Source organism: Carcharhinus amblyrhynchos, chromosome 6, assembly GCF_965287045.1.
Source record: "Carcharhinus amblyrhynchos chromosome 6, sCarAmb.v2.hapA, whole genome shotgun sequence".
NCBI classification, from domain to species: Eukaryota; Metazoa; Chordata; class Chondrichthyes; order Carcharhiniformes; family Carcharhinidae; genus Carcharhinus; species Carcharhinus amblyrhynchos.
This window is the reverse complement of record NC_137329.1, coordinates 118,603,246-118,747,424: the sequence shown is the minus strand read 5'-3', so window position 1 is coordinate 118,747,424 and position 144,179 is coordinate 118,603,246. Positions and strand designations below refer to the sequence as shown.

General features: G+C 44.7%; 4 protein-coding genes and 1 non-coding gene across 6 annotated transcripts in view; 2 read left to right on the top strand and 3 right to left on the bottom strand.

The window, feature by feature from the left end:
- Positions 1–7,483, bottom strand: part of rassf3 (Ras association domain family member 3) — a 169,747-nt gene extending 162,264 nt beyond the window's left edge. Inside the window, exon 1 of the mRNA XM_080191300.1 lies at positions 7,171–7,483. Within this exon, the coding sequence (XP_080047426.1) occupies positions 7,171–7,483 (313 nt within the window). The remainder of the gene's footprint in view (positions 1–7,170) is intronic.
- Positions 7,484–18,117: 10,634 nt separating this feature from the next.
- tbk1 (TANK-binding kinase 1) lies at positions 18,118–62,589 on the bottom strand. The gene is made up of 21 exons (XM_080191299.1): positions 62,521–62,589; positions 57,493–57,619; positions 54,359–54,499; positions 49,331–49,460; positions 48,520–48,701; positions 46,438–46,598; positions 44,787–44,897; positions 41,698–41,877; positions 40,191–40,387; positions 38,072–38,130; positions 37,862–37,953; positions 36,316–36,417; positions 33,437–33,515; positions 32,581–32,702; positions 32,403–32,479; positions 31,467–31,506; positions 25,551–25,652; positions 24,435–24,531; positions 23,125–23,234; positions 21,784–21,855; positions 18,118–20,208 (listed from the first exon to the last, which is right to left on the bottom strand). Exons 2-21 carry the CDS (start codon positions 57,577–57,579, stop codon positions 20,157–20,159), a joined length of 2,193 nt encoding a protein of 730 aa, XP_080047425.1. The 5' UTR covers positions 57,580–57,619; positions 62,521–62,589; the 3' UTR covers positions 18,118–20,156.
- A 10,748-nt stretch (positions 62,590–73,337) lies between these two features.
- Positions 73,338–131,385, bottom strand: xpot (exportin, tRNA (nuclear export receptor for tRNAs)). Of its 2 annotated transcripts, none has more exons than XM_080191297.1 (25): positions 131,281–131,385; positions 129,829–129,951; positions 126,501–126,583; positions 126,242–126,298; positions 121,247–121,316; positions 120,130–120,357; positions 117,722–117,906; positions 111,026–111,194; positions 108,489–108,725; positions 106,809–106,847; positions 106,653–106,715; positions 104,022–104,146; positions 96,893–97,037; positions 95,291–95,410; positions 92,571–92,665; positions 91,776–91,845; positions 90,429–90,667; positions 88,012–88,297; positions 85,581–85,770; positions 84,079–84,195; positions 83,873–83,988; positions 81,585–81,632; positions 81,394–81,465; positions 75,043–75,096; positions 73,338–73,882 (listed from the first exon to the last, which is right to left on the bottom strand). In XM_080191297.1, exons 2-25 carry the CDS (start codon positions 129,889–129,891, stop codon positions 73,856–73,858), a joined length of 2,898 nt encoding a protein of 965 aa, XP_080047423.1. In that variant the 5' UTR covers positions 129,892–129,951; positions 131,281–131,385; the 3' UTR covers positions 73,338–73,855. The 2 variants fall into 2 exon arrangements, with proteins under 2 accessions (XP_080047423.1, XP_080047424.1); XM_080191298.1 differs by having other exon boundaries at positions 120,139–120,357.
- Positions 131,386–131,900: 515 nt separating this feature from the next.
- Positions 131,901–139,947, top strand: rpl18a (ribosomal protein L18a). The gene is made up of 5 exons (XM_080191296.1): positions 131,901–131,987; positions 133,473–133,652; positions 136,225–136,354; positions 139,585–139,694; positions 139,805–139,947. Exons 1-5 carry the CDS (start codon positions 131,970–131,972, stop codon positions 139,895–139,897), a joined length of 531 nt encoding a protein of 176 aa, XP_080047422.1. The 5' UTR covers positions 131,901–131,969; the 3' UTR covers positions 139,898–139,947.
- LOC145344631 (small nucleolar RNA SNORA68) lies at positions 133,273–133,403 on the top strand. Its single transcript, XR_013886927.1, has one exon. It is a non-coding gene; the product is annotated as a small nucleolar RNA SNORA68 (small nucleolar RNA).
- Positions 139,948–144,179: the final 4,232 nt, after the last annotated feature.

Below are 144,179 nucleotides of genomic sequence, written 5' to 3'. Positions count from 1 at the left end.
AGCACATGGAAGTTTCCCAAATCACTCACCGTCCTGACTTGGAAATATATCAGCCATTCCTTCACTGTCGCCGGGTCAAAATCCTGGGGAACTCGCTCCCTAACAGCACTGTGGGTGTACCTACACCACAGGGACTGCAGCAGTTCAAGAAGGTGTCTCAACACCGCCTTCCCAAGGGCAATTAGGGATGGGCAATAAATGCTGGCCTAGCCAGTGATGCTCTGTGAAAGGTTAAAGAAAAATGGCCAGAAGAGAGAAGCTTCTTATTGACTACCCGAGCGATAATCTCTTGCTGTTTAGCAACGGCATGCTTATCAATGGAGGAGGGATGTGTCAGCACCACGTAGACATTCTGGAAATTTCAGGCGCGTCTTATGGTGCACATTCAGACCACAGGCAGTTATGATAAACTTGCAGTAAGAATGCAAAGTTTCAGTGCTTGCTAAGACCATTATGCAGCAGCAGAACAGTGAACGGTGCGGGCAAAATGCCAAGTGAATTCACAAGGGAGAACCCATTAATCATTCCTCCAGAAGATAGCACCAATGGTTCAATTAGCAAGTACTCCCTGTGACATGCAGAAAATTCTCTGCCCAATGGTGAAGACACAAGAAAGTAACTAGACCTCTGAGTTCTGCCTACCCATTATTTTCAGTTCTGCACTGCGCACTTACATGTTACAACAATCAACGTAGCACTTTAATTGGATTCAGGTATGAAGTATTGCTCAAATTTCTTAGGGAATTGTTTTTGCGACATCTCCTCGTTATCCAGAAAGTTAGTATGAGCTACTGGTTTGCTGTGTCTGAGAATCATACGCCTGAGAGATCACAGAGACTTTAATAATATCAATACTGGCTAAAAAGAAACACAGGAGGTAAGAGATAGGGAGGATTTCTTTCAAAACTTCCGTCATCAATAAACGGATGGGAAATCCCACTGGATGGAACCACAAAGATACAAATACAAATAATTGCAACCCAAGGCTTTGAAGTGTCACCTTGGTAGGTTACAACATGGGATTTAATAAGTCTAAGTTTATCGATTAGTGTCACAAGTAGGCTTACATTAACACTACAATGAAGTTACTGTGAAAATCCCCTAGTCGCCACACTCTGGCGCCTGTTTGGGTACACTGAGGGAGAATTTAGCACAGCCCAATTCAAGAACAGCTTCTTCCCTGCTGCCATTCGACTTTTGAATGGACTTCCCTCAGATTAAGATGATCTTTCTCTCCATCCTAGCTGTGACTGTAACACTACCTTCTACACCCTCTCCTTCTCGATGAGTGGACACTCTCCCTTCCACCTTCTTCTGTCGGGGAAAAGATACAAAAGTCTGAGGTCACGTACCGACCGACTCAAGAACAGCTTCTTCCCTGCTGCCATCAGACTTTTCAATGGACCTCCCTCATATAAAGATGATCTTTCTCTACACCCTAGCTGTGACTGTAACACTACATTCTTCACTTTCTCCTTCTCTATGAATGGTACGCTTTGTCTGCATAGCACGCAAGAAACAAACTTTTCACTGTGTACAATAACAAATCAAATCAAAACCTAACCAGCATGACTTTCGGAGGAAATCATGGCACTCGGAAGAAACCCACCCAGACCAGGGGAGAACATGTAGACTCTGCACAGACAGTAACCCAAGCTGGGAATTGAACCTGGGTCCCTGGCACTGTGAGGCAGCAGTGCTAACCACTGTGCCACCCTTATGCATTGCAGCTGGTAATAATCACAAAAGCTACTGACTCATTATAAAACCAAACTGACTCACTAACTTCCTTCAGTTAAGGAAGCCTATCACCCCTAGATGTTTTGCCCTACACACGGGTTCCTGAGAGGATGCAGAGCCAATCGCATAGGCAAGTTGTCTCAATCACCCTAAAGAATTAGGCAGCATTGTCTTGTCAATGTTGCTGATTTTCCAAGTACAGATATTTTATAAAGGTGGATACGATCACAGGGAGGTGGACTGAAAGTCATTGGGAGCGATGAGGAGAATTTTCTACCACTCAGATAGTGAGAGAATCTGGAATGTTCTATCTGAAGAGCTGGTGGGAGCTGATTCCGTGAAATAACTTTAAGAAGGGAGTTGGACAGATGCCTGAGGGCGGGGAGCTCACTGAGTTACAGACAGGAATCAGGCAATAAGCATGGCTGCTCTTCCAGAGGGCTGACACAGGATCAAAGGGCTGAAGGGCCTCCTCCTGTGTTGCAATTTTTAAAAACATGCAATGCCACACGCGCCCTCGCGATTACACTCCCACAAATAGGCAATGGTGAGTTTGGAGCAGAAGATACAAATAGGTCAAAGGTGAACAGACTGAAGGAAAAAATGTCAATGCCAAGAACCCCAAACTGTAATGGAACTCCAAAATTCTAATACTACCCTCAATTCAACTGGAGGGCTGTGGGGTGGGGGAACATTTTTGACCCGCAGATCAAAAATGAATTTATTTCAACACATATTTCAGTTCAGCACACAATAGAGAATTGGTTTGCGCTGAATGAAAATATTGGGAGAGTGTCCAACTATTCCAACAATCAATGACCACCAGCCAACCTCCATTCCCAGAAAATGTCCCAATTTATTTGGCAGGTTGACAACATAAGAACATAAGAAATAGGAGCAGGAGTAGGCCATCTATCCCTTCGAGCCTGCCCCGCTGTTCAATAAGATCAAGGCTGATCTGAAGTGGATCAGTTCCACTTTCCCGCCCTCTCCCCATAACCCTTAATCCCCTTGCCTACCAAAAACCTATCTACCCGCGTCTTAAATATATTTAGCGAGGCAGCCTCCACCACTTCAACAGGCAGAGAATTCCAGAGATTCACCACCCTTTGAGTGAAGAAGTTCCTCCTCAACTCCATTCTAAACTGCACCCCCCCCCTCTTATCTTGAGGCTGTGCCCCCTAGTCCTGCTGTCCTTTCTGAGCGGGAAGAATCTCTCCACCTCTACCCTATCCATCCCCTTCATCATCTTATACGTCTCAATAAGATCCCCCCTCATCCTTCTAAACTCCAACGAGTACAAGCCCAGTCTATTTAGTCTCTCTTCAAAGTTCAACCCCCTCAACTCCGGTATCAGCCTAGTGAACCTCCTCTGCACTCCCTCCAAGGCCAAAATATCCTTGCGCAAGTGCGGCGACCAAAACTACACACAGTACTCCAGCTGCGGCCTCACCAGTGCCCTGTACAATTGCAGCAAGACCTCCCTACTTTTATATTCAATCCCCCTCGCTATGAAGGCCAGCATCCCATTTGCCTTCCTGATCACCTGCTGCACCTGCAGGCTGGGTTTTTGCAACTCATGCACAATGACCCCCAGGTCCCTCTGCACCGTATTATGCTGCAGCTTTTCGCCCTTTAAGTAGTAGTCCCTCCTACTATTATTCCTGCCAAAGTGGATAACCTCACACTTGCTAACATTGTACTCCATCTGCCAGGTCCTGGCCCATTCACTCAGTCTATCCCAATCCCTCTGCAGACTTTCCACACCCTCCTCACAATTTGCTTTTCCACTTATCTTTGTGTCATCAGCAAATTTCGACACCCTACACTCAGCTCCCTCCTCCAGATCATCTATATAAATGGTAAATAGCTGAGGCCCCAGCACCGATCCCTGCGGCACTCCACTAGTCACCAACCGCCAATCAGAATAGCACCCATTGATACCAACTCTCTGTTTCCTATTTGACAGCCAATCCTCTATCCACACTAACACCTTACCCCCAACTCCATGCCCCCTAACCTTCTGTAACAACCTTTTGTGCGGCACCTTATTAAACGTCTTCTGAAAATCAAGAAACACCACATTCACCAGCTCTCCTCTATCCACCGCACTAGACGCATCCTCGTAGAATTCCAATAAATTCGTCAGACACAACTTCCCCTTAACGAATCAGTGCTGTGTCTGCTCTATCAAACAATTCTTCTCAAGATGCCTCGCTATTTCTTCTTTGATGACGGATTCAAGCATTTTTCCTACAACAGACGTTAAACTAACCGGCCTATAATTCCCTTCCTTTTGCCTGCTACCCTTTTTAAACAGCGGCATAACATTAGCCGTTTTCCAATCTTCTGGCACTTCCCCGGAATCCAGCAAGGTTTGGAAAATAATCACTAAGGCATCCACTATCACCTCTGCCATTTCCTTCAGAACCCTGGGATGCATTCCATCCGGTCCTGGGGACTTGTCCACCATCAGTCCCGCTAGTCTGTCGAGCACCACCTCTCTAGTGACAATGATCTCATTCAGGCCCTCAACTCCTACCATCCTTCTATCGTTAACACCCGGCAAACTATTCGCGTCCTCCTCCGTGAAGACCGAAGCAAAAAACTTATTCAAGACCTCAGCCATTTCTCCATCCCCCACCACTAAATCCCCCCTCTCATCCTCTAAGGGTCCAACATTCACCCTAGCCAGCCTCCTCCTCTTTACATATTTATAAAAACTCTAACTATCCTTTTTTATATTTAGTGCTAGTTTAGCTTCACAGTCTATCCTTCCTTTCTTTATCAACTTCTTCGTCATTCTTCGTTGATTTTTAAACCTCTCCCAATCCTCTACTCGCCCACTACTTTTAGCCACTCTAAACGCATCAGCTTTTAATTTAATACTCTTTTAATTTAACAGCTTTTAATTTAATACAATGGTGCAAAGAAGGAAGCGTTCCTGACAAGCCTTCTTGCACAATGCTTCCCGTATCTGGGAACTTATCCATCTTGAAGGACAAGGACAGCAGCTACCTGGGAACACCTTCATTGCCATGTTCCTCTCCAAGCCATTTGCCATCCTGAGTTGGAAATTCCCCACAGAGCCAGGGACCCGGGTTCGATTCCGGCCTTGGGTCACTGTCTATGTGGAATGTGCATGTTCTCCCCATGTCTGTGTGGGTTTCCTCCGGGTGCTCCAGTTTCCTCCCACAGTCTGAAAGACATGTTGGTTAGGGTGCATTGGCCATGCTAAACTCTCCCTCAGTGTACCCGAACAAGCGCCAGAGTGTGGCAACTAGGGTATGTGCAGAGGGACGTCAGGGTCCTTGTGCATGAGTCGCAAAAACCCAGCCTGCAGATGCAGCAGGTGGTCAGGAAGGCTAATGGGATGCTGGCCTTCATAGCGAGGGGGATTGAATATAAAAGTAGGGAGGTCTTGCTGCAGCTGTATAGGGCATTGGTGAGGCCGCAGCTGGAGTACTGTGTGCAGTTTTGGTCGCCGCACTTACGCAAGGATATCTTGGCCTTGGAGGGAGTGCAGAGGAGGTTTACTAGGCTGATACCGGAGTTGAGGGGCTTGAGCTATGAGGAGAGGCTGAATAAATTAGGCTTGTACTCGTTAGAGTTTAGAAGAATGAGGGGAGATCTCATTGAGACGTATAAGATGATGAATGGGATGGATAGGATAGAGGTGGAGAGACTCTTCCCGCTCAGAAAGGACAGTAGGACTAGAGGGCACAGCCTCAAGATAAAGGGAGGGCGGTTTAGAACGGAGTTGAGGAGGAACTTCTTCACTCAAAGGGTGGTGAATCTCTGGAATTCTCTGCCCATTGAGGTGGTGGAGGCTGCCTCGCTAAATATTTTTAAGACGCGGGTTGATGAGTTTTTGATAAGCGAGGGGATTAAGGGTTATGGGGAGAGGGCGGGAATGTGGAACTGAGCCACAACAGATCAGCCATGATCTTATTGAATGGCGGGACAGGCTCAAAGGGTTAGATGGCCTACTCCTGCTTCTATTTCCCATGTTCTTATGTTCTTATGTATTTCATAGTAACTTCATTGCGGTGTTAATATAAGCCTACTTGTGACACCTGGGCGCCACAGTGGTCAGCACTGCTGCCTCACAGCACCAGCGGCCTGGGTTCGATTCCCAGCTTGGGTCACTGTCTATCTGGAGTTTGCGCATTCTCCCCATGTCTGTGTGGGTTTCCTCCTAATGTTCTGGTTTCCTCCCACAGTCCAAAAGACATACTGGTTAGGGTGCATTGACCTGAACAGGCCCACAGATCAGGGGCTAGGGGAATTTCACAGTGGCTTCATTGCAGTGTTAATGGAAACCTTACTCGTGATTAACAAACAAACTTTATTTTAATAAATAAACTTCAAATATATCACTGTTCCTTCAGTGTGGCTGGGTCAAAATCCTGGATATACCTGCACCACACAAACTGCAGCAGTTTAAGAAGGGGGCAAACCAGCATCTTCTCAAGGACAATTCCACCCAGAACCCAGGTTCAATTCCCAGCGCGGGTCACTGTCTGTGCAGAGTCTGCACATTCTCCCTGTGTCTGCGTGGGTTTCCCCCGGGTGCTCTGGTTTCCTCCCACAGTCTGAAAGACGTGCTGGTTAGGGTGCATCGGCCATGCTAAATTCTCCCTCAGTGTTACCCGAACAGGCGCCGCAGTGTGGCGACTAGAGGGATTTTCACAATAACTTCATTGCAGTGTCAATGTAAGCCTACTTGTGACACTAACAAATTTAAACTTAAAATATATCACTGTTCCTTGACTGTGGCTGGGTCAAAATTATGGAACTCCCTCTCTAACCGCACTGTGGATGTATCTACACCTCAGGAAGTTAACGTTTATTTATTAGTCACGAGGCTCTCGTTAACACTGCAATGAAGTTACTGTAAAATTGCCCTAGTTGCCACACTCCGGCGCCTGTTCGGGTCAATGCACCTAACCAGTACATCTTTCGGACTGTGGGAGGAAACCGGAGCACCCGGAGGAGACCCACACAGACACGGGGAGAACGTGCAGACTCCACACACACACACACACACACACACACACACAGCGACCCAAGCCAGGAATCGAACCCCAGACCCCCCGGGCACTGTGAGGCAGCAGTGCTAACCGCTGTGCCAAGGCTCAAGAAGGCAGCTCACCACCACTTTTTCCAGGGTCGGGCAATAAATGCCAGCTGTGCCAGTGGCACCCACATCCTTCTTAAAGCCTCCAAATTTTAGCTAAGGAGAGAACTCTTTTAACACGAGAGTAAATCAGCTGGTTACTCACTGCCACGTGAAGGACACAACCCTCTGCACACTTAGCCAGACAACCCCACAGTCTTCTGGCGATATTTCGCCCGTCCGCTGCCACCGGCAGGCTTTTTAGACCGAGGAGGAAAAGCTATGCAGGGGAAGCTGCTTCCAGCACTCACCTGTACACCTGAGCAAGTGGCCGCACACAAACTGGCAGCAGCGGTCACACCAGGAACTGTCAGACACCAGGCGGATAAAGTGATGCCCTTCTCCCTTCTCCTCCTTCACCCGGGGGTCCCTGGCCTCGGAGAAGATGGTCCTCACGTCCGGGGGTCGGTACCTCTTCCGTCCCTTGGCCAGGGGGCTGTGTTCCTTGCTCGCCTCCCAGACAGAAGCCCTGAGCCTCGGCTCTCCCTCGCTGTCCTTGCCGCTGGGGCGTGGATGGTGCGCTGGGACAGGCAGTGCGCTCCTGGGCACTTTTAAACCTTTCATATCTCTCTCTCTCTCCCCCCTTTTGCTGCTTTCTCCTCTGGGGGGAGTTTATTTTTTTTTCCTTTCTGTTCCGGATCCCAGATGAAACAAAAATTATACGCAGAGATATACACACACCACAAACTATTTCAATAACATCGGATCAGGTTTCAGTGCCCCAGCCCTGCGGGACTGCATCGACTCTCTCGAGTTATAAGGAAGTCACAGTGCACCAGCATCTTACTTCTGCGGCAAGAGGTGCGTTGCATTACTTCTCACGCTGACTCTATAGCTAAGAAAACCCACCAACGCCTCTACTTTCTCAGGAGACTAAGGAAATTTGGCCAGGACTCTCACCAACTTTTACAGATGCACCAAAGAAAGCATTCTTTCTGGTTATATCACAGCTTGGTATGGGCTCCTTGCTCTGCCCAAGACCGCAACACAAGAACACAAGAAATAGGAGCAGGAGTAGGCCATCTAGCCCTTCGAGCCTGCCCCGCCATTCAATAAGATCATGGCTGATCTCAAGTGGATCAGTTCCACTTTCCCGCCCTCTCCCCATAACCCTTAATTCCCTTGTAGTTCCACAAGGAACGTAGCCCAATCCATCACGCAAACCAGCCTCCCATCCGTGGACTGTGTCCACACTTCCCACTGCCTCGGCAGCATAATTAAGGACCCCACGCACCCCAGACATTCTCTCTTCCACTGGGAAAAAGACGCAAAAGTCTGAGGTCACGGACCAACCCGCTCAAGAACAGCTTCTTCCCTGCTGCCGTCAGACCTTTGAAATGGACCTACCTCGCACTAAGTTGATCTTTCTCTGCACCCTAGCTATGACTGTAACACCACATCCTGCTATCTCTCCTTTCCTTCTCTATGAATGGTATGCTTTGTCTGTGTAGCGCGCGGGAAACAATACTTTTCACTGTCTGCTAAAACATGTGACAATAATAAACCAAATCAAAAAAGATTTGTTTTAAAATCAAGAGCTCATTATGTTCTCCGGTCACCAGAATCTCGAATGAGAGGTCGTTCCTGACAAAGGAATGTTTGGGGGGGGGGTTTGGGGTGCTCTTCAGCAGATTTCGACATTAATTAGCCCAGTGACAGGACAACCAGGGAAACTCTTGATCAATCTTTGCCACTTACCCCTGTGGATAAATACTGCAAATGCTGGAAATCTGAAATAAAAACAGAACGTGTTGGAAATACTCAGCAGGTCAGGCAGCATCTGTGGGGAGGGAGAAACACAGTTAACATTTTGGTTCTGAGACGTTTCATTACAATCAGAATAGAATCTCTGCAGTGCAACAGGAGGCCATTCAGCCCATCAAACCCACCCCTACTCTCGACCAACACCTAGGCCCTATCACCGTAATATCACGCATTTACCTCGCTAATCCACCCCTCCCAATCTACACATCTTGGGACCCTATCCCCTTAACCCCACATATTTACCCTAGCTAATCTCCCTAACACGAAGGCTCAATTTAGAATGGTCAATCAACCTAACCCACACAGCTCTGGACTGTGGGAGTAAACCCACACAGGGAGAATGCGCAAACTCTGAACAGACAGTGACCCAAGACCGGAATCGAACACAGTTCCCTGGCGCTGTGTGGCAGCAGTGCTAACCACTGTGCCACCATGCCATATTCATGAACGAGAAGGCTTCAGCTGTGATGTGGCTATTATGCACTCAAAATTGTGTTGGTTAGGTCATGGGGTAGGTTTAGGGTAAAATTCATTTGGATAATGATGAAAACAAAATCTTCCACAAACCAGCACAACAGGGCCAGGTTAAGAACATAATGAACTCAGAAAATAGGAGCTGGAGTAGGCCACTCAGCCCGTCGAGCTTGTTCCACAGTTCAATATGTCATGGCTAATCTGATAGCAACCTGATTTGATTTGGTTTCTGATTGTAAACCTCCATTCCTGATTTCCACTTACCCCCAATAACCTTTCACCCCCTTGCTTATCGAGAATTCACCTAACTCTGCCTTAAGAATATTCAAAGTCTCTACATTTATCTTGCTAATCCCCCACCGTCCCCCCAGCCTACACATCTTGGGGCAATTTAGCATGGCCAATCAACCTAATCTGAACATCTCTGGACTGTGGGAGGAAACTGGAGCACCCGGAGGAATCCCACGGAGATAGGGCCTGGGTGGGATTGTTGGTAGAGAGTCGGTGTGGGCTCGATGGGCCGAATGGCTTTCTTCTGCACTGCAGAAATTCTACCCTATGATTCTGATGACAGATCCTCAGACCAAAACATTAACTCTGTTTCTCCCTCCACAGATACTGCCTGACCTGCTATTTTCAACATGTTCTGTTTTTATTTCAGATTTCCAGCATCTGCTCCCAAAACCTTTTGAGGAAGAAAGTTCCTGAGACTCACCACTCTCTGAAAGAATAAAAACTCCCCTCATCTCTGTCTTAAATGAGCGACTCCTTATTTTTAAACAGTGACCCCAAGTTCCAGAATCTCCCCCAAGAGGAAACAGCCTCTCCATATCCAGCCTGTCAATATCCCCTCAGCATCTTGGGTGTTTCAGTCGGGTCACCTCTTACTCTTCTACACAGCAGTGGATACAAGCCCAGCCTGTCCAAGCTGTCCTCATAAGGAAACCCACCTTGATGTATTCAAAAGAGGTAACTCTCTATAGTTTTATTAAGTAAGAAGTCTCACAACACCAGGTTAAAGTCCAACAGGTTCATTTGGCATCACGAGCTTTCGGAGCACTGCTCCTTCATCAGGTGAGTGGACTACTCTGAAAGGTCGTGCTTTAACCTGGCGTTGTGAGACCGCTTCCTGTGCCCACCCCGGTCCAACGCCAGCGCCTCCACATCACAGTTTTATCAATACAGCTGAAAGTATATTCATCTACAACAAAAACATATTAAAAATTAATTCCCTTGCGCAAGTCACGAGACTGTTGCTTTATCCGGAGGCCTAACCGCTTCTTTATTCTAATGGAACATGCTGAATTGCGTCAACGTGATAGTTATTGTCCACTCAGCAACAGAAGTCTTCTTGTGAATGCAAACATCGACCTGTTTTACACTAAATGAAAAGCTTATTGGTTGCACCCATCAGGACAAATGCAAGAACACCAAATTTCAAATGATCACAAAAGTACGGGGCAGGGTTCTTACTGATTGGTTGGCAAGTTGACTTTGAGCAATTGCCATAGGGAAAGCAATGGGGGAACTATCGACTCTGTGATGATAGTAGTTGCTATAGAAACTGTGTTTAAGGGAAAATGTTTAAAATTCAGTTTTATGCTACAGGATGGGGGTGATTCTCCCATCCCACTGCGCTGGTTTTGTAGCGCAGTGGACTGGGAGATTTAAGCGGAGCTGGATTAGCATGATCTGCACTGGACGTCCAACCTCAAGCACATCTCCTAGCATCAGATTTTTGGAGCTGTCGTTACATATGCAGGGATTGAAGTGTCCGGTCGCTAGCCTTCCCCCCACCACCACCAGGAGTACTTCACTCCAGCAGGGTTTACAATAGCTCCTCACTTTCGGGCTCTGGAGGGGGTGGTGGTGGGCAGCCTGACCCTGCTGGAGTGAAGGGGGGACAATCAGGTTCTCTCTGAGGGTCAGACACCAAGGTGGGGGTGCCCCCTGGGCATTGTTGCGGGGGGGGGGGGGGGGGCGGGGTGTGGTCAACCTGCTGGGGAGCAGGGTTGGGGCTGCCATGGGGGGGGGGGGGGGGAATGTGTCAACTGCTAGTTGGGTTGGGGGGAATGGGGGAGGGGGGGGGTTGGTGGGAGATCAGGTCTCCTGTGTGGGGAAGTCCAGGCTGGGCCGTAGCATGCTTTGGGGACCAGTGATCGGGTCATGGGTAGGGTGGGGGGGGTGCGGAGAGAGGGCTGGCGATGTAAGGGTCGGTGTGTTGGCCAGTGATTGAGCTGGCCAACAGACAGGGGCCACTGCCGTGCGCCGATCTCAGCACTGAGAACTGGCAGATTGGCGCATGCGCAGAGACCCACGCAGTGCAATGCTGCCCCTCCCTCCCTCCCTCCCCCAACCCCACGGTTTTATATATGACTTATGCTGGTGCACCCAGCCACGCGCAAGATGTGGGAGATTCTTCACTGACTCCCACTGAAGAAACCAGCGTGAATTACTCCAGTTTTCACCGGAATCTGAAGATTTCCTTCCCGAAAGTGAACCAGATTGAATAAGGAGAGATGAGAGATTGAATAAAGAGAGATGAGAGATTGAATAAACTGCGGTTGTTCTCCCTGGAAAGACAGAGGCTGAGAGGTGACCTGATAGAAGTTTATGAGGAGTATAGATAGGGTGAACAGTTGGAAGCTTTTTCCCAGGTCAGAAATGACAATCACAAGGGATCACAAGTTCAAGATAAGGAGGGAAATGTTCAGTGGAGATGTGCAGGGGAAGTTTTTTACAAAGAGTGGTTGGGGCCTGCTAAGAGAGATGGTTGGAGCAGACAGATTAGCAACTTTGAAGACTTATCTGGATAGACATATGAACAGACGGGGAATAGAGGGATAGAAGTGGTTGGTTTAGTTAGGATAACATGATCAGTGCAGGCTTGGAGGGCCGAAGGGCCTGTTCCTGTGCTGTACTGTTTTTTGTTCTTTGCTCAGATGGCTTTTTATGACGATTGACAATGGTTTCAGGGTCATCATTAGACATCTAATTTTCTTTATTGAATTCAAATTCCACCGTCTGCCCTGGTGGGATTTGATCCCTGGTCCACCCCGGGGTCTCTGGATTACTAATCCCCCCGGCCACAGGTTATGGTCCTGCTCACTTTCACCGTGAGGCACCTTGAGATGTTTTGCGATGTTAAGAGGCGCTATTTAAATGTAAATTGTTGTCTTTGGGTGAATGTGATTTTGAATCAGGTCAGGGGTCAGTCTGATGTTGTGACTCACATTCTCCTCACCAGAACCACTCCCGCCTCATATACCACAGAATGTTTGCATATGGTTTTGGAAATGCGGGGTGGGGGGGGGGTTGGGAATGAGGTGCGGCGTGTGAGCCGCCCAGATAAACTAGTTTCCCTTTTAGATAAATCAAAGAGGCTTTGACCTCATAATTTCAGGCTAAAAACTTTTTTTAAATACAAAGTGACTCATCAGAGTGTGTAAAAGAGAAATGGTGACAGATTGATTAAGCATCAATCTCACTGTTTATACAGACTGAATAGTTGCTTTAAGGATGTGCGTAAGTATGGCGATTTCCAATGCCGGGCCATGCACCATTCCTCCAACCCGTCAAGGGAGTGGTATTATCATTGGACTAGTTATCCAGTGACCCAGGGTCATGCTCTGGGGACCCGGGTTCAAAATCCCACCATGGCAGATGGTGAAATTTAAATTCAACAGAAAAATCTGGAGTTAAATTATATAACGACGGCCCTTGTCATAAAAACCCACCTGGTTCATTTTCGGGAAGGAAATCTGCTGCTCTCACCTGGTCTGGCCGACATGTGACCTCCACACCCACAGCAATGTGGTTGAGTCTCAAATGCCTTCAGGGGTAGGCAATAAATGCTGGCGCAGACAGTGACACCCACATCCCAGCTACATAAAAAAGTGCGATTTTACATTCTGAGCAGTTTTGTGCATAGATTGGGATTGAACTAAAATGCCACGCGATGGGCCATTCGGGCTCACTTTGCCTGGGTAAGTATCAGAGTTAAGAGTAACGTTATCCAACCTGCTCCTCTCTCCCTTTATCCGTAAAGTCTCAGTTGAGGCAGTCACTGCAGAGCTGTTATTTTACCTGAAAATGATCAACACACAAGCAGGATGAGGAGACAGTTGCTTACCGTTTTTGTTTGTTTGACACCTTTTCAGTTTAACACTAATGCAGTTTAAACTGTGTCTAAAGTGAGAGGCTTACTCACAATGAGCACATCTTGACAAAGCTCCCACTTTGCAGCGAACCAGAACAGTAAGGTAATTATGCGATTGTGGGCAGCACGGTGGCAAGTGTTGCTGCTTCACAACGCTAGGGACCTGGGTTCGATTCCCAGCTTGGGTCACTCACTGTGTGGAGTTTGCACATTCTCCCCATGCCTGCGTGGGTTTCCTCCAGGTGCTCTGGTTTCCTCCCACAGTCACAAAGATGTAGGGGTCAGATTAATTGACTATGCTAAATTGGCCATGAGTGTTAGGGGGAACTAGTAGGGTAAATATGTGTAGTTACGGGGATGGGAATAGGATCTGCGCAGGATCGATGGGCTGAACGGCTTTTGTTACATTCGTATACCAATAGAATTTTTTAAAATCATGTTCCCTGCAGTAGTAAGCAGATCTTTTCAGGTTCTTTTTGTTCATTGTTGCTGGGCCATTTGCTAGAAATTTTTATATTGTTGCTTCAAGGTCTTAAATGGTGTTTTATTTATTTTTACTCTGGGATCTTTTATAACCTTGCATTGAGAGAGAGAAGATTGATTGACAAATCAAAATCAGGTGGTTCCTCCCCAGGGAAAAAAAAATCTAAGGATTCGTTTTCAGTTTTAGTTTTAGAAGGGATATCAGGCTGAAAAGAAGTGTTTTCTCTCTCTCTCTCTCTCTCTGGTTTTGGAAATGCTGCTGTTGGCTGGAAGGTTCCTGATGTTCCCAGGGTAGCAAATCTGCTGTTGGTGGGTGGCTTGACGAGAGTCTTTCTCCCTGGTGTTTTGGTAAGCTGTTCTGATTCCAAGCTTGTCTGTGTGGGCCTCAAGAGAACTACAGCACTCAACCAAAGCACTGAATTCCAGTGTCACGTGAGCAGTAGTCTTTGCTCTGTTAAACCTGTGGAGAGGGACTTATTTATGGGATTGGTTTGATTGGGGCAATTCCTCTATTCATTAAGGGTTATACAATAGCATTTTTTTTTCTTGTTTGTAATTAGTAAAAGTTATTGCTAATTTTCTTTCTATACATGTTAACTGTACATTTAAATAAACTTTGTTTGACAAAAACTCCTTAGTGGGTCAGCTGAATCATACCTGAAGTAAAATACCTTTATGCTCACCCTAGCCAAATTCAAATTGCAGAACTTATGGCCCAGGTGGACTTCATAAAACACTTTGGAGTTCCTGACTTGAATTATAGCACCTGTTCCTGCACTGTCAGGGCTGTATGATATACAATTATGTAGCACCACCTTCTCAAGGGCAATAAATGCCAGCCTCACCAGCAATGCTCACACCCATATAACAGGAGTAAGTGGGTCTCCTGTGGTAGCACCTGGGCCAGAAGGTCAAGACGCAACTCAGGATCTGATAGCCGTGGAAGCTGCATTCAAAACAGGCTGATGGTCATGCGAACAAGCCAATCACTCAACAATTGCAGTCAGATTATCTGGTCATTATCCGATTGCCGTACTAATTAGCTGTCACGACACCCCCACAAGGACAGCATTTCAAAGACACATCATTGGCTGTAAAGAGCTGGGGGATATCCTGAGGTCAGCAAAGAAAACTATAAATAATGTTAGGTTTTTTTTGTTACATAAGAACATAAGAAATAGGAGCAGGAGGAGGCCATCTAGCCCTTCGAGCCTGCCCCGCCATTCAATAAGATCATGGCTGATCTGTCGTGGCTCAGTTCCACATTCCCGCCCTCTCCCCATAACCCTTAATCCCCTCTCTTATCAAGTGTCACAAGTAGGCTCACATTAACACTGCTATGTAGCTACTGTGAAAATCCCCCTAGTCGCCACGCTCCGGCGCCTGTTTGGGTCAATGCACCTAACCAGCTTGTCTTTCAGAACGCGGGAGGAAGCCGGAGCAGGGAGAACGTGCAAACCCCACACAGTGACCCAAGCCAGGAATCGAATCCGGGTCCCTGGTGCTACGAGGCAGCAGTGCTAACCATTGTGCCGCCCTGCACAGCCATGTAAGAGTCAGCCTATCACGTGGTAAGTAGATCATTGGGTTGCTGCTCTGGTCCCAGAACCTGGTGTCAGAAGAGCCCACAGATAAGTCTGAGAAAACATGTTGAAAACTCATTGAATATATGATAAATAATTAAATGCATCACAAATATATGGCAGCAGCCCCAATAGCAACCTGTAGACAATTTGGACATCCTGAGACCATGTGTAATGACCATTTTGAAATGGATAGAATGTTTATTTGACTGTATTTATTGAAGCATCTCAGAATGCAACTTGATGAATGCAGAGAACCTGAAATTTTACTCTATTGTGTGTTATTTTTGACACGTGATCTTTTGGCAGTATATTTTTGCTAAAACAAAGCTGGGTTTTCTGTCTGTCGACATCTCTGACCATTTTCTGCAGAACTCCAAGGGGATCCTCAGCTAAAACTGTGTGGCGTGTAGCACTGGGATTCCTCAAAACACTAACCAATGTTACTGTAGAGATTAACTGCTTATCACATTGCGGTCTGAGGGAACTTGCTGAATGCAAACTAGTTGCTACACTTCCTACATTGCCAGTGACTACACCTCATAAAAATTCTTAATTTTGAAAAATTCATTTAACAGGATGTGGGCATCGCCGGTTGAGCCAGCATTTATTGCCCATCTCTAATGCCATTTCAGAGGGCATTTGAGAGTCAACCACACTGATGTGGATTTGGAGTCACATGTGGGCCAGACTGGGTAAGGACGGTAGATTTCATTCCCGACAGGAACCAGATGGTTCACAATTGGCTGTAAAGCACTTGGGATGCCCTGAGGTTGCGAAAGGTGCTACACAAATGCAGGTGGTCACTTGTCCCCAGTTATGAGGGAAAACCATCTCCTGTTACCTTCAGGCAGCCAGCACCCTTTTCTGTACAGTTGGGAGATTCAAAAATCTTCCGTTCCCAGTGGTTGAACACTTATAGAGACATGGAATCCTGAATAAACGTGAAAGATTTGGGGCTGGGAGGAGGAGAAATGCTTTGTGACAAGAATTCCGAAGTTATGGAACACACACCTGCAGAAGGTCACTGAAACAGTTCATATCAGCGTTTAAGAGTAGGTCTGAGAGGTGGTGGATAGACAGATAGAATTGACATTCCAACATCTGGAGGCATGTAGAATTAGGGTCACTGCTGATGTGCAGGATAAACAGCAAGAGGTCAGAGGCCAGGCTAAAGGGCATAGTGTTCTAATACATAAAATTCACCGATTAATGGGGGCTGCTCCAGTTTAAATGCAGAGGTGGTTAAAATTACAGAATCATAGACTTGTACAGGACAGGAGGTCACTCACCATCGAGCTTGTGCTAAATTTCTCAAAGGGCAATCCAGTTAGTCCCATCCCCAGCTCTTTCTCCAAAGATCCTTACACAGCACCTTCCAAACCCATGACCACTTCCATCTAGAAAGACAAGGGCAGCAGATACACGGGAACACCACCCATGTTCCCCTCCAAGCTACTCACCATCCTGACTTGGAAATATATTGCTGTTCCTTCGCAGTTGCTGGGTCAAAATCTTGGCATTCCGTCCCTAACAGCACTGTGGGCCAACCCATTGCACATGGACTTCAGAGATTCAAGAAGGCAGCTCAAGGGCAACTAGGGATGGACAATAAATGCTGGCCCAGCCAGCGATACCCATGTCCCACGAATGAAAAAACAGCCAGAGGCAGAGCTAAAGGGCCCAGTGTTCTAATACATAAAATTCACAAATTAATGTGGACCGCTCCAGTTTAGATGCAGATAGAGGTGGTTAAAATCACAGAATCATAGAATTGTACAGGACAGGACACTATTAGCCATCGAGCCTGTGCTAGGTTTTTCAAAGAGCAATCCAATTAGTTCCACTCCCCGGCCTTCTCCACATACCTGCAATCTCCTCTCCTTCATGCAAATTCCAATACTACCACCCTATCAAAAATTATATTCCCAATACTAACCTCACACTTTTCCTCATGTCACCTTTTGTTCACCTCTGTGCCTTCTATTTTTGACCCTTCAGACAATGGAAGCAGTTTCCCATTATTTACTCTTTATAAACCGTTCACGATTTTAAATACCTCTTTCAGATCTCCTCTTGGCCCTCTCTACTCCAAGGAGAACAATCCCAGCTTCCAATTCAAGGACATCTACTACCTAGAAGGACAAGATGTAGAGATGCTGGAGTTGGACTGGGATGGGCACAGTAAAAAGTCTCACAACAACAGGTTAAAGTCCAAAAGGTTTATTTGGTATCATTTGGTTTACTCACCTGATGAAGGGGCAGCGCTCCAAAACCTGTTGGACTTTAACCTGGTGTTGTGAGGCTTCTTACTAGAATGACAAGGGCAGCAGGCATATAAAAATATCACCATCTACTAGTTCCCCTCTAAGTCACTGATCGTCCCGATGGGGAAATATGTCGCTGTTGCTTCAGTCGTGGGTCAAAATCCTGCAACTTCCTTCCTAACTGTGCTACAGATGTACCTACACCAGATGGATTACAAACAAGAAGGCAGCTCACCACCACCTTCTTAATGGCAATTAGGGATGGACAACAAAAGCTGGCCTTGCCAGTGACATTCACATCCCGTGAACAAACGTAAACTCTATGTCTCTGTAATTCCTTGCTCCTGGAAATATTTCAGCAAATCTCTTCTGAAACCACCCCGCCACCCTTCCACAGCCATCTTAAAGTACGGTGTCTACACGATTCCATCTGGAGCAAACTAGCAAAAAAAAACCACGACACAGAGGTGCGACAACAGGAAGATTTAGTAGACAGATGGTAGACACAGATATAAGATTTTCACTCTATTAGAGATGGCTTCCAAACATACGGCATACAATTAGACATAACAGATTGTTAAACCAAGGGGTTTCAGTACTTTATTGAAAGTAAAACCCTGATTCATTCTGCAGTTCTTAACTGTATCACAAGAGATGTGTGTGTTTCCAGGTCAAAAATATTTCATATTTGCGATAGCATTTAGTCCAGTCAGCATTAGAATACCTTTGGTCAACTTATCCAGGCAGCATTTTACCTCACAAACAAAATTATCAAATGTATTCTTGATTATAACAGTTTGAAAATATAATTCTTTTTGGTAATTTACAGATAATATAGGAAACACTTCAATTTCACTGTCCTAGTCCATTAGGAGTGCAACTTGATTATAAGGATGTGACTAGGCAGTGTGTCAAGAATGTGAGAATTAATAATATAGTTATAAGCACATGGCATCACGAAGATCACCCCATGAGAAGAAACTTACAAGAGCAGGGCAAAGGCTGGGAATTCTGCAGCACCTAGCTCACCTCCTGACTCCCCAGAGCCTGATCACCATCTGCCACGGCACAAGTCAGGAGTGTGATGGAATACTCCCCACTTGCATGGATGGGTGCAGCTCCAACAACACTCAACAAGCTCGACACCACCCAGAATAAAGCAGCTCCTCTTGACTGGCACCTCATCTGCCACTTTAAACATACACCCCTCCCCTTGGTCAGCGGCAACCGGGTGCACCAAGTCGGAGTAGTCTTGGAGCAACTTGCCAAGGATCTTTTGATGGTACCTTTCAGACCCATCATCTCTACCACCTGGGAGAACAGGGGCAACAAGTGCATGGGAACGCCGCTACCCACAAGCTCCCCATCAAGAGACAAACCCGAATTTGGGAACTTTTGCCATTTCTTCACTTGGTGTTGGTTCAAAATTCCAGAATCCCTCCCTCAGGGCACTGCAGGAGTGACATTTGGATTTCAGAAAGGCAGCTCACTACCACCTTCTCAAGGGCAACAGGGGATGGCCAATCAAGGCCAGTCTTAGCAGTGACACTCACATTCCATTAACTAATTTAAAAAAAAGCCGAACTGCTTCCCATAAAATAAAATTTCCTCATCTTCCATCTGCACTGGCCGTTCTATTCAATAGAAGATGTAAAAGTTAAGTTATGCATACAATATACAATATATACAAATAAGAGGGGGCTGTATTCACATTCTTTACAAAGGCACAATCAGCCTTTAGCTTCCACTGATCTCGTCCAATTATTTGGGTTTTAATGTGTAGATAGCAATAGGGGGTAACAACTGCTTCAATGTGGGTTCACAGCTGAAGTTAAAAACTGGGGAAACACATGGCAAAGGCCAAGGCAACACCCACATTAAACTGTTTGGCGAATCAAAGGCCAACTTTGTGACAAGTGATACCCAGCTAAGGATGGAAGGTGAACGTGAGCAGCTGGTGAGTCACCCTCACCATGCCCACTTGCTGTTGCTACACCCCATCCTTCTGAGGGTTAAAACCTTCCTGAAATATACCCTCACGCTTCTGATCAGTATTCTCAACTCTCCCTCCCGACTCCCATTGGCTCTGACTTCCAGATTGACACACATTGGGCCACTTAGCTGCATCAGGCGCTAAATAAATGTAAGCAGCTGTCATGAATTGGAGTAAAGGACACGTTACCATAAACAGATTTGTTTTGACATTGTTAACGTGTAGAGCACACCCTGCAGAATAAATACATGTGGGAATGAGAGTGTGTTACAGGACTTTGCCATTGTTCAACTGACATGGCTGGCGAGGTTTGGGGAGGGGAATTACACCAGGAAAGTAGAGAGAAAGGAGGAAAAGAAACTACCCTGAGATTTCCAGTTTTCCTTTCATATACATTTCAGTCTTAACTTTCACAGTTTTACAAAAGAAAAAGATTTAGAGCAGGGTTTGCTCGGATTAATAACTGGGAGGAACGGTGGCGTTTGCTGAACAGTATGGGACTGCCCGCTCCTGCTCAGAGGTGATCGGCATTCTGAATTCCTCCATCCACTGTCAAAGCTCCAAACCTGTTGGAAACAAGTTAGGATTATTTATTAGTCACAAGTAGGCTTCATTAACACAGCAATGAAGTTACTGTGAAACTCATCCCAGAGAATCTCTTTGAGGTGGGGAGATGGGAGTCTCTTCTCATGAAGCATAAATTGTTGTTCCCTTTACATTTGGTATTCTTGCGAATTGTTCTGATGAGTGCAAGAGGAAAAACTTCAACAACATGTCATTTTTCAGCAATACTCAGTGCTATCAAATGACTACTTGCAAGTTTGACAGTATATAAAAAAAACATTCTCCTAATTGGATAGAAACCCTACAGTACAGAAGAAAGCCATTCGGCCCATCGAGTCTGCACTGACAATAATCCCACCCAGGCCATATCTCAGATACCCCACTAATCCCTTTAACCTACGCATCCCAGGGGCAATTTAGCATGGCCAACCAACCTAACCCGCACATCTTTGGACTGTGGGAGGAAACCTGAGCACCTGGAGGAAACCCACACAGATACAGGGAGAATGTGCAGATCTGTACCGACAGTGACCTAAGCCAGGAATCAAACCCGGGTCCCTGGAGCTGTGAAGCAGCTAACCACTTTGCTGCCCCAATTGAGAAACTTATTTTGGAGCAATTAAATGTGTAACTCCTGGAGGGTTACTAAAAAGTTTTTCTTAATTAAATTTACAAAGGATTAATTTTTGGGCAACTACTGAAGGGGCAAATGTTGAAAATTACCCAAAGGGTTATTTTGCTGTTTTGTTATAGGGCTAATTCATTTTCATAATTGACGTATTCATGCGTCAATAAAACTTTTATTTTTAACACAACTGCTGCCAAAGAAAGATAATAGATTCGCTGCTAAACTTCGGATTCTGCAGTTATCAAACCCATAGAATCCTACAGTGCAGCAGAGCGAGGCCAATCGGTCTATCGAGTCTGCACCAATCACAATCCCAACCAGGCCCTTTCTCCACAACCCAATGCAGTTACCCTAGCTGGTCCCCCTGACCTAAGGGCAATCTCGCCTCACCAATCCACCTAACCTGCACATCTTTGGACTGTGGGAGGAAACCGGATCACCCGGAGGAAACACACGCAGACACGGGGAGAATGTGTAGATTCCGCACGGATAGTGACCCAGGAATCGAACCCGGGTCCCTGGCGCTGTGGGACAGCAGTGCTAACCACTGTGCCGTCCACAGGTGGGATTTCTTTTTTTTCAAATCTAGACACACATTCCTTCCATGCATCCACATTCCAAATGGATTAGCAATGAAAGAATTAGTTCTGATGATTTCAAAGGTTTGGAGCATGGGTTTGGAGTGCCTTGGGGTGCTGTGGTGCACTAATTTTTAATAACTGGTGCATTTGAACTGTCTGCTGTTTGTGGGAGCTTGCTGTGCACAAAATGGCTGCTGACTTTCCAACATTCTAACAGCGGCTACACTTGGGAAGAGTGACCAGCTGTGTAGCGCTTTGGTGTGTCCTGAAGCTGGGCTTTCCACTTGTGGTTATTTCTCCCACTGCACTGTAACTTCATGTGGCGGGGGTGGGGATTTACAGGGTTACCAAATGAAGGCTCCATTTACCTCTCCAGGATGTGATTATTCTCGGCAAGCTCCTTCACGACTCCCTCCATTTCTTCCTTCAGTTTCTTCATTCTGCAGAAAGATTTAAATCGTGCATTTTGAAGAGGAAGAACATCTTATCCTTTTCCAGTCCACTTACAATCCCAAACTCCATTTCAAATCACAACACGGAAACTCAAAGCAATGTTTGTCACTTTGCAAAGTAAAGGAAACGTGGCGTAACTTTCAGAGAATCACAGAATCCCTACAGCGAGGGAGGCCATTCAGCCTATTGAGCCTGCACCAACAACAATCCCATTGGGCCCTATCCCCATAAACCCACGTATTTACCCTAGCTAGTCCCCCCGGTTACAACTTAGCACAGCCAATTCACCTAACCTGCACATCTTTGGAGTATTGGAGGAAACCGAAGCACCCAGAGGAAACCCACACAGACGCGGAGAGAACATGCAGACGCCACACAGACAGACACCCAAGGCTGAGTTCCTGGTGATGTGAGGCTGCACTGCTAACCATGGTGCCACATTCAGCATCCAAAAAACTCCAGAATCGTCTTATTTTATAAAGGGATATTCATCTCTGAGACTACAACGTGGCTCATTATCTAAATTAAGCTGCCTTCCGCACACCATTAGACGGTGCAGAGCTCCAGGATAGGAAATTCGAAGGGTTTTTTTCAGAGATTTATGCTCTATATTAGCTTCCTTCCCCAGAGTACATACAATGTTATGTAATTTCTGTTATTTATGACCAGGTTGGTTAAATATTTAAAGCAAAGGCAGAAGGAAGATTTCACTCTTGGGCCACTTATACCCAGTCCCTTAACGAATGTAATTTCTCGTGTTGGTCACGTTTGCCCAGCGTGTGCTGATCACCTGCCGAATTGTTTTTATTCCACTACACACGCGCTGCTCAAGCAGGACACTTTTCTCCCACCTTGTTTCTCTCATTAAGCCACGTTCCAAATCATATTCAGGAGATGAATCAAACAGCTAAGAACTAAGAAAATTTCAGCACAGGAACAGGCCCTTCGGCCCTCCAAGCCTGCACCGACTGAACCCTACTCTTCCAGGAACCATACCCCTCTATTCCCATCCTATTCACGTATTTGTCCAGACCCCCCCTTAAAAGTCACTACCGTATCCACTTCCACTACCTCGCCCAGAAGTGAGTTCCAGGCACTCACCACCCTCTGTTTAAAAACTTGCCTTGTACATCTCCTTTAAAGTTTATTTATTAGTCACCAGTAAAACTTACTCCAACACGGCAATGAAGTTACTGCGACATTCCCCTAGTCGCCACACTCCGGAGTGTGACTGATATCATTGCAAAAATATTTACCCAATGGTCATTTCCATCAAAGTATTCTGACTCGGGTAAGCCAGCGACTCCGCAGGTTTCCAATCACTAGACGTTGCCATTAATGCTTTCTGAGGCAGCAGCTCCTGTAGCTATGAGGACAAAATGGGAGGGCGAGAGAGGGAGGGCGAGAGAGGGAGGGCGAGAGAGGGAGGGCGAGAGAGGGAGGGCGAGAGAGGGAGGGCGAGAGAGGGAGGGCGAGAGAGGGAGGGCGAGAGAGGGAGGGCGAGAGAGGGAGGGAGGGTGAGAAAGGGGTGGGGGGGGGAAGAGGAAGAGAGAAATGTTAATTGTAATTAATCACAAATGTTTTTGTATGACTCAACCCCACCACAAACAAATAGGGAGAAATTAAATTGGGGTAAGGTACTATGGTCAAGAAGCTCGAGGGTATAAGCATGCAGTTCGGACATGATAAGGAATAGGGTTATTTGCTGAAAGAACACCCAGCCTCCAGCCTAGTCTGATACTGAGTGGCCAAAGGCTGCTGGATGTATTCTTGAAATGGTCTTTAATTTCCCATTGGTGACCCAATATGATTATCCTTTCAGCTCCCTGCCTTCCCGCACCAACTGAAAAGGAAACACAGTCTTCATCAGCAAAGCTGACGGCCAGTCAAACATCTTCATTCTCCTTCAATAAATTGAAATGCTCCAGGAAACAAGCGAGGAAGCTACAATCTTTTGTGATGTCCCTCGTGATTTTTCTTCCAGATTTGTTTGCCGGAATTTAGTTTCCGATTCCCGCGGGACAATCCTGGAGGACTGGTAACATTGACTCCAGGGTGCACTCTGGGTCTCCTGGGAAGTGGCCCAGCAAGCCACAAAAACCAAGCAAGTCAGTCAAGCACAAGCCAAGAAGAAACATCACCATTCTCCGAGAGCAACAAACTCATCAGAATCACCCATGTCATAGAATCCCTACTGTGCAGGAGGCGGCCACTGGGCCCATCGAGTCTGCACCGACCATAATCCCACCCAAGTCTCATTCCCATAATCCTACATGCTTACTCTGTTGATCCCCCTGACACTAAGGGGCAATTTAGCACGGCCAATCAACCTAACCTGCGCATCTTTCAGAGTGTGGGAGGAAGCAAGAGCACTTCGAAGAAACCCACGCAGACACGGGGAGAACGTGCAAACTCCACACAGACAGTGACCCGAGACTGGAATCGAACCCGGGTCCCTGGCACTGTGAGGTAGCGGTGCTAATCACTGGGCCACCCTGTCATCTATTGACTGGAAATTGATTAAAAGAAACTGTTGCTTATTTTCGCAGGATCCAAACAGCTATACCTTTTTGATATGTTCCTGGTACGTGAATACTTCCTGTTCAATGTTTACAAACTGATTGGCAACACTCTGCACTTGCTTTCTCAGAAAATGCATTGTCCTGTGGAAGAAGCAGACCTCATTTCAGCCAGTTCATTACACTGTCACACAACTACAGCAAACATTACCATTAGATTATTATAAGGCTCTTGCAATTACATAGAGTAAGCAACAATGCTCAGGATACACAACCATAGCAGCAACGTGCATTTAGATAGCATTTTCAACATAATAATACACTGCGAGGCATTACTGCAGTATCACAAGCAGCATGCAGATGATCAAATGCCTATTTATTTATTACTAACAAGTAAGGCTTACATTAACACTGCAATGAATACTGTGAAAATCCCCTAGTCGCCACAGTCCAGTGCCTGTTCGGGTACATTGAGGGAAAATTTAGCATGGCCAATTTTCCTAACCAGCACATCTTCAGACTGTGGGAGGAAGTCAGAGAACCCAGAGGAAACCCATGCAGACATGGGGAGAACACACAAACTCCACACAGACAGTGACCCAAGCCAGGAATCGAACCCAGGTCCCTGACATTGTGAGGCAGCAGTGCTAACTGTAGGTCAAAGGGGTAGGTTTTAAGGAACAATTTTAAAATCAGGGAGGAGAATCCCTCCTTGAAGGAGCAGAGGAGGCAATTTGGCCTGTGCTGACAACAACCCCACCCAGGTCCTATCCCCATAACCTCACGTATTTATCCTGCTAACAAACCCCCCTTGACACTAAGGGGCAATTTAGCATGGTCAATCCACCTAACCAGCTCACCTTTGGACTGTGGGAGGAAACCCACACAGACCTGGGGAGAATGTGCAGCCTCTGCACAGACAGTTACCCAAGGCCAGAATTGAACCCGGATCCCTGGCACTGTGAGGCAGCAGTGCTGACCACCGTGCCAGCAGCTGGCCTTTTCATATTTGTCATGCTCCATTGCTATGCTGACTTGTGGACGGTGAGTGTCAATTGTTGATGTACTTTAGTCACAGTCATAGCAATAGGCTCAAGTTGTCAAATGATAATTTCAAAATGTACTAAAATTCTCAATCAAGTTTTTAAAAAATCAGAACTCACTTCATCCAGTCGCCTGCCACTTCAAGAAACGATTGATATTTTGCCACACATTCGTCTTTGAACAAGGATATTGCTTTGGATGCATGGAGCCACATCTTCTGCCTAAAATTATAAAATACCATTCTGAGATGTTAACATGTTCAAGGGCGACAAGTATCGTTGGAAATAATATTTTTAGGGCACTTTAAAGCTTAACTGTGGTATTGTGCAGTTCAGGGACAATGAATATTGACTGCAACGATCCTTGCAATATCAGTAGGTTGGACTGCATTCAGTAAATGTGCCATTACACAAAGAGCCAGATTAAGGCTTTCCTTTATACCATCGTACTCTGCTGTAATGGGCATTTAGCGCTTGTGAAACAAAGCAAGGGACATTCAACAGCAATTACTCACACAATATCACATTACTAAGCTCTAATAATGGCATCATTGCTATAACAGCACGCCTATTTATGCTGATTTTTCAGCTCCCTCATGCTGGTATATAGGCAGTTGTAGCACCTGCTACAAGATCACCAGCTCTCATTAATGGAAAATAAATATTAAAATAAGGGGAAGAAATAACCAACAGTTTAGAGTACTTGGGTGCATTACACTACCTGGTTCTATAATCATACAATCTCTAAAGTGCAGAATAAGGCCATTTGGCTTATCGAGTTTGTACCAACCACAATCCTACCCAGGCCCTATTCCCGTAACCCCACGTATCTACTCTCCAGTCCCCCTGACACTAGGATCAATTTAGCATGGCACATCTTTGGCGTGTGGGAGGAAACCGGAGCACCCAGAGGAAACCCACGCAGACACAGGGAGAATGTGCAAACTCCATGCGGACAGTCGCCTGAGGCTGGAATTGAATCTGAGACTCTGGCGCGGTGAGGCAGCAGTGCTAACCATTTGCCCAAAAATCAAAGTCGAGAATGTGGGCATCGATCACATTCGTGGGTTTCCTCTGAGTGGTCCAGTTTCGTCCCACTGTCCAAAGATGTGCAGGTTAGATTGATTGGCCACAGTAAATTGTCCCTTAGTGCCATAGAGATTAGCAGGGTAAATATATGGGGTTATGGGAATTAGGGCCTGGGTGGGACTGTTGTCAGCATGGGCATGATGGGCTGAATGGCCTCCTTCTGCACAGTAAGATATCTGACAACACCAAGTTTAAGTCCAACCGATTTATTTGATAGTAAACTCACAAGCTTTTGGGATTTGCCCCTTCGTCATGTGAATGGAGAGTTCTGGCCTCAGCCAGAGCATATAACAGCATAGTTTACAGATTACTGGTTCTAATCAGTTTGGAACAAGGGACGGATGGCCAATGTGATGGTGACCTTGCCAGTGACGTGCAAACCCCATGAATGAATAATATAAAGCTGGCTGCAGTGTCAGGGGCAATCAGGCCAGAGGTGTTGCTGGCCCACAAGAGAGTAAGTCAATTGTCCATCCAATCATTTCAGCATTTGGAAAATCGGGATGGCTTCCTTGACCGCACTGGCGATACAATAGGTCTGGGAACAGAAACTCGGATCCACAGCAGGATCTGAACAAACACTGTGACCGATACAAAGTCATTGCTAATTATCCTACTGCAATACTTTTCTTTATAAAGTCACTCTCTTGTAAGCTCATTAAGAAGTCTCACAACATCAGGTTAAAGTCCAACAGGTTTATTTGGAATCACAAGCTTTTGGAATGCTGCTCCTTCATCACGTGAGTGGCTCACCTGAGGAAGGAGCAGCGCTGCAAAAACTCGTGATTCCAAATCTACCTGCTGGACTTTAACCTGAGATTTCTTACTGTGCCCATCCCAGCCCAATGCCGGCATCTCCACATCATGGCTCTTGTAAGCTGGCAGCAATGATCATGTTTCCTGTGCAGAGACTGTCCTGCATTCTAACTGTAAGAAGTCTCACAACACCAGGTTAAAGTCCAACAAGTTTATTTAGTAGAAAACGCCACAAGCTTTCGGGCCTTCGTCAGGTGAGTGGAGAGTTCTGATCACATAAAGGCACACACAGTTTACAGAATACTGATTAAAATGCGAGTCTTTACAGCTAGTCAGCTAATCAAATCTTAAAGATGCAGACAATGTGAGTGGAGATAGCATTCAGCATAGGTTAAAGAGATGTGTACTGTCTCCAGACAAGACAGTAAGTCCTGTTCACATCATGACTGCAATCTAACCACCAGCATAGATAATGTGGTTTCTGAATTGAGTCTTGTGCACGCTCTGATGGAAACACTGCCTTGTGCTCATTAACCCAACATCACTCTGAAGGAAAACAGAAAATGCTGGGTAACCTCAGCAGCTCTGACAGCATCAATGGGGGAGTCAAGCCAATGTTTCAAGTCTAGATGGCTCTTTGATGTACTGAAGGGCCTGATGGTCATGGGCAGGCTTATACAAGCATCAAGTAGACACCTTCGTACATTCAGGGGAAGGAGGGATGAATTAAACATTTGTCTTGTGTACCTGGCGGTGGGACATTTTGTTGGCAGAGAAGGTTGAGGGGGAGACCTGCCTGAGGTGTACAAAACTAAGAGGCACTGAGAGTAGATAGGAAGAAAAAAAGCAGATGCTGGAATCTGAAACAAAGAACAGAAAATCCTGGAAAAATCTCAGCAGGTCTGACAGCATCAGTGGAGAGAATAAAGCCAACGTTTCAAGAATGGAAGATCTCTGATGAAGGGTCATCCAGGTTCGAAACACTGGCTCCATTCACTCTCCACAGTTGCTGTCAGACCTGCCGAGATTTTGCAGCATTTTCTGTAGATAGGAAAAAACATTTCTCCCAAATAGAGAGGTCAATAATCAGGGGAAATATAGATTTAAGGCACTGGAGATTTAGTGGGGATTTGAGGAAAGGTTTTGTCGCCCAGAGTGCGGTGGGAGTTTGGAAGTCTCTGCCCTCATAACATTTAAGAAGCATTTAGATGAGCACTTGAAAGACCGTAGAATATAAGGCCACGGACCAAGTGCTGGAAAACGGGATTAGGATATTTAGATTCTTGATGGCCGGCAAGATGGGCTGAATGGCCTCTCTTCGTGCTGTAAAACTCTATCAGCCTTATTTCACGGCCTCATTTGGGTGAGACCGGAAATTCCTGCCTGAGGTTAAAGGAAAATTCCATTGTTGGGGCCTCACCCACTCCAATTCTGGGCGGGTGAGGTGGTAGAGGTCCGGTTTATGACTCTACAATAAGGAAGAAGCAAGTCGGACTCTTGGAAAACGAGGATGTTCATTGCTCCTGGATATTCACTTTAGGGGCGGCACGATGGCACAGTGGTTAGCACTGCTGCCTCACAATGCCACGGACACGGGTTTGATTCCGGCCTCGGGTGATTTGCGCAGAGTCTGCACGTTCTCCCCGCGTCTGCGTGGGTTTCCTCTGCGTGCTCCGGTTTCCTCCCTCAGTCCAAAGATGTGCAGATTAGGTTGATTGACCATGATAAATTAACCCTAGTGTCAGGGGGATTGGCAGGGGTAAATACGAGAAGTTCACATGAATAGAGCCTGGGTGGGATGGTGGTTGGGCCAGGCTTGACGCGCCGAATGGCCTCCCTTCTCCACTGTAGGGAGTCTATGACTCCTGAAACTAAAGAAGTGCAGGGAAAAAGAGAAATCAGACTTGCAGATGGACAGAGGAGTTATACAGGCTGGTCTGTGTGGTTCCAGACCGATTGGGCAGGGGACAGTTAGGTGAGGCAGTAGCTAATGGCTGTTGGGAATCTTCATGTTTTAACTGTCAGGTTGCAATATTGCTTTGGATCAACCCTGACCAATCCGGAACAGAAACCGAAAGCAAACTATTGCAGGTGCTGGAAGTCTGAAGAAAGAATAGGAAATGCTGGCAAACGCTCAGCAAGTTAACAGCCCTGAGCCTTTTCTGTTTTGGTTTAAGGAACACTGATAAGGCTGCTTACACTCCGTACATGTTTACCATTTGCTTCAATCAGAGGAAGTCTCCCCTTTCCTTTCAGCAGTCTCAGGCGGTTTGACCTTTAAAAACATTACAATCACATTTCTAATCTCACGAGCTTTAGCCAGGGCCTCACTGCCAAAAGATAAGATGCAGCCTGAGCATTCTGAAGCAAAGGTGGGGCTTCAGTTGAGGGGTCAGCGCTGCTACCTCACAGCGCCAGGATCCAGGTTCAATGCCAGCCTCACTGTGTGGAGGCTGCACATTCTCCCCCAGTCCAGGGTGGGTGGATAAATATGGGGGCGGTTATGGGAATAGGGCCCTGGGTGGGATTCTGGCTCAGTGCAGACTCAATGGGCCGATTCTGCATTGTAGGGATTCTATGATTCTGTGATAAAGAAATATAACATTTTACACTCCAGCTTCAGGACTCTAACTTAGCAAAGCTCGCTCAATCTGTGATTGCACTGCGTCAATCAGTCAGGCACTTTCGCCATTTCTAGATGGCTCTACAGTGGGGAGGGCAATGGCCTAGTGGTATTATCAGACGATTAATCCAGAAACTCAGCTAATGTTCTGGGGACTCGGGTTCGAATCCCATCACGACAGATGGTGAAATTTGAATTCAATAGAAAAAATAAATCTAAGAATCTACTGATGACCATTCTCGATTATTGGAAAAACCCATCTGGGTTCCTTCAGGGAAGGAAATCTGCCGTTCTTACCTAGTCTGGCCTACATGTGACTCCAAAGGCACAGCAATGTGGTTGACTCTCAACTACTCTCTGACCAAGGGCAACTAGGGATGGGCAATAAATGCTGGCCAGCCAGTGACCATGTCCCACAAATGAATAAAGAAAGTGATGACTAGCAGTACTGTCCCTTGAACAGAAAAAGCACTCCTAATTGCTCGCAAATAAGACAAGGCCATAAGATATGGAGCCGAATTAGGCCATTCAGCCCATCAAGTCTCCTCTGCCATTCAATCATGGCTGATACGATTCTCATCACCATTCTCTTGCCTTCTCCCCATAACCCTTGATCCCTTTATTGATCAAGAATCTATCCACCTGGAGTCAGGGGGGAGCGGCGCTCCAAAAGCTCGTGATTCCAGGTGGATCTGTTGGACTTTGGCCTGGTGTTGTGAGACTTATAACCGTGCCCACCCCAATCCAACGTCGGCATCTCCACATCATGGAACTCATTGCCGTAGAGGGCTGTGGAGGGCCAGGTCATTGAGTGTCCTTAAGATGAGACGGATAGATTCTTGATCAGAATCTACTGAGCTCTGGATAGCGCTCTGAAAGCTCGTGACCCCAAACAAAAGGCACAAGGCGATTTGGTAGATCTCTAAATTGTGTCAGTGTGATCATTTGTCAAGTCAAATGAGATGCTGCTCCACTACCCCTCCCCTCAAAACAAAAGGGCAGAGCAAACTGATTCACAGGAGATAGTATCTTTATATGGATGACCAGGTTTCTGAGCAGACTGCTCCTCGGTCTTCCGCGTTGCTCCACTAATTCAGTTGTTGCACGCACAGCACCGATCGAGAATCCAATCGACGAGTGCACGTCCAGAAGCAAGATGGAAATTCAGAGACATGCTGCCCACAATTTTCTAACCGTCAAAGGGTGAGAAAAATTTTGTATTCTTGACCCCCTTCCCAGATTCCCAACAACCACAGGTGGCTCCTCCTGGCAATTCGGATTTGGAAAATCAACCCCCTTGTGTGCACGTGTGTCACCTGAAGAAGGAGCAGGGCCCTGAAAGCTCGTAATCCCAAATAAACCTGTTGGACTTTAACCTGGTGTTGTGAGACTTCTTACTGTGCCCAGCCCAGTCCAACACCGGCATCTCCACGTCATGTGTCACACACGGCAGTAATTTTTTTGAAGATACTATTAACAAGTGTTTGTAACAAAACAATAGCAAATAGAAAACACAGCTCTTGGGACAAAAGCAATAAGAATCAATCCACCACATACTGAATACTTACTTATCAAATTTGTGAATCTGCTCCTCGTTGTACGGCAGCTCTGAAAGAGAAAGAGCATTTGACCATAAGACACAGGAGCAGAATTAGGCCGCTCAACCTATTGAGTCTGCTCCGCCATTCAATCATGATTGATATTTTTCTCATCCCCATTCTCCTGACCCCCTTTGGGATAATCTCATTCAAAATTTCCAAACTTGCTCACATATGGTGATACAGTGGTTAGCACTGCTGCTCACAGCACCAGGGACTGGAGTTTGATTCCCGGCTTGGGTCACTGTCTGCGCGGAGTATGCACATTCTCCCCATTTCTGTGTGGATTTCTTTTGGATGTTCCAGCTTCTTCCCACATTCCAAAGATGTGCAGGTTAGGTTGATCAGCCCTGATAAATTGACCCTTAGCGTCAGGGGGATTAGCAGAGTAAATATGTGGTGTTACGGTAACAGGGCCTAGGTGGGGTTGTGGTGGGGGCAGATTCAATGGGCTGAAGGGCCTCCTTCTGCATTGTAGGGATTCTAGATAATAAAGTCATCGTGCCCAGTGTTTCACTTGTGCAGCAGGATAACTGCAAAAACTCACTCCACAGCGTTATAAACTGAAAAAAGTCTTAAACTAGCATTGGGAGGTACAAGATTCTCATTCAGGCAACATCTGGGGAAGAGCTCGATTGAGAAAGTACTCACTTCTTGCTCTTCCCACATAAAGGAAGAATCCAGTTAACTCAACATCAAAATTTTTACCACCCAACCCCGCTGACTCCTAGATCTGGCCGCCATTAAACCCCTTATCTCAGAAAAGTAAAGGTATTGTACCCTTCCTCTTAAAGGCAAGATTTCGTAAAGGGCCGAACTCTTTAACTTGGAGATCAGGGGTCCGCCTTTGACTGTGGCTGAGCCCTCAGCCTTCAATGACTTGGTTTACAAAGTGTGTCTCCTTACTGTGCAATGCTTTATCCTGTTTGAATTGATGGTAGATCTCAGTTATCAAGTCCAGAAGTACCTGAAGCTTCTCAATACTGAAACAGGAAGAGATAATTTTATTTGAAGAGGATTGACGGCTCCTGCCAAAGTCAACAACAAAAAGAAGCAAGAAATGAGTCTGGAAATTTAAGCTCACTTCCTGTCTTCTGGATGTGTCCCTTTTTCATATGCCCATTGATCCGACAACTGGCTCCCAGGCAAAAAAGTACCTTCAATGTCCTTTAAGTCACGGTTTATGGATTCCAAAGAATCTGTTAACTACAAAGATAAAATTCTTTGAAACTGTAATGATTAGGGAGGGTCAATAAAACCTTTTATAATCCATTTCTGAAGGGAAGAAGTGGGAGCATTGCTGCTTCGGGTAAAACTTTGCACCCAGAGCAGACAAAAATCTACTCTGACCAATAGGGATGGCCTCTTGTATTATTGGCATCTTGTCTATTACTCCAGAAACTCAGCTAATGTTCTAGGAATCCGGGTTTGAATCCAATCATAGCACACGGTGGAATTTGAATTCACTAAAAAACGTCTGGGATTAAGCATCTACTGATGACCATGAAACCATTGTCGGAAAAACCCATCTGGTTCACTAATGTCCTTTAGGGAAGTAAATCTGCCATCCTTACCTGGTATGGGCCTACTTGTGATTCCAGAGCCACAGCAATGTGGCTGACTCTCAACTGTTCTCTGACCAAGGGCAACTAGGGATAGGCAATAAATGCTGATCATCCAACAATGTCCATATCCCACGAATGAATGAAAGAAAAGATATGCGAGCCTTAAAGTTCCAAATGCACTTATAAATTGAGTGGGCTAATGGGCAAGGGGCAACAACATAAAGGGAGCTACATAGAGAAAGCTCTCGGGAAACATTTATAAAAACAAACGAACTCAAGACTATTAAATTCAACTTAGTCTGGTCACATCTTAACTGACAAGCATTAAGAGTGAAAATGGCCGGTTATTGGATTTTCAGAAAACAATCTACTCACACGCAGGAGCTTGTTGTGAATTTCTGGAATTTCGTTCAGTTCTGACGATAGTGTGTTTGTCTGCAGCAAGCTGTTGTATCTGTCAAGATGTAAAAATCAAAAAGAAATGTTAGCACAGGAGATTTGATAGAGATGTTCAAAATCATGGGGGTGTCAGGACAGGGTAGATTGGGAGAAATCGTTCCCACTCGTAAAAGGATCAAGAACAAGTGGATGCGGATTTAAAGTGGTTTGCAAAAGAAGCAAACATGACGTGAGAAAGAAACCTTTATGCACGGCAAGTGGTCCGGGCCTGGAATGCACTGTCTGGAAGTGCAGTGGAGACAGGTTCAATTGAGGCATTAGATGATACACGGAATCCCTACAGTGCAGAAGGAGGCCACTTGGCTCATCAGGTCTGCACCGACCACAATACCACCCAAACCCTATTCCCGTAATCCCACATATTTACCCTGTTAATCCCCTGACATTCAGGGGCAATTTAGCATGGTCAATCAACCTAACCCGCATGAGTGTGGGAGGATACCGGAGCATCCGAAGGAAACCCACGCTGACACTGGGAGAACGTGCAGACTCCGTACAGGTAGTGACCCGAGGCCGGAATTGAACCCGGGTCTCCAGCGCTGTGAGCTAACTATCGTGCAGCCCCAATAGAAACAATGTGCAGGGATACGGGTAAATGGCAATAAGTCACCTAAGAACATAAGAAATAGGAGCAGGAGTAGGCCATCTAGCCCTTTGAGCCTGCCCCGCCGTTCAATAAGATCATGGCTGATCTGAAGTGGATCAGTTCCACTTTCCCGCTTTCTCCCCATAACCCTTAATTCCCTTGTCTATCAGAAACCTATCTACTAGTGACTTAAATATATTCAGCGAGGTAGCCTCCACCACTTCAACGGGCACAGAATTCCAGAGATTCACCACCCTAAGAGTGAAGAAGTTCCTCCTCAACTCCTGCTCCCCCCCGACCTCTAGAGGGCTGTGCCCTCTAGTCCTGCTATCCTTTCTAAGCGGGAAGAATCTCTCTCCCTCTACCCTATCTATCCTCTTCATTATCTTATACTTCTCTGTAAGATCCCCCCTCAGCCTTCTAAACTCCAATGAGTACAGATCCAGTCTATTCAGTCTCTCTTCATAGGCTAGCCCCCTCATCTCCAGTATCAGCCTAGTGAACCTTCTCTGCACTCCCTCCAAGGCCAATATATCCTTCCGCAAGTGCGGCGACCGAAACCGCACACAGTACTCCAGCTGCAGCCTCACCGGTACCCTGTACAGTTGCAGCAAGACCTCTCTGCTTTTATATTCTATCCCCCTCGCTATAAAGGCCAATATTCCATTCGCCACCTTGATCACCTGCTGCACCTGCAGACTGAGTTTTTGCAATTTGTGCACAAGGACTCCCAGGTCCCTCTGCACTGTAGCATGCTGTAGCTTTTCGCCTTTTAAATAATAATCCCTCCTACTATTATTTCTACCAAAGTCATGAAGCTCATTTGGAGAGCCGGTGCATACATGATGGGTCAAAGGCCCCCTGCTACATCATAACTATTCTGTGGTTCTGCAAGCACCTGTCTCAATCAAAGGTATTAAAACTGTGTTCGAGGAAGAGAGAATCCTGATAAGTATTCCGTCAGTAGCTTGAGCAGGTTTGAACTTAAAGCCAGAATTTCAAACTTTGATCCATTCATTTAACAACAGCTAATTTAGAAAACGTTAAGTTTCAGTTTCCTACTTTTTGAAAAAAAATACAAACGACAATCTTCCCTACAAGATGGTATAAATTTCACAATGTTTTAGAAACAGTTTTACTTCTCACCAAAGGGGATATTAGAAAAATAATTCACATATCTGGGTTGCATTCATATTGAAGTCAGAAGACACTGCAGTCAAAATCTCACAAATTCGAGATGTCTGGCTGGAAATAGTGTCTCAATTGTGTAGCGCCTCAACATAGATTCATGATAAAAAATAACATCCAACAGTCAATAGTCTAGTTAAAGCTTACCGGAAATGATGCAGACAGTGTATTTTTTTTAAATGTCAAACATACTTGGCCCAATTTTACAACTTAAGTGGGCAATTTTTCTTAATTGAAAAAAAAAACCTTTACATTTACATCTACTGGGAAACTGGGTGAAACAACAGGCTAGAATCAGCCTTTTACCTGATATTAGTATGATGCCACAGTGGTTAGCACTGCTGCCTCACAGCGTCAGGGACCTGGGTTCAATTCCAGCCTCAGGTGACAGCCGGTGTGGAGTTTTTGCATGTTCTCCCCATGTCTGCCTGGGTTTCCTCCCACAGTCCTTTTCCCCTTACCCCTGCATATTGTTTCTATTGGGGTAGCATGGTGGCACAGTGGTTAGCACTGCTGCCTCACAGCGCCAGGGACCTGGGCTCAATTCTGGCTTCAGGAGACTGTCGGTGTGGAGTTTTTGCACATTCTTCCCGTGTCTGCCTGGGTTTCCTCCTACAATCCTTTCTCCTATACCCTTGCACATTGTTTCTATTGGGGCAGCATGGTGGCACAGTGGTTAGTACTGCTGCCTCACATCACCAGGGACCTGGGTTCAATTCCAGTCTCGGGTCACTGCACATTCTTCCCATGTCTGTGCAGGTTAGGTGGATTGGACATGCTAAATTGCACCTTAGTCAGGAGGATTAACAGGGTGAATACAGAGGGCTATGGGGATGGGGCCCGGGTGGGACTGTCGTTGGTGCAGGCTTGATGGGCTGAATGGCCTCCTTCTGCCCTGTAGGGACTCTATGACTGGTTTCGAAGACTTCTCTGCTGATTTGAAGGGTCCGAAATGGAATGGGATCATGTGACACCAAATAAAGAGAATGTGGGTGATTACGAAGATGATGCTGATACTCACAGATTCCTGGCTCTCTCGACTGTAGCCATGCAGAAATTTAGCTTCAGGATCACTTCTGTCTTCTTGTGCAAAATTTCACGAAAACTCTCCTGGATGATGTGACTAGCAAAATGAATGCACAGGTTAGAATTCAACTGAGGCAGATTAGAGAGACACACACAACACAGAGTCATGAAACACACAAAACACACACATGCACAAGGTTATGGTTTGAGGATGAAGGGTAAACCTGCATAACTTGATTTCTGTATTCCAAGGGAATGACAGAGCAAAGTGCTGAAAACTATTGTTATAGTCAAATAAGTGCAGTTATCTAATGCACTATTCAATGGATTTAAATGCATTAGCAATCCGAGAGTCCATTGTTTACCACAGATCAGGGAGTGAGGTCAAAGCCATGATTTTCTTGCTCAGTTAATGCCTGGGATGAGTCTGTAATTCTGGCTTCTCACTGTTCAATTTACAACATTATTTTGTTCTAGGTGTTTCACTTTCTGCTCACATGCAGTGGCCACTGAACCCACAGCAGCTTGTATCTCCAAAGTGCTTCTCGTGTGAAAGGCACCTCTCAAAGGCCTCCCCGCAGTGATGATACAGAGTAAGAGGCACCAGAGGGGTTTGAGAAGAATGAAAGTAGGATCAAAGGTGAGGGTTGTAAGAAGACTTTGGACGTGGGGATAGGAGGGAGGAGGCGGAGAGGGCAGGAGATGGCGGAGCAGGCAGGAGACAGCGGAGGGGGCAGGAGGAGGCGGTACACAAAGCAGGAGGCCGAGGCAGAGCTGAAATGAAGGACGATTGTTGGGGAGAGGGGGTGGTGAGAAGAAAGAAGTGGGAATACTTTTAAGTTCAATTGAGGCATTCAATTGGTTAGCACTGCTGCCTCACAGCATCAGAGACCCAGGTTCAATTCCAGCCTCGGGCCACGGTCTGTGTGGAGTTTGCACATTCTCCCTGTTTACTCCGGGTGCTCCAGTTTCTTCCCAAACTCCAAAGATGTGCAAATTAGGTTGACTGGCCATGATAAATTGCCCCTCTGCATCAGGGAGATTAGCAGGGTAAATACATGGGGTTACGGGATAGGTTGGGTGGGATTGTTGTTGGTGCAGGCCTGATGGGCCAAATGGCCTCCGTCAGCACTGTAGGAATTCTATGATTGAAGAGAGAATTAGGTTATTCTCTGAAAAGGAAGAATGTGCAGGGGTATGTGGAGAAAGCAAGGGAGTGGCATGAGATTAAACGCACCTTCGGGGAAGCAGAACAGACATGACTGACTGATTGACCTCCTTCTGTGCTGTAACAAATCTGTGGAGTGCTGAACAGCCCACGTGTGTGGTAACTTGACCATAAAAAGGTAGTCAAACATGTTGTGATATTCAATCTTCTTGTAAGAGTATCGAATTGCAGTACAGCAAGGACTCAGGACTGCAGGCAGCTAGCTACACAGGTCCCTCATGGTGAAGACTATACATGCAAAAGCCTGTGCTACTGATGATGTGAAAAGGCAAATTTCTGTACATTTTTGTAAGAAGGAAAATAATTTACTTACATTAGCCACCGAACACCCTTCCGCACTAACTCCTGATAATGCAAGAGCGTGGAGGCTATTTTCTGTGCTTGACAGACAACTCCTGTAATAGTCTAGGACAGAATGCACAATATCCAGTTTGATATTTCCCCCAAATTTCTTGCAGAGTTTTAAAATGTTTGCAGGTTTCCTATTACAGTAGGAAAAAAAAAGAATCAAAATGGTCCTAACCTTTGTGCAGGACACATCAAGGTCCAAGTCGTAACGAGAATGCAACTTTGGAAGTGATGCTGCAATGTAAAACATAAATTTGTTTCAGTGCAATAGATGTCCACAGAGGAATACAGTTTATTATGTTTTATTAGTGTCCCAAGTAGGGTTACATTAACACTGCAATGCAGTTACTGTGAAAATTCCCTAGTCGCCACACTACGGCGCCTGTTCGGAAGAATTTAGCATAGCCAATGCACCTAACCAGGACATCTTTTGGATTGTGGGAGGAAACCGGAGCACCCGGTGGAAACCCACGCAGAGATGGGGAGAACGTGCAGACTCTGCACAGGCACAGTGACCCAAGGCCAGGAATCGAAACCAAGCTCCATGGGTCTGGTGCCAATTTATTTTCGTACGACAGGGACACACGGTTGCACTTACAGAAAACCACACTTCCCTTGGTCCAGCAGAGAGGTGCAGAGTGAACCAAACGCTGCACTGAAAGGAATGGACAGATCACGAAGGCTGACCCAAAGTTTGGTCAAAGGGATGGATTTAAGAGAGGGTGTTGAATGAAGTGGAGGAAGGTGGAAAGTGAGAAGAGAATTCCAGAGTGCAGGATCTATGTGGCTGAAAGCACAGTTGCTGATAGTGAGGCAAAGGAGATGAAAAAAGTGAAGTCAGAGGAACTAAGTTATTGCTCAAAATATAATTAAAAGCAATATAATCATTATAGAATAGAACTGAATCGCTACAGGCCATCAGGTCTGTACCGACAACAATCCCACCCAGGCCCTACCCCTCAAATTTACCCCACTAATCCCCGACACCAAAGGGCAATTTTAGCATGGCCAATCAACCTAACCCACACACCTTTGGGCTGTGGGAGGAAACCAGAGCATCCGGAGGAAACTCACGCAGACACAGGGAGAATGTGCAAACTCCACACAGTGAGCCTGAGGCTGGAATTGAACCTGGGTTCCTGGCACTGTGAGGCAGCTGTGCAAACCCCTGTGCCAACCCCTGTGCCAACCATGTAAAATGTCCATTTTGTCTCAGTGCTTGACGCATTATCCATTCTTAATTTTTCCTCCTCCTTTCAAATGGCCATTACATCACCACATTATGCTGTGCAAATATGGGGTGTATCGATAATATTCTGGATATATGATAACAGCAAGGGTTGCCCCATATGAATCAAACTACATTTCAGTACAATAGTTGGCAAATCATGTTGCAGTTATATAAAAAATTGGTTAGGCCGCATTTGGAGTACTTCATGGAGTTTTGTCACCACACCACCAGAAGGACGCGGAAGCTTTGAAGAGAGTACAAGGAAGGTTCAGCAGGATGTTGTCTGGTCTCGAGGCTGTTAACTATGAGGACAGGTGGAATAAACTCGGATTGTTGTCACTGGAAAGACAGAGGCTGAGGGGAGACCTGATAGAGGTCTACAAAATTATGAGAGGCACAGACAGGGTGGATAGTCAGAGGCTTCTTCCAAGCATAGAAGTGTCAATGACGTGGAAGGGACACAGGTTCAAGATGAGAGGGAGAAAGTTTGAGAGAGATGTGGAGGGGAAACTTTTCACACAGAGTAATGGGTGTCTGGAACGCACTGCCAGAGGTGGTGGTGGAAGCAGGCACATTAGCAACATTTAAGAGACATCCAGATGGGTACATGAATAGGAAGGGAATAGAGGGATACAGATCAAGTAAGGACAGAGGTTTTTTCAGTTTAGTTAGGGCATCATGATTGGTATGGGCTTGGACAGCTGAAGAGGCTGTTCCTGTGCCGTACTTTTCCTTTGTTCTATAACATATGTTGCATTAATATTTGGATGTAAATCTATTGTTTTTACAGACATGGCTTCTAACTGTGATAAACAAATTCATTCACTCTGCAGTTACAAGTTAGTATATTACAAATCTAGATCTTAGCAAATGAAATTTGGATTTAGTTCCCGGTTAACAATGGTTATGCATAAAAAGACAATCTAACACATTTCTGTATTTCATCCAAGCTGTTTTCAACCCAAAGCAGTTATGCCACATTTGTTCTTCTGGAACCCCTGAATTACAGAAGTTCTCATGAAAAGAAAACTGAGTGACATTCAAAACACTTCAATAAACGTACGTTCTTGGAAGATCAGTCCCACTTTATCCACAATCTCTCTGCTCACGAGTATCAGAGGGTTCTCTTCGGAGGTTCTGGGGAAATTGTGAGCGTGTACCTGTGGTTCAAACTCAATCCGTCTGCCTTCAAAGATGAATTCTTGCAGATGGGGCCTAACTGTCGTCTGTTTATAGACCAAGTCATAAAATACTGGCACTCTGAAAGGAAAGACAAAAGCAGAAATATAAACGCAGCTCAGCTCCGTGGAAGAAAAATTAAAACGAAACAATTACTTCATCAATTCTCCAGTCAGCTGGAGACAAATATATAAAATTGTCAAAGGATACTTTACAAATTCACACAATATGTGTGTGTATATGATGTGTACCGTAGATAGCAGCTCCACTAAATACCTGCCTATGCACATTTTATGGCTACAAGATTTCAGTTTCTCATGCAAATTCCATTATAAATGCAGACATTGCAATTTATCTGTACAGTTTAAATTTGTCCTTCTCTAATTAGACCTGCCCGACTGCTGTAGCATTGTGTTGAGTTGGTACAGCAGAGAAACCCGAACAAACTCTGTTACTTACACTGCTGCTAGCACAACTATTCACTATCCCCGTAACCCTTTACGTCGTTACTCAGAAATCTATCAATCTTTGCATTAAACATAACAGGAACATATAGCAACCAAAACTGCACAATCCCTCAGCTATGGCCTAATGAGCTCTTCACACAGTTCCATCATAACCATCCTGCTCTTATATTCTATGACTTGGCTAATAAAGGCGAGTATCCCATATGCCTTCTTAGCCACCTTATCAATCTACCTGTCCTGCGGTCTTCGGGATCTTTGGACATGCACCCCAAGGTCCTTCCGGTCATCTGTTCTGCCTAGTATCCTACCGTTCATTGCGTATGCCCTCAGTCCTCCCAAAATGCATCACCTCACACTTTTCCGGGTTGAAATATTGTTACTGCCACTTTAAAAAGCTCTTAAAAGGTGGTCATGTTTCTCAAACATATCAATTTAAACAGTGTAACATTATCCTAAGATGTTTTTGCTGGGGCGGTACGGCGGCACAGTGGTTAGTACTGCTGTCTCATAGCGCCAGGGACCCAGGTTCAAATCCCAGCTTGGGTCACTGTCTGTGTAGGTTTCCTTCGGATGCTCCCATTTCCTCTCGCAGTCCGAAAGACGTGCTGGTTAGGGTGCATTGGCCATGCTAAATTCTCCCTCAGGTACCTGAGCAGGCACCAGAGTGTGGCGACTAGGGAACTTTCACAGTAACTTCATTTCAGTGTGAATGTAAGCCTACTTGTGACGCTAATAAATAAACTTTAACTGGTGCTAATTCACAGCATGAATCCTCTCCAGCTTCGCAGGTACGGAATGAGGGAAAACTCTGATGACAGACTACACCGTGGCAACTTTCTCAGTCACCACTGGCAGACAGAGTTCCACAATTCAAAACGTGCTGAGTGTTATTGCAGAATGCTCACACTCTGACAGTATACATACGTGTTGTAGCTCTGAATGTAAATCTTGTGCAATGTGACTTGCTGCAGGGAGAAGACGTGAATCACCATCCTGTCCAAAACGTCATTGGTTTCTGCAAAAAACTGATCGAAGCTCCAGCACTTCTCCTGGTCAGTTTCAAGTATGTTTGCCAGGATGGGTGTTAACAGGGATTGCAGGCCTCTGTGGAGAGAAAGAGCAGGAAAATTACTTGCTTCTTCCAAACCAATTCCTTTCAAATAACAAAAAAAAAATGCTGGTATTTTCTATTCAGTTGCCAATGGGAATCAGACATTGAATGACATTGCAAGGCTGAGAAGTGGAGGGGGGAGAAAAAGCCCTCAATCATCTATTGAGAGAAGTGAGTTGCTGATAACAAAAGCTAACCCTTGCCCAGGTGTCTTAAAGAACAAAGGACAAAGAAAATTACAAAACAGGAATAGGCCCTTCAACCCTCCAAGTCTGCACCAGCCATGCTGCCCAACCGAACTAAAACCCCCTACCCTTCCAGGGATCATATCCCTCTATTCCCATCATATTCATGTATTTTTCAAGAGGCCCCTTAAAAGTCATTATCATATCTGCTTCCACTCCCTCCCCCCAGCAGCGAGTTCCAGGTACAACGACCCTCTGTGTAAAAAAACTTGCATCGTCTATCTCCTTTAAACCTTGCCCCCACCACCCCGCACCCTCCCCTACACCTTAAACCTATGCCCCCTAGTAACTGACTCTTCCACTCTGGGAAAAAGCTTCTGGCTATTTACTCTGACCATGTCCATTTCCTCTGAACACTTCCTCTGTTGCACGAACATATAATTTTGTTTCTTTTAGTGGTTTGTTCCTGGCAAGCCTGGTCTCTCATAGGGAAGCTATGTCAACATTCAGCTTATCAAGTTCCAAGGCAATCGTGGCTTTTTTGCATATCTGATTGACTGATTGCAAGTCATTTGTCAATCTCATGCACATGGTTCTGACATTCTAGCTTGCCAATTGAAAAGGGGCAACTTGTTTCTTTTGTTTGTCTGGTGTGCTGAATTCCGTCCTCTTGTTCAGCAGAAACACTCAAGCTCCAAGCACCCACTGAAGCACATGGCTCAGCACCTTATTAGTCAGTGGCTGTCCGACTCGAGGTGGGCAGTTACTGATCAGTGGGACACAATGGACCTGCCCACCATTGGAGACAGCCAGTAGCACCCGTTCTCTAGGCTAATCGCGCTATCACTCAAAACTGCTGTTCCCCGTGTTATGTTCACACTCTGAAGCAAGGTGGCACGGTGGCACAGTGGTTAGCGCGGCTGCCTCACCTCGCCAAGGACCCGGGTTCAATCCCGACCTCGGGTCACTGTCTGTGTGGAGTTTGCACATTCTCCCGGTCTCTGTGTGGGTTTCCTCCGGGTGCTCTGGTTTCCTCCCCCACTCCAAAGATGTGCAGATTAGGTGCACCAGCCATGCTAAATTGACCCTAGTGTCAGGGGCATTAGCAGAGCAAATACATGGGGTTACGGGAATAAGGCCCGGGTGGGATTGTGGTCAGTGCAGACTCGATGGGCTGAATGGCCTTCTGTACCGTACGGAATCTATGATTCAAAACTGGAGCGTCTTCTTCAGGACACAAACCTAGGCGCACTCTATTGAGGCCACGTGCTGCCCACATGCCAGGATCCCGCTGTCCAGTTAAGTCCAAAGGAATGCAGAACACTCCATTTGGCACCAGCTTGGTTGTTGGAATTACTAGTGAGGTGACAATATTATTACGTCAGCCCACCTTTGGATTCCACTTCAGAATTTTTACTCAAAATTTACTGCCTTAGCCTTCAAGTCTCCCGGGGTCTCTAGAAGGCACTAGTGCTATTTGTCCGAAGCTGGCAGTTTCGTTCACGAATGCTAACGGGTGTCCGAATGGGCAGTGGGTCTATATATCTCCTCTGAGTTAGGAATTTTTAGCCTGAGACTATAAGGGATCCAATTTCCACGTTTCACCACAAGGAGGCACAGCTGAGGTGGACTGTGCACAAACAGGAAAAGACCGGCACAGTTGGCTATCTTTCCCACACTGCTGCCAACCAAAGGCAGGGGCTGAAAATGAGAGGCAAACTAGCACACAAAAGCAGAAAGTATTAAAACTCTCTTCTACCACTGATGCAGTAGATGCAGCACTGATGGATCAACCTGACGGATACATGTACTGTGAAATCAGCAATGTGAAGGAGGCTGCCCTGAAAAGGTGTGGGATTCTCAAGGGGTAAAGGCTCACCAATAATGCAGCGCTACGGAAACCTAGCAGGATGACATTGCTGAACCCTCCCAATTTTTCACCAGGGCCCTTTTGTGTTAATCCTCTCCGATAGCATCGGATTAACACAAAAACGGACCTAGTCAATGCTAACTCCTACTGGGAGGGGAATCAGGGCATCACGTAGAGCGTCAGATATTCACAGAGGCAGACACTCAACTCCACTGTAACTTTCGGGCACAAGGACACCACAAGAGGGAAAAGGAGAAATATTTTAAGAAAATAACCTTTTCATATCAGGTATGCATTTCTCAGGAGTCAGGGCTTAGATTTTATTTTATTCATTCATGGGACATGGGCATCGCTGGCTGGGCCAGCATTTATTGCCCACCCCTAGTTGCCCGAGGGCAGTTGAGAGTCAACCACATTGCTGTGGCTCTGGAGTCACACGTAGGCCAGACCAAGTAAGGATGGCAGATTTCCTTCCCTAAAGGACATCAGTGAACCAGATAGGTTTTTCTGACAATCAATAATGGTTTCATAGTCATCAGTGGATTCTTAATTCCAGATATCCTATTGAATTCAAATTCCACCATCTGCTGTGGTGGGATTCAAGCCCGGGTCCCCAGATCATTTGCTGAGTTTCTGGATTAATAGTCTAGTGATAATACCACTAGGCCATCGCCATCCCTTAAATGGAACTGATCTACTTTTCATCACTATCTAAACACGATCTCTGCTACATCTAAAGCAACCAAAGTTCCAGTGATCATACAAACATACTAATTTTAGGTAAGGTCACTGATCATATTCAACACATTATCAACATATATGCAAATACTTCTAAGAGTGAGCTTACTTGGAAAGGTTGCAGGACAGCGGTAACTCATGATGCCAAACTAATGGCCCATTTTCTGATTTCTGAACCCCCGATATTGATCCTGGCGGTTTCAGGGTGATTATTTTGAACCTAAAATTCAACACATGGCAAAACTGATTCAACTAACTAACTCAAGAATCTTTCACAAAAACAAAGCCACACTGCGCACAAAGCAAAATATTTATACAGCACTTTTGACATTTATATAGCACTGTAGCAGCACAGCGATACAATGGTTAGCACTGCTGCCTCACAGCACCAGGGGCCTGGGTTCAATTCCAGGGACTCGGTGACTGTCTGTGTGGAGTTTGCACATTCTCCCCAATGTCTGCATGGGTTTCCTCTGGGTGCTCCAATTTCCTCCCACACTCCAAAGATGTGCAGGTTAGGTTGATTGGCCGTGCTCAATTGTCCCCTAGTGTCAGGGGCATTGGCAGGGTAAATTTGTGAATTTACGGGAAAGGGCCTGGATTGTGGTCGGTGCAGACACCATGGGCTGAATGGCCTCCTTCTGCACTGTAGGGCTTCTATGATTAATGTCAGAAATGTCAAAAAAGTCCTTCCTAGAAGTGGAACTGGTACCAAATGGAAGAAGAATTTGGACAGTGAACAGATACATGGTCCTAAAGGCAGGCATCAGGGAATGTTGAACGAAAGTTCGGAAAGGTTTTGGGAAAAGATGGCAGATTCTAAATCCTGGACAGCCAAGGGCTGATGGTGGAGCTGAGATAGGACAACAATGACAGAGGAGCGGAGACGCAGGCTGCACATAACCAGTAGAAAGGGCAAAGTGGGATAAAGGAAGAGTTTGAAAGCCAGGGCAGGAATACGGACTTTAAAGATTTGAGGAACACAGTGCAATGAAGTTACTGTGAAAATTCCCTAGTCGCCACACCCCGGCGCCTGTTCGGATAAACCGAGGGTGAATTTAGCATGGCCAATGCACCTAACCAGCACGTCCTTTGGACTGTGGGAGGAAACAGGAGATTCCAGAAGAAACCCACGCAGACATGGGGAGGACATGCAGACTTCACAGACTGTGACTCAACCCAGGTCCCGGATGTGAGGCAGCAGTGCTAACCACTGTGCCTCCGTGCTGCCCATACAGAGATTGACAGAGATGGGAGCCAACGGGGAAGAAGACAGTGTAAGTTAACATGTGATGGCAGAATTCGGAAGGTAGATGCTCAGGTCAGAGCTAAACAGAGCCTCACAGCGCCAAGGACTCAGGTTCAATTCCAGCTTCGGGTGATTGTCTGTGTGGTGTTTACTCATTCTCCCATGACTGCGTGGGTTTCCTCCGGGTATTCCAGTTTCCTCCCACATTCCAAAGACGTGCTGGTTAGGTGGATTGGCCGTGTTAAATTGTCCCTGGGTGTACCAAGATGTGTGGGCTAAGGGGATTAGTAGGGTACATATGTGGGATTACAGAGTTAGGGCCTGGGTAGGGTACTCTGCCGGAGAATCGATGTAGACTCCATGGGCCGAATGGCCTCCTTCTGCACTGTGGGGGTTCTATGATTCTTAGTGTATTAATATTAATGAGTGAATGTGACCTCTTGGCCCCAGAAGCAAATTGCACAATCTATGGAGACAGACACACAGATGCAATGGAAATAGAGGAACTTACATTACTGCCTTGTTTCTGCGGGGTCCCTCGAACGGTCTGAATGGGAGGCTGCCGGTGGCTGCATGGTAAAATGTGACTCCAATGCTCCATAGGTCTACAGTCACTCCATACGTTTTCATATGAGGCTTTCTCAAAACCGCCCGCTCATACATGTCTGGATGCTAATCAGATTATTATTGTCAGTCAGTAGTTCTTGGCCAAACTGGAGGACACAGCTACTAATACAGGCCTACCAACCTTGATGAATAATTCCATAATATTAGCCCCAACCTGTCTGCAACAGTATTTATGCTCCACTCTAATCTTTCCTCATCTAAATCTACGATTGCAACCCTCTACTTCCTTCCCCAACTTGCCCTTAAATGCATCTATACTGCACAGTGGCACAGTGATTAGTACTGCTGCCTCACAGCATCAGGGATCCAGGTTCGATTCCCAGCTTGGATGACTATCTGTTGGAATTTGCATATTCTCCCCATGTCTGCGTGGATTTCCTCCAGTTGCTTCTGTTTCCTCCTCCAGTCCAAAGATGCGCAGATTAGGTTGATTGGCCATTCTAAATTGACCCCAGTGTCAGGGGGATTAGCAGGGTAAATGGTTGGGTTTACAGGAATAGGGCCTGGGTGGGACTGTGGTTGGTACAGACTCAATGGGCCAAATGGCTTCCTTCTGTATGTGGGGCTTCTACGAAAGTTCTATGAAAGTCTGCGTGGGTTTCCTCTGGATGATCTGGTTTCTTCCCACAGTCCGAAGCTGAGTGGGTTAGGTGGATTGGCCATGATAAATACACGAGGTTATGGGGACAGGGCAAAGGCAGGGCTTTGGATAGGTTGCTCTTTCAGAGTCAGTGCAGACTTGACGGGCCGAATGGGGCTCCTTCTGCACTATAGGGATCCTATGGTTCAAAAGAAGTTTCTTCTGAATTCCCTGATAGATCTCCTGCTGATAACTGATTGCCCCATGTTATGCTCTTCCCCACAAGAGGAAACATTACTTCAAAATCCACTGTAATAAAACCTTTTCAGTTTTAAAAACCTCTGTTTGGTCACCCCTCAGCAGCCTTTTCCCAAGTGTACAGTGACACAACTTGTTTAACCTTCTATGAAATATATAGATATATACCCTCACATTTCTGGTCTTGTCTTTGTAAATCTTTTCTACACTCTCTCCAGTGCCTCTATATCCTCTTAATAAAATGGCAACCAGAAGAGGGCACAATGCTCCCAAATGTGATCAAACAAGCTCTGTCCCAGATTTAACTTCCCCAATATTTCATTCAATCCCACTAGAAATAAAGTCAAGTGCTTAGTTTGTATTTTAATGGCCCTGCTAATCTGCGGTGCAACTTTAATTAAATGGCATGTTTATACGGTGGTATGGTAGCACTGTGGTTAGCACTGCTGCTTCACAGCACCAGAGACCAGGGTTCGATTCCCGGCTTGGGTCAATACCTGTGTAGAATTTGCACATTCTCCCCATGTCTGTGTGGGTTTCCTCCGGCTTCCTCCCACAGTCTGAAAGACGTGCTGGTTAGATGCATTGACCCAAACAGGCGCCAGGCTGTGGCGACTAGGGGAATTTCACAGTAACTTCATTGCACTGTTAATGTAAGTCATACTTGTGACACTAACAAGAAAACTTTTCTCCTTTACACTAAGATCCCTTTGTTCCTCTACCCCACCTTCTCTATCCCAGAGACTCTCACCTTTTAAGTAAGAAGTGACCTTTCTATTCTTCTTACCGAAATGCATATGTACATATATAATTCCTGTTGCTGTTTCCAGAACAGTTCTGCCAACTTCTCACAAACCTTGGCTCCCAATTAGAGGAGACACCAAGCGGAAGCAGAGGGAGGATAAATCTGACCTGGGTGGCCAGCCGATGTAAGCTTTAGCAGGATCTACATACAAGGCAGCCACTCGATGGCAGCGGCACAGGACTCAGAATCTGGCGCAGTCCCGAAAGAGAGCAGGCAGGTCAGGTATCAATGATAGAGGGTGCGGACTGAACTTTGGTTTATCCTAATCGTCGATTCCAAAATACTATATTAGAATCCTTAAAAACGTGAAGACTGGCTCTTACCAAATACTCCTCGGTTCCGTACAGCGAAACAAACTGCTCATCGTCCTCCAACACTCTGGCTGCCCCAAAGTCAGTGAGTTTGTAAATCGACTGCCCGTCCGCCCCGATCACACGCATGATATTTCCAGGCTTGATGTCTCTGTGGACAATCTCATTCTCTCGCAGATGGTTCATGCCTGCCACTGTTGGAAGAGCATTGAGATTCAAGTCAAGTTCAGAAGCAGAGACAGAATGGTGTCAGAAGTCATTATTTCCACACACACTGATTATTTACTTATTAGCCACAAGTAAGGTTTACATTGACTCTGCAATGAAGTTACTGTGAAATTCTCCTAGTCACCACAGTCCAGTACAGGTCAATGCACCTAACCAGCATGTCTTTCAGATTGTGGGAGGTAACCAGAGCACCTGGAGGAAACCCACACAGACACAGGGAGAATGTGCAAACTCCACACAGACAGTAGCCCAAGCCAGGAATCAAACCTGGGTCCCTGGTGCCGTGAAGCAGTAGTGCTAATCATTGTGCCACTGTGCTTGTGGATATTTAGGACCAGGTTTGGAGCAGGGTGGTGTTGTTCTGATTTCAATCCGTTCTGAGAATCAGGAGATCCACAGCATTTATCCAAAAGACTCAAGCATGAGCATTAGTCTGAATCAACACTTACATCTCCAGAACAGAATATTTTCTCACCTACCTGCCAACAATGACTTTTTAAAAAAATTTATTTCACACATGGGAAATAAGATTGTCATTTCTGCTGTAATTCAAGCTAATAAATGAAATGCTCGGCAGAGAGTCATCAGAACATACCCACATCTCGTAATACGATCAGGAACTCAGACTCAGGTAGGCCAAAGGCATTCCCTGCCTCCTCCAGAACGGTATACAGGCTTCCACATGAACAAAACTCCATCACAAGTACTTTATTTCCACTGGTGGTCTAAATATAAGAAAAAGACACGCAAGAATCAACAGGTTAGCGCAGCCATTGTTGGACGTGGAACTGAGGGTCGATTCTCGGGAGCAGTAGCAGAAGCACTTTAGACAGATGGTGAACAATCAGGCCTCATGGAATTCTAAATTCGCACTGCCTCACCAAAAGTAGGTCCTCAGGAAATCAGTTCCCTGGTGTCTTTGGCACAATGAGGGCCACTGCAAGAGAAACTGAGCACAGCATATATTGGGGCATCACAAGAGGAAAACAGCGAAAAAATCTAAAATAAATTAATTGGAATAATTACTGATCATAGGGGCGTGACGTTGGTGTACCTTTAAGAGCGTTTTAATCCTGTTCTCTGCAGTTGTAAGCAGATCCTTTTTCAGTTTGGTTTCATTGCTGCAGAATTATCTATGAGGGTTCCTATTATTGCTACTTCAACAGCTCAAATGGAGTCTGTTTATTTTAACTCTGGGTAGTTTTATGATCCTGCATTGTTAGGAGGACGCTCATGCGTTTTTGGGCATGTTCTTCTTTTCCCTTTCCAGTGAGTTTAAGGTTTTATTTTCTGTTTGGCTCCAGTTAAAGTTGAGTTTTAGAAGGGACAGCAAGCTGGAAAGAATTGTTTCTTTCTCTCCCTGTTTTGTTTGGAAATTCTGCTGGCTGTCTGAAAGCAAGGTCTTGTCTTTCTAAAAGGGAGAATCGGCTGTTGGTGGTTTGACCGGAGTCTCTCCCTATTGATCTGACTTCAAACTGTTCTGAGTATCAGAAGACCCACAGCACTCATCCAAAGGACTCAAGTCTAGTATCACATGGGCATTACTCATTGCTGTGTTAAACCTGTGAAAAGGGTCTGTTGTCTACGGGATTGGTTTGATGGAAACACATTAGATGTATTTGTTAAGAATTATACATTATAGTGGTTGCTTTGTATCTTGTTTGTAATTGATAAAAGTTCTTGCTAATTTTCTTACTATACATGTTAAGTATTCTTAAATAAATTTTGCTTGATAAAAGCTCCTTAGTGGGCCATTTGAATCTTACCTGAAGTGAAGCATACCAAGCTTATCCTAGCCAAATTCAAGATGCAAAACTTATGATCCAGGCAGCCTCCATGGAGTTTCTGACCTGAACCATAACAATGGTGCATTGAAATGTGGGCAACAAAAATGGTGAAGGGGGTCATATGGATATCATGTTAGTGAAATGCCAGTATTCTTATTTGCAAATGTATACATTAAGAGTTTGAAAGCTAACAAGTGTACGAATAATACTGGAAAACTTTCAAAAGAACTAGAAATCACTAGGAGTTCCAAAAATGTTCTGATAAAAGATATACACATCTGGTGAAAATATTGAAACAACAGAAACTGCCATAGCAAAAGATGGAGCCAAGCAACAATTTGCAAAGGCATTTCCTATCCTGGGACAGCTGCAAGGGAGGTTTCAACAATTACAGAAAGAGTAAAAGGTGCAGCAATTGAAAGGGTAGCAAAGTATAATTGACAGCTATCAGGTGCCACATTGGAGGGAGGAGTTGGACGGAGGAAAGTAAATCAGGCTGCTGATAATCAGCACGGGTTAAGAGGGCAGAGTCCAGACTGCCAGGGAAGAGTGAAGCATCAACTTCACACACAAAACCAGTGCAATGTAACACACACATGTTCTATAATAAAAGAATGTCTAATTATACAGCATCTATCGCATTGTCAGAAGGGCCGGTGGGGGGGGGCTAGTTTTTGCAGCCAATTTTTAAGTGTAATGTTTTGCTGTAATGTAAAGAAACACAGCAAGCTCCCACAATGAAATAAATCAATTTGTCAATGATCTCAGCTATGGGATGAATGTCGGTCAGGACAGCAGGGAGAACTGGCCTACTCTTTTTCAAACAATGCCATGTAATCTGAGGGAGCCTTTGTACAATTCCTCATTAAAAAAAGGGAACGCTAACTCCATGGCTTTTGTGGTCCCTGTACTGGGTTTTTTTCTTGTTAAGTCCATTTTCATCTCAATGTAGAATGAAGAGTCATAATAAAATTGTGTGGAACTTTGTGAAAGAAAATTCCAGAATTGATAAGGAGAGAGGGGGAATGGATGCCAGAATCACAGCAAAGTAGGGGTGTGTGCTTGCTACTTCGTCTGCACGGCTCAGCCGCATCCCACTCCGTAGCTAGACAGATAACTGTCCACGTTCTCACCTGTGGCTCCACATAGCTGCTCACACAAGGTAGTGGCCACAGCCCGCTCTAAAGCACTGGTTCGCAGGCTGAACCAGGCGATGGGTGACACGCAGACTGACGTCCACGTGACAGAGAATGCCCATCTCCAACTACCTTTTCTCAAATTCAAAAAAATTAGCTGCCTTGATGGAAGTAGCAAAAAAGGAAACGTAGTAAAAAAGAAATCATAGAATCCTACAGCTCAGAAGGAGGTCGTTCGGCCCATCGAATCAGCACTGACCACAATCCCACTCAGGCCCTCTCCCCACAACCCCTAACCAGTCCCTCTGACACTAAGGGGAGAATTTGGCATGGCCAATCCACCTAACCTGCATATCGTTGGAGCGTGGGAAGAAACCCAGGTAGACACAGGGAGAACATGCAAACTTCGCACAGAGAGTGAGCCAAGCTGGGAAATGAACCCAGATCCTTGCTAAGCACTGTTCCACTGATTTAATTACCCCTGCCCTTGACTGGACAAAGAATGTGGCTGGACAGTGAAAGCTGTGAGATCCAGCGTTGTTCACCATTAACCCTCTGTCAGCTAATCAACTGCTGTGACACACAATCTACTAAAGGACACAAAGGCCTTTTAGAAAGACGGGCTTGCCACAAATATAAAGTTTTACAGCTGAGAAAGAGGCCCGTCAGCCGAGAGCAGCACTGAAGGGACAAAAATGAGATTAATGGCAATGACTCAGCACTCGTGCTAAAGATGGGAAGGGTGAGTGACAAGCTTTTTCATAGATTCACTGAGCACAGGAGGCCATTCAGCCTGTCATGCCTGAGCTGGCTCTTTCAAAGAGGGATCCAATTCCTCTCCCTCTTTTGAATATATCCAAAATCTTTTTGAAAATTCGGACAATCTGTTTCCAATGCTCTTGTCAGCAGTACGTTCCACATCAGAACACCCTCGATAGACCGTAGGGGGCGATAGGGGCAGCATGGTAGCACAGTGGTTAGCACTGCTGCCTCACAGCGCCAGGGACCTGGGTTTGATTCCATGTTTGGGTCGCTGTCTTTGTGCAGTTTGCCTATTCTCGGCGTGGCTGTGTGGGTTTCCTTCGAGTGCTCCGGTATCCTCCCACAATCCAAAAGGTATGCAGGTAAGGTGGATTGGCCACGCTAAATTGCCCCTTAGTGTCAGGGGGACAAGCTAAGGTAAATGCATGGGGTTATGGGGATAGGGCAAGGTGGGATTGTGGTTGGTGCAGACTCGATGGGCTGAATGGCCTCCACCTGCGCTGTACGGATTCTATGAAAAATCCTTCTCATCCTTCATCTAAAGTTTACCAATTATCTTAAATCGGTGGCTTCTGGTTAGTGACTCCTCTAACAGTGGAAATTGTTTTTCCTTATGAACTCAACAACCCCTAATCAATCTCTGCTCTGAAGAACAATTTTGAGTTTCTCCAGTTCTTTCTGGAGAGCAGGGTGGCGGTGGGAGTGTTTCTGCTAGGCTGGCTGCAGTCCAGCAGTGAGGATTGTGAACAGATTACAGTGAAGCTACAAACCAGCATTCCAGCTGAGTGATCAAATGTCACAGAGATAGAGATGGAGATGGGCAGGGGAAGGCGGGGAATGCTCCAGTTTAAACTTACAAACATGATTCAGCATGAATGAGCCAGCCTGGATCACTGTGCGAGTGCAGTCAGTATCACTTTCACTTTGCCTAGTTTCAGATTCCTGTCAAGAGATTCATTACTTAGGTGCACACAGTGCAATGTCAAATTATGATATGGACTCACAAAGAGTTAGTTTTTTAAAGTTTATTTATTAGTGTCACAAGTAGGCTTACATTAACACTGCAATGAAGTTACTGTGAATGCCCCCTAGTTGCCACACTCTGGCGCCTTTTTGGGTACACTGAGGGAAAATTTAGCACGGCCAATGCACCTAACAAGCACATCTTACAGATTCTGGGAGGAAACCCACGCAAACACGGAGAGAACACGCACACTCCACACAGACAATGATCCAAGCTGGGAATCAAACCCAGATCCCTGGCACTATGAGATTTCAGTGCTAATCACTGTGCCACCAATTAAAAAGGGGACAGAAAAGGGTAGGAAACTAATCCCACGTGTAAAGGGGATGAGTGCTAAGAACTCAGCTTTACAACTTTTCAATGAAGTAGGGGAGGCAATGGCCTAGTGGTATTATCGTTAGGCTATTAAACCAGAAATTCAGCTAACGTTCTGGGACCTGGGTTCGAAACCCGCCACGGCAGATGGTGGAATTTGAATTCAGTAACAAAAAATCTGGAATTAAGAATCTACTGATGACCATGAAACCATTGTTGATTATTGGAAAAACCCATCTGGTTCACTAATGTCCTTATCCGATCTGGCCTACATGTGACTCCAGAGCCACAGCAGTGTGGTTGCTTCTCAGCTGCCCTCCAATGGCAACTAACGACAGACAACAAATGCTGGCCAGCCAGCAACGCCCACATCCCACAAATGAACAAAATAAGACAAAGTATTAAAGTACTACAGACAAGACAGACTCACAATACTACCTCAAGGCAAATATGGAAAGGAGTGTCGCTGATGCAAGACAAAATTAGAGAAAAAGTTTATTTAAATCATGCATAGGAAATAGAACATTTTTACTTAAATAGCAAAGATCTTTGTAACCAGTGTCAAACGTGCAAAGAATAAAACAGTGTGATTTTCATACCTCCTCTTCCACTGCAAAGAGTTCGACTATATTTCTATGATTCAATCTTCGAAGGATCTCAAACTCCCGCATCTGCACTTCAAGTGGCCGCAGAAAGCTGAGGTGGTTAAATACTTTAACAGCATACAGGTCGCCTGTTTTCTATGAAAAATTACACAATAGTTACGTACAGCAATATCTTGGCAAGATGTCTCAAGGTGCATTACTTCTAGAGGTATGGTCACTGGTGTAGGCAAACGTGATAATCAACACATAGGACACACAGCACAGAAACAGGCCATTCAGTCCAGACAGTCCCTGCCAACATTCATGTTCCACTCAAACCTCCACACATCTTTCCTCAGTGTGTCAGCAACATGAACAAATAGCAAGGAGATGGTTGAAAAGTCAATATGTACAATTATTTTTCACTTGTGGCATTAGGTGAAAGTTTAAAGTTTATCTTATTAGTGTCACAAGTAGGCTTATATTAACACTGCAATGAAGTTACTGTGGAAATCCCCTAGTTGCCACACTTCGGCGTTTGTTCGGGTAACACCGAGGGAGAATTTAGCACAGCCAATCCACCTAATCAGCACGTCTTTCGGAGCAGTGGGAGAAAACTGGAGCATCCGGAGGAAACCCATGCAGACAAGGAGAGAACGTACAGACTCTGCATAGACAGTGAGCCAACGCTGAAATCAAACCCAGGTCCCTTGTACTGCGAGGCAGCAGTGCTGACCACTGTGCCACCACGGATTTTGCATTATTCTCTGAATACTGTTATGGGATCTTTGACTGTTGACACAAAAAATTGGATTAAAAACTTGGCTTAAAGCTTGAGACAAGCTATCATCAATAGTGAAATTAATGATAATTGAGTTAACGAAAGACTGGAGTGGTTCCCCATTTTAATCACGTGATAAGACCATTCATAACTTCCACGTGATTTTCAGTCAAATATGAAAGATTTTGAGAGGGTGAGAAGTAACGAAAACCTCTCACTGACCAGAAAGCAGTCCCTTTCTGATGAAGATTGTAGTAGAGGAAACAGTGACAGAAAGTTAGCTTCAGAGGCTGGTCTTTGGAAACCACAGTGCTTTCTGTATTCAGTCTAATCAGTCTCATATTTCAAACTCGTAATGCCCAGTCCTCAAGCTTTCACAGGCCAGTATTGTGAGCACTCGCAATGGCATCCGGTTGATAAAACACAGAGGAGGCAGCACTGTGGCCACAGAAGAGGGATTACTTAAATTCAACTGGTTGGCACTGGATATATTAAAAAGATGCTGCGCTGTTTCCAAGGAACCCAGCGATGTCTTTGCACGCATGGGTGTTACAAAGAAACTAGAAGCAGGGGTGGGCCTTTCGGCCCTTCAAGCCTATTCTGCCATTCGTTTTGATCATGGCTGATCACCATGATGCAGAAGTGATGGCTCAGCTCATTCACCAAGCCTGCCCGCCTCATTACCACAGAATAACTACAGTGCAGATGGAGGCCAGTCGGCCCATCGAGGCAGCACCGACTCTCCGAAAGAGCATCCCAACCGGGCCCTATTGCCGTTACCCCATGTATTTACCCACTAATCCCCAAACCTACAAATCTTGAGACTCTAAGGGACAACTTAGCAAGGCCAATCAATAGCGGCACGGTGGCACAGTGCCTCACAGCGCCAGAGGTTCGGGTTCAATTCCCGGCTCGGGTCACTGTCTGTGTGGAGTTAGCACATTCTCCCCATGTCTGTGTGGGTTTCCTCCGGGTGCTCCGATTTCCGCCCACAGTCCTAAGGTGTGCAAGTTATGTTAATTGGTCACGCTAAATTGACTCTTAGTGTCAGGAAGGATTATCAGGATAACTATGTGGAATTACAGGGATAGGGCCTGGCTGAGACTGTTGTCGGTGCAAGCTCAATGGGCCAAATGGCCACCTTCTGCACTGTAGGGATTCTATTCTATGACTCAAAGCTATAATATTCTATTCTATATTCCATGGATTCTATTAGCCTAACCAGCACATCTTTAGAGTGAGGGGGGAAACCGGAGCATCTGGAGGAAACCCACGCAGACATGGGGAGAACATGCATTGCTCTGTGTCACCGCGCCGCACCTGGTTAGATCCTTTCTAACATCCATGAGTCCTGAAGCTGTAAACTTTTGGGAGAGAAGAAACCAAAGCCAATAAAGAAAAGTTAAAAATTGGGACAATTTGCCCAACTCCCTCAGACAATGAAAATCAGTCTAGGTGATCCCACTGTTAATTCTGTACAATTTGTAATGAAATACAATCCAAACTCAATGAAAAACAGTTATGAAAAGACCATTTTGACAGATATGAATTAAGTTGATGACAAGAACAGACAGTTTTGTTTTGGAATACTTCTGGGGAGGCAATGGCATAGTGGTATTATCGCTAGGCTATTAATCCAGAAACTCAGCTAATGTTCTGGGGACTCGGGTTTGAATCCAGCCACTGCAGATGATGGAATTTGAGTTCAACAAAAATATCTGGAATTAAGAATCTACTGATGACCATGAAACCATTGTGGATTGTCATAAAAAACTCACCTAATGTCCTTTAAGGAAGGAAATCTGCCATCTTTACCTGGTCTGGCCTACATGTGACTCCAGCACCAAGCAATGGGATTGAATCTTAACTGCCCTCCAAAATGGCCTAGCAAGCCACTCAGTTCAAGGGCAACTAGGGATGGGCAATAAATGCTGGCCCAGTCAGCGACGGCCCATGTCCCATGACCGAATAATTAAAAAAATTAACCTTGGTTGAAAAAACAGTGCTAACCCCACATTGCTGAAGTAACACACAAATAAACACAGAAAATGCTGGTAATACTCAATGATGTGGAGATGCCGGCATTGGACTGGGATAAGCAGAGTAAGGAGTCTCACAACACCAGGTTAAAGTCCAACAGGTTTATTTGGTAGCACAAGCTTTCAGAGCGCTGCTCCTTCATCAGGTGACTCACCTGAAGCAGGAGTGACACTCTGAAAGCTTGTGCTACCAAATAAACCTGTTGGACTTTAACCTGGTGTTGAGAGACTTCTTACAATACTCAGCAAGTCAGGCAGCTCCAACGGAGAGGATAAAACAGAATTAACATCAAAGCGTAGTAGCCGAGGAGTGAACTAGGATCACTCACCTTGTGTCGCCCACGGTACACATTAGCGGTGGCTCCTTGCCCGAGGATGTCAGAGATGAGCCACAGGTAATTGGCTGTGCTCTGCATTGTGGAAGCGTTTCAATTCAAATCCCTTCGATCTGGAAAGCTACAGAGAAAGCACAGGAAAGATATGAAGCTTGGGTTCAGCGTGACTCAGTTCCAGCTGCTGGAAATCTCTTAAATCACTTCTCAAAAGCTTCCTCGGGCTAGGTACCGGGATTTCCCCCACATCAACTCCTTTCAGGAGGCAGTCATTTGCTCAGCGATGTTACCCTTGAACGAGGAGTTACCAGTGTCAGCATGATTCTCATTTTGCACGTTGAAATGGTACATTTTGACTGAAAGTTTACAGTTTTAGGATTGATGGGCCCAACTTATCTGTGTTAATTCAGAAACAGGAAAAGTCATGCTGCCTCTTGAGAATGCTGCGCCATTCAACTGGGATCATAGCTCCTTCCACTTTTATAAACACTAGGATCCCAACAGAGCAAAAGGAGGCCATTCAGCCCATCGAGACTACACCAACAACAATCGCATCCAGGCCCTATCTGCGTAACCCCATGTATTTATCCTGGCTAATCCTGCTGACACTAATGGGCAATTTAGCACGGCCAATCCACCTCATCTGCACATCTTTGGAGTATGAGAGGAAACCCAGTCAGACATGGGGAGAACATGCAAATTCCACACAGATAGGCACCCAAGCCAGGAATCGAACCTGGGTACCTGACGCTGAGTGCTAACCACTGTGTTGCCCACCACTGTGCCACCATGCCACCGTTTATCAAATTTTTCTTCTTAAAATATTTATTTGTTGTTCTTTTAAAAATCACAATGGATTGTCTCTCTGCCACTGTTTATGGTAGAACATCAAATGCCCAAACAACTCAGTATTAAGAACACAATGGAAGCTACAAACTTGTTAGGTACTCACACTTGCATGCTGAACGCTTTGCCTAGAGCTTAAAACTAACTGGTGAATGTAGAGGGGAGAATTTCGAACCTACAAGGGTTTAGTTTAGAGGTTGACTTGGTGCTTTTGTGATTTTTGGAGAGTCCGGAGGTGAGTTGTTCTGTACAGAATTCCCAGCCCCCGACCTGCTCTGGTAGCCCACAGCCACAGTGATTAGCACTGCTGCCTCACAACGCCAGGGACTCGTGTTCAATTCCGGCCTTGGGTCACTGTCTGTGCGGAGTTTGCACTGGTGGTGGCGCTGTGGTTTCCTCCTATACTCCAAGATGTGCGGGTTAGGTTGATTGGCCATGATCTATTGCCCCTTAGTGTCAGTGAGATTAGCTTGGGTAAATACGTGGATAGGGCCTGGGTGGGATTGTTATCAACTCAGGCTTGATGAGTTGAATGGCTCCTTCTGCACTGTATGTATGTATGGCTGGTCTAGTTCACATTTAAATTTCATTTCTGCGATTGATTGATTTTAGCTGGGCTGAGTTACGGTCTCAAGGAAAGAGTTGCATGGTGGTTAGTGATGCTGCCTCACAGTGCCAGGGACCTGGTTTCAATTCCGGCCTTGGGTGACTGTGTGGAGTTTGCACATTCTCCCCGTGTCTGCTTCGGTTTCCTCCTACACTCCAAAGGTGCGTGGGTTAGGTTGATTGGCCATGCTAAATTGCCCCCTGGCATCAATGGGATTAGCAGGATAAATACGTGGGGTTACTGGGATAGGACCTGCGTGGGATTGTTGTCAGTGCAGACTCAATGGGCCAAATGGCCTCCTTCTGCGCTGCAGGGATTCTATGATTGGGACTGGATGAATAGCTCTTTTAAAGTTGGCACGTTCTTCATTGGCAAATAGCTTTCTTTGGCAATTTGTCAAATTCTAAGAATGCTAAATTAGTCTGAAGTTAGAGAATATAAACAGTGCATTTTGAATGGTCCTTTGGCTAAGATCAAGCGTCAGATCAAGCACAAGGCAAGGTGTAATGCCTTACCTTGTCAGCTTAGGTCCTGTTTATCTCTCTTGGATTCAATTGGATTTTGAATTTGATTTTTGGAGCAAGCAGGGAATGGATTTGGGTTTGCCCACTCCACAGCATGCGTTTTGTAACTTTAAAGATGGAGTAAAAATTAAAACGGGAGATTGAAGAAACGTTTAATAAAAAGGGGCTCAAGGCCTGAGCTATCTCAGGTAATCAGGGTGACTAGGACTTCCAGGAAATAGGATACAACAGGTTGAGCACTTTTTAATCAAAACCTCCCCCCACCCCACCTCACAGCCGCTGGCAGCTATCTTACCCTCTCTACAGAAAAACACAACCCTGTGGAAAATATTACTGATTGGCTGAGACAGCACTTCCAGTGTTCCAGAGTTCATTGTAATACCAGTAATTCAACTGGACTGAAAAGACAATGGGAAACCAGCCCACTTCAAAGTCTCTCTGGAGTTTACTATCTATCCAGTTAGTCCTGAGGCAGTGCAACTCTAAGTCTAATCCACAGCACTAAATTGTCTCTTTATACTGAGCAGGGACATTCTGGGGAAAGCAGTTCCTCTGCAGTTTGTGTGTGACACACAGTATAATGGTGTGACCAGATTATAGGTTTATCACTTTCCACTCCACACATCACATTACCCTCAACTGTCCCGACCTCACACCCCCACCATTGGTCACCCAGCATGTTTGCCCTCGTGGTCTGTCACCTTCCAACAGGATGGCACAGTGGTTAGCACTGCTGCTTCGCAGCGCCAGGGACCCGGATTCAATTCCCCCTCGGGTCACTGTCTGTGTGGAGCCTGCACATTCTCCCCATATCTGTGTGGGTTTCCTCTGGGTGCTCCGGTTTCCTCCCATGTTCTAAAGGTGTGCGAGTTAGGTTGATTGGCTATGCCAAATTGTGGGATTAGTGGGGTAAATACATTGTGTTACAGGGATAGGGCCTGAGAATTGTTGTTAGTGCAGGTTCCTTCGGCACTAGAAGGATTCTAGAATGCCAATTTGAAAGCTAACTGGGTGACACTTGAAGATCAGTTAAATATTTTTTACCCTCATCCTCAATAAATTTAGTGAAAGTGTTCAAAGAAAATGGTCAAAAACTATTTCTGAAACAACCTTTCGTCTGAGTTTCCTGGGATTTAATCTTCCATTCCTGGGGACTTCAGGGCAACTGTTGAGGGTTAGCAAACCGGAATATATTATGGTTGACATTAAAAGTTAGTTTGCATATATAGTTTTACAGCTACTTTCACAATGATTACTATCTGGTCGTTCAGAATGATTAAAACTGTAGAAGTTATAAGACATAGATATGGTGAACCTTTATTCCCTAGACGATACCGAGTGAAACTAAATCTTCTGAAAAACACATCAGTTGGTTCAGACCATTATGCAAAGGTTCCACAGTAAAGTCTTCAGAGTAATCATATTTGAATCACTCTGAATTGCACAGTGGTTAGCACTGCTGCCTCACAGCGCCAGGGACCTGGGTTCGATTCCCGGCTTGGGTCACTGTCAGTGCAGAGTCGAACTCGGGTCTCTGGCGCTGTGAGGCAGCAGTGCTCACCACTGTGCCACCTCAGCAGGGAAACAATTAGATCATGTGACCCTTGCAAGATTTAGCCAAACGTGGCAACACTGAGATTAACTCTTGACAACTTGTCTGAATAACTAAACAGTGCGATGAAGAATTGCAAACTTTCTGCTTGTTATAACCCTCTGTTATATGAGTCAGACAAGGCACTGCTGATCACCAACTAGCTGACTAATGGAACGTGACTGGGTAAATCCCTGTCACTCGGAGACAGGCATCTTTCCCACAACCTTGATTAATCCCTTAACTGACGCACAAATAGCAGAAAACTTTCAATCACGGTCGTACAGTGGTTAGCACTGCTGCCTCACAGCGCCAGGGACCTGGGTTCAATTCCTGGTTTGGGTCACTGCCTGTGCGGAGTCTGCACATTCTCCCCATGTCTGCATGGGTTTCTTCCGGGTGCTCCGATTTCCTCCCGTAGTCCAGCGGTGTGTGGGTTAGGTTGATTGACCATGCTAAATTGCCCCTTGGTGTCAGGGGAATTAGCAGGATAAATGCAGGGTAAGGGATTCTGGTCGGTGCAGACTCAATGGGCCAAGTAACATTGTACGCATACTATGACCTTCTATGACTCAGTATTGATAGACTGCGAAGACTTAGCTAGTTAAACATCAGCTCCCTCAAGTTGTCTAGAATTCAAGATTTGGTACTACCAAACTGCCCCTCAGCTCAAGTTAGTGCATCCCTTTATGCAGTGGGAACCCATTCCTCACAAGCTGAGGCAGCACCAGCTTGATTGGGAAAATGAGGATCATTGCTGGGTGCCAAGAGTCAAAACAAAATTCCAGAAGTTACAGCTCCACGATCAGGATGAATGAATTCTTCTCCCACAGGTTTCATTCATGTCAGTACACTCTGTGTAAAATGCCTCCCTCCCAAAGGATTCCAGAAGGGATTTCTCAACAACGGAGGACAGTTAGCTCCCATGGTGTTCAGGAATTTTACCGCATAATAAAATAACCTAAATTTACACAGCACCGTTAATGTAGCAAACACGTCCCACTGTGCTCAGAGTGCAATGGATTGGGGGGGTGAGGGGCAGGGGGAGAGAGGGGCAGGGGGAGAGAGGGGCAGGGGGAGAGAGGGGCAGGGGGAGGGGGGGAGAGAGGGGCAGGGGGAGGGGGGGAGAGAGGGGCAGGGGGAGGGGGGGAGAGAGGGGGAGGGGGGGCAGGGGGAGAGAGGGGCAGGGGGAGAGAGGGGAGAGAGGGGCGGGGGGGGGGAGAGAGGGACGGGATGGGGGGGGTGAGGGGGGGATGAGGGGCGGGATGGGGGTTGAGGGGCGGGATGGGGGGGTGAGGGGGGGATGAGGGGCGGGATGGGGGGGTGGGGGGGGGTGAGGGGCGGGATGGGGGGTGAGGGGCAGGGGGGGAGAGAGGGGCAGGATGCAGGGGGGTGAGGGAGGTAGATGGGGGGTGAGGGAGGGAGATGAATGTGAGGGGGTGACCCCCTCCCTTTACCTGCTGCCCAGTCCCGGCTCCGCCACCCCCGGGTTCCCCCCGCCGCCGTTCCTCGCCGCTACTTCCGGCTGTGCAGCAGCATCTGGAGTCCGGCAGCTGCCGGAACGAAACCGAAAGGTTCCCCGTCCCCGTCCCGGTCCCGCACACACACAGACATCTCCCCCCCTCACACACACACTCACTTTACCCCACCCTCACACAGATACCTCCCCCCACCCTCACACACACAGACAGATACCTCCCCCACCCTCACCCACACACTCACCTCCCCCCACCCTCACACAGATACCTCCCCCCACCCCCATCCCACACATATAGACACCTCTCCCCAACCCCACACAGACACACACACTAACCTCCCCCCACCCTCACCCACACACACACACACTAACCTCCCCCCACCCTCACACACTAACCTCCCCCCACCCTCACCCACACACACACACACTAACCTCCCCCCACCCTCACCCACACACACACACACTAACCTCCCCCCACCCTCACACACTAACCTCCCCCCACCCTCACCCACACACACACACACTAACCTCCCCCCACCCTCACCCACACACACACACACTAACCTCCCCCCACCCTCACACACTCACATCCCCCCACCCTCACACACTCACATCCCCCCACCCTCACACACTCACATCCCCCCACCCCCCCCACACACACGCTCACCTCCCTCCGGCCTCTCACACCCACACACTCACCTCCCCCCACTCACACACTCACTCACCTCCCTCCAGCCTCACACACACACTCACTCAGCAGCTGCAGTGAAATCAGCCACCAAGAATGAACCAAAATTCACACCAGAAAATAATAATACTGCCGGTCTGAATCACTGCCAGAAATCTCCAGCACTGAAAAAGGCCATTCAGCCCAACTAACCCATGCCGGTGGCTATGCTCCCTCTATGATCACCCCACGCAGACATGGGGAAAATGTGCAGACTCCACACAGAGCAGTGACCCAAGCTGGGAATCAAACCCGGATCCTGATGCTGTGCGAACAAAGAACAATACAGCACAGGAAACAGGCCCTTCAGCCCTCCAAGCCTGCGCCGCTCATTGGTCCAACTACACCATTCGTTTGTTGACCTATACTCTACCGGGCTTGGAGCAGCACAGTGGTTAGCACTGCTGCCTCACAGCGCTAGGAACATAAGAACATAAGAAATAGGAGCAGGAGTAGGCCACCTAGCCCCTCGAGCCTGCCCCGCCATTCAATAAGATCATGGCTGATCTGTCACGGCTCAGTTCCACATTCCCGCCCTCTCCCCATAACCCTTAATCCCCTTGCCTATCAAGAACCCATCAACCCGCGTCTTAAATATATTTAGCGAGGCAGCTTCCACCACTTCAACGGGCAGAGAATTCCAGAGATTCACCACCCTTTGAGTGAAGAAGTTCCTCCTCAACTCCGTTCTAAACCGCCCCCCCTTTATCCTGAGGCTGTGCCCCCTAGTCCTACTGTCCTTTCTGAGTGGGAAGAGCCTCTCCACCTCTATCCTATCCATCCCATTCATCATCTTATACGTCTCAATGAGATCTCCCCTCATTCTTCTAAACTCTAACAAGTACAAGCCTAGTTTATTCAGCCTCTCCTCATATTTCAACCTCCTCAACTCCAGAATCAGCCTAGTAAACCTCCTTTGCACTCCCTCCAAGGCCAAAATATCCTTGCATAAGTGCAGCGACCAAAACTGCACACAGTACTCCAGCTGCGGCCTCACCAGTGCCCTATACAGCTGCAGCAAGACCTCCCTACTTTTATATTCAATCCCCCTCGCTATGAAGGCCAGCATCCCATTCGCCTTCCTGACCACCTGCTGCACCTGCAGGCTGGGTTTTTGCGACTCATGCACAAGGACCCCGAGGTCCCTCTGCACCGTCGCATGCTGCAGTTTTTCGCCACGTAAGTAATAGCCCTTCCTACCATTATTCCGACCAAAGTGGACAACCTCACACTTGCCAACATTAAATTCCATTTGCCAGTTCCTGGCCCATTCGCCCAGCCTATCCAGATCCTTCTGCAGACTCTCCACACCCTCCGCACAATTTGCCGTTCCACCAATCTTGGTGTCATCAGCAAATTTCGACACCCTACACTCGGTTCCCTCCTCCAGATCATCTATATAAATGGTGAATAGCTGAGGCCCCAGCACCGAACCCTGGGGCACTCCACTAGTCACTAGGTACCCAGTTTCGATTCCCGGCTTGGGTCACTGTCTGTGTGGAGTCTGCACGTCCTCCCAGTGGCTGCGTAGGTTTCCTCCGGCTGCTCTGGTTTCCTGCCACACTCCAAAAGACATGTCAGTTAGGTGCATTGGCCATGCTAAATTCCCCCTTAGTGTACTCAAGCAGATGCCAGAGTGCTAAGACTAGGGGGTTTTCACAGTAATTTCATTGCAGTGTTAATGTAAGCCTATTTGTGACACTAATAAATAAACTTATATAACAGTAAGTTCCACAGTCGAGATTTATCACCAATTCCCTGTTGGATTTATCAATGACTGTCTTATTTCTGGCTTAGTTTTGCGCTCTCCAACAATTGGAATCACCTTCTGTAAGATTATACTCTCAAACTCTTTCATAATTATGAAAAGATTATAGAGCCTATATTTAATCGCTTGGTGCTTTCTCCATGGCAACACCTCAGCTAATCAGAATCAGATTGCCAGCAAATCCACCCTCTTTCCCTTGTCCTGTCGTGTAAATTGTTGTGATTGTTTGAAGTCTGGCATTCTTGCCTTTGGCCAGATGAAAAACTTTGACAAACATGTCTCTCTTTTCAACGATACTCCAGTTGACCAATCAACTGATTTTACACAATGAACCGTACCTGCAATACTATATTGAAATGTTACACCATCAACCCATTCTATTATCAAGTAATGCATTTATAATGGAAACTCCCAATTAAAATTACACTTTGCTTTGTAGGTGACACCATTGATAGGAGGGTGTAATTACAGTGTGATCTATTTACTGAAACATTGTCTCTTTTTCATACAACATACAGCACAGAAACTCTACATGTCAGTTCTTCTGCTGTACAGAATCTTCCTCCCACCCTCCTTCATCTGATCCTATCAGGATAAACTTCTCATGCTTTGTCCCTCTGGTATGGAATCTCTAGAGGAGTTGCACAAGAGTGTGGTCCAGGGAAACATTTGCCTCCAACTTGACCTTTCTTTCTCTTGGGAAAAGTGCTTGGCTTCTGCTGAACTCAATGTTTACCAGAGCTCTGGTGACACGACCAAGTTTGGGAGCTCAGTTCATAAAGGAGGGCACAACAAAACATGTACCATTGCACAAGGACACAGGAACAGCATGCTTAGCTAACGGCACACAGTAAATTTTGAGGCATATATATAGCTATAAGTTTTGAAATGTAATGACTGTAATTTGTATACTACTGTAAAAATGTTTTTATTCTGCACTGTTTGAAATTTTTAGACATGTAGGTTTGCAATAGTTTAATTGAGATTTTAATGAATAAAGTATATTTTTGAAATAAAAAAAATTGACACCCTGGGTCAGCACAATGCACTTACTAAAAAATAATTATAACGGGACAATAGAATCAAAAAATGGCGCTTAAATGGGGACAGAGTTCTGACTTAATGTAAACCTGCCCTCTATCCCCACTTCAAATGAATTTATCTAATCACCTCATGTACAATCTTACTGTAGACATAGTACACAAAACACAAGCACAGGAAGGAAGCAACATATCAGTTTACTAACATTCTCTTCCTGCCCATGTTTCTGCTCCGATTAACTCTCATCTCGTATTTCGGTTCTGAAGAAATTTGCCTTAAGTGTATCCTTAAGCAGAGTTAGTCGCCAAATGGGATAAGGGGATACTTCGCAGTTACAGCAGTTGTTGTTTATAGGTCATGATATGTGGAAAATCATGGGCCATCAAAGGCACCAACCTCTCAATAATAGAGACTCCCTGATTGACTTTACTGAGAGACTGAAAAGTTGGAGAGGAGTAAGTTGACATGAGACATGTTTGGGTTCTAAGGTTATCAAAAAGATACAGTTATAGATTATCATTGCCACTGAAAGTGAAAATCTTGCTCAGATACTGAGGACAAAAGATTTCCTTTAAAAGTTATGGGAAATGGTATATTCTCAAAATTGGGGCTGGTACTTCTTCCAGTACTCATCTTTGAAGTCTTTATCTAATGTTTCTGTAAAAAGAATAATGTCCTTCAGGGAGAGAGTCAGACACCCAGATATAGACAACAGACACAGACAAACGACGCATACACAGACAGAGACAGAGTAACAGAAAGATGGAGGGAGGGACAGACAGCAGTGGGAGGGGAGAGGCAGAGAGTGTGAGGGACAGGCAGACCTTACTCCTGGCAAATGTCCAATCTCCGGGTAACAAGCTAGACGAACTTAAAGCCAGACTCACTTTTCAAAGAGAATGGAGGGACTGCTGTGTACTCTGTTTCACAGAGATATGGCTCACTCCTGTTTCACCTGACTGTGCCCTACAACTGTCAACCCACCAAATGGACCATACAGCGGCCTCAGGCAAGGCGAGGGGAGTTGGGGTCTGCCTCTGAATCAACACCTCGTGGTGCCTGGATGTAGAACACTGGCGAGTTTCTGCTCCCCGGACCTGGAATACCTGACGCTAAAATGCTGCCCCTACTACCTTCTGTGGGAGTTCACCCTCGTTATCCTGACAGCAGTTTACATCCCACCCAATACAGATGTGAAGAGGCGCTGGATGAAATGTAAACTACAACAAATAGCCTTGAGACAAAACATCCCAAGGCCTTGTTCATTGTGGCCGGGGGCTTCCATCAGACCAAGCTCAAGGGTGTCCTACCAAGATACCACCCACACGTCTCCTGTTCCACCAGAGGCCCAAACATGCGAGATCACTGCTACACAAATATCAAACATGCCTCTATAGCCCGCCCACACTTTTGGCAAATCAGACTACAAGGCTGCTCCTGCATCCAGCTTACAAGCAAAAACTGAAACAGGAGAATCCGTGAAAGAAAGTCCTGCAATGTTGGTCTGAGGAATCAGATAGTCTCCTACGGGACTGCTCAGAGTCAGTAGACTGGTCAGAATTTAAAAACTGCAACCAGCCTGAACAAGTACGCAACTATAGTAACTGACTTCATTATCAAGTGTGTAGAAGACAGTGTGCCAAAGAAGCAAATCTGTGTTGCCCAACTGGAAACCATGGTTGAACAGGTATATCCACTGACTGCTGAAGTCCAGGTCTGAGGCGTGCAAGTCAGGCGACCCCGACCAATACAAGAAAGCCAGATATGATCTAAGGAGATCCGTCAAAGATGCCTAAAGACAGTCCTGGACCAAGCTAGAGTCCCAGGCTAGCCACATGGATTCCTGCCGACTATGGGAAGGTCTGCAAAATGTAACAGGCTGCAAGGTGAAGGCATGTAAAACCATCGGTTCCAACACACCCCTCCCTGATGAGCTCAATGCATTCTATGCCTGTTTTGAGCAAGAGGTCAGTGAGAGCGTGCCCTCCACCCTGGGAGCCTCAGATGAACCTATATCCAAGGTCACCATTGCAGATGTCAGAGCAACCTTCTTGAAATTCAGCCCATGGAAAGCAACTGGCCCAGATGGGGTACCCGGATGTGCACTCAGATGCTACATGGATTAGCTGGTGGGGGTATTCGCAGGCATCCTCAACTTCTCTTCACAACAATCTGAGGTCCCTATCTGCTTCAAGAAGACAACTATCATCCCAGGAAAAACCATGCAGCGTGCCTTAATGAATATCGTCCGATGGCTCTGACATCCATCGTTATGAAGTGCTTTCAAAGGTTAGTCATGGCACAAATCAATTACAGTCCTTCCAGACCACTTGGATCCACTACAGTTTGCCAACTGCCGCAACAGGTCCATAGCAGACATCATTTCCCTGGCCCTGCACTCAACCCTGGAACACCTAGATAACAAAGATACCTGTGTCAGACTCCTATTTATCCACTACAGCCTAGCCTTCAACACCATTACTCCTACAAAACTCATCTCCAAGCTCTGTGGCCTGGGCCTCGGCACCTTCCATTCACAAACTATATGTTCGTGAATAGAACTCCCACTCACCTGACGAAGGGGCAGCAAGTGCTCCGAAAGCTAGTTGCTTTTGCTACCAAATAAACCTGTTGGACTTTAACCTGGTGTTGTGAGACTTCTTACTGTCCTAAAAAGTTCCCAGTCCTCCAGTTTATCGCTATCTCTTGCCACTTTGTAGATCTTTTTTTTCAATTCAACATCATCCTTCACCATGGATTTTGCCTCTTTCTGGTGGAATCCCTTTTTTTTTGGGATAAAGTGGGATAAACTCCAGCTGAGCATTCTGGACCAGCAGTTTGAATATTTGCCACCATGCATCTACTGACCTGCATCTTGGCTTGTTCACCTTAGGCAATTCTTTCTTCATACCCTTAAACGGACCTACAGTGTTCACCCTCAAACTGTGTCTGGAATTCTATCAAATTGTGGTTAATGGCCCCTAGGGGGTCCTTAACCACAAGATCCCTTATTAATCCTCCTTCAATACACAAAACCAGATCTAACATAGCCCGTTTTGGGGTAGTTTCCACAAAGTACTGCTCTAAAAATCCCTGATGCACTCCACAAATTCTTCTTCTATGCTACCCTAGCCAAATTGGTTTGTCCAATCAATATGCAGATTAAAATCTCTCATGACAATGGCAGTTCACTTCAAACACGTCCTTGATATTTCCCCATTTATGCTCTCATCTCGAGGGGTCACATTTTGAGGGCGTACAGACTACTCCCACCCTTGTCATCCTTCCCGTATGATGATTTTAATAACCCAAACCGATTCTACATCACTATCCACTGCCTTGATATCATATTTCAGCACCACTCTGAAACCTTCCTTGATTAGCAACGCTACCCCACCTACTTTCCCCTTTAGCCTGAGCTGTTGAGACATTGCATACCCTGGAATGTTAAGCACCCAGTTCTGATCACTTAGCAATCACATCTTACAGCGAGGAAGGGACAAAAAGCAAAGTGACAAACAGATGGAGATAGGATAGAGGTGGACAATGTAGAGGAACAGACACAGACAAAGATTATAAAATGTTACATTTTATGGATATACCAGATAGTTACAAGAAAGAAGTCTATTTAAATTCAATCTTAGAGAGTGAACATTGCTGAAAAGGTCAGTGTTTTATTCATTCCCCTTGAGAACATGGTGATGGTCTGACTTCTTGGAGCTCAGCAGTTCCTGAGGCATAGGTACATCCACAGTGCTGTTAGAAAGGGAGTTCCAGTTTTAAACGCATCATTTAGCACTGCTGCCTCACAGCGCCCGAGACCTGGGTTCAATTCCTGTCTTGGGTCACTGTCTATGTGGAGTTTGCACATTCTCCCTGTGTCTGAGTGGGTTTCCTCCGGGTGCTCTGGTTTCCTCCCACTATCCAAAAGATGTGTAGGTGGATTGGCTATGCTAAATTGCTCCTTAGTGTCAGGAGGATTAGCAGGTAAAATATTTGGGGTTATGAGGATAAAATATTTGGGTGAGATTATTGTTGGTGTAGACCGAATGGCCTCCTCCTGCACGGTAGAGATTCTGTGATTTTACAGGATTTTAAGTGCTTCACTTAAGGTATGCAACCTTTCCTGGGAGGTAAGATCAAAACCACCTATTCCAGGTCCAGTTATCAGCTTATCCGGGAGCAATGGGTAACAGCTCGAAAGAAAGAGGATCATCATCCCACTTCCTAGCAGTCAACAATATTTTCCCAGAAGACACTTAGCTCTTAAGGTCTGTAAATTCTAAAAACATTACCAATTATTGACACATAGGCTCTATCCCATTGTAGGGCTATTTCATAGTTATGAGCAACTGAAAGTGTATCTAATCCTAAACAAATTGCACTGATTTATGGCAATCTCAGAATCATAGAATCCCTACAGTGCAGAAGGAAGGCATTCAGCCCATAGTGTCTACACTGACAACAATCCCACCCCAGACTCTATCCCCGCAACCCCACACATTTACTCTGCTAATCCCACTAATCTACATATCCTGGGATACTAAGGGACAACTTAGCATGGCCAATCAATCTAACCTGCACATCTTTAGGAGTGTGGGAGGAAACTAGAGCACCCCTAGGAAACCCACGTAGACAGAGGGAGAATGTGCAAACTCCACACAGTGACCCAAGCCAGGAATCGAACCTGGGTCCCTGAAGTTGTGAGGCAGTAGTGCTAACCACTGTTTGCCCACTTTGCAATCATGTCACCCACTATAAGTAATGATTATGAATAATGCTGTGTCAGAGACTCAGTGCGTACTCAATGGGATGAATGGCCCCCTTCTGCACAGTAGGTATCCCATAAATTAATACGTAGGTTCTGTAGCCTAATCAGTGGTTGGTTATCATATAAGACAAAACACAGAAAGTTCCGTAAACAGCATTGAAAAATAACCATCTTATCTGTTTTAGGTTTTGTGTTTATTCTTTCATGGGATGTGGCTATGGCTCCAGCTTATGTTGCATCCTCAATTGCGTTTGAAAAAGTGGTGGTGAGCTGCTGTAGTCTTTTTGTAGCCTGAGAACAGGATGACAGGGGTAACTCCCCCCATTTTTCATCAAAATAATGCCATGGAGTCTCTTACGTCCACCTGAGGGGCCAGTCAGGGCTTCAACGTCAGCCAAAAGACAGCACCTCTGACAGTGCGGCACTCCCCAAATAATGCACTGGGAGCATCAGCTGAAATTTAGTGTCTAAACCTCTGACTCTGAGCGCACTAACCTCTGAAAACAGCCACAACATCATCTGTTCTTTCTAAAGGTTCTGACCAGCTTGCTGCATTTGTTTTCTTCCCATCAATTCCCGACTTGGGTGACTGTGTATTCTCCCCGTGTCTGCATGGGTTTCCTCCAGGTGCTCTGGTTTTCTTCCTCATTTCAAAGGTGTGCAGGTGAGATTGACTGGCTCTGCTAAATTAACCCTTAGTGTCAGAGGAATTAGCAGGGCTTACAGGGATAGGTTGTCGTCGGAGCAGGCCAGATACCTTACTTCTGCACCGTAGGAAACGTAGAAGATAGGAGGCAGCCATTTGGCCCTTCAAGCTTGCTCTGCCATTTATTACAATCATGGCTGATCATCCAACTCAACAGCCTACAGAAACAACCCATCGAGTCTGCACTGACAACAGTCTCAACCAGGCTCTATCCCCACACATTTACCCTGCAGATCCCTCTAACCAATAATCCTAAGACATGAAGGGGCAATTTAGCATGAGCAATCCACCTAACCCACACATCTTTAGGCTGTGGGAGGAAACCAGGGCACCCAGGAGAAACCCAGACAGACATGAGGAGAACATGCAAATTCCACACACTGACCCAAGCCAGGAATCAAACCCCCTGGAGCTGTGAGGCAGCAGTGCCAGCACAGTGCTACCGTGTGGTAGGGATTTTATATATTCGATATTTGGCTCATTGAGTGTTTGAGAGACACAGCACTATGTCTCTTCCACGGAGCACTGGAGTCAAAGACAAAACTAGATTTTTAAACAACAGGTCAAGTAACAAGGAAAGTAGTGCAGCACATTGGTAGCGTCACTACCTCTAGGCCAGAACCACCGGGTTCAAATTGGTTACGGAAGGTGCTCCATAACGTGACCAAACACTTTGATTATCAGCCTGTTACTCCTTTCAAAACAGCTAATGGCAGGTGGTAAGAGTGGGAGAGTTTCATAGAAATGGACCAACCCATTGGAAGTCCATGAGTGGCAAGGCCCTCTTAAGGCAAGGTACCTGAAGGAGGGGGTGGTCAAGGAACAGGGGGGGGGGCGCGACGGCAGAAGGGAGCTAATTTGTGAAGGGCCTGATTCCACTAACATCATTTCCTCCAGTTAAGCAGTTGAAGAACAGTCACCTTTTTCTCCCTAATCACTGTAGGCTTGGGATCCACTTGTGTGTCACCCACATTTGTATGAAGCATCAAGATCTTATTTCCAAAATTCATATTGTTGTGTAAAGTAGGCAAAGAGCAAATTATGTCCAGGGAGCAAAGTATTGGTTTTCAAGAAATATAGAATAGAATAGCACCAAGTTGAACGGTAATGTTGCTTGATTTTACATTTTTTGGACATAATGGGGAAACAATGAACTTTCTCTCAAGTTCCTCCACGCCAGGATTCTCTTCAGTGGTGAGAGAGTAAAGTACACGGAGAGGCCCGAGCTCAAACTCTGTATTGGCGATCTTCAGCTGTCATCACTCAGGATACAGATTCATGAGCCCAACAGCCCAAGAGGTTTAAATGTATACATGATGTGGAGATGCCAGTGTTGGAGTGGGGTGGGCACAGCAAGAAATCTCACATCATCAGGTTAAAGTCCAGCTGATTTATTTGGAATCACGGGCTTTCAGACCGCTGCTCCTTCATCAGGTTTCTTGTCTGATGAAGGAGCAGCGCTCCAAAAGCTCGTGATTCCAAACAAACCTGTTGGACTCTAATCTGGTGTTGTGGGACTTCTTAAACATATGCAAACATATTTAAACTTCGAAAGGCTTAGAACTTACACCGGGAAGCAATCTGCTGGCCTTCTTTACAACGCTCAGAAATGGAAAGATAACTCGGAGCATTCTACAGGGGAGATGTGTCCACACTGGATGAAATGAGGGGGATAGATAATTCTGGATAATGCTTTGAGTTGAGAACAAGAGACAAGCAAACAACATGAAGAAAAGACACTTACATAGGTTTTCCAAAAAGCAATAAAACACTTGCAAAGACATCTGATGAAATGTATTTTAGTTCATTATATGGCTGGGACTGCAATTTATGTTTAGCTTATCAGACATCTAGGACAATGTTTTCTCATCAAGCCATAAAAATTTACATAAGTGTGATGGCCAACCACTATTAACAAGAAAAATTCCATATTTTACAATGAACTGTGCTCATCTGAATACATTTTTGCCCCAACACAAAAAAAAATCAAAATAATATGGCATTCAAATGCTGTCTTCATACCACAGCGCGTAATTTGAAGTTTATTATACAGGAATGACAGTGCTTGGGCCACAGCACTGACACCATCTCAATAAATGAGTCTCCAAAATGTAAGTAAATTGGTTAACAAATTACTTTCAATGTAATTTAAATAAAAATGAGCTAAAATAAGCAGCCTACACAAAACAGAAAGCCCCTGGAGGGGAACCGCACGAGGTGTTTGCAACCTTTACAGGGGACGATCTGCAATAAATGAAATGTTGATTCTTGAAATACTAAAAAAAGGTCTTTAGGTTCATTCTCAAGGCTTTGCCCGCTGAAAGAATACCTGCAAGAAAGGAGGGGAAAGAGAGTTAGTCTGCCATTTTAAGTACATTCAAGAGTTTCTGTTTTGGGGGGCAATGGCAATGCCCATTAATTTACAATGCTTCATACACTGTAGAATTTGGTACAATACAGGAACACTGCATGTTTATGTGGGCAGCATGGTGACACAGTGGTTAGCATTGCTGCCTCAGATTCGATTCCGGCCTCAGGTCATTGTGTGGAGTTTGCACGTTCTGCTCGTATCTGCGTGCGTTTCCCGCGAGTGTTTCTGTTTCCTCCCACACTCCAAAGACATGCAGATAAGGCAGGACTGGCCAAGCCAAACCGTCCCAAGATTAAAGTTTTAAAGTTTATTTATTAGTCACAAGTAAGGCTTACATTAACACTGCAATGAAGTTACTGTGAAATTCCCCTAGTCGCCACACTCCAGCACCTGTTTGGGTAATGCACGTCTTTCAGAATGTGGGAGGAAACCCACGCAGACATGGGGAGAACGTGTTAACTCCACACAGTGACCCAAGCTGGGAATTGAACCCAGGCTCCTGGTGCCATGAAGCAGCAGTTCTAACCACTGTGCTACCGTGCTGCCCGAGATGGAGGTTAGAGCGAACAGCAGAATATACATATGCATGGAGTTATGGGGATAGGGCCTGGGTGGGTTGATCTGTTGAAAACATCGGTGCAGACTCAATTGGCCGAATAGCCTCCTTCCGCACTACAGGGATTTACAATTATTTTATTTGACATTTATAAATCTTGAGAAAGCAAGAAAACTTGGGACATTTCCATCATCATCCAATATTTGGCACAGGTACACATCACTGTGGCTCGATTTCCAGAGGAAAATCTATGCCTGGTTTTGTTGAAGTTTACTCCTGTAAGATATCCTCCAGCACAAATACCACCAATAACTAGGGAGCACCATTCCTAGCAGGGTGTGTAAAGTGGAGAACCCAACATGATATTTATACAGCACCTTTAATGTTAAAGGAAATGTCCCAATTCATTTCACAAGCAACTACAGAATAACTTGGAACACCAAACCATGTACACATTAGGTCAGATATCAAAAGCTTGGTCAAAAAGGGTAGATTTAAAGTAAGGTCTTGAAGGAGGAAAGAGGTAGAGAGATGGGGAGTTATAGGAAAGATATTCACCTACCTTTAGATAATTTTTAAAAATTTTTCCATCAGCTTGAAGAGCTTGACAGAACTCCTGGAAACATAAATATACAAGTGTAAACATTTGAAAGATTTCCCTCCCAGATCCACCACAGCATATTACAACAAAAGAACTAGGAGCAGGAGTAGGCCACCTAGCCCCTTAACCCTTTCCGCCACTCAATAAGATTGTGGACTCAGCTCTACTTACCCACCTGCTCACCATAACTCTTAATTCCTTTACTGTTCAAAAATCTATCCTTGCCTTAAAAACATTCAATGAGGTAGCCTCAACTGCTTCACTGGGCAGGGAATTCCACTGATTCACAACCCTTTGGGTGAAGAAGTTCCTCCTCAACTCAGTCCTGAATTTGCTCCCCCTTATTTTCAGGCTATGCCCCCTAGTTCTAGTTTCACCACTAGTGGAAACAACCTCCCTGCTTCGATCTTATCTTCTCCCTTCATAATTTTATGTTTCTAAAAGATACCCCCCCTCATTCTTCTAAATTCCAATGAAAGAAAGCATTTTTTGTTAAATATAAAAAGGAGATGCAAACAGACATCTTTAATGCTTTGGGGTGTTTCCAGGCTGTTATAGCCAATCCTAATTAGTGAGAGACAAATGGATGGAACAACTGTCTCTGGTTTATGTTATTTCTGCCAGGAAGTTAAAGTTGATTAGTGTCACAAGTAGGCTTACATTAACACTGCAATGAATTTTACTGTGAAATTCCCCTCATCACCACACTCCAGTTCGGGTTAATGCACCTAACCAGCATGCCTTTCAGACTATGGGAGGAAACTGGAGCACCCAGAGGAAACCCATGCAGACATGAGGAGAATGTGCAGACTTAGGGGTGTAAAATAGACAGTATTGCAGTTGATACCGGGGATGTGCTGGATATTCTAGAGGGCTTGAAAATAGATAAGTCCCCTGGTCCGGACGGGATTTACCCTAGGATTCTCTGGGAGGCTAGAGAGGTGATTGCAGAGCCTCTGGCTCTGATCTTCAAGTCATCGTTGGTCTCTGGTATAGTACCGGAAGATTGGAGGACAGCGAATGTTGTCCCATTGTTTAAGAAGGGGAACAGAGACTTCCCCGGGAATTATAGACCGGTGAGTCTTACTTCTGTTGTGGGCAAGGTTTTAGAAAGAATTATTAGGGATAGGATTTATAGTTATTTGGAGAGTAATGAATTGATTAGAGACAGTCAGCATGGTTTTGTAGCAGGTAGGTCGTGCCTTACTAACCTTATTGAGTTCTTTGAGAAAGTGACCAAAGAGGTGGATAGGGGTAAGGCAGTTGACGTGGTATATATGGATTTTAGTAAGGCGTTTGATAAGGTTCACCATGGTAGGCTTCTGCAGAAAATGCAGATGTATGGGATTGGGGGTAATCTAGGTACTTGGATCAGGAATTGGCTAGCAGATAGGTGACAGAGGGTGGTGGTTGATGGTAAATATTCGTCATGGAGTTCGGTTACGAGTGGTGTGCCTCAGGGATCTGTTTTGGGGCCACTGCTGTTTGTAATTTTTATTAATGATCTGGATGAGGGTATAGTTGGGTGGATTAGTAAGTTTGCTGATGACACCAAAGTCGGAGGTGTGGTAGATTGTGAGGAAGGGTGTCATAGTTTGCAGGGTGACTTAGACAGGTTGCTGAGCTGGGCCGCGAGGTGGCGGATGGAGTTTAATGTGGAGAAGTGTGAGGTAATTCATTTCGGTAGGAGTAACAGATGTGTTCAGTATAGGGCTAACGGGAGGACTTTGAATAGTGTGGAGGAGCAGAGGGATCTAGGTGTATGTGTACATAGATCCCTGAAAGTTGGGAATCAAGTAGATAAGGTTGTTAAGAAGGCATACGGTGTCTTGGCATTTATTGGTAGGGGGATTGAATTTAGGAGTCGCAGCGTCATGTTGCAACTGTACACAACTCTGGTGCGGCCGCACTTGGAGTACTGTGTGCAGTTCTGGTCCCCACATTACAGGAAGGACGTGGAGGCTTTGGAGAGGGTGCAGAGGAGGTTTACCAGGATGTTGCCTGGTATGGAGGGGAGGTCCTATGAGGAGACACTGAGGGATTTGGGGTTGTTTTCGCTGGAAAGAATGAGGCTAAGAGGGGATCTTATTGAAACATATAAGATGATTAGAGGTTTAGATAGGGTGGATAGTGATAGCCTTTTTCCTCGGATGGAGAAAGCTAGCACGAGGGGGCATGGCTTTAAATTAAGGGGGGGTAGTTATAGGACGGATGTCAGGGGTTCGTTCTTTACCTAGAGGGTGGTGATGGACTGGAATGCCCTGCCTGCTGCAGTTGTAAATGCGCCTAGTTTGGGGGCATTTAAGAGATCTGTGGATAGGTTTATGGACGAAAAGGGATTGGTTTAGGTTAGTGGGTCAGTGTTTTTTTTTAAAAAACTGGTCGGCGCAACATCGTGGGCCGAAGGGCCTGTTCTGCGCTGTAATGTTCTATGTTCCACAACAGATAGTGATCCAAGCCAGGAATCGAACCTGGGTCCCTGGTGCTGTGACACAGCAGTGCTAGCCACTGCACCACCGTGCTGCAAAGTGTCCCAACTTCTGCTTGATGTGACTAGAAGATAGAGTGAACAGCTTTCAGCTCTGCTGGAAGCAAGAAAGCTGTAGAGTGGATGGAGTAATGGCCAAGAAAGCTAGTTCCAGAAACTAGGTAATAAAAAGATAGGTTTCCATGAAGACTGAAGTCAAAAGGAAAATGAGAATTGAGATTTAAGCAGGATACTATTTATTGAAGTTAAAGGCAGAATTGGGAAGAGCACAGCAATTGATGTTGGCTAGAGAAAAGTTAGATATCTGAAGCAATCGTAAAGGTCGGGTATCCTTATTTCCAATTTTTTGGAATAATAATTAGGGACTGAATACTTGAGATCGTGAGAAAGCTTGTGCCTATTAAAGGCAAAACACTGAAAGAGTTGTAAAATCTGGAAGGAGATCCTTGCTGGGAGCAGCTGAGGGAAGAAGATTCTAAGACATTACTCAGAGTGGAGTTTGGAAACACTTGTGGAAGGGGAAACCCAGTGAAATCAGTTAGCTCACAGTGTAAAGATCATCTGGGGGAACTGGAGGAGAAATTCACAGATAATCAATTGAGTGGCAGCATCTCACCACAGTCAGCCTGTTGGGTTACAGGGACTGTGTATTTACAAGATCATCATAGCACAAGACACATTTTGTGACCTGTGTTATCCTTTAACTCTGTGTCCATTGGCGAAGATAGGTGTGGAAGTGAAGGAGTATTTTATTAAACATGAAAAGTTTGATTATAATACATATTCTTTGTAGTTAAAAGCCAATTGTGTCTCTGTTCACCCGTCTTTTCTTAAGAAAAAAAGTACAAGTTACGGTTTTTATGAGACAGGGTTCTAATCTGCAACCTTCCCGTCCATTAACTGGGATGATAACGATGGCTTGTTGAGGCACACGTCTAAAGACTGAATAAGGAACATTAGCTTTCCTGGTATAATTGCTGCAATGTAGGTGTTATTTCTTTGTATATCCTAACCCAAACAGGTTCCACACCAAGCTGAATTGTTTTTATTCCCCAAAGCTATGTCTTGTCCATCATCTATACAAACACAATGTATTAAAACCATCAAATCTGCCTTCAATCCAACGGGGCTGGCTTACAAGAATAGGGATGTCTTGTTACAATTGTACAGGACATTGGTGAGACTACATCTGGAGTAGCGTGTACAGTATTGGTCCCCTCATTTAAAGGGAGGATATAGTTGCTTTGGCAGTAGTTTACAGATGATACATAAGACAATCCCTTCATCCCAAGAATCAGCTTATGAAGAAAGGTTGAGCAGGTTGGGCCTATATATACTAAGAGTTCAGAAAAATGAAAGTGCTCTCATTGAAACATACAAGATGCTGAGGGGGTTTGACAGGGTAGATGCTGAAAGGATGTTTCCCCTTGACAAGGGAATCTAGAATGAGAAGGCACAGTTTCAAAATAGAGACTTGCCGAGTTAAGATGAAGATTCTTCTCTCAGGATCATTAGTCTTTGGAATGCTCTTCCACAGGTAGCAATGGTCATTGCTCAACTCTGCCTTCAATTTGGTTCCTTTGTCAATCAAATATCTGAACAAAAAGAGTTATGGGGACGGGCAAGAATGAGGAGTTGTTAAAATCAACCATGATCTTATTGACTGGCAGAGCAACTTCAAGGGGCTAAATGGCCTCATCCTGCTCCTATTTTTCACGTTATTGACTTGATTGTCCAGTGTTGGTATACAGTGAAAAGTACTGTTTCTTGCACACTTTACAAAGCATACTTTCCGTACAGAAGGTGAGTGTGCACAATATGGTGTTAGTCATAACTAGAGTGTAGAGAAAGATCAATTTAATGCAAGGTAAGTCCATTCAAAAGTCTGACGGCAGCAGGGAAGAAGCTGTTCTTGAGTCGGTTGGTGCGTGACCTCAGACTTTTGTATCGTTTTCCCGATGGAAGAAGGTGGAAAAGATTATGTCTGGGATGCACGGGGATCCTTGATTATGCTGGCTACTTTTCCAAGGCAGTGGGAAGTATAGACAGAGTCAATGGATGGGAGGCTGGTTTGAGTGGCGAACTGAGCTCTAGTCACAATCCTTCGTAGTTTATTGCAGTCTGGGACAGAGGAGGAGCCATACCAAGCTGTGATACATCCGGAAAGCATAACTTCACCCCAGTGCCTTCCATCCAACCTTTGTCATGGACATGAAGAAAAAAACACTGGCAGGGAACATATGTTCAATGTGATTTGATGTCTGAAAATTACAACAGGCTTTAATTTCATCATCAGCCATGCAGACTAGTACTGCTGCAAATTTTTGTCCTCTTACATCCTGTGTTTTTTTTTACTGCTTTCAAATTTTTCCGCTCCAGTTTGGGTTGCTGGGCGTATCAATATTCATGGGCTTTCATCCATGTGTCGATGTGACTTGATGGGTGCTTGTGTTTTTGTTTCTGTCTGATGAACTGCTGGAAACTAGAAACTTGGGCACGGAGGTTTCTTGGTAGTCTCTCAGCAATCTTGGTCTTCTAGACCAACACTAGACTGTTTTGTTCCATAAAGCGCTGACAGAAAGTAGCAGTCAGTCTGAAATCTTCACTGGGCCCAGGGTTTGATTTGGCTCATGCGTATTGCACTTCTGATGACAATGCAACCAGATGAATTTCAAAGGCCCATTCCGATGCATGCAGCTTAAAGATCAGGCAAGTCTCTGGTTCCTGTTAAAATGCCACGTTTGATCTTCGACAACTTCTTCATGGGGCATTCCTTCTCCTTCCATTCTTGCACCGGGTTTTTCACTAACATCTAGTCCCTTGCTGCAGCACAGCGATTTGATGAGTTTGAAAGTTTTACACCCTTTAGCTTCCAGTTTGAAAACAGCTTCGTATTTCGTTCTTCTTGGCCAGAGGACTGTGTTTGTCATTTGCCAAACCATGTATAGACTGCTCTCAATGGGCCTGTCTTGTGCATCTTTGCATGGGTGTTGCTTGCTTGATCTCAGGCGCCAACTCACAGAATAAGGTAAGGAAAACAAGTATTCCTGTCTTAATTCTGTCTATTGGTGCACAGCCTAGTTTTAACTTGGTTCCACGTTAATTTTCTAAATACTGGAAAAGATTTCTGATGCATTAATATAGAAAGAGCCGGAGAGGGTGGGGGAAGAGCCTTTTTTTTATTATCAGTGTCACAAGTAGGCTTACATTTACACTGCAATGAAGTTACAATGAAAATCCCCTAGTCGCCACACTCCGGTGCCTGTTTGGGTACACTGAGGGAGAATTTAGCATGGCCAATGCACCTAACCAGCACATCATTTGGACTCTAGGAGGAAACCGGAGCACCCAGAGGAAATGCATGCAGACACAGAGAACATGCAGACTCCGCATAGACAGTGATCCATGCTGGGAATTGAACCCGGGTCCCTGGTGCTGTGAGGCAGCAGGGCTAACCACCGTGCCACCCCATAATGGGGAAAAACTAGCTGTAATGAAATGGAACACTTCCATTCTGTATGGGGAGGATAGTTTTGGAACCTTGCGCACACTGGATATTTCTTCCTCGTACAGAGAGGTTCATATTTCTGTATAATCCAGCATTGAAAGGCTGAGCCTTCCTGATATTCAGGACATTCTTGCCTAAGTGGGAGAAAAATTGCAGCATCACAATTCTGTTCATTGTAAATGGTCAATTGACAGTCATCTTTGAAGTTTAGTGCCTCTTAAAAGCTTAGCGCCAAAATATTTGTGAGCAAGAGCCATCCAAAGATTCCAAATATGCTGCAAATTCAAAAAGTGCTTAAAGCCAAACTCTCACTTACCTGGATTATTTCTGGGGCTACCTGCAAAGACAGCAGGTAATCTTGCTGAAGATATTGAATGAATTCAGATCCCTAAAATACACGGTGAGCAAGAACACAAACACCAGAGTTACATTCATATCACTTTGAAACTGATTTGAGTAACTTTCTTTAAAAAACATATCCAGCCTAGGTAAGAGAAAGGTCATCACCCTTTTGAGATGAATTGTTTTCAATGTTATTGCACACTCGGATAAAGCCTGTTGAGAGACGAAAAATAATTTTAACCATCCTTCGCAAATAAAAGTTGACAAAAATGGACAAATTGCAGTTTTATAATCTGGCATATTTTTAAAGTTTATTTATTAGTGCCACAAATATTAACACTGCAATGAAGTAACTGTGGAAAAGCCACACTCCAGCGCGTGTTCGGATACACCAAGGGAGAATTTAGCATGGCCAATGCACCTAACCAGCATGTCTTTCGGACTGTGACAGGAAACCGGAGCACCAGGAGAAAACCCATGCAGACTCTGTACGAACAGTGATCCAAGCTGGGAATCGAACCTGGGTCCCTGGCGCTGTGAGGCAGCAGTGCTAACCACTGTGCCGCCATGCTAACCTTTGGTCTTCACTGTTCATTGCAATCATGCTAGTATAACTACAATTTGCCAGCTAAATACGGCAGATGGCAAAACCAAAAGAGATGAGTGACCGGCATTCTTAAAAACAAACATGAAACCTCATTAAATTGTCTTGAATTGTTAACAAATGCACCCAGAATCCGGCCATTAAGGTCATCGCACTCCAAGAGAGGTAGGAACAACTTTCAGTGAAGCTGTGTAGGACCTAATTTTGCTTGGCAGCAGCTGTCCTTTTTAATAATCATTAAGCACAGGTTCAGAGTTAATTAAATTGCTGGAAATATTGGTATAATTAAAGATCCAAGATGGAGCCAGAGCTTGGTCTCCTCTTGCCAACTGTCCCCAGTGTACTCTCTAATTTTATCTTTTGCTCTTGTTGTATGCTTTTAAAACTGTACTGACTGTAGCACTACATTTTGCACCCTCTCCTTTCCTTCTCTATGAACGGTGTACTTTGTGTAGTGCTCAAGAAACAATAATTTGCACTGTATACTAATATATATGTGACAATAATAAATCAAATAATTTGCAAGTCAAATATTGTGGCTACAAGAGTAGGTCAGAGGCTGGGAATCCTGTGGTGAGTAACTCATTTCCTGACCCTCCAAAGCCTGTTCACCACCTCCAAGGCATGAGTCAGGAATGTCAGGTGGAGAGGACTGCATATGACTCAGTAATCCCTGACAACAGTAACTGACATTTATGACACTCAGCATTAAGCATTTTATTCATTAGGCTATAACTTTTTATGCCAAGGTAAAATGATATGGGTGGGAGGATAAACAGTGACTGTACTGGAGTCTTGCACATGATGTACAAAGAACTTTAATTTAACTCAAGTATGCTCTACAAGATAAATTTGGAGGGAGATTGTGGTAATGTCACTGTATTAGTAATCCAGAGGCCCAGGTGCAAGGCAAAATACTGCAACTGCTGGAATCTGAAACAAAAACAGAAAATGCAGGAAAATCCCGGCAGGTCTGACAGCATCTGGGGACAGAGAATAGAGAGGGAAACATTTCGAGTCTGATGAAGGGTCACCCAGACTCGAAATGTTAGCTCTATTCTCTCTCCATAGATGCTCTCAGACCTGCTGAGATTTTCCAACATTTTCTGTTTCTGTAATTCCCTAGGAACATGGGTTTACACCTGACCACAGCAGCTGGTGGAATTTAAATTCAGTTAATAACTCTGCAATATAAATCGAGTCTAACCATTATGGATTGTTGCAAAAGCCCATGTGTTTCACGAATGCCCTTCAGGCAAAGAAATCCTTACCCAGTTTGGCCCATTAGCGATTCCAAACCCACAGTAATGCGGTTGACTCTTAACAGCCCTCAGAAATGGCCTTGCAAGCCACTCAGTTCAAAGGAAAATAGGAATGGGCAACAAATGCTGGCCTTGCCAGTGACACATCCCATGAAAGAATGAATTAATTGACTAAATGAGAATCAGCATAAAAGGAAATTACTGCGGATGCTGGAATCTGAAACCAAAAAAAGAAAACGCTGGAAAATCTCAGCAAGTCTGGCAGCATCTGTAAGGAGAGGAAAGAGCTAATGTTTCAAGTCCAAATGATCCTTTGTCAAAGCTGAATGCTAAGATCGCAGCTTTGTCAAAGGGTCATCTGGACTCGAAGCATTAGCTCTTTTCTCTCCTTACAGATGCTGCCAGACCTGCTGAGATTGATTTTCCAGCGTTTTCTCTTTTGAAATGAGAATCAGTATCTAGCATGTTAACAGGTCTAATTCAAACTCTGTTTCTTAAACATTAGAGGAAGAGAGAGAGAGTTATTTTAAAAAAGCTTGAAAATTAGCTTGCAAGTTAAGAGTTTTAGTAAAATGTACAATACACACCAAGACTGTTTGTGCATCAGCTAAATCGAAAGTTGGTTTAAGTGGCGCCAGAAAGCAAGCTGGGACAATGTGTTTGTAGATGAAGTCTTCAAATCCTAATAGGCCATCTTTACCCCCTGGAATTAATGACAATTGGTTAAACCAGGCAGTTGGTTAAAAATAAAATGAGGCTGCTCTTGTTACTCAAGGGATATTGTGTTCCTTACCCCAAAGTTCGATTAATTTTGAAAGGATGATAAAGCAGGTTTTTTGTGCAATTGGATCTGGAAATTCTACTGCTCCTTGAATAACTGTAAACAGGACGTGTTCTACATTCTGTACACCTGAAGTGAAGAAAAAAATAATTTCACCGTTATAATAACAATTATGCTGAATACAGAAACAGAAGCAGTAAGCCATTCAGCCCTTTGAGCCTGTTTGCCATTCATTATGATAGGCAAACTTTGCCCTCGTTCTGACATGTGCACAGAGGCAGGGACCCGGGTTCAATCCCAGCTTAGTCTGCACCTTCTCCACATGTCTGCATGGTGTTTCCTCCAGGTGCTCCGGTTTCCTCCCACAGTCCAAAAGGCGTGTTGGTTAGATGCACTGACTATGTTAAATTCTCTGTGTACCTGAACAGGCGCCAGAGTGTGGAGATTAGGGGATTTTCACAGTAAGTTCATTGCAGCGTTAATGTAAGCCTACTTGTGACCAATAAATAAACTTTTACTTTATGTCACCTCATTTCTCCTTAGTTCCTTGTCCCATTATTACGAGTGTTATTAAATACTTCATTGCATTGTTAACGTAAACCTACTTGTGACACCAATAAATAAACTTTAATTGGGATCCCTAGCTTTATAAATAAGAGGCACGTAGTAATAAAGTAAGGGCTTATGGTGAATATTTATGAAACACTTCTGGGCATCAGACTTTAGCAGGGATGTGGAGGCATTAGAGAAGGTGCAGAAGAGAGTTCAGAGAATGGTTCCAGCGTGGATAAATTCTTCTCCTTAAGGAGCAGAGATTTGATGAAGGTGGTCAAAATCACGAATGGTTCCATTGGCAGAGGGGTCAAGAAACAGGGGCACCAATTTAGAGGGAGTGGCAAAAAGAACCAGAGACTACATGAGGAAAATCTTTATGCAGCAAGAGGCTCGGATCTGGAATGCACTGTCCGAGTGTGTAGTGAAGACAGATTCAAACATGATTTTCAAAGCAGACTGTGATACTTATTTGAATAGAAACAATTTGCGATCCACGGGGACAGAGTGTGGTGGAACTAAGCAAATTGCTCTTACAGACAGCTGTCACTGTTCAATAACTCTAAGGTGAGTGAGCAGAAAGTCAAAAGGAATTCAAAATCAGAGGATTTTTATACAGCAGGAAAGGAAATCTGCTTCCACAGTGAAAGGGATGCTAACAGTGGACACATAACTGGCAAGAGAGACCGAGGCACAGAGATTTTTAGTTCTAGATACATTATGGGTTATAATGCTCAGGAATGAAGGGTGGTAGGTGGATTTCAATGTTAATTTTAAAAAGGATAAATATTTGAACAGGGAGAAACCTCCAAAGCTACAAGGGAAAAGCAGTGGCAGGGGAACTATCTGGACAGCTCTTTTACAGAGCTGGCTGAATGGCCTCCTTCCGAGTTTAAAAAAGTCATTACAGTAAAGGTGTGGAAGAAAACTCATCGTTTTTGCTCATTTACAAATCCGTTTACCTTGATTGGCAATGACTTCACTCATTCCACTCCCTGCAACTGTCTGCAGAAACGCAAAGTAACTTCTACGTAACATCTGATTTTCAAGCGCAGCAGTTTGGTCATTCTCTTCTGCTGGCCGTGATAATACTTCAAATATAGCTTGAACCAAAGGCATAAATACTTGTTGTAAAAACGGTGAAATCTGTGTCTGTGAAGAGGAACACATTGAGCAAAGAAAAATCAGCAACTCTTTACCAAAATGCAGAGAAAAGTCACCGTGTTTGGAACTTATTAGATATGCATGGATTTAAAATAGGCCATCTGAAATAGAGTTGTTACAAACTGTTCCAACATACAGTGGCACAGTGGGTTAGCACTGCTGCCTCAGCACCAGGGACTGGGTTCAATTTCAGTCTTGGGTCACTGTCTATGTGGAGTTTGCACATTGTCCACGTATCTGGGTGGGTTTCCTCTGGGTGCTCTGGTTTCTTCAGTCTGAAAGACATGCTGATTAGGTGGATTGGCCATGCTGAATTGCCTCTTAGTGTCAGGGGACTAGCTGGTGTAAATGCATGGGTTTATGGGTGGGATTTTGGTCAGTGCAGACTCGTTGGCCAAATGGCCTCCTTCTATACTGCAGGATTCCATGATATTGTCTGTGCAAAGACTGCACATTAGCCCCGTGTCTGCGTGGATTTTCTCCGGGTGCTCCCACAGTCCAAAAGACACGCTGGTAAAGTGGATTGGACATGCTCCCAAGTCTGAGCTGTGCTTCCAGCATTAACAACAGTTGCTCAACAGAACACAGCCTTGCCTCTGGAGTTAGCAGCGTGCCATATATGTATATATACACACACATATATAGGATCCATCTCTTCCCACTGCATTGGAGCAGGAAGTTGGTGCCACTTGACAGCATGGATGCATGCCAAGAACAGGATGTTGGCAACCATTCCTCTTCAGAGGTGTCAGTGCAGAGCACATAATGTCACGATGCATTCAATGCCCATTGAATGCTCAATGCCTCACTTGACATTTTATTTGCTGCCCACTTGCAGTTGTGTTCACTTCCCCATTTGCTGCTTTCTTGCAGCAGCCCCACTCCAACAGCCAATCTGATATCCTCGCCTTTTGCAGACACCTCCTGTTATTTTCCTGCTTTGGTAAATTCAGTAAACATCAAAAAGATCGCATGTACAGATAATTCTAGAATTCATCAACTCACTAAAGATATGCTTTAACCAAATGAGTCATAGTCAAATGGCCCTATTACCCTGAGCTGTAAGCATTACGGCTCTCCCTGTTTGCCTTAGTTGAGTTTAATTGTTCTTCGATTCAGGCAGTTCCCTGCAACTGCATGTGGTGAGTGCTCCCCCTGCTGCTGTGGTGCCTCCAATCCAGCCATCCAGAATCCTTAACAAGTGCAGGGGACTATTTGGCCCATGGAGCCTCTGCTGCCAACAATTCAACTCAGGCTCCACTCCCAATACCCTATTTATTTACCCCCTGACACTGAGGGTCAATTTAGCATGGCCAATCAACCCAAGCTGCACATCTTTGGAGCATGGGAGGAAATCCACACAAACATGGGGAGAACATGCAAACTCCACACAGACAGAGTCACCCCAAGGTCAGAATTGAAGCCAGGTCCCTGGCACTGTGAGGCAGCAGTGCTAACCACTGTGCCACCCATATATGAAAGGTGTTGCGAAATATCAGGTGAAAACGTATGATGGATGTCAACTCTCAAGTTTATTAATCATGATTTGATTTGAAAGAATTAACATTTATTTGTACGTCCTTTGGACCTCTCAAAGCATTTTACAGTCTATTAGTTTCGTTCTTGAAATATATGGTGTGGAGATGTTGGCGTTAGACTGGGTGGGCACAGTAAGAAGTCTTACAACACCAGATTAAAGTCCAACAGGTTTATTTGCAATCACAAGCTTTCGGAGCGCTGCTCCCTTCATCGGGCGAGTTGCCTGATGAAGGAGCAGTGTTCCGAAAGCACATGATTCCAAATAAACCTGTTGGACTTTAAACTGGTGTTGAGACTTCTCACTATGTCTTGAAATGTAGGTATCATGGAAGCAAATGCGATAGCTGATTTGCACACAGCAGAACCACAGAAACTGCAACAAAACAAATGAACAGTTGTTTGGTTTTGATGCTATTGATTGAGGGGTCACTGGCAAAAATAATCAGAACCCCTTCCTACTCTGAATAATACCATGGATATATATGTATCCAACCAAATAGGATCTGTGTTTAATGTCTCATCTGAAAGATGATACCTGCAACAGAGCAACACTCCCTAAATACTGAAGTGTGGACTGACATTTTCTGCTGAATTCTCTGGAGTGGCTCTTGAACCCACAACCATATGACTCAGACTAGAATATTACCACTGAGCCGGGAGCCAAGACTCAAATGTCATTCATAAATGTACCTTAAATTTTGCTGTAATTTGATTAATAAGCGGAATAAATTCCTGAAGATCCTTGGCCTCACAGTCCTTAAGCATGTGCTCCGAGGCAGTAGGAATGAACGGAAGAACCTCCTCCTCTAGGCAAATGATCATTCTGTGAAGAAAGGTGCGCACACCACTCCGCAGCACCTCCTTCTGCACAGCGCAGCTCAAAGCTGGCAGGAATGTTTGCAGGCAGTCTCGGTACACTTCTGAGCAGCCACACTGTTTCACAGTCTGCTTGTTGCTGAAGGCCTTACTGGTCCGACTAAAAATGAGATGAGAGAGAGACACGGAATAAACAAGGGATCCACACCCGGGTTCTTCAACTTCACTGCCTATAACCAGTGGTGGATTTGTCCATCTTTGTTCGAGACAGTATCATTAACTTTAAAATACAAATTTCCAAAGTTTATTTATTAGTCACAAGGAGGCTTCCGTTAACACTGCAGTGAAGTTACTGTGACAATCCCCGGCCCCCGCTCCAGTACTGAGGGTGCATTTGGCATGGTCAATGTACCTAACCAACACGTTAGGAGTAAACCGGAGCACCCAGGGGAAACGCACGCAGACATGAGGAGAATGTGCAAACCCCACACAGGCAGTGACCCAAGGGGGAATTGAACCAGGATCCCTGGCGCTGTGAGGCAACAGTGCTAACCACTGTGTGGCCATGCTGTTTTAATGTGCTGTCCTTACCTGGACTGGTCTACATGTGACTCTAGAGGCACAGCAATGCAGTTGACTCTCAACTGCCCCCTGGCAAAGACGGATGGGCAATTAATGCTGGCCAGCCAGCAATGCCCATGTCCCATGAATTAATAAAAAAATGTTAAAATGTAAATTTGGCAGATCAGCTCGTTCTACTCCCATGAACTATTGAACAAAAAAAGTTGTGGGATGACCCCTAGAACTGTTTAGGAAACAACTGAATTTAAGGCTTCTGCTGCAAACAAATGATGGATGAATCAACTGGTCTTCCTCAATGTAATGACACTTTAATACATTTTCGCTGCAAGCATGCACAAACCTGCCCCTCAAGCTTACAGCATCAAATGGTAAACTGATATCAACCCACCATTTAATTTACATTATTAAAATAAATGGAGGTTAGTACCCAGAGTGATAAAAGTGAATCCAAAATTAAGATAAACCAAGACTTGTGACTCTTGGCCACAATAATCTCTCCCCCAGGATGACAATCTTTTCCACCGTAAAGATTCTGGGGTAAGCAGCAATTTAACTGCTTTCCAGGTGGCATGCTAATGAACGTTATTACTTCTTAACATTAAGCAGCCAACACATTGCTGTCCAGAAGATGCCAAAAAGCTCAGAGCATAAGCAGCGGAGAATTGGAAATCTCAAAAGGAAAATAATGGGGGTGGTGGAAGGAAGAATTTGGCAAGTTAAAAGGACAAGATAAATACACTCTTGTAATGAATCCTCAAGATGTGGACATCATTGTTAACACTAGCACTTGGTGCCCATCCTTAGTTGCTCTCGTGAAGGTAATGGCATGCCTTAGAACGACTTCAATTCTGCTGGTACTTCTACACTGCTGCAATGTAGGGATGAGGTGGAGATGCCGGCATTGGACTGGGGTGGGTGCAGTAAGAAGTCTTACAACATCAGGCTAAAGTCCAACAGGTTTAGAAACCATAGAATCCCTACAGTGCAGGAGGCCATTCAGCCCATTCAGTCTACACCAGCAACAATCCCATCCAGGCCCTATCCCTACCCAGTTAGCCTACTAATCCTTCTAACCCCTCACATCCCACGACACTGAGGGTTAATTCAGCATGTCCAATCATCCTAACCTGCACATCTTTGGACTGAGGGAGGAAACCAGAGTACCCAGAGGAAACCCACAAAGACACGAGGAGCATGTGCAACCTCCACACAGATAGTGACCCAAGTCAGGAATCGAACCTGGGTCCCTGGAGCTGTGACACAGCGGTGCTAACCACTGTACCACCATGCCGCACTATGACTCATGACCTTTCGGAGCACTGCTCCTACATCAGGTGAGATACTCAGCTAATGAAGGAGCAGTGTTCTGAAAGCTCGTGATTCCAAACAAACCTGCTGGACTTTAACATGGTGTTGCGAGACTGCTTACTGTAACGTAGGGAGCTTCAGAATTTTGACCCAGTGCTGTTAATGATGATACATGTCTAACTAAGGTATTTTTGAAAGGCCAAACATCATGATATGGATCTCTCCCATTTCCTTCTCTATGTATGGCATGTTTTGTCTGTATAGTGCACAAGAAACAACACTTTCCACTGTATGTTAATACACGTGACAATAATAAATCAAATACAAAATGAAGGTCAAATACTGCTCCCTAGAGTAGACATAAGAATTTTCAAGAGGAGGAAAAAAGGAAGAGGACTAACCTTGCAAAACCCACAGCGTGGTTTAAACAGTCTGCGAGCACAGCTTGCCTCTCCCCATCCTGCTCTGTTAGGAGCTTTGCTAAGAACACTTTGAATTTCTCCATTAGCGGAGTAAGCAAGTCCCTCATCAAAGCCTGCTTCCTTTCTGCTGGGTATTCACTATTCACAATTAGAACCCCTGCTGTTTCATAAATAAACAGTTGGTCATCGCTGCTCAACAGGGTCTGGAAACCATTCTCCTGAAATAATACATCAAAAGTAAACCATCACAACTCTCAGAAAACATCATCGAAACAACAACCAGAAAATTAAGCATACTGGAAGAAATCTTGGCATTTCTTTGATTCTGGAGAGAGCGCCAGAGAGTGTGGTGGGAGAGAGTGAGCAGGACAGAGAGAGTTTAGAATAGTGAAATAGCTAGGTGGCATGGTGGCACAGTGGTTAGCACTGCTGTCTCACAGCACCAGGGACCCAGGTTTGATTCTTGGCTTTGGTGACTGTGTGGAGTTTGCACGTTCTCCCTTTGTCTGCGTGGGTTTCCTCCCACCATCCAAAGATGTGCAGGTGAAGTGGATTGGCCATGTTGAACTGCCCTGTAGTGCCAGGGGAGACTAGCTAGGCTAATGTATGGGGATACAGCCTGGGTGGGATTGTGGCTGTTGCAAACTCAATGGGCCAAATGGCCTCCTTCTGCACTGTAGGATTCTACGATCAAGGAATTGCATGGAAGTAATAGCAAGCAAAATCTAACACCTAGTGATAGAAATGAGATACTAGTGCAGGTGATGGAGAGAATGGTTTAGATGAAGCCGCTGCTATATTGCTCTAACATGCCTCAAAGAGCACCTTTGATTGAATGGCCAATTTATTCTTTTAATCATTTACAAAAAGCAATGTTCAGGATAGTGGTTGATCCTGGACATGAGGCTAAAAGCTTTCTTCATTCATTAGTTTCATTTTTTAAAAAAGCTCATTGTATTAGTGTCAGAAGTATGCTTATATTAACACTGCAATGAAGTTATTGTGAAAATCCCCTAGTCACCACACTCCGGCACCTGATCGGGTACAGAGAATTTAGCAAGGTCAATGCACCTAGCCACCTTGTCTTTCGGACTGTGGAAGGAAACCAGAGCACCCAGAGCAAATCCACACAGGCACGGGGAGAATGTGCAGACTCCACACAGTCAGTGGCGCAAACTGGGAACCAAATCTGGCCCCTGGCGCTATGAGGCACCAGTGCTAACCACTGTGCCACCATGCCACTCATTGACTTACAAAGTTTAGGGAGTTCTGGGAAGCGATTTAACATCTTTCAGGTTAACAGTCAGAAGACAATTCAACACTCACTGAAGGAGAAAGCACCAGTAGATCTTGTATTCGGTTCAGAATATCCTCTATGTAAGGATTCATATGTTTACTGTAAGAAAACAAAGACAGTTTAGAAACACTAAGTTGCACATGTACAAGCAACCTATGAAAAATTACACTTATTTTGTGGTCGCAGTGGGCAGTAACGTTATTTGTTTTTTCATTCAACAGGGAGGGTAGTCAAGGACTTATAGAATCCCTACAGTGCAGAACGAGGCCATCAAGTCTGCAACGACCACAATCCCTTTACCCTGTTAATCCCCCTGAAACTAGAGTCAATTTAGCACGGCCAATCAACCTAACTTGCACATCTTTAGACTGTGGGTGGAAACCGTAGCGCCCGAAGGAAACCCATGCAGACACAGGGAGAACGTGCAAACTCCACACAGTGACCCGAGGCTGGAGTCAAACCTGGGTCCCTGCTGCTGTGAGGCAGCAGTACTGACCACGTGCTGATTTGCTGTCAGGAATCAGCTATCTCAGGGGTATCAGCACCAACACCATCACCCTCTGTCCCTCCCTAACCCCCCCCAAACAAGCACAGCCAGTGATGGGGAGCACCTAAATTCTACCAGGCACATTCCTGCACTGGGAACAATTAGGAACTTGGAACGTGAGCTTGCACATCCTGATGAATTTAACTTGAAAAACATGTTAATGCTCCATGAGAAACACATTTTTGCAATTTCAACATTACCAAGAACTAATGATCAAATTATAGAGGTGGAAAATTGGTACAGGACTGAACAGAGGATTGCTATTGGATTTACTCACCTTAAAGATTTAATGAATCTGGATATCAGGTATGCTGTCCTACTACGAACTTTTGGACTGCTGTTACGCAACCCCCTATGATCTAAAAATGCCATCTGCATGAAAAGTGACAATGAAAAGAGGGTTAAATACCAAGTCTAAATATAAATTTTGAGAAAGGCAGGAAAAGTGCCAAAAGAGCTTGCTTCGGGCACATTTTGTTTCAGACATTTTAACACTCAAAAGTTTATTTTTTAATTATTTATTTCATGGAACATGGGTATCACTGACAAGGCCAGCATCTATTGCCCATTCCTAATTGCCTTTAAACTTTGGCCATTTCAGAGAGCAAGTTAAGAGTCAACCACTAGTGGAACTTGAGTCAGATGTAGACCAAACCAGGTAAAGATGACAGATTTTCTCCTCCAAAAGGGGATTGGTGAACCAGATGATGTTTTTTTACACCTTGTGACGCTTCCCCCTCCTGACTTAGGGCAGTTGTCTCACACACTTCCACCTTCGAGAGAGGACAGTCCAATAGCTTTCACGTCCCACACACTGACGAGTGCCAAATCTAACCATGCTCAATTGGAGAAGGAAGCAGCGAGTACCATCTTCAGAGCCTGGAAGTTCCACCAGTACCTGTATGGCTGATAATTCACCCTATTCACAGATCACTGACGTCCTTGTTCCAGCTGCATTAAGGGATACCTTCACTTGCTGCTGGTAGATTGCAATGACAGTCCCCCAGATTGTCAGCCCATTCATACGACAAAGAATTGAGGATGTCTCGTTAGACAAGTTTTCAATTCCAGATTCCAATAATTTATAGATAGAACATAGAAAAACTACAGCACAAACAGGCCCTTCACCCCACAAATTGCACTGAACGTGTCCCTACCTACTAGGTTTACCTATAACCCTCTATCTTACTAAGTCCCATGTAATTATCCAAAAGTCTCTTAAGACCCTATCAAATCCGCCTCCACCACCACTGCTAGCTGCCAATTCCACGCACCCACTACCCTCTGAGTGAAAAACTTATCCCTGACATCTCCTCTGTACCTACTCCCCAGCACCCTAAACCTGAGTCCTCTTGTGGCAGCCAATTAAGCCCTGGGAAAAAGCCTCTGAGAATCCACTTGATCAATACCTCTCAACATTCGTCTAAGGATGATTTAATTTAAATTTCTCCGCTGCCATGGTGGGATTTGAACCCACGCCCTAGAGATTACCAGCCCAGTGACATTACCACTACGCCACCTTCTCTCCCTACAGTATCATCCTATTTGAAATTAGAGAATACCTGGGACATCACTCAAACTTTGAGCTAATTAAACTGTTTCTTTCAAGAGTCAACAAGTAATAAAAATCTCCAAAGCCCCCTCTTTCCAATAACAAAGATTTGACAAATAAGAAAGATATTCCTCTTGCTCCGGGAGCAGCAGTTCAGCTGTCAGAACTCATCGTTTAGTTAGAAGATTGCCCCAGCCGCTAGATCTGGGACATCTCTAAGTTAACTCTCTGATGTGTTAACTACAGGAGCGCTGCGTTATCAGAGGTCAGCATCTCAGCTGATCAATTACTCCAGGCTGCATCTGTCTGTTCAGGTGGATGTTCAATGATTCCAAAGGGTGGCACAGGGGCAGAGAGATTAGCACTGCTGCCTCACAGCTCCAGGGACCCGGGTTCGAAACCCGGCTTGCGTCACTGTGTGTGTAGTTTGTATGTTTTCCCCGTGTCTGTGTGGGTTTCCTCCAGGTGCTCCGGCTGCCTCCCACAGTCCAACAATGTGCGGGTTAAGTGGATTGGCCTTGCTAAATTGCCCTTTAACATCAGGGGGACTAGCTAGGGTAATATGCACGGGGTTACAAGCATACAGCCTGGGTGGGATTGTGGCTGGTGCAGATTCGATGGGCTGAATGGCCTCCTTCTGCACCGGAGGGATTTGGTGATTCTGTGCAAGGACATCTAGTCTCAATCTGTTCCAAACACCAAAAACAGTTTTGACTGAACAGACCAGGGCATCTTCTCTGGAAACGAAAACATTGAGAGGAAATCCAAATGACCAAGTCGACTTGGAGAAGATGGTTTCACTTGCAGCAATGTTCAAAACTTTTAGCATTCACTCTATAAATAAGTGTCCTGAAACCAGACCCATAAAGTTTATGGTGAAATCAATTCATCAATATTCTCACCCACTCCCTACGTATTACTGAGACCTTGGTTCTGTAATGTGGACAGAAAATTGTTCCCAGATATGATGGGATTTTCTTATGAGGAGAGGTTGAGCACGTTGGGCCTGTACTCATTGGGAGTTTCGAAGAATGAGGCAACCTTGTTGAGACATCTAGGATTCTCAGGGGCTTGACAGGGTAGATGCTGGGAGGTTGTTTCCCTTTGTGGGAAAGCTTAGGACCAGAGAGCACCATCTCAGGGTAAGGGGGTCACCTGTTTAAGACAGAGATGAGGAGGGATTTCTTCCCTCAGAGGATAGTGAATCTTTGGAATTCTTTACCACAGAGGGCTGTAGAGGCTGGGTCATTACGTACAAGGCTGAGACCGACATTTTTAGGGAATCAAGGGCTACAGGGATAAGGTGGGAAAGTGGAGTCGAGGATTATCACATCAGATCAGCCATGATCTCATTGAATGGCAGGGCAGACTCGATGGGCTGAATGGCCTACTTCTATACCTCTTACGGTTAAATATTCTGTGTATATGTGTTTAAAACAACTCACCAGAACGGTAGGAATGTGCTGTGGTTCTACAGTAAAAAACTTCTCATAGCGTACTACTATTTCAAAAAACTCCAATGTAACCGATACATGCTGGTACTGACTCACTCCAGATGTCACCAACTATAGGGACAGAAAAAGTATGTTATATTTCAGAGGTTAACAGCAATCACTTACTCATTTTGGTCCATATCTGGCATGTTCAGATTTGAGGTCAACCTTCTACATCAGACATCTTTCTTACTTAAAATCGAACAGGGGTAACACTCCATGAATGTTACAAAACACAGATGGTGACTACATTCCCCCTTTCCTTTAACGAGCTGTACCCCAACAATGGAGGTGTCCACTGAGTGCGCCGACCACCAAATGATAATAAATGCCAAAAAGAGAAATGGACATGTACTTGAAAAGGACAAATTTGCTGGGTACTTGGGGAAAAAGGCTGCAGGGTTAGACCAAATCGGTGTGGCTTTTCTTTTTATTTTGTATTGATAGCCACGTAGAATTCTGAAGTAGAATTTGCATTTCTATATAATACCTTTCGTGACCTCAGCACATCCGAAAGAGTGCTAAAGCCAATGAAGTACCTCTGTAGCAACGTAACAAATTGGACTGTTCTTTCAGAGTCTGCGCAGGCAAAATGGGCCGAATGGTCTCCTGTGCTGCAAAATTCTACCATTTTGGTTGCAAACGGTAAGTGAGTGCTCCAATCAGAGCTTTCCATTGGCAAACATGGGTGGCATGGTGGCACAGTGGTTAGCACTGCTGCCTCAGTGCCAGGGACCCAGATTCAGTTCAGACTTCGGGTGACTGTAAATATTGCACAATTCTCCCGGTGTCTGCATTCCTCTCAGTTCAAAGATGTGCTGGTTAGGTTGATTGGCCATGCTAAATTGCCCCTTAGTATCAGGGAACTAGCAAGGTAAATACATGGGGTGTTGGGGATAGGGCCTGAGCAGGATTGTTGTCTGTGCAGGCTTGATGGGCCGAATGGCCTTCTTCCACACCGTAGGGATTCTATGAAACAGTGGCTCCCTTATATTGTGTGCACATTGAGATGCATGACAAAGCAAGTTTCTAACTAACCAATTCACACCTGAATTAATGAATTATTTCAGAGCATTAACACCAATTTTACACCAGGCAACATAAGCACGATGCAAAATATTTCACCCCTTGCCTAGAAATAATGAGATTTCTGAATGCCAACTTTTACAAAAAGACATTTTGGACAAATTCTGAGTGCACTTTTTAAAAGTAAGTCCTCAATCCACTCAAACACCCATTTTAGGCTCTGACGAAGTGTCATCTAGACTCAAAACGTTGGCTCTATTCACTCCCCGCAGATGCATTGTTAGGTGCATTGACCCGAACAAGCATCAGGCTGTGGCGACTAGGGGAATTTCACAGTAACTTCATTGCAGTGTTAATGTAAACTTAACATGCGACTAATAAATAAACTTTAACATTATGCTGTCAGGGTTGCTGGGATATACTAGTGTGCTGTTTTTGTTTCAGATTCCTGTTTCTGCAGTATTTTGCTTTTATCCATTTTAGGTAGATTATAAACAAGGCAAGCTCCAGCTTTGCTAAATACTCAACTGTGTGCATCATCTCCTGCAGAACACTGGCTTTCGCACTGTCGCCAGAGAAATGTGCACCGTGCGACGCTGGGATTGCCTCTCCCAACATGAATAGAAGTCTCAGAGCCACTTCCACTTCCATAAATCTTGTATTCTGCCAGTTCCTAATGGGGAAAAGATAAAAATTAAATATTCCAGCAGGATTCAAGAAAGGAAAGCACAAGTCATACTGTGGACCATAAAACATTTTTAATCCCAAGATGTGAGTGCTGTTGGCGAGGTCAGCGGCACGTTGGTTAGCACTGCTGCCTCACTGTTGGCTTAATCACTATTTGGTGTTAAGTGTGTGTATGGCTACCTCCCACAAACCCTTCTAATTTGGCAGGGTAAAGTTGATCTTTGGTGGAATGTAGTTTCCGACTGCCAAGAGGATGGACGGCACGGCAGCATAGTTGCTGGTACTGTTACCTTACAGCACCAGGGACCTGGGCTTGATTCCTGGCTCAGATCACTGTCTATGCAGAATGTGCATGTTCTCCCTGTATCCACATGGGTTTCTTCCCACAGTCCAAGAGATGTGCTGGTTAGGTGCATTGGCCATGCTAAATTCTCTCTCAGTGCACCCAAGCAGGCACTGGAGTGTGGCGACTATGGGAATTTCACAATAATTTCACTGGTGTTAATATAAGCCTTACTTGTGACCAATAAATAAATTTTAAGCATCTGTTACCCATCCATAATTGCCCTTGAGGTGGTGGTGGTGGTGAACTGCTTTCTTTATCTATTGCAGTCCAGAAATGACCTATGTCAAGATATTCATGCCTATTCAGAGCCAGTTACATTACCGCTAAATATTCTATAAAGAATGTTCATCAATTGTATTTTTGCATGATTCATTTCTTATTTATCCTTACAAGGGATGTGGGCTTTGCGGCAAGGCCAGCAGTTGTTGCTCATCCCTAACTGCCTTAGAACCGAGCTGCTTATATTTCAGAGGGCAGTCCATCACTTTTGCTCACATGTAGGCCAGACCCGGTAAAGATGGCAGATTTCCTTCCCTGGAGTGAACCAGATTTTCTTTTAACAACAATCACTTTCTGGTCACCACTACAGAGGACGGCTTTCATTTCATTATCAATGGATTTCAAATTCCACCAGCTGCCAAGGTGGGATTTGTCCCCATGTCCCCAGTGCATTAACGTGAGCCTCTGGATTGCTAGTCCAGTGATATTAAGAACATAAGAACATAAGAAATAGGAGCAGGAGTAGGCCATCTGGCCCTTCGAGCCTGCCCCGCCATTCAATAAGATCATGGCTGATCTGTCGCGGCTCAGTTCCACTTTCCCGCCCTCTCCCCATAACCCTTAATCCCCTCTCTTATCAAAAACCCATCAACCTGCTTCTTAAAAATATTTAGCGAGGCAGCCTCCACCACTTCAACGGGCAGAGAATTCCAGAGATTCACCACCCTTTGAGTGAAGAAGTTCCTCCTCAACTCCGTTCTAAAATGCCCCCCCTTTATCTTGAGGCTGTGCCCCCTAGTCCTACTGTCTTTTTTGAGCGGGAAGAGTCTCTCCACCTCTATCCTATCCATCCCATTCATCATCTTATACGTCTCAATGAGATCTCCCCTCATTCTTCTAAACTCCAACGAGTACAAGCCTAGTTTATTCAGCCTCTCCTCATTGCTCAACCCCCTCAACTCTGGTATCAGCCTAGTAAACCTCCTCTGCACTCCCTCCAAGGCCAAAATATCTTTGCGCAGGTGCGGCGCCCAAAACTGCACACAGTACTCCAGCTGCGGCCTCACCAATGCCCTATACAGCTGCAGCAAGACCTCCCTACTTTTATATTCAATCCCCTTCGCTATGAAGGCCAGCATCCCATTTGCCTTCCTGACCACCTGCTGCACCTGCAAGCTGGGTTTTTGCGACTCATGCACAAGGACCCCGAGGTCCCTCTGCACCGTCGCCTGCTGCAGTTTTTCGCCACGTAAGTAATAGTCCTTCCTACCAAAGTGGACCACCTCACACTTGCCAACATTAAATTCCATTTGCCATTTCCTGGCCCATTCGCCCAGCCTATCTAGATCCTTCTGCAGACTCTCCACACCCTCCGCACAATTTGCCGTTCCCCCAATCTTGGTGTCATCCGCAAATTTCGACACCCTACACTCGGTTCCCTCCTCCAGATCATCTATATAAATGGTAAAAAGCTGAGGCCCCAGCACCGACCCCTGGGGCACTCCACTAGTCACCATCCGCCAATCCGAATAGCACCCGTTGACCCCCACTCTCTGCCTCCTATTTGACAACCAATCCTCTATCCACGCTAACACCCTACCCCCAACTCCAAGTCCCCTGACCTTCTGCAATAACCTCTTATGAGGTACTTTGTCAAACGCCTTCTGAAAATCCAGAAAGACCACATCCACCAGCTCTCCTCTATCGACCGCCCTAGACACATCCTCATAGAACTCCAGTAAATTTGTCAGACACGACTTCCCTTTAATGAAACCGTGCTGCGTCTGCTCTATCAAGCAATTCCCTTCAAGATGCCTCGCAATTTCCTCCTTAATGACGGATTCTAACATTTTACCTACCACAGACGTTAAACTAACCCGCCTATAATTCCCTGCCTTTTGCCTGGCACCCTTCTTAAACAACGGCGTAACATTAGCCGTTTTCCAATCCTCCGGCACTTCCCCGGAATCCAGCGACGTCTGGAAAATAACCACCAATGCATCCACTATAACCTCCGCCATTTCTTTCAGAACCCTCGGATGCATTCCATCTGGTCCCGGGGACTTGTCCACAATCAGCCCCTCCAGTCTGTCGAGCACCGCCTCTCTAGTAACAGTAATGTCATTAAGACCCTCCAGTCCTACCACCTTTGCATCGCTAACACCCGGCAAATTATTCACGTCCTCCTCCATGAAGACAGAAACAAAAAAGTTATTCAATACCTTAGCCATATCCCCATCCCCTACCACTAGGTCCCCTTTCTCATCCTCTAAAGGACCAACGTTCACCCTAGCCAGCCTCTTCCTTTTTATATATTTATAAAAACTCTTGCTATCCTTTTTTATATTAAGCGCTAGCCCAGCTTCATAGTTTCTCCTACCCTCCTTTATCAGCTTCTTTGTCAATCTTTGTTGACATTTAAACCTCTCCCAATCCTCTTCTCGCCCACTACTCTTAGCTACTCTAAATTCCTCCGCTTTTAATTTAACACTTTCCTTCACCTCCTTCGTTATCCACGGCTTATTACCTCTCCTCCTACAGTCCTTTTTGACCATCGGAATAAATTTCTGCTGAGCACCAAGAAAGATCTCCTTAAAGATCCTCCACTGATCCTCAGCAGACCCTCCCTCCAATGCACTCCCCCAGTCCACATTCGCCAATTCTTCTCTCATCCTACCGTACTCCCCTCTATTCAAACAAAGGACGCGTGTCCGGGAACCCACTTTCTCCTCCTCCATCTGCACCAGAAACTCCACCATACAATGATCACTCTCTCCAAGAGGATCCTTCACCGCAAGGTCCCTAATTCTACCTGCCTCATTACATAGCACCAGATCCAAGATAGCTCGCTCCCTCGTCGGCTCCAACACACACTGTTCAAGGAAATTATCCCGGCAGCATTCCAAGAACTCCTCCTCGAGCCCACCGTGTCCAACATGGGTCGACCAATCAATATGCAGATTGAAATCCCCCATAACTACGGCCGTCCCATTCCTACACGCCGCACTTATTTGTGCGTTAACAGCCCGCCCCACCTCCAGATCATTATTCGGGGGCCTATAGACGACACCCACCAGCGTCTTCCTCCCTTTGCTGTTCCTAATCTCCACCCACAACGATTCCACGTTCTGCTCCTTGGCTCCAATATCATCCCTTGCTACCACCTTGATGCTATCCTTGATCAGCAGAGCTACGCCCCCCCCCTCTTTCCTCCTGCCTATCCTTCCTAAACACTTGATACCCCTGGACATTCAGCTCCCAGTCACTGTCACCTTGCAGCCACGTCTCTGTAATGGCCACCAGATCATATCCATTTGTGTTGATCTGCGCCACCAGCTCATCCACTTTATTCCGAATGCTTCGTGCATTCAGATACAGAGCTTTCATCCCAGCCTTCACCTGGACCCTATTTGCCGTAACGCCACCAACTATACTCACGCCCCCTACTCCCTCTATTACTGGGACATCCTCGGCCTCTTCCCTTACCTGTACCCTCTCCTTAACTTTAGACCTCGTAAGGTCACCTACCCTCGCACCCTAAAGTAAAGTCGCTACAGTCCCAGATGATCATAGGCTGCTCTCCCCTTTAACAAGGGAGAGCCGACTGGTTGTGAGGGGGCAAGGTAGAGAAAGATGTGGGGGGGGGGGGGGGGGGGGGGGCCTTCATGAATAACCTCAGCCCATACGGGCATTGAACCCATGCTGTTGGCATCGCTCTGCATCACTAACTAGCTGTTCAACTAAGCTAAACTGATTTTCCTTTATTACCACTACATTCTCCTCTGCCTTCCCATGTAAATGACAACCACACTCATGAGATAATTGTGCATGTCTAAATCAGATGGATTATAAGTAGACAGACTCAGGCAATGTGAAAGAAAACACTGCATCTATTCACACAGAGAAGAAAGCTCAAACTCTTCTGTAGCTGGTGCATATATTAACAGGAACACATGTTTCTGATTTGGACCCGTACATTATTTTAGGAGAAATGACAGTAAGTTAAGAGGTATAACCAGCTACACTTGCAACAAAGATCATTAACTTCTAAAAAACTCTGAAATGAATGATAGGTAGCAACAGAGGCAATCAGATTTTCCATCACTTGGTACACGCTTCAGAAGGTAAGTTGGAAAGTGAAGTGCAAACATTTGCAAAGGCAGAGGACAGGAAGCGACTGAAAGGAAGTTGCACTGGGGAGGAGGATGAACAAAGCTCATTTGTTAGTGTTCCTTCAAGGCTGAAGATTGAAATGGAGCAGGGGCGAGGGTCCTAGCATGGATAGTACCCAGTTTTTACAAAACCCGCCCAGCCAGGTTGGCAGAGATCAACAGCCTGGCAACATCTCTTCAACTTTGTAGAGGGTGCTACTTGTAGCTACTCCCACCAGGGATCTGCAGTCATGGTAGGCTACACTCGTTAACCTTGCATTAGTCTCACATATCCATTGCAGCTTTTCCACAAAGCCACAGAATTAGGCAAGCAAACTTATCAGCAACAGTCTCATGGGGAAATTCCTCGCGCATTTGGATTTTTCATATACAGAGTCCAAAAGCGAAATAGGCAAGTCAGCTTAATCAGGCTTCAATATTCTATTCCTAAGATTCTATCTCTGGACAGATACAGGTTTTGCAAACATAGAAAATAGAAGCAATAGGCCATTTGGCCCTTTGAACTTTCTCTGAGTTTGATGATCAGCTATGATAAAAATGAATGACAATATCCTGACCCACCCTTCCCCCTCATCTCTCTTAAGCCCAAGAGCTATCTAACACCTTGAAATCACACAATGTTTTAGTCCTCAACTACTTTCTGTGGTAATGAATTCCACACATTCACCACCTTCTGGGTGAAGAAATTTCTCCTCACCTCAGTTCTAGAGTGTTTATCCTCTTCCACAAACTATGACTGCCTAGTTCTTGACTCCCCCACCATCGGGGACATTCTGAACATACCCTGTCAAACGCTGTTAGAATTTCATAAGTTTCTACGAGATCCTCTCTCACTCTGAATATAATTCTAGAGTAGTAAAGTTACTGACAGTTATGGGTCCAGCCAGCTCCATGACTTGATGCCTCTGGTGGAGGGCAAGACAAGGAGATGGAAGTTTTGCTGCCATTCCAAATGGAGCTGCCTCCAGTCCTTACTCATCTCATGAACCAGTTCATCTGTCCACCCTGCATTATGGAATTCCACAGAAATGTTTAGAATGCCAGAACACCAGGTTGGAGGAGTTTGAATAAAGTCCAGCTGATGCCCTTAGATGCACCTCAAAACAGAACAAAGACTTGCATTTATATAGTGCCTTTCACAATCTCAAAAGTCCCAAATGCATAACAATCAATTGAATATTGCCAAAGTGCCTTCAGTATTGCAACATAGGAAACTGTGGCCAAGTTGTGCACAGCAAGCTCCTACAAATAGCAGAGACAGCTCAAATTCACAAGTAACTGAAATCTGAATTGGTGCAGTCTCAGTGGTACCTACTTTTAAACAGCCATGAAAGATTACAAATAGGTGTTTATTGTGACTACCTACCCAAAATCTGTCTGTCTTGCTCCTGTCCATTGTTACGAAGCTACCTTTCTACCTCATGCACTGTTGAGGAGTGAAAAGTACAAAATGTGATAGACCCTTCATTCAGAACTGCATAAACAATCCTCCTACCGACACCCGAGAAAAACTTTTCTTTACAAATATCAGGTTTTTGAACTACTAACAACTGGCAGTTCCAGTTACAATTTTAGTTGTTTGCAGATATTGTTCTAACCCAGCCAATGGTTCGTTGGCTTCCAAAGGGGATAAAAAATACCAGAAAGCAGGAGACTTCTGTGCTAACTCCTCATGCATGATTGGAGTTTAGAAACACTGGGATGGATTAGTAAAAACACAAAATGCCTAATTTAAGTGAGAGTTCTGGAATTCCCTACTTCACCCCTCTCCGCCTTCCTCCTCCTTTAACCAAGCTTTGTTCACCCGTCCCAATTTGACCATATTTCACCCAGTGTCAAGTTGTATTGGTGACATTCCAGTGGAGCGCCTTGCGACATGCTGATATGTTAAAGGCACTATGCAAATGCAAGCTGTTGTTGATATTCCTGTATTCTTCCACCCTCCATGCAACACGAGTTAACCTAGCATGACATTTCCTGTAAACTCTCAATCTTCCTGCTCAGAGGCTTCAAGCCTCCACTTGCCGTGAACCCATCGTATTTGGTAAGTAAACTTGTCAGCAACTGGATTTGTGTGGAAATTCTGAGTATGGACACAAGGGCTGCAGCACCAGTACATTTGTGTCAGCAAGTGCCCCTTAAAAAATAAACACACTCTCCATTTGTGCACCAAACTACACAAGAACCGGGTCTGTTTCAAACTAGGACATGACTCGTTATCAGTGGCACTTACTCCAGCGTTGCATTGAAGACCCTTCGGACAGCAGCCAAAAGTAATTCAGGTGAAACCTGCGCCAGTCTGTCCAACAGCAACTTCAAATGTTTCCTGTACTCCAGAAACATGGCTTCATCTTCACCCTAAGGCAAAACAATAAAGAGGTGATGGGGAGGGGGGAAAACAGCAAAGAACTTTGTTGCAGCAATAGATTAGATTCAGAACCACTCCCAGTGAAATCCATCAGTACACTATTTTCTGGTCAGATTAGCTCAAACAGACTTAGATCACAAAGTTGTTGTTTTCTAAATCATTGCAAGGCTAGGAATCTCCATTTATTCATCTGTCACAGTTTACCCTCTGATTTCAGATTCACTGCTGTTTGGACATTCACACCTCCTACTGTCTCAATGGGCTGCCATTAGCAGCCTTTCCCCTTGGTTTTGTGGCTATGATTCATCTTTCATTCCCTCACCCTGCAGTATAAATATCCTCCACTTTCTATGCCTTTTAGCATTGACAAAAGGGTCATCTGGACTCGAAACATCAGTTCTTTCCTCTCCTTACAAACGCTGCCAGACCTGCTGAGATTTTCCAGCATTTTCTCTTTTGGTTAGTAATAGCCTAGTGGTATTATTGCCAGACTATTAATCCAGAAACTCAGCCAATGTTTTGGGGGGCCAGGTTCGAATCCCACCACGGCAGATGGTGGAATTTGAATTCAACAAAAAAATCTGGAATCAAGAATCTACTGATGACATGAAACCATTGTTGATTATCAGACAAATGCATCTGGTTCACTAATGTCCTTTAGGGAAGGAAATCTGCCGTCCTTACCCGGTCTGGCCTACGTACGACTCCAGAGCCACAGCAATGTGGTTAACTTTCAACTGGTCTCCAAGGGAAACTAGGACTGGGTAATAAATGCAGGCCAGCCAGTGACACCCATATCCCATGAATGAATTAAAAAGGAATCTATGAGTGACCATTCAGTGGGATGCAAATTTGTTGAGATACATGTATATGAAATATCTTAGTACACTCACATTTAATTTTTATTTTCTTAACCAGAATGTACTTGTTAAATATTTTTCGTGGGACACGAGCATTGTTGGCTATGCCAGCATTTGTACTGGCCCTTCCTAATCGTCCTCAAGGTGGTGATAGGAAGCTGCCTTGAAACGCTAAAGTCCATAGGTACACCCACAGTGCTGTTAGGGAGACACTTCCAGGACTTGACCCAGTGACAGTGAAGGAACAACAGCGATATATGTGTATATATAAAGGGGGAGGGGGGGGGTGGGGGGGGGGGGGGGGGCAGAGGGAGAGACACTAAGTTGTTGCATTTCCGTGCATCTGCTGCCCTTACAGGTGGCTGGGGTTGCAGGTTTGGACTGTGATGTTGGAGGAGGTACTGCAATGCATTGTATAGATGGTACACACTGCTGCCATTGTGCATTGGTAGTGTATATTGAAGATGGCAGTTGGGATAGCAATCAACCAGCTACTTTGCCCTGGATGATGTTGAGCTTTGTGTATTGTTGGAGCTGCACACATCCAGGCAAGGGCAGAGTTGAGTGGACAGTACACAACTTGATGTGAACATTGGGTATTTTTAATTAATAATAACTTTTATTCGTTAGAAAGTCACTTTTCAAAATAAATTCGCAAATGGTAGAGAGGCATAATTCTGTTAAATGCCTCCCAGTACCACATAAACTGGATTGAAAATAGATAGGAACTCTCCCTCTTAAGATACTGACTCTCTGACTGGGGTACGATTCCAGGAGCATCTTGCAGTATCACACCCAAGTAGCCACTGTTCAAGCACATAATTACACCAGGCTGCAATACAATACTATCATAGTGTTAACACATTAATAAAAAGCTAAATATGATGGATGTTGAAAACACTAAATCTAAACACTTCTGGACACACTCAGCTCAGACTACAACTGTAAAGAGAGAGAAAGAGAGAGGAAAAGAGAGCGAGAAAGAGAGCAAGAGAAAGAAAGAGGAAGAAAAATAGAGGGAGAAAGCGCTTAGTTTCACTGATCCTGGCTGGGTTGCTGGGTATTTCCAGTATTTTCTGATGACATACACACTTGTGATCAGTTAATCAGAACCTGGTCTGGGAACAGAGGAAGTAGGAGCAGGGTTAGGTCATTCAGATCCTCTAACCTGCTCAAACATACATCATGGCTGATCTTCTACCTCTATTTTCCCACACTGTCCCAATAGCCCTCAATGTCTTTAACATCTAGAAATTTATTCATTTCTGTCTTGACTAAGCCACCACATCCTTTGTTGAGTCTTATAAGAATTATTTATATTTCAATGTGATTGCTTTTTGCATTTTTTTTAAAACTCTAGAGGATATAGACCCTGCCTTCTCAATCTCTCCTCAAAAGGACAATCCCGCCATCCTAGTAATTAGTCTGGGATCAGACCAAGTGTGCTTTCTACAAGTGTGGATTAGAGTGAGTAGTTTAGAAGATGAGTACATTACCACACACTGGACTTGTTCATAGCAAAACAAGGTTTGCTCAATAAAAGAACATAGTCCTTTTATACAAGGCAACATTTCGCTTTTGCCCTCAGTGAGGCAATTGATTTTATGAAATGCAAGACAGCCAACAATATCCTTACCTCATTTTCAAAATTGAATTCTTCATCATAAGTTAATTTCTTTATAACCGCATGCATAATCGCCTACATCAAAAAAAAACAGGTAGAGAATGTAAAGGGAAACCAGCACTCGCTGAAACACAAGGTGTTTTATTCAATACATTCACATGAACTCACCTCAACATTGGCCTTTTGCTGTTCAGTCAGTGCAGGAAGCTGGAAAGAGAATGAGCAAATAAAAGTTGATGAATCCCAATTACAATGAAACAGCGTGGCCAATAAAGCAATCCTCTCGTTACTACAAATCCGCAGGGACAGCACGATGTTACGGAGCACTTTTAGCTCATCAACTCATTTTTTGCTTGCTTATTTACCCTTTAGTCCTTATCTACATTGAGTACACGACACAGAAAAAGGCCATTCGGCCCAACAAATCCACGTTTGATTTTGATTTATTATTGTCACATGTATTAGTACATAGAGAAAAATATTGTTTCTTGCGCACTATACGGACAAAGCATACCATTCATAGAAAAAGAAATGAGAGAGAGTGTAGAATGCAGTGTTATTGTCATAGCTAGGGTGTGTAGAAAGGTAAACTTAGCGCAAGGTAGGTCCATTCAAAAGTCTGATGGCAGCAGGGAAGAAGCTGTTCGAGTTGGTTGGTACGTGACCTCAGACTTTTATATCTTTTTCCCCAACGGAAGAAGGTGGAAGGAGAGAATATCTAGGGTGTGTGGGGACCTTGATTATGCTAGCTGCTTTTCCAAGGCAGCAAAAGTTAGACACAGAGTCAATGGATAGGAGGCTTGTGCTTACATACTCCACACAAACCTCCTCCCATTCTGTCTGATCATATCTTTCTTTCCCTCATGTACACATTTAATTTCCTCTCGAAAGCATCAGAACTACTTGCATCAACCATTTCCTGTGGTAGCAAGTTCCACATTCTCACCACTCTGGGGAAATAAATTTAGCCTTATTTCCCTATCGGATTTATTAGTATCTATCATGTCTTTTAGGCCCCTCGTTTTGGACTCTTTCATGACTTGCTCAGTATGAGACCCCAAGTAAAAAGATAATCAAATATTTTTTCTCTACTCAGATAAAACTGTGAAAATGGTCAGTTCCCATTCTGTTGAAAATTAGGTGAAAAGTCGCTGCCAAATTTCATGCATTCGAGTAAAGTTATATCCACTCCAGGAAAATAAAATAAAGAACATCGCGTCACACAAGCATGTTCTCTTCTGCCACTGCCTGAGCAAAGGCCGACATTAGTCATCTGAATGGCACAGAAAAAAAAATTAACCAACTGTGCACTTCAAATTAGGAACAGATAGGGAAAAGGCTGATAATAACATTAGATACAGTAGCAATTCATCCAGAATTCTTTTGGCAGCACGGTGACAGTGGCTAGCACTGCTGCCTCAGCGTGCCAGGGACCTGGGTTCGATTCCCGGCTTGGGTCACTGTCTGCGTGGAGTTTATGCATTCTCCCCGTGTTTGCGTGGGTTTCCTCCCACAGTCCAAAGATGTGCAGGTGAATGAGCTAAATTCTCCCTCCCTGTACCTGAACAACTGCCGGAGTGTAGTGACTTGGGGATTTTTCACAACAACTTCACTGCGGTGTGAGTGTAAGCCATGCTAAATTGCCCTTTAGTGTCAGGGGGACTAGCTAGGGTAGAAGCACAGGGTTGTGGGGACAGGGCCTGAGTGTAATGGTGGTCGGTGCAGACTCGATCAGCCAAATGGCCTCCTTCTGCACTGTAGGGATTTTATGATTCTTTCAACTCCATAGTGAGGCAGTCACAACCTGCCTACAAACCTTCAGCATTCCCCTCATGTCTTCCAACTTACTTGTTTGAGCATGTGAAGGTAGTCATAGCAGAAACCAATTATATTCGAGGAAATATCATCGTCCTCATGCACAAGCAGCTTAAGTAGAAGAGGCACTTTAGCTTCCACAGCTTGGAGAGTCACTTGGCTATTCTTCACATCACCTGCTTTTACCAGTTTACCCCAACTGGTTATCAAAGCCTGGCCCATCCCATTAACGAGTTTGGAAAACCTTGCCAGGAAGTCAACATCTTCCTCCTGCAGACAGAGGAAACAAAATCCAATTATTTTGATACAATGGGAAAGAAGGCAACAGCTCCAGATTTGTTTTACATTCCTTTTGGGATCTGGGTATTGTTGGCAAGAGAAGCTTCCTTTGCCCATCCCTAATTGCCCTTGAGAAGGTGGTCGTGAGCTGCCTTTTTGAACGGCTGTACTCCACGTGGTGTAGGCCCACCCGTGAGCTGTTAGGGAGGGAGTTTCAGGATTTTGATCCAGTGGTAGTGAAGGAACAGTGGATATAGTTATTTCCAAGTCAGGATGGTGTGTGGCTTAGAGGTGAACTTGCAAGTATCTCATGCATCTGGTGCTCTCGTCCTCCTAGGTAGAAGTCATGGGATTGAAAGAGCTTTGGCATATTACTGCAGTGAATCTTATAGATGGCACACACTGCTGCCACTATACAGTGGCGGAGGGATTGAATATTTAAAGGGGGTGCAAGGGGTACCTTGTTGGAGAGATAGTCTTGCAAAATTAAAATTTGTTTTCCATTGACTACATCAACACCATTTCTTAGTTTGTGCGACTCGCAGCACATGTCTGTGCATCACCAGTAATGTGCCTGCTACAGAATAGCATTGGATTCTGCTCTGGTACAACCTCCCCAGTGCATGCGCTTGCTACAAAAGTACAAAATATTTTGGCACTGCACCCAAGGTAAGAGTCACAATTTTCCACATCACACCTGAAGTCATATTTACATTTAACACCATTACTTTTGAGCTCTGCAATAACACTGGCCCTGGCATATGCAGATTCTGCAGTACTTATGATGGCATAGGTTTCATAATTGCAACTGGAAGCCAGCAGTATGTCATCAGAGGGAGCCAAGCCAAATTTCACTGATGTTTAAGTAAGCCAAATGATTAACTACATCTTTTATTCACTTACAGGATGTGGGGTGTCACCGGCTGAGCCCAAATTAACTGCCCACACCTATCTGCTAGGTGGTGGTGGTGAGTTGCCTTCTGAACAACTGCAGTCCCCGTGGTGTGGGAATACCCATTGTGCTGTTAAGGAGAGAATTCTGGAATTTTGACCCAGCAGTGAAGAAACACGACATTTCCAAGTCACGATGGAGAGTGACGGGAACCTCCAGATGGTGGTATCAGGTATCTGTTACCCTTGTCTTTCTAGATATTAAGGCTCGTGGGTTTGGAAGGTGCTGCCCAAGAACCCTCGAGTTTCTGCAGCGCATCTTGCAGATGGTACATACTGCTGCCATTGTCTGTCAGTGATGGAGGGTTTGAATGTTTGTGGAAGACGTGGCAATTAAGCAGGTTGTTTTTTCCTGGGCTATATAGTGTTTTGGGAGCTGCACTCATTCAGGCATGTGTGGAGTATTGCATCACACTTCTGACTTGTAGATGGTGGACAGGCTTTGGGAAGTCAGGGAGTGGTGACTTACTCATCACAGGATTCCCAGCCTTTGACCTGCTCTGGTAGCCACATACAACTAGTCCAATTCAGTTTCTGGTCAATGGTAATCTCCAGGATAATGACAGCAGGTAATTCAGCAATGGTAACGTAATTGAAAGTCATGGGACGATGGTTAGATTCTCTCTTGTTGGTGACGTTCACTGCCTAGCACTTATGCGAACACAAATGTTACTTGCCACTTGTTAGCCCAAGCCTGGATATTGCTCAGGTCTTGTTGCATTTGGACATGGACTAGTTCAGTATCTGAATTGCAAATGGTGCTGAACCCCACTTCTGACCTTATGATGGAAAGAAGGTCATTGACAAAGTAGCTGAAAATGGTTGGACCAAGGACATTACCCAGAGGAACTCCTCCAGTGATGCCCCGGAGCAGAGATGATTGACATTAACTCATAAGGCAGGCCCTTGGGTCACTGGCTGCTGATGCTTTGTCCTGAGCAGTTTGCTTGGCATTGTCATCAGTGGTGGTTCACACTGCCTTCTGCTCTCAGAGACAGGGTTGAAGGCAGGTCCCAAGTCTACTCATTTGGAAAAGAAATCAAACCTGCACAGGTGGCGGTTTTCCAAACCACGCACTAGCCATCTGCTCTGAGTAAGTGCAGCTCTGAATGGGAAGGCAAGAGCGTTTAGCCTGCCTATTAAGCAGAAATGAAATGTACTGTGGCGGAAAAATGTAGGCATCAGTTCAATCCATCACGTCAGGCTGCTTTTGACACACTCCAATCAGTGGTAATGGTAGCCACCCAATCATATTCATTACAACATTCAAACCATCACAGGCAGCCATCCAAATACAAAAGAAAGATGAATACTTGCTGTGATTGCACTGTGGCACGGACCTGTTCAGTATTGAAGAAGCCAGAAGCGAGTAGCACCTGGCAAAGTGATTCTACAAGTTTAGTCTTATCAATAGGGTCCATGCCTTTATTTACTATTTCAAATAGACAGTCACAGGCTTCCTCACGGAGGACTTCCACTGACATGTGACTGAGCAGCACATTCACAAACCTACAGAAGAAAAAGAAAATAAATTGGTGGATAGACTGTGTACCAGAACTCCCAAACAGAACCTTTTAGTATCACACAGCACAGATTTCCTGTTTTATTGTTCTTTCCAGCTGCACAATCCAACAGCAAAGTCCTAACATGAAACATCATTGCCAGTGTGTGCCTGGATAAAACATGGATTGCTTCAGTATCTGAATTACAAATGGTGCTGAACATTTGAGTGAAGATCCCCACTTTTGACTTCATGATGGAAAGTCTTTGATGAAGCAGCTGAAGATGGTTGGACCTTAAGATACTACCCTGTGGAACGCCTGCAGTGATGTCCTGGAGTTGACATTTTTAAAAAATTCATTTGTGGGACGTGGGCATTGCTGGCTGACCAGCATTTATTACCCACCCCTAGTTGCTCTCGAGAAAGTAGTGGTGAGCTGCCTTCTTGAATCACCGCAGTCCATGTTCTGTGGGTTGACCCACAATGCTGTTAGGGACGGAATTCCAGATTTTGACCCAGCGACTGCAAAGGAACGATTTATTGCCAAATCAGGATGGTAAGCAGCTTGGAGGGGAACTTGGAAGAGGTGGGGTTCCCATGTATCTGCTGCCCATGTCCTTCTGGATGGAAACAGTCATGGGTTTGGAAGGTGCTAAGGATCTTTGGTGAATTGCTGCAGTGCATCTTGTAGATAGTGCACATTGCTGCTATTGAGCGTCGGTAGCAGAGGGAGTAGACGTTTGTAGATGTGGTGCCAATCAAGCGGGTTGCTTTGTCCTTGGATGGTGTCAAGCTTCTTGAGCGTTGACATTAATGCATAAGGCGGGTCCTCGGGCTAACTGGCTGCTGATGCTTCATCCTGAGCAGTTTTCTTGACATTGTTGTCAGTGGTGGCTCAATTTGCCTTCTGCTCTCAGGGGCAAGCTGAGATGACAGATCCCAAGTCTATCCATTTGGAAGAGGAATTGAACATGTGCTGGTGGCAGCATTCCAAGCCACACACTAGCTATAAATACACAAACAGTGGAACAAGATTGGATTCTGCGGGTACTGACACCCTGCCGGAGGGTCTGCTCCTACTCCTCACAAAATCTGTTGTGTCCAGGGATGGTCTCTTCAACTGCCTGCCCAAGTTCTGATCTGTACGACATGCCCAGTTGATTATTTAGGGTACGAGAACACAGCATCCATTGTTTCAACTGAAGCTTTCTGTAACTGCTGGGCAGGGCTAATTAAATTATCAGATTTCCAGTTTACACAGGTTGTCTGTTCTTTATTAATAGTTTGCCCTCTCTGGGTGAAACTTGCAGCTGTTATAGTGGCATTTTACCTCGACAGTAAGAAGTCTCACAACACCAGGTTAAAGTCCAACAGGTTTATAATTTGGAACCTCGAGCTTTCAGACTGCTGCTCCTTCACCAGGTGAGTGGAGAGGCAGGTTTCACAAACACGGCATATAGAGACAAAGACCTGCAGCGCTCCGAAAGCTCATGATTCCAAATAAACCTCTTGTACTTTAACCTGGCGTTGAAAGATTTCTTACCGTGCCCACCCCAGTTCAACGCCGAATTCTCCACATCATCTTATTATGGTGCATTTAAATTCAAAAATTATCTTTATTAAAGCACATTTTAAATTCAAAGATTAGATTATTTTATGCACACAACTGATCAGATCGAAAGTACTGAGGTTGATGATGTTAGATAAATAACAAACATTAAAATGGAAAGGTCAATGTAACTGACAAACTTTTTAAAGCACAATGCAGTGTAATGATCAGAACACTTAAATTTTGGAAACAGTTAGCCCAGTTCCAGGGTGGGCCCCATCTCTCTCCATTCCTTATTATTTTAAAAGAATAAACCCACATGCAGTCAGAGTACAGAAGATGACAAGTAATTGAGAAACACACCATCAGAAAAGTTTAAAATGACAGCAAAGGCTTCTTCACAGCCAGTCACAACTGCAGAACAACGTGTGGGTTGAATTTGAAACAACACCATCTGTGGGGGCTTAAACTTCCTCTCCCTGCCTTCAATTTCAATGTCATAAACAACAACAAGTGACAAAGAGTGCGTCAGATTCCAGCTCTCTCTTTTGTTTCATTCTTCTTCTGGGATACAAAGGGCTAAACTAAATCCTGGCCACCACCTTCCTTTTCCTTTCCAGTCCGTACATAAAAAGACTTGAGTACCAGGCAACAAGAAATTGCCCGAAGAGGAACATCCACCAGTGGGGACTGAGAGGTGATGCTTTTCTTTTCAAAGAGTCATAGAAACACTACAATGCAGAAGGCCACCATTTGGCCCATCGAGTCTGCTCCGACAACAATCCCACCCAGGCGTTTTCCCCATGACTCCATATATTTACCCTGCTAATCCCTCTAACCAACGCATCCCGAGATAGTAAGGGACAATTTAGAATGGCCAATCAACCTAGCCCACACATCTTTGGACAGTGGGAGGAAACTGGAGGACCCACAGGAAACCCATGCAGACACAGGGAGAATGTGCAAACTCCATATAGCGATTGACCCAAGCCAGAAATTGAAACTAGGTCTCTGGAGCTGTGAGGCAGCAGTGCTAACCACTGTGCTGCCCTTTTGTTAAGCAAAATATGGGAATGAAGCTTTCTTGACTCATCAGTGGTCAGAGAACTCCCAAGTTCAAGTTTCCAATAAGATCAAGACCACCCATGAGATGAGATTTCAGGCTGAGCGACACAGCCCTAGCAGATCAATTATTTCTTTGGGCAAACATATAGGATCATACAGTACAGAAGAGGTCCTTCAGCCCATTGAATTTGCACCAACACATGAGAAACATCTGAAGTCCCATCTAATCCCATCTACCAGCACTTGGCCCAGAACCTTGAATGTTGTGACATGCCAAATGCTCATCCAGATACTTTTTAAAAGGATGCGAGGCATCCACTCTCTACTACCCTTTCAGACTGCATTCCAGACTGTCACCACCCTCTGGGTGGAAGTGTTTTTTCCTCACACCACACCCCACCCCCCAAACTTTCTGCCCCTCATCTTGAACCTATGCTCCCTTGTGACTGACCCTTCAACTAAGGGGAACAGCTGCTCCTTATATACTCTGTTCATGACCCTCAATCATGTACACCCTTAATCAAATACACCTCGATCAAGTTGCCCGGCAGACTTCCTAAATTTTCCAGTTTATTTATTAGTCACATGAAGGCTGCAATAAAGTTACTGTGAAAATCCCCTCGTCGTTACATTCCGGCACCCGTTTGGGTACAGAGAGGGAGAATTTAGCATGGCCAATGCACCTAACAAACGTTTTTTTTGCTCCAACAAAAACAACCCAACTTCTCTTCATAACTTAAAACTTTCCATCCCAGGCAGCATCCTGGTAAATCTCCTCTGCACCCCTTCCAGTGCAATCACATCCTTCTTATAATGTGGCGACCAAAAGAAACTAGGAAAAAAAAACTCAGTTTTATTGTGCCTCATGGCCTCAGTATCAGTCCCAAAGAACTTCACACCAATCAGCTACTTTTTGAAATGTAGGCACAGATGTAAAGTTGGGAATGTGGTACCCAGTTTGCACATAAGACATAGGAGCAGAATTAGGCCACTCGGCCCATCGAGCCTACTCCCCCAATTCAATCATGGCTGATATGAGAGAGGAATTGGCAAATGTAGATTGGGGGTGCAGATTGGTTGGTAGGACTGCTGAGGCACAGTGGAGAATCTTTAAGGAGATCTTTTTCGGTGCTCAGCAGAAATATATTCCAATGGCAAAGAAAGAATGTAAGAGAAGGGATAACCAGCCGTGGTTATCGAAGGAAATAATGGAGAGAATTAAATTAAAAGCTGATGTGTTTAGAGTGGCGAAAAGTAGTGGGCGAGTAGAGGATTGGGAGAGGTTTAAAAATCAACAAAGAATGACTAAGACGTTGATAAAGAAAGGAAGGATAGACTATGAAGCTAAACTAGCACTAAATATGAAAAACGACAGTAAAAGTTTTTACAAATATATAAAGAAGAGGAGGCTGGCTAGAGTGAATGTTGGACCCTTAGAGGATGAGAGGGGGGATTTAGTGGTGGGATTTTCACAGTAACTTTATTGCAGCCTTCATGTGACTAATAAATAAACTGGAAAATTTAAGACGTCTGCAGGGCAACTTGATCGAGGTGTATTTGATTAAGGGTGTACATGATTGAGGGTCATGAACAGAGTATATGAGGAAATGGCTGAGGCCTTAAATAGGTTTTTTTTGCCTTGGTCTTCATGGAGGAGGACGCGAATAGTTTGCCGGATATTAAAGATAGAAGGATGGTAGGAGTTGAGGGCCTGAATGAGATTACTGTCACTAGAGAGGTAGTGCTTGATAGACTAACGGGACTGATGGTGGACAAGTCCCCAGGACTGGATCGAATACATCCCAGGGTTCTGAAGGAAATGGCAGAGGTGATAGTAGATGCCTTAGTGATTATTTACCAAACTTCGCTGGATTCCGGGGAAGTGCCGGAAGATTGGAAAATGGCTAATGTTACACCGCTGTTTAAAAAAGGTAGCAAGCAAAAGGCAGGGAATTATAGGCCAGTTAGTTTAATGTCTGTAGTTGGAAAAATGCTTGAATCCGTCATCAAAGAAGAAATAGCAAGGCACCTAGAAAAGAATGGTTTGATAGAGCAGACACAGCACGGATTCGTTAAGGGGAAGTCGTGATTGACGTGCGGTAGACAGAGGGGAACCGGTGGATGTGGTGTTTCTCGATTTTCAAAAGGCATTTGATAAGGTGCCTCACAAAAGGTTGCTTTAGATGGTTAGGGGGCATGGAGTTGGGGGTAAGGTGTTAGTGTGGATGGAGGATTGGTTGTCTAACAGGAGGCACAGAGTTGGTATCAATGGGTGCTATTCTGATTGGCAGTTGGTGACTAGTGGAGTGCCGCAGGGATGGGTGCTGGGGCCTCAGCTATTTACCATTTATATAGATGATCCGGAGGAGGGGGCTGAGTGTAGGGTGACGAAATTTGCTGATGACACAAAGATGAGTGGAAAAGCAAATTGTGCAGAGGGTGTGGAAAGTCTGCAGAGGGATCTGGATAGGCTGAGCGAGTGGGTGAAGACCTGGCAGATGGAGTACAATGTTAGCAAGTGTGTGGTTATCCACTTTGGCAGGAAAAATAGTAGGAGGGATTACTATTTAAAGGGAGAAAAGCTGCAGCATTCTACGGTGTAGAGGAACCTGGGGGTCCTTGTGCATGAGTCGCAAAAACCTGGTCTGCAGGTGATCAAGAAGGCGAATGGGATGCTGGCCTTTATAGCGAGGGGGATTGAATATAAAAGCAGGAGGTCTTGCTGCAACTGTACAGGGCACTGGTGAGGCCGCAGCTGGAGTACTGTGTGCAGTTTTGGTCGCCGCACTTGCGCAAGGATATTTTGGCCTTGGAGGGAGTGCAGAGGAGGTTCACTAGGCTGATACCGGAGATGAGGGGGTTAGGCTAATGAAGAGAGACTAAATAGACTGGGTCTGTATTCGTTGGAGTTTAGAAGGATGAGGGGGGATCTTGTAGAGATGTATAAGATAATGAAGGGGATGGATCGGGTAGAGGTAGAGAAATTCTTCCCACTCAGAAAGGACAGCAGGACTAGAGGGCACAGCCTCAAGAGGGGGGCAGTTTAGAATGGAGTTGAGGAGGAACTTCTTCACTCAAAGGGTGGTGAATCTCTGGAATTCTCTGCCCGTTGAAGTGGTGGATGCTACCTCACTAAATATATTTAAGTCACGGGTAGATGGGTTTTTGACAGACAAGGGAATTAAGGGTTAGAAAGTGGGAAAGTGGAACTGATCCACTTCAGATCAGCCATGATCTTACTGAATGGTGGGGCACGCTTGAAGGGCTAGATGGCCTACTCCTGCTCCTATTTCTTACATTTTTCTCATCTTCATTCTCCTGCCTTTTCCCCATAACCCCCAATTCCCTTATTCATCAAGAGTCTGTCCCTGTCTTAAAGACACTCAATGACCGGGCCCCCTCAACCTTCTATGGCAAAGAGTTCCACAGATTCACCACACTCTGGCTGAAGAAATTTCTCATCTGTTTTAAAGGATCATCCCTGTAGCCTGAGATAGTCTAGTTTTTCCAACGAGTGGAAACATCCTCTTCACGTCCACTCTAACCAGGCCTCGCAGTATCCTGTAATTTTCAATAAGGTCCCTCCCCATCCCTCTAAACTCCAACGAGTACAGACTCAGAGTCCTCAACTGTTTCTCATACGACAAGCTCTTCATTCCAGGGATCATTCTTGTGAACTTCCTTTGGACTCTCTCCAAGGCCAGAACATCTTTCCTTAGGGCCCAAAACTGCTCACAATATTCCAAATGTATTCCAAAATCCCACCTAAGCCCTAATTCACACACATACCAATGATGGAGAATTACACAAATAATTCTGATGGGGCTCTATTTATATAAACAGATGGATGCCTTTTATTTTACAACAATCAAGAGAAAAATAATTTTGGCTGAAAACAAAAGTGTCCAATCAAACACGTACCTGTCATTTGCTATCAGATTCAAGTCAATCCAGGATACAAAGGCTCCCACAACCTCAAGGCACTGACATGTTAGTTCAGAGTTGGTCTCCTGATAGGTATGCAGGATCTGGTACCAGGATTCCACGAGATTAGGTATACATTGTTCCCTCATTGCATCCTTTATTAAAGTATTCCGTCTACACTCCTGTCGTGACAGAACATACTTAACTTGTTGAAAGATTGTTTTAATAATATTGTTTTTACAAACGCGATCAACACTTTTAATGAAAGGGATAAGGGAATTAAACACTTAAAAAGTGAACAGATGAACTCAATCAAGTATTTATACTTGTCGTTTGTACTCGGAATTAAAATTTCCAAATCTTCACTCAGCAATCTAACTATGTTAGGCATTGCGGGTTTTAAACAAAAAGAAAATACGCGGTTTGCAACATGCACCAGTTATATTCTCAGAGCTCTGGCCTGTAGATACAACCTGAAAAGTAAAACAGCACCCTGTGCAACGCCCTAATGATATCAGGGAATCATGTGATCAGCTTAAAGAAATCATGCAACCATTCAAATACGTAACAATTCTGCTATTTTTCAGGATCCATACAATGGACATGCCTTCATTAGAGGACAGGTTTAGGGTACGCACAGATAGCACGTACAGGAAGAAGCTCACCAAGTAAGGTGCATAAAAAAAGGCTTTATGCTGCCTAAGCTATAAACCTTTCTATGGTTATCCTAAAGTACAACTTGCCTAAATCAAGAACCTTGGAAATTATGCTAAGGCTGGCAGGGAGTGAACCTAATGCAGACAGATATGACTTGCACTATAATTAAATCAGTTTGAACCCACCTCCAACACCATTATATTTATCAATTCTGTGCAAACGAATGTTTAGTTTTGTGATTAGCTGTTGGATTTTCCACTCAGCATATATGCGATACTACAAAATTCAAAATCATAACCAGTTGGCAGAAAAATAGCAATATACTATTATAATAGGCCTACAGAAAGACAGAGGTTTAAGGAGACATCCAAAGATGGAGAATAGCAAGGTAGAGTGCTTCAGGAAGGCGTTTGAGAAATAAGAACTAAGTGGGTCTGTCGCTGATGTTGGTACAAAACGGGGAGGCATGCAGGAGGCCAGGATACACAGAAAGCCAAGAGTCAGAGTGGAGAAGGAATACCAACCATTTTACATCGAGGTTTTGCTAGTCACGAGTTGCCATTATCACGATTGTCCTTGGTGCATCCAATGTGCCAGAGGGAGAGGCATGACTAAAGTTCCTATCCCTAATCACCACATGGAATTGAACAGACATCAAGCCTAATAATGGAATATCAAACACTTGCTGCACTGCCTAGAGTAGGCAGATCATTGAAGTACTAATAGGACACAGCCACCAACGCAATCATGGCTCCACAAGCTTTCAAAAAAGTAACGCATACAAGAACTGATGAGAAATAACATATTTTGAACTCAAAGTGGGTGCATTGACTCTCTATAAAGTTAGCTATGGGGTTCAACATAAATTAGTAAGAATTCTTTAGTGAAATAAAAATTCCTTTTATTCTCCAGCCTTTAAATTTTCAGTAAAATTGCTTTCTGTTCTTTCCAACTCTCAAATTCTCCATACCGAATTTCAGGAACTCATACAATCTGCTTTTTAATCCGATCTAAGTTCTCACTGGCCAACAGACCGACAAATCAGCCCCAAACAGAGTAATGTGTGTGGAGTTTGCACATAGTCTACAGGGCAGAAGGAGGCCATTTGGCCCACTGAGTGTGCCACTAAGGGGCAATTTATCACGGCCAAGCATTCTAACTCGCACATCTTTGGAGCGTGGGAGGAAACCAGAGCACTCAGAAGAAACGCGCACAGACACAGGGAGAACATGCAGACTCCACAGACAGCGACCCGAGGCTGGAATCAAACCTGGATCCCTGGCGCTGAGAGGCAACAGTGCTAACTACTGTGCCACCCACACACTTCTCCCTGCATCTAAGTGGGTTTCCTCCAGGTGCTGCAGTTTCCTCCCACAGTTCCAAGATGTGCAGGTTAGATGGATTAGCCATGGGAAACTTGTGGGGTTACAGGGTAGGGTAAGATACTTTGTCAGAACTGCTGCAAACTCAATGGGCCAAAGGACCTCTACTACACTGAGGGGTTCTGCAATTCTATGATTTATTAGTGCAAAAGTGCCAGCTATTTTGAGAAGAGGCACATAAATGTTTAAATTTCACTAATAGGAGAACATGCCAGAAATAGCTATGTGCTGCAGTTGCATACACTTAACTCATGGCACAGCAACAACACACTTTACAAAAATCACAACTTTTGAAGCCAGTTGCATACTTTAGTGTCAAACAAGTGAGGACAGATCATACACGTGAAAAATCAAATTTGTGCTCACCGTTCTTACCTCTGCTGTATGAACAATGTCTCGATCTACCACTTCCGCATCGATGGCCATAAGGATTCGCAGATAGAGGTCAACTCCTCGAGGATTGAGGCCAACGACTGAGAGAATGTCAAAGAAAAACTTGGGCCACTTAGTAAGATACTCCGCTAAAAAAAGCATAGCAAAGACTTGAGCCGCTTTGTTGCGAATAAAAGTCTTCTCTGGCTGTAGACTCACCGTCTGTGGAGAGTAAAAGGTAAAACGGTTCAACGTTTAAGAGATGTTCAGAAGTACCTGCTATCCACAGAGTCAGGAACTTGTGCAAACAGAAGGCTAAGGAAAGACTAAGGAAATTTGGCATGTCAGCTACAACTCTCACCAACTTTTACAGATGCATCATAGAAAGTGTTCTTTCTGATAGAATGCATCAGAAAGAATGTATCAATCTGATTGGTATGGCTCCTGCTCTGCCCAAGACCGCAAGGAATTACAAAAGATCATGAATGTAGCCCAATCCATCACACAAACTAGCCTTCTATCCGTTGACTCTGTTTACACTTCCCACTGCCTCGGAAAAGCAGCCAGCAAAATCAAGGATCCCACGCACCTCGAACATTCTCTCTTCCACCTTCTTCCGTTGGGAAAAAGATACAAAAGTCTGACACTACATTCTATATTTTCTAGTTTCCATTTCTATGAATGGTATGTTTTGTCTGTATAGCGTGCAAAAAAAATACTTTTCACTGTATGTGACCATAATAAATGAAATCAGGAAATCAAAAATAAAACATTTTAGTCACAAGTTATAATGATGAGATGGCAATTTCACAAGGAAGGGACAGAAGCAATTTTAAACAAAAGATCCAGATTTCTCCTCCTCACATCTCTTATCAGAATAATATAACAAAGGCAGCCATTCGTCCCACCACACTTATGCCAACTTTATGAAAGCTATCCAATTAGCTCCGCTCCCTGGCTCTTTCCCATATGACAAAGTTAATTATTTAAAAGTTACTTGCAAGGCAAGAACCAGAACCAGTTTTGAAAGCTCATGCATTCCTAGTCAGGTGGCCAGTTTCAGGATTCTGGTCGGTGCAGTAAGTATAGACAGGGCAGTGACACAACTCACCTGAGCCTGAAGCCAGGTCATCATGGTTTGTCTAATGAGTTGATGTTGTGCTCCAGTTAGAACAGCATACCTGTTACATAAAAACACACTCACTTTTTATACACAACATTCACAAGACATGGCTGGAATAATAAAAATAGCTTGCAATAGGAAGTCACATTAGAATGCCACAGTATCATTCAGACCATACAGTCAAGTCAACATTTTACACCTGAGTTCTTTTATTATTAAAAGGGAAAGACTTGTTTAATACAGCGGTGCTCAGTGGCATATTGGTTAGCTGCCTCTCAGTCATGATGTGGATATGCCAGCGTTGGACTGGGGTAAACACAGTAAAAAGTCACTAGTGAGTTTACTATCAAATAAATCGGTTGGACTTAAACCTGGTGTTGTCAGACTTTTTACTGCATCTCAGTGCCAGAGATCTGGGTTTGATTCCCAGCTGGGGTCACTATCTGTGCTGAGCCTGCATGGATTTCCTCCCGGTGCACCGGTTTCCTTCCCACAGTCCGAAACACGTGCTGGTTGGGTGCACTGGCCATGCTAAATTCTCCCTCAGTGTACCCAAACAGATGCCTCAGTGGCATATACATGGCCTCAGCTTTTTACCATTTATATAGATGATCTGGAGGAGGGAACCGAGTGTAGAGTGTCGAAATTTGCTGATGACACCAAGATTGGGGGAACGGCAAATTGTGCGGAGGGTGTGGAGAGTCTGCAGAAGGATCTAGATAGGCTGGGCGAATGGGCCAGGAAATGGCAAATGGAATTTAATGTTGGCAAGTGTGAGGTGGTCCACTTTGGTAGGAAGAATGGTAGGAAGGACTATTACTTACGGGGCGAAAAACTGCAGCAGGCGACGGTGCAGAGGGACCTCGGGGTCCTTGTGCATGAGTCGCAAAAACCCAGCTTGCAGGTGCAGCAGGTGGTCAGGAAGGTGAATGGGATGCTGGCCTTCATAGCGAGGGGGATTGAATATAAAAGTAGGGAGGTCTTGCTGCGGCTATATAGGGCATTGGTGAGGCCGCAGCTGGAGTACTGTGTGCAGTTTTGGGCGCCGCACCTGCGCAAAGATATTTTGGCCTTGGAGGGAGTGCAGAGGAGGTTTACTAGGCTGATACCGGAGTTGAGGGGGTTGAGCTATGAGGAGAGGCTGAATAAACTGGGCTTGTACTCATTAGAGTTTAGAAGAATGAGGGGAGATCTCATTGAGACGTATAAGATGATGAATGGGATGGATAGGATAGAGGTGGAAAGACTCTTCCCGCTCAAAAAAGACAGTAGGAATAGGGGGCAAAGCCTCAAGATAAAAGGGGGGCGGTTTAGAACGGAGTTGAGGAGGAACTTCTTCACTCAAAGGGTGGTGAATCTCTGGAATTCTCTGCCCGTTGAAGTGGTGGAGGCTGCCTCGCTAAATATTTTTAAGACGCGGGTTGATGGGTTTTTGATAGGAGAGGGGATTAAGGGTTATGGGGAGAGGGCGGGAAAGTGGAACTGAGCAGCGACAGATCAGCCATGATCTTATTGAATGGCGGGGCAGGCTTGAAGGGCTGGATGGCCTACTCCTGCTCCTATTTCTTATGTTCTTATGCCTGAGTGTGGTGACTAGGAGATTTTCACGGTAACTTCATTGCAGTGTTGTCGTAAGCCTACTTGTGATAACCGTAAACAAACTAAAAACATTTTCAAAGCACTAAGTAGCCCTTTTTGAATTGTAATCGCTTTTGTAATGTAGAAAACATAGCAGCCACCTTGTGCATTGCAAGCTCCCACAGACAGTAATATTTTCATGACCAGAAAGTATACTTTAGGGATGTCAATGGAAGTTGCGACACTAGGGAGAATTCTCCTTCTCTTCCAAAGAATGCTGCAGGGTCTTCTGAGGGTGATAACAGGACCACAACCTAACATCTCATGTGAAAGATAGTGCAGCACTCCCTCAAGTCCCTGAAATTAGGACTTAACCCCAAAGCTTCAAGAAGACGAGACCATGTTGTTGTCAACTGAGTTACGACTGTCAATCTATCAGGATCAGTCATTGTGGCACACCACACAGCACATACAGCAGAGTTCACTGCATCCAATTTCCCTGTCAACTTTATAAACAGAGGCCCTAACTAAATGCTGTTGGTGACCTTGAATCTCACAGACTTAGAGCTGGAAGCTTACTCCCAAACACACTGGCACCAGACAACTATCATCCTTAGCCCTCAGCAAAAAAGGCAGTGTGCTCCTAAGGTCATGCCAGCTACATATTCCCCAACAGCACACTGAAATAAGTCATGTGAAAATCCATGGGTTAAAAAAGGCAAACGCTCAAAAAGGCAAAATTCAAAAAGGGAAAATGAAAACATCTCAACACTGCCATTTGGACTTGGTTGGTCAGTCATTTTATTCCTGCCATTTAAATATTTCTACCTTCAACGTGAAGAATTGTGAGTCTGTCCTGAAACCAAATCTATGGATTTAGAAAAATCACTCCGAGTGCAATGGAGGAGGCCATTTGGCCCACAATACCTAGACCAGCTCCCTGAACCCTGTTAGTATTTCGGCCCACTGGTATGGCTTCTGCTTTGACAAAGACTGAAAGGAACGACGAGGGGTTGTGAACGTCACCCAGTTCTTTGTGCAAACCAGTTTCCCATTGACTCAGTCTACACTTCCTGCTGCATCAGTAAAGCAGCCAGCATAATTAAGGACCAACGCATCTCGGACATTCTCGCTTCCATCTTCTTCTGTTGGGAAAAAGATACAAAAGCCCAAGGCCATGTACCAACTGACTCAAGAACAGGTTCTTCCCTCTGTCATCAAGACTTTTGAATAGACCTACCATATATTAAGCTGATCTTTTTATGCACCCTAGTTATGACTGTAACACTATATTCTGAACCCTCTCCTTCCCTTTTCCACTCTATACTCTATCAATGATATGTTTTGATTGTATAGCGTGCAAGAAGCAATACTTTTCATTATCTCAATAAATGTAACAATAAATCAAATCATTGCCCTGTGCTTTTTGCATAGCACTTTATATATTTTCCTTTGAAGTATACATGTCCAACACCCTTTCAAAAGTTACTGTTGAATCTGCTTCCATTGCCCTTTGAGCAGTAAATTACAGGTCACAACTCGCTGAAAAAATTCTTCTCTTCATATTCCTTTGGCCCAAGGCTTTTTTGACAATTATTTTTAAATCTGCTATCATCTGCTTACTTAGCCACCTGCCAGTGGAGACAGGTCCTTCCAAATACAAAAATCCTCTTAGTCAGTCAATCCTAACACAATGCTCGTGATAGCGGTGTACTGAATGACAGTAATTACAGCATGAAAGGTTCCATTATAATGGTTAAAGGACTTGATGGAAAAATGATTACAGCAAACGCAAACCGAGGTTTGAAGATTCAGTGATTAAAACAATGCAAAAGATCACAACATCTACAACAAAATTAAAGAAAGAGACGAAGCCATTGATCAGAAATGCGACAAAAAGTAACACTGATGGATGTTTTCCAGTTGTGTGCACTACTTTCACCCTGATCATGTTTCCTCCTTCAAGATCCTTCACTCAGTGTAACACTGAGAAGGATCAAGCAATTTCAACAACACTTACATACCATGCTTTGCGACTTAAACTAACATGCTCAATACACAGTTAGAAAACATCACGCTAGTAGTAATTAATAACTAGGGAATATTAATATTTCTGCAGAAATGGCTTCTCAATGAATTCTAAAAGTAGAATCAATTTATACACACACACAAATATTAATCGCACAGCAATTGACTATTTCTTAAAAAAAGATATGTTGCTGAAGCTTTTCATCTTGCACCCATCAGGACAAATGCAAAAATGCCCAATTTCAAACTATCACAGCAATTTATACTATAGGACACAGGGACTCTGGTTGGTTGGCCAGTTGACTCTGATTAGCTCTAGGCATTGCTCTAGAGAAAGCAGAGAATTTAGGTTCCCCGAGCTGCTGGATAATTTAAAAAAGATGCAAAGCTTGAACGTATTCCTTTTGTTTGCAAGGAACATAAGAGCTAGGAGCAGGAGTAGGCCATCTGGCCCCTCTAGCCTGCACCGTCATTCAATAAGATCATGGCTGATCTTTATGTGGACTCAGCTCCGCATACCTGCCCATTCACCATAATCCTTAATTCCTTTACTGTTCAAAAATTTATCTACCCTTGCCTTAAAAACGTTCAACGAGGTAGCCTCAATTGTTTTACTGGGCAGGGAATTCCACATGCTCTCAACCCTTTGGGTGAAGAAGTTCCTCCTCAACTCAGTCCTAAATTTGCACCCCCTTATTTTGAGCCCATGACCCCTAGTTCTAGTTTCACCTGCCAGTAGAAACAGCCTCCCTGCTTCTATCTATTCCTGTCATAATCTTATATGTTTCTACAAGATCCGCCCTCATTCTTCTGAATTCCAATGACTATAGCCCCAGTCTACTCAGGCTCCGCTCATAAGCCAACCCAGTGAATCTCCTTTCACCCCCTTCCAGTGCCAGTACATCCCTGTATACGAACACTATGTTGCTTCGAGCAAGATAAATGAGGTATGTTATGAGCTTAAGTGATTCTCTTAAATTGGTTGTTAGTGTGGCTATTGGCAGAGTCAGGGTTGTTCAGCAAGTGCTGCCAACCACTGGATCAAATCGAACAGTAGATGTTTTGAATATTTAATTTTATTCAAGTAATGAGCATTAATTTGGGATTCACTGGTGTTCCTATATATAGAAGCGGCCTGAAGCTGTGGTGCTGCAATTTGCATCTTTACTGTACGCACTGTAAATAAAAGCTTATGAAGCATGTAAAAAATTGACTGCAGTTCAGTCCTTCGCTTTCTGGAACACAGACACACACACACACCCCCACAGACACATCCATGCGCACACCCTCCCATCATCCACAGACACATCCACCCACCCACACACACCTACAGACAGATACCATACAGCACATGTGGCATAATATACGCACTCTTACCTGAACTTAATTTGATGTTCTAATACTTGAATACAAAAGAATTTTACATGGTCATCACTGCGGGGAAGGAAAAAAAAACAATTGCAGTTGGTTTGTCTCTTCTTGTTGAGATACAGCACCAATTATTCATAAAGTTCACCAACCCAAATACAGAAAACCGGACATGCTTAATTTCCTCTCCCATCTACCTCTAAAACAACACGCAAGCTTCCTTTACAAAAATTATACAATGGAGAGCAAAGTGCATGCAAGCTCCTACCTGTATATTCCCTGTGCTAACGCTTCAGCACACACTTGCCACGCATGCTGGGAAACCTTCAGCTGTTCAAAGTATGCCAAAGCCTAGAGAATGGGTTCAAAAAAAAGAGGGAGACAGCTTAATATTTTCATCCTGGATAGGTACCTTTTCTCGTTCCCTGATTTGCTTCCCTCCTTAAGATGCCAATCTTTTCATAGAATCCTTACAGTGCAAGGGGCCACTCAGCCCATTGTGTCTACCCCAACCACAATCCCACCCAGGCCCTATTCCCATAACCTCATATTTACCTTGTTAATCCCCCAGACACTAGGGTCAATATAGCACGGCCAATCAACCTAACCCACGGATCTTTGGACTGTGGGAGAAAATCGGAGCACTCGGAGGAAACACATGCAGACACAGGGAGAATGTGTAAACTCCACAGAGACTGTTACCCGAGGCTGGAATCAGATCCGAGTCCTTGACGCTCTGAGACAGAAGTGCTAACCGCTGTGCCGCCCCAGTTTACAGATGCAAAGGCTCGCCAAGTGATCATTCATTGTCCGTGCACTCAGACAGTGACTGTCAACAAGCAATTCTGGAGCATGCACAGACACTAGCACGGACATGACCACAGCTGGTACCAAGGACAACCAACGTGCCCCAACAGGATTTCAGCTGAGATCATCTAATCCTGTACAGTTAAATTATCAGCCCTGGGACTTTCTGGCTCACATGCCTTCGAAGACCTGAAGATGCTGACTTTATTCAGCTGGTCACTGGGAGGTTCAGGAGTTAATTCCCAAAGGCGACCAAAGACCCTTCAAGGACAGGTTCCTGTATGCCAGGTCACTCTCCTCAGTTTTACTGTGATCAGAGCACAAGGAATCACAACAAGAGAAAGAACCAGCCATCAGGCCTATTCCTTCCAGAGACTGCATGTAATCAGCCTTAAAATATATGTGGGACCCAGGGCTTTATAAAGCACAGCAAGCATACTAAACATGGATACTAAGAAATCTCACAACACCAAGTTAAAGTCCAAAAGGTTTATTAGGCATGATGAAGGAACAGCACTCCGACAGCTCATGCTACCAAATAAACCTGTTGGACTTCAATCTGGTATTGAGACTTCTTACTGTGGCCACCCCAGTCCAATGTCAGCATCTCCACATCATGGCTACCACAAACATGGATAATCCACCAGTACTGCTCCAGCTAGATTATGGTGTCCAATTTTGAGCTCAGATTAAATCGAGTCAATATTCAAGGAAGACAAATACTTTTTACACGATGAATGGTTAGGATTTGGAACACACCGTCTGATAGGCCAGTGGATACACATTCAATTGCAGCTTTCAAAAACAAATTGGCCTAACGTAAGAAAACTGCAGGGATATGGGGAAGAAATTAGGGAATGGGACTAACTGGATCACAATTCCAAAGTTCCATACTGGGACAAATGGCCTCCTTCTGGGGCAGTGGAAGAGGGCCTAGGGTCAAACTCTGTCGGAGGGTCAGTGCAGACTCGATGGGCCAAATGGCCTCCTTCTCCATTGTAGGGATTCTATGATAATTCGACAGAATTGATTCTACTTAACCTGTTTGGCCCACAGCGAAGGCCATGCACAAATAGTCTCCGATGCTAACCAAACAAAGCTCGGGAAATCCTGTTATCCTGTTTGCTCCAAGTTCAGTGCCTCCCGAGCAATAGGGGTAGCAAGGCCTCTGGATTGTTTCTATTCAGCTCAAACAGTGCCCTTCACCTTTCATTCCATTCATGGATATTTGCTGCGTTGCTTTTTGAGGAATTAAATGATCACAGGATCAAGTGTTTTTCCCCTCGGAAGCTTTTTGACATACTGGGGAGTGGCTCAATCACCTTGCAGAGCTCTGTAAGCTCATTGCTCATGAAGGCAAGCTCATGTTGTGGAATATCTTAGACCAACATTCACACAGCATCTTTCGTTCAAATGTCAAGCAGCTTCTATTCTTGGGGAGACCATCTCCACTGGTCAACGTGGAGACTTCTCCAATGATACAGAGTTTCAAAACAGTTATATATACAATTCTAATTGTGTTGCAATCTCGGTGCCACCTACAACAGAATAATCAAAGGGACTGGAATCGAGGACAGTGACACAGGATAATCACCACCATGTGAGCCAAATAAAGAATGGAGGCAGCCATTATCTCAAGCAAATTGCCTCAGACAAATCCATTCACCCCTGTCATAGGAGGAGAGAAAGAAATCTTAACATAAAATGATCAACTCTGGAGCCAGGGACAGTTCAGGATCCAAAATGTGATGTAGTTTAGTGAAAGATTATACATTTTTGTCAAAAAAATTCTTTAAATGGGGAGAAACTTCAGAGTTCTTTGGGACAGAGGGATCTGGGTGTCCTCGTGCACGAATACAGAAAACCAGTATGCAGAGGTACAGTGGGTTACAAGGAAGGCAATTGGAATTTTGGCATTTATTGCAAAAGGAATAGAGTGTAAAAGTTGGGAAATCTTGCTGCAACTGTTCAAAGCATTAAGTGAGATCACACCTGGAGTAGTGTATACCGTTTTGGCCCCCTTACTTAAGGAAAGATGCAATTGCATTGGAAGTAGTTCAGAGAACGTTCACTAGATTGATTCCAGAGATGAGGGATTTGTGTAATGAACAGAAATTGAACGATTTAGGCCGATACTCCAGAGTTTAGAAGAAGAGATTATAATTGTGGTGTACAAGAACATGGCTTGAGTTTGGTGATTTGAATTATAGCAAGAGTGTGGCATGGTGGTTAGCACTACTGCCTCACAGCGCCAGGGATCCAGGTTCGATTCCTGGCCTGAGTCAGCTTCTGTGTGGAGTTGGCACATTCTCCCCATGTCTGCCTGGGTTTCCTCCAATTGCTCCTCCCACAGTCCAAAAATGTGTGGGTTAGTTTGAATGGCCATACTAAATTGCTCCTTAGTGTTAAGGGGATTAGTAGGGTAAATACGTGGGGTTATGGGAATAGGGCCTGGGTGGGATTGTTGTTGGTGCAAACTCGATGGGCTGAGTGACCTCCTTCTGCACTGTAGGCATTTTATGGTTCTATGAAAAGCCTGAATTTTCTTCAGATATTTTATTTTCCATTAATTTTATGGAATTTGCTCATACCCCACACTAAAAATTACAAATTTAACATTTATATACATAATACAACACCAGTGATGAACTGGCTATCGATTTGCTTCACGTTGATATTGTTTATCAGATAACATGCACTGAATCTTCACACACAAAATATTAAGTCCCTTTCAGCAGAAGAAAACGGTGTTGGAGATTGTCCATTATTTTAATTCAAACTCAACTCACCCTCTGCCTGAAGCTGGCATCTGCATTTGGGTTCAGACCCAACAGTGCTTGTTCATCCATCATTGCCGATTACCTATTCTTGACAGTAGGTCTGCTCTCTTTCCATTTACAGACTTTAGGCATCTGTCAGTGGTAACAAATAAAAAAAGCACGGCTGATTTTCACATACACCAGTGATACTAAACTCAGCAGAAACTAGCTGACGCTTATTTTCCTGTGCATTCTACCTATTTGAGCAATCATGCCCCTCCACCCCAATTAGACTGCAGTAAATTCTGCCATTATCTAAAAACCTGCTTTGCTGGAACAGGATGCTGCTACTGTGCTGTATGATGCAATAGCCTGACATCCTGAGCAAAATGTACCCTCAAGCATCTGTTTTAGAGTGAAGTTACAGAATCAAAGACATCAATCTCAAATTTAGTAGTGAAGTTGCTTTATCCTCTTTCCTCCTGACCAGGGGGGAAAAAAAAAAGAGGGTAGGTGAGGTGCTGCTGAAGTGGAATACAAATTTCAACACAAAGTCCAATTTTAATAACGGGTATCAGCAATTTATCAAATCCATCGGAGTAAAAGAAAGATATTGATGGAAATGAGCGAGTCTCACGCCCACCCACAGCCTTCACCTGTGTGGGTCTTTGTGGGAAAGAGACCACTTTATCAGCATGTCAAAGAATAATTTACCCCGGAAAATAGAAGTGGATCTTTTGTAATGTGGACCTGTGGGAGGGTGCGATCAGGTGAAAAACAAGAATGCTAGCAAAGTAGTGAGAGCTGGAGGGATTGGGGCAAGGAAGGAGGGTGGACAAGGGGGAAGGGGTGGGACGTCAGGGGGTGGGAGACAGGTGCCATGGGACAAGAGGGAGGGGGTGTGGGGTGCCAGTGGAGGGGAGGGAGCATACAGGGGGTGGTGGTGGTGGTGGTGGTGGGGGTGGGGGGGGGGGTGGAAAGGAGATGAAAAACGAATGGAATGCAAGGGGTTGGGAGAGTGGGGTGCCAGTGGGGGCGGGAGAAGGGATTTGGGCTGCCAGGGGAGAATGGGGGAGGGGAAGGGGAAAGGAGGGGGAGGATCTGTCAGGGGAGAGTGGGGGAAGATGAGCTGCCCGAGAACGGGGGAGATGGGCTACCAGGGGAGTGAGGGAAGAGGAGATCTGCCAGGGAAGAGTGGTAGTGGTGGGGGGTAGGGGGCGCGGGAAGAGATGAGGGAGATGGACTGCCAGGGGAGAGAGGAGATGGCTGTCAGAAGAGAGGGGAGCGTGGGGGGAGATGGGCTGCCAGGGGAGAGTGGGTGAAATGGGGAGGGTGAGTGGAAGTACCAGGGAGGGGGGGGAAAGTAAAAGAAAAGGAGAGTCAGATGGGGAATGAAAGGATGTGGCGGTGGGAAAGGAGGTGTGGAGCCACTGGGTCCCAGCCGCTGCGCTGTGTGTGTGTGCGCCCGTGTGCCACCTTTACCTTCCCTCAGTCCCGGCGCCAACACCTCGCGGCTGCAGCTCCACCGGAAGTGTGGGGCCCAACTGGGGTCGTGACCCCCCCGGAACTAATCCCTATTTAAAATCAATTAAGAAAAAAAAAGCAGGGTTTTATATTCTATTTCACACTTTATTCTATTCCGTCAGCTACAAACAACGTGGAGATGATCGGCGAAACCAGTCTTTACCAATTAGCGTGGCGGGGTTTGGGGGTTGTGTCAAAGCGCGCACCTGATTGGTGCAAACCGGGAAGAGTTTTTGTCTGAATTACTGAACGTTTATTCCATTTAATTACTGATTGTACTTTTAAATGTTTTTGTGAATAACCTGGTCCCGCTCTTCCTTCATTTAAATCCTTTAATTTGGAAATTTCAACCAATTAGCCACCACGTTCGAAAGCCAAGACCTCATTTCCGGTGAGGGCGTTTTAGTGCACTCCCCGTCGTCATTTCCGGTGAGGTCGTGTGGGGGGCATCTAAACCAATCAGATGCAGTGAGACCTTGGCCGTTGTCATTTCCGGTGATGGAGGGGTCGCCTCAGCCAATGAACGGTGGCAATTTACGCAGCGCACACGCAGTCAGTGCCGTCACTTCTTGTGGAGGGGGAAGTGTCGTGCGGGGTTGTTGGCGACGTAATTTCCTCTTTTCAGTGGCAGGCGAGCGAGAGGCGACATGAAGGCTTCGGGCACCGTATGTTCAGGCGGCGGGAATGTGGCTTTGGGGACCGGGAGCGGCTGCTGCTTCACCGCCTGGGAATAGGCGGCTTACAGCCCGCGGGGAGGGAAGCTGGAGGGCCTAACAAGGCTTCCGCTGCAAGGGCAAACGTTAATATAATCTTGTCCTGTCTGTAGGAGGATCCTTCAACATGGCGGCCATGGCTGTGTGTGTGACGGGGGAGAATGGAGCCATGTGCTATCTCTGGCTGCAGGAGCAGAACCTGGTTCCCGGTGCTGTAACTGGGGCCAGTTTAATACCTGCTCTTTGTGCAGAGAAAAAGGGGAAGAAACGCCACTAACTTTACATCCAATACGTTATAAGTTAAACAGAAAGTGGTGGAAAATTTCACAGGCCTGACAGCATCTTGGGAGAGAATAGAGCCAACGTTTCAAGTCTGGATGACCCTTCATCAGAGCTGAAATTATATAATAAATTAAACTCTGAATCAAGTGCAGACTTCATATTAGACATTGCTTTAGTGAATGGGTCAATCAAAACTCTGGAGTTATTCTCCTTTAGCATCTTTTTAAATTTGTCCACCTTATCCTCCCCTTCCCCCCCCCCATACTCATTTTTAACAGGATAATTCTTGAAATTGTGGAATGTAGATTGGACATTATTGGAAATGCCTAGTAGCATTTGTGGAGAGGCAAAAATGATCCTTTGACTAGTTAGGTTTTTGATGAGAAGGGTTATCATCAACTTGAAACATTAAGATAAAATGCAAAATACTGTGGATGCTGGAATCTGAAACAATAACTGGAAAATCTCAGCAAGCCTGACAGCACCTGTGGAAAGAGAATAGAGCCAACATTTTGAGCCTGGATGACCGGAGCTCTGATGAAGGGTCGTCTAGACTTGAAACGTTGGCTCTATTCTCTCTCCACATGTGCTTTCAGACCTGCTGAGATTATCTAGCATTTTTCTGTTTTTGAACCTGAAACGTTAGCTCATTTATAAAGGACAGAAAAGCTAGCAGTGCTGGCAGCATCTGTGGGGAGCTGTTTTAGGTCTGACGTTTCAGCAGAACGTTAAGTAGTTTCTCCTGCAGATGTTGATTAGTTCTGGAAATTTTGTGTTTTCAGTTTAAAATTACCACTTTTCAGTGGTGTGACTTGATGAAGATAGAAAATTGTATTTCCACTAGTGGCAAAATGCTGATGGGGAAATGCCAATGTGTGGATGTGTTTTGAAGGAACAGTGAAAATAGGGGGGTATTATTTATGCCACTTTGTAGATAGTGCTGTTTACCTCTGATATTGCACACCAAACCCAAAGACATTATTCTTTACTGTTTTAATGCCTTTTTACTAGTGTGCAGAAATTAATTGCACCTTGTCGCCTTTGGAAACTTGTGTTTCACAAAGTGAAATTGAAGATGCTACATGAATTGTGGTGAGGATGTGAGATATGTTTATTATGGATGATATGTTCATTTATATTTTACATGTATTTCAGCTTAAGGAATACAAGGTGATTGGGCGGCGCCTGCCCTCGGCTAAGGAGCCTAACCCTGCGCTCTATCGGATGCGCATCTTTGCTCCAAATCATATTGTTGCCAAATCTCGATTCTGGTACTTCATTTCACTGATGAAGAAGCTGAAAAAGTCTGCCGGCGAAATAGTCTATTGTGGACTGGTAAATTTGTTTGTTTAGCTGTTTAAAAATGTGTACCATTTTAATTATCAATTTTTCTGTATGTGATGTTGGAGTGCTGTGTTGCAGGTACTGCGTGTCAATGTAGACAACGCTGAGAAGCTCATTAACTTCCCAAATTCTGTTTTCACCACCCTTTGGTCTTCTGGTAGCCGAATAGCCAAGTCGCCCATGTAGTTTCCTTCATTTTAGTCCAGATGCAGGAATGCTCGCTAGCCATTTAAGACCAACTTGTGCCTCAGAAGCATTGAGATTAGACTAATGAATCGCAGTTCACATTGCATTGCTGATCCATATTTGGCAGGTGAACTTGATAAATATTAAAGTGCCCTATAGCTATTGTCAATTCCAAATCTTGCTATCTATTTATAGGGGGTTTCTGCCTCAAATACTTTGCCAGTGAATCCCAGACCCCCACCACTGTCTGGGTGAAAAACATACTCTTTAACTCCCCTCTAATCCTTCTATCCTTACTTTAAATCTATTACCTCAGGTATTGAACACCGCCAGGGGAAATCCATCCTTCCTATACATGCTTTTCTAGAACCTGCATTACAGCCTCCTTTGCTTAAACAAGACCAAACTCCACTAATTTTTACTTAGCTAAAATTCTCCATTTGCCAAAACTACCTCTGTACCTTCTAGTATCATAGAATCCCTGCAGTGCAGAAGGAGGCCATTCAGCTCATCGAGTCTGCACTGACCACAATCCCAGCCTGGCTGTATCCCCATAACACCATGCATTTACCCTAGCTAGTCCCCCTGACACTGAGGGGCAATTTAGCATGGCCAATCTACCTAATCCGTACATCTTTGGACTGTGGGAGGAAATCTGCACAGACACGGGGAGAATGTGCAAACTCTACATAGTGACCCAAGCCAGGAATCGAATCCAGGTCCCTGGCATTGTGAGGCAGCAGTGCTAACCACCATGACACCCAGTATGATTGCATACTTGTTGTATTGTGGTATCTAGCTGTGAATAAACTAGTAAATTCTGCACTCTTACATTCTACACCTTGGCTAATAGTGAAAAGTATGCTGCATTAACCACCTTGTGTACAAATCCTGCTTTTGGTGTTCATTTGAGAACGTGCCACCTGAGTAGCATGGATTGATGGTTGATTAACAGAAGAGTAACAGTTAGCATGATTGTGTGAATGCACACATGTTAAGTAACATTGAAACCCATGTGTCAAACCTCATAGGAGCTTCTCAGAAGTAGACTTGTGGAGTTGAGGAAATGTATTGATTGCAGATAAGTTAACAGAAACAAACTGATCATTTTTGGTTTGGCAGAAGTACTGCAAGATCTGTGCTGGGACCTCAGCTACAGTATTTGCAATGTATATCAAATGACTTGGGTGAGAGGGCTTAGTGGAATGTATCCAAAATGATGCAAAGTTATGTGGGAAAACGAGCAGTGAGGAAGATTCAAGGGTTCTGACAGGTTGAGTGAGTGGGCAAGAAAATGGCAGGTGGAACATGATTGTGAGGAAGTGTGAAATTATCCAAATTGGAAGGAAAAATAGCATAGAATGTTTTAAATGATGAGGTTCACTAGACAGAATCCTGGGCGAGAGGGTCATCCTCAGAGGAGAGATTGAGAAGACTGGGGCTATATCCCTTGGAATTTAAAATAATTCGAAGAGATCCAATTGAAACGCCGTGTCTTAGGTGGCTTGACGAGACAGATGCAGGGAGGGTGTTGGAGATCAAAATCTCAGAATAAGGTATTAGCTATTTACAACTGAAATGAGGAACGCAGTAGTTGAAGGGCTGCGGTGAATCTTTGGAATCTGAATGCACAGTCAAGAGTACGTTCAAGACAAACATCTTTGTGTATGAAGTGGATATTGGACTGGATTTGAAGTAGATAATCAACCATGACTATTGAATATCAGAAGGGTCTGAATGGCCTGCTGCTAGTCTTGTTTTTTGTTCTATTTCCATTGAGTGGAGATCTTTATCCATTTCAAGCTTTTCAGTGCTTTTATTCATCTGTGGATGAACTGTGCTGGGGTCTGTTCTGCTGTTATGGTCTTCATAATTAATTTCAATACATCTCCCTCTACAGCCTTGAAGATTTTTTTATTTTCATCTTTTCCATTTTGTCTAATCTCCTAAAATGCCCTTTCGTTCAAGATGTGGAGAGCCCTTGAAGTTGGTGACATGTTGGAGAGGCTGATTTCAGCCCCACCCCATTCCTGTTACTCACCCCCATTGCATTGCTTTACTTCAAACTTTATTTAGAATATATTAGGAATCTATCTGAAAAGCATGGACCACATCTGAGACTGTTTCAATTCCACTCCTTTTTCCAGTGAACCATCTGCCCCCTTTAAAGCAGACCTTATTCATCCACAGTCTGATGTGAATATTGAGAGAAAGGTGGCAGCTCCTGTGTATTGTTCTGAACCACATCCCCGAAACAAAATCTGGGGGAATGGGTCCCGCAGGGATCTTGGATCTGAAATATGAATGATCTGGGACTAGGATTTGCTTCTGTTTGCATTTTGTCGCAGCGTGGCTAATGACTGTTTAATTGTTGCAGGTTTTTGAGAAGTCACCCGCAAAAGTAAAGAACTTTGGTATCTGGTTGCGTTATGACTCTCGAAGTGGAACCCACAATATGTACAGGGAGTACAGGGACCTGACCACTGCTGGTGCTGTCACTCAGTGCTGTAAGTAGCTTTATGGTGTAAAGTGTATCATCTAGGACAATTGCTCTTATTGAAGAGTAACGTGAATTATAGAAAACAATTGCAGCACGTGTATAATGCAAGGTTTTTTTGTGCTTAATTCTGCTGATATGCAACAGAACTTATAATTTAGCACAACAGAAGCCCCACATGACACCATCCTGAATGTAAATTGCTCCACTTCACATCTTTAAAAATCCTCCAAAAAAACCCACTTTCCACGTTTGAAACACAGATTATGAATGAATATCCAGATACTTCCCTGGTTGTGTAGAACTGTCACGTTTTAGACCTAGTTGTGATTTTGTGATACAAAATCCTAGCTAACCTTGGTAGTTAACCAAGATTTATTCAACAAATTCTGCATTTTATCAGTACTACATATAGGTTTCTATAGGTTATGGAGAAAAAGCAGGATTAGGTTATTGAGTTGGATGATCAGCAATGACCCTTATGAATGGCAGAGCAGGCTTGTGGGACCAAATGCCTTCCTCCTGCCCCTGTTGTCTATGTTTCTACATCTGCAGAGCGGTAACTGCAAAATATTGGATTGAATTGCTCAATTTTAAGGTGATGTGGAGATGCTGGCATTGGACTGGGATTGGCATAGTAAGAAGTCTCACAACATCAGGTTAAAGTCCAACAAGTTTATTTGTAATCACGAGCTTTTGGAGTACTGCTCCTTCATCAAGTGAGTGGACTCTCCACTCATCTGATAAAGGAGCAGTGCTCCCAAAGCTCATGATTACAAATAAACCTGTTGGACTTTAACCTGCTGTTGTGAGATTTCTTATTGCAACTTTAAGATGACAATAAGTATAAATCTGTCACTCTTGGTAATTAAAACACTATTTACTAAAGATCATGATTTAAAAACGTATTATACATCAGTGTATTGAATGGCGATATGGACTAGAGCAGGGCATGGGATCTACTCTTCCATTTATGTTCTTTAAAGCATCAAATAGTGTACCACCAGGTCCTAACACAGACCTGGATAAAAGGAGTTAAACATTGAAATTACAGCAACATCAAGATACACCACTTCATTGGGGATAACCCACGCAGTAATATTCGGGAACATGACGTGTGTGTATACAACAGTTACTCCGCAGTGCTGCAATTTTCAAAATAGGTTCTGTTTTTGAAAAACAGGGAAGGAAAGTTATATTTAAAATTAAAGTATATCTATGTTCCCAGATCTCTTCCTGCATCGGTGGGCAATTAGAGATGGGCAAAAAAATGAAAGAATAAAAGAAAGTTGAGCCAGATTTTTCTGTCCGTTTCCATAGCTGGTTGTTCCTGGAATAGGTCACCAGAATGCTTCAATAAAAACAAATTACTGGGGATGCTGGAATCTAAATCCAAAAGAGAAAATGCTGGAAAATCTCAGCAGGTCTGGCAGCATCTGTAAGGACAGAAAAGAGCTGACGTTTTGAGTGCAGACAACCTTTAGTCAAAACCAGAATTGCCAGAATGTCTATATTATACCCAAGAAAAAGCACAATTAAGCAGGCCACAAGTTAATGCCTCATGACCAATCTCCTAAATTTGTGACTGTGTAGCATGAAGACAAGCATGGTTAAAATAAACATAGCAAACTATATTCTGTCCTACTGTAGGAGGGCTGGTTCAGGGGTGTTTGTTCCCTTCACTTAAAAACATTCAGCAGCTGGTTTCACATCCTCAGACTTGAGAAAAATAAAAATCTTTTATAACACAATCCCACTTGCCCTTGCATCAAGTGGCTTCAGCTACTCTGGATATATCCATGAAGCATTATTCCAACTAACATTTAAATACATAAGCACATAAAGGGTTTGCCAAGTATTTGATAACTATTGAAGTATTTCAGTGTGTTCAGTGTTGTAATGTTGGAAATGTGGTGGGCGGTTTATGCACAGCAAGCTCTCACCAGATCGCAACCTGGGTCTGGATAAAAGCAGCAAAACTTTGAAATTACAGCAATTTCAAAATATTCTATATCACTGGGAATAACCCACAGTGTGACTTTTTTTTAAAATTCAAGAACGTGGAAGTAAGTATTACTTCAGTAGCACAGTGGTTAGAACTGCTGCCTCACAGCGGCAGGGCCCAGGTTCAATTCCTGGCTTGGGTCACTGTGTGGAATTAGCACATTGTCCCTGTGTGTGTGTGTGTGTGTGTGTGTGTGTGTGTGTGTGTGTGTGTGTGTGTGTGTGTGTGTGTGTGTGGGTTTCCTCCGGGTGCTCCAGTTTGCCCCCTCAATCCAAAGATGTGCAGGTTAGGTGGATTGGCCATGCCAAATTGTCCAGCAGTCTCAGGGGACTAGCTAGGATAAATGAGGTTATGGGGATAGGAATTGTGATCGGTGTAGACTCGATGGACCGAAAGTACTGTAGAGATTCTATGATTCATAGTTAAATAGATGGAAACACGAGTCCCAACTTTTTTACATCATTGGTAGGTGGTGGGGACAATCGATTCGGGAAATTCTGATTAACCCACCCCCATTGACTCACTATTTCCAAAACTTGTAATTTCACTCCTGAGGCCCAGCCCCTCTCTCTCTCTCTCTCTCTCTATCTCTTCCCCCACCTCTTCCCTTCCTTTTTAAAGATGTTTCTTTGCCTTAATTTTGTAACTGGGCTTTTGAACATTTCTATTAGTTATTTTTAGATTGTGTCAATGTTTAGTTTAATTATGATAAAGCATCAAAGAATGTGGGCTTGGTAGATTGAAGAGCCTCATGTAATTGCAATGTCGCCTTTATGTATTTTCTAGATTTTAAAAAATAATCTGGGATCAAATGTTTTTGGCTTCAAAGGCATCTCAGTGATTGAAATCTTCTGGCATTAATTTCTAAAAAGCTGCATTCAGATTTGAGTTGACATTTAAGTTGTGGTGGATTTGGAGAATTCAGACTAGCAGCACCTGGTTGTTTGATGCGGGCTGTCCTTAAACATGATGGCTTATTTGAATTTCAAAAATAAGGCAGATCTGTCAGTATCCATAGCTAGCTAATAAGAACACTTAGTTAACATATATGGATCACGCAGGTGTCGTTTGAAGATAGAAATTATGGGCGACTGGCATTTTAAATTTCAATAAGTGTGATGAGTCATCGGAATAATGTTTGCAGGCATGAAACGGCTGATCCCGCAGAGGCATAACTCTTCAGTATTATTTGTTTTGGTTTCCTGATGCCTTTCTTTATTTGCCACTGTTTGTAGACCGTGATATGGGAGCTCGCCATCGTGCCCGGGCTCACTCTATTCAGATCATGAAGGTAGAGGAGATTGCATCCAGCAAGTGTCGTCGTCCTGCTGTTAAGCAGTTCCATGTAAGTATTGGATGTGATGCAGCTTGATGGTGCAAGTTGTTTGGCAACTTGAATCTTTTGCTTTTAGGCACCACTTTGTTTCTGACATTGTCCATTTAATGATTTTCCAGAACTCCAAGATCAAGTTCCCTCTGCCACACCGAATCTTGCGTCAACAGCACAAGCCACGTTTCACCACCAAGAGACCAAACACTTTCTTCTAAAATGTATTGACTATTGGAACTTTGTGAAAATAAAAGTCTGCCTGACAGTTTATGATTCCCATCTCCTCCTTTAGGTGTAGGAATAGTTTTATTTGTATGTCTGACCTTCAGTCACATCTTTAATGTGATTCATGGTTTTATTGAATAACAGATCAGGTTTGATGGGCCAAATGGTTTGCACCCCTCATTTCTTATGTTCTTAATACTGTCTCATCCTGGTTTGGTTTGTGTGGAGGACAGATGTGGCCTTTCTGCAACTGCACCAGTCAGTAACCTCTACTGCCTTGATTCAAGAACAAAGACAGCAGGAATATGGGAAATCGCCTCAAAGTTACATACCATCCTGACTTTAAAAAATCACAACTAGTTCGATTTTTTTTTGCCCATCTCTAATTGCCCATGTGAATTTTTATTCATTCATGAGACATGTGTGTCGCTGGATGGCCAGCATTTATTGCCCATCCCTAGGGCAGTTAAGAATCAACCACATTTGCTGTGGCTCTTGAGTCACATGTAGGCCAGACCAGGTAAGGACAGCAGATTTCCTTCCCTAAAAGACATTAGTGAACCAGATGGGGTTTTTTTTGAGAATGGTTTCGTGGACATCACTAGGTTCTCGATTCCACATTTTTTTAATTAATTCAAATCCCACCTTCTGCTGTAGTGGGATTTGAACCTGGGTCCCCAGATCATTAATAGTTTCTGGAATAATAGTCTGGCGATACTATCACTACACCATCACCTACCTGATTTGAGGTACTGAAGCTACTTAACTAAACTGTGGGATGTCCCTACACTACTCTGGTTCAAAAAGGTGGCTCGCTACCGTCGTGTGGATGATTGGGTATTACCAAAAAATGCTGGCCTACTCCGTGATGCTAACATTCAATGAACAAAATCGCCAGGTGCTATGCTGCAGGGATGTTGCCCAGCAGAGTGCTCTCCAAGCTGTGTAAAGGGCTGGGGAGGTAGGGTAATGATCTGGATTAAGGCTAACTTCCTTCCTCACCGCGGTATGGCTGAATTACAATCTCTTAATCAGAAGCAAGTGCTATTTTACTGAGTCCTGTGAATCCATTTCTCACTTGAGATTAATATCCCACGTTCACTCATTTGAGCTGTTAGGAATTGTTTGGAATTTTCAGACATTTTACGTTACAGTAGGTTTTGGCTGTGTCCAGCGTCAGAAATATTTTTCAATTATCCCTGCAGTATAGAAGAAGTGATGTGGAGATGCCGGCAATGGACTGGGGTAAACAGTAAGAACCTGGTGTTGTCAGACTTCTTACTGTGTACAGAAGAAGCCCATCAAGTGTGGCTTATTTGAATTTCAAAAATAAGGCAGATCTGTCAGTATCCGTAGCTAGCTAATAAGAACACTTAGTTAACATTATATGGATCACACAGGTGTCGTTTGAAGATAGAAATTATGGCTGACTGGCATTTTAAATTTCAATAAGTGTGATGAGTCATCGGAATAATGTTTGCAGGCATGAAACAGCTGATCCCGCAGAGGCATAACCCCCCCCACCCCCCCAAAAAAAAGGCTTATGACCCCATACCTGTAACCCCACACATTTACTATGGCCAATTCACCTGACCTACACACCTTTTTATCCTAAGGGGCAAGTTAGCATAGCCAATCCATCTAACCTGCGCTTTCCTGGTCTGTGGGAGGAAATCCCACAAACTTGGGGAGAACGTGCAACACCACAGTCACCCAAGGCCAGAATTGAATCTGGGTCTGTAGTGCTGTGAGGCAGCAGTGATAAGTATTGTGCTATTCAAACAGAAAAAAGATTATGTTGAGCAGTTTGTTGCTACAGATCTTCAAATGAGACATGCAAACCTCTATCAGCTTTGTTCAAGAATCTCTGCCAAGTAAAACACCAACTGAAAGCATCAATGGAGGTGAGTGTGGATTTTCATATTGTTATTCTGAGAAACTTGGTAAAATGTGTTTTAGGAATGAAGCAATAATTTGAAACTTTGGAGCGTATCTTCTGGTGCAGTGTAGGTAACCTCTGAACTTGGGATTCGAGTCCCCTGCCAGGACTTGATGGCCAAGGAAAGTGTGCTCACGTTGTGGTCAGACAGGTGGAGTATTAAGTAAATTCTTCCAACACCAACAGCAGCTTGTAAGAGTGGGAGAAATGGAAAGTCGGAGCCTCTACCATCATAGATTCAGACTATAACATGTATGTAAATATGCATGTTTACTCAAGACTCCCGAGTGAAGAGTAACACACGCAAATGATTGTTTTCTGGCCTTCCCAGCTATTAAGAGGCTGAAGAAAATACTCGTTAGCAAAACTACCACTGAAGAACAAGAAGCCTGTCAACACCGGGTTAAAGTACAACAGGTTTATTTGGAGTCACAAGTTTTCAGAGCTCCTTCATCAGGTGAGTGGACCCTGGTGGATGGTGTTCAGAATAATTGAAAATCAAATAGCTGAGCTATGATAGCTTCAATTCTCGGAAAAGATCATGATCCACTTACAAAATTAAACCATTGTGAGAATAAACTGGTGGTGATTTGCTATATAACACAAAACTTTATCAATATCATAGAATTATAGAATCCCTACAGTGCAAAAGGAGGCCAATTGGCCCATTAAATCTGCACCGACCACAATCCCACCCGGGCCCTATTCCCCTAACCCCATGCATTTACCCTAGCTCATCCCTCTGACACTAAGGGGCAATTTAGTATGGCTCCATCTAACCCGGACATCTTTGGAGTGTGGAACTACTATATATTTATACAGGAGTCCTTCAACAGTGATATAACACATCATCTAGCAACATTAAAAAAACGGAGGGAAAAGAGGTGACTTCAAAGATGTGTGGGTTGGGTTGATTGCCCTTAGTACCATCACAGAACCTCTACAGTGCATAAGGAGGCTACTCAGCCCATTGAGTCTGCACTGACTTTTACCCAGATTTATTTACCCTGCTAATGCTTCTAACCTATTTATCTTTGGACACTAAGGGTCAATTCAGCATAGCCAATCCACCTAACCGGCACATCCTTGATCTGTGTGAGGAAATTGGAGCACCTGGAGGAAATCCCCGCAGATAATACCACTAGGCGATGGTCTAGTAGTAAGATCGCCAGACTATTAATCCAGACACTCAGCAAATGTTCTGGGGACCCTGGTTCAAATCCTGCCATGGCAGATGGTGGAACTTGAATTCAATTAAAACTATCTGGAATTAAGAATCTACTGATGACCATGAAACCATTGTTAATTTTCAGAAAAACCAATCTGGTTCACTAACGTCCTTTAGGGAAGGAAATCTGTTGTACTTCTCTGGTCTGGCCTACATGTGACTCCAGAGCCACAGCAATGTGGTTGACTCTCAGCTGCTCTTGGGCAATAAATGCTGGTAAGCCAGCAATGCCCATGTCCCATGAGTGAATAAAATAAAACAGACACAGAAAACATGCAAACTCCACACTGACAGTCACCCAATTGAACCTGGATCCCTTACAGTGTGAGGCAGCAGTGCTAACCACTGCGCCACCCAGGAGAACTAGCAGGGTAAATATATGGGTTATGGGATAGGACCTGGGTGGGATTGTTATCTATGCAGGCTCGATGGGCTGAAAAACCTTCTGCACTGTAAGACTTCTATGATACTAACTTTTCAAAATCTAAAAGTGATAATTTCTCGTTATTTTGTTTAGCTAGTTATTAATGAGCAACACATGGGATTACATTGGATATATAGCACAGAAAGAGGCCATTCAGCCCAACCTCGTTTATGCTTCATTCTGCTTCCTTCTGTCTTTTCTCATCCAAAGTTATCATCATACATCTTTATTTCTTTTATCCTCATATACTTATTCAGCCTCCTCTTAAATACATCTTTACTCTTTAGTTGAAAGGGCAACATGGTCGGTGCAGGTTTGCAGGGCCAAAGGGCCTGTTCTTGTGCTAAAATTTTCTTTGTTCTTCACTTCAGCCGCTCCCTGTGGGAGTGAGTTCCACATTCTCATCAGTTTCCGGTAAATATTTTTCTTCTGAAATCCCCATTGGACATCTTAGTGGATATTTTATATTGATGGTCTCTTATTATGCTCTTCCCCACAAGAGGAATCACATTGTTTCTGTGTCCACTCTGTTGTTATGATGACAGAAAGAAAAACCCTGGAATTATATATGGAAATGTTGGACTTTAAAAAAGCCTTGGATTTTATGTTGTGAAAATAGACACTGACCCTAGCCACTGACAGGAATGGCTGCAGGGGGTTTCTCTGAGTGAGAAGGAACAATGG

Bases quoted from the DNA above. Each gene is read 5' to 3' on its own strand.
- tbk1 (XM_080191299.1), bottom strand. From the start codon at position 57,579: ATGCAGAGCACAGCCAATTACCTGTGGCTCATCTCTGACATCCTCGGG. The intron at 44,898-46,437 runs GTAAGTTCCTCT...GTTGAATTTTAG, and splicing joins CGCAGAAACAAGGCAGTAAT to GTTCAAAATAATCACCCTGA. The intron at 32,480-32,580 runs GTGAGCTTAAAT...TTCCTGTTTCAG, and splicing joins ACACATCCAGAAGACAGGAA to TATTGAGAAGCTTCAGGTAC.
- xpot (XM_080191297.1), bottom strand. From the start codon at position 129,891: ATGATGGATGAACAAGCACTGTTGGGTCTGAACCCAAATGCAGATGCC. The intron at 91,846-92,570 runs GTGAGTAAATCC...GTTTTCTTACAG, and splicing joins AGATTCATTAAATCTTTAAG to TAAACATATGAATCCTTACA. The intron at 84,196-85,580 runs GTAAACGGATTT...TCTTCACTTCAG, and splicing joins TGAAGTCATTGCCAATCAAG to GTGTACAGAATGTAGAACAC.
- rpl18a (XM_080191296.1), top strand. The intron at 133,653-136,224 runs GTAAATTTGTTT...TAATTGTTGCAG, and splicing joins AAATAGTCTATTGTGGACTG to GTTTTTGAGAAGTCACCCGC. The intron at 139,695-139,804 runs GTAAGTATTGGA...ATGATTTTCCAG, and splicing joins CTGCTGTTAAGCAGTTCCAT to AACTCCAAGATCAAGTTCCC.